Here is a 138,019-nt window from a genome sequence, read left to right as displayed (position 1 = left end):
CCTACAGCTGTTCTGGAGCAGAGCACCCCCAGACCTCCCAGATTCTCTCCCACTCTTCAGCTTACATGGCCGCCTATTATACAGGTTGGTCTCTGGTTTCTGTGTACTTTCCTTAACCTTCATTTAGTACCTAAATTCTTCACTGTACAGGGGATCCAGGAACAGGCCCAGCAAGTAAGAATCTTCCTCTCCATCCTCCTGCCTCTCAGTTCTAATCTTTCTCTGCCCATTACCTTAATTCTGCACCTTAAAAAGTGTGTGTGGGGGAGGGGGGAATCTGGCCTTTTCATTAGAAGATGAGATGGTAAGAAAGATCACCAACATAAAATTCTAATAAATTTTGTCCCAGCTTAAAATGAGTGCCAAGAACCACTGTAAAATCCTTTGCATAAAATTTCTCATTTGAACCTCACAGCAAACTGGTGGGGTAGATCTTGGAATCTAGGACTTTCGACTCCCAACTCCAGTGGTTGGTTAACTAAAGCATACCACCTTTCATTATAAAAAGGTCTAGCCACAGACAAAGTTTTATCATTGGCATATTCATATACATTGATATAGTTTGTTCAGTGAGGACCCTTTATTGTAAAAGCCCAATATCAAGAAACAAATATTTTGCTATTAAAAAATTGAGTTTAGAGTTGATGTTCTAATTTGAACCCAGTTTAGAAATTAAACATTTGCTGCCTTGGCAAAGCATTTATTGATGATGACAATGTACCAGGAGCTCAGACATGCGAAGAGAAAATCCAATTAATATAGCAAACAACATCTATATCCAAAATATCTACTATGAACTCAGTATTTTGCAAAGCGCTTTGATAAAAATCTTATATGTGTGTTTTGGGCAGACATAATGAAAGAAACATTATATAATTGGAATGGGGTTAAATTTTGTAAATTCTGGGGGAGAGTTAACCTGCAGTTCTTGCCCTCAAATCTCTTTGGATAATGGTGACTGGTGGGAGGCAGCTGGTAAGCGGTAGAGAGAGGAAGGGGAAGAAGGGAAAGGGGTCCTTAGAACCTGCCTGTCACTGGACTATCAGTGCCACCAGAATGCCCAGACATGGCCCACCCAGAACTTACAAGGGGTCAAAAGATAATAGGCTCCTCAGCACATGAATGCCAGGATGGAATTTATTTTACTGACAAGATTTTAAAATTCCAATCTGGGTGGAATGAACAGCTTCCTGTTGAGTATTGTGTCCACGAGTGACTTCATTAACACTCCTTGTTTTCTAGGCTGGGTTAGCCTGATTCATAGGCCTCGAAAATGCCATGAGTGACGAATGCCTCTGGAGCTGTGAAGGGAAGCCGCTGTCTTAGGGTATGTCTTCCTGCGTTTCCTGCGCTTCCTCTGAGGCACAAAGAAAGTAGAGAAAGATAACTTCCTGAGACGGTGAAAGCCAGTGCGAGGCCTAACAGAAGGGAGAAAACACCCGGAGTGAGAAAAGGCTCTCTATCCGTATTCCCGCACATGGCCAGCCCCGAGCCCGCCGCCCCTTTCCTGCCCCAGTGCCTTAGGTTAGGTTTGTCCCTTCAAACTGAAGCTGTCGCCCTCCTGTCCAAAAAGCACCACCCCCAACTGGGAGGGAAACAGGCTTTCTATCCTTCAGCCAACATTTATCCCGCTACTTAATGGAAAGAAATAGCTAATTCGTTCCTCCAGCTTTCCTTTTGCTACAATACAGTCTCCTTCAGGGGAAAACTGGGTGTTGGCTCCTCTCACTGTAACCAGGCTCAGACCCAGGCATCTTACAGTGAGGGAGCCGGGCTCCCCAGCACCCACCCTGCAGCTCCTACTGTCCCCAGGCCCTCGGGCCTTAACACGCAGCCCTCCTTTTCCCTCCCGCAAACTTGGGAGTTAGAGTTTTATTTAATTGAAAATATGTATTTTTAAATACCTCTTTATTGATTTCAGAGAAAGGAAGGGAGAGGGAGAGAGAGAGAGAGAGAAACATCAGTGATGAGTCATTGATCGGCTGCCTCCTGCGCGCCCCTGACTGGGGATCAAGCCCGCAACTGCGTCACAGTTCCACTTGGCCCTCTGCCCAGTCCCCCTTTCCGCGCTCCCTTACAGGTATTGATTCAAAGAGCACGTCCCATGAAACTTTCCGCAGGCAAATCTGTCTCCATCTGTTTCCTGGGGAGCCTGACTTAAGACAGAGGGTGTGGCAGAGATGTCTACATGTCCCACATAATGCACTCTCCCTTTCTTCCTTTGTGATATGGTTTATGATGTGTCCTTGTAATAAATCACTCCACCATAATTACTTAAGCTAGCACAAAGGGCTTCTTGTGTTTTGCAACCAAAAGGGTTCTAACTAATATATTATTTCCTTATGATATACTTCCAGAAATAAAATTAATGTTACACAAGAGATGCACATTTTTAAGACTCTTGATCCCTATTGCCACATCATACTTCAGAAACATTGTGTCAATTTACATTCTCATCAACAGTGTATGAAAGTAACCATTGCCCAGATGCTGCACAACACTAATACTATCCTTTTTAAAATTCACTCAACAAATGTTTACTGAGTGACTGCTATGTGCCTGGCTATGTACTAAGTAAGGACTGTGGGTAAATCTCTGCCCTCATGGAGCTTGACTTCTAAGTGTGAAGAGACACACAGTTAACAAAATAGATAAGTTGCATTGTGTACAGAATGATAGTAAGTGCTACGGAGACATATAAAACAGGGGAGGAGGGCGGGCAGTGGTTTAAGTGCAGTGGTTAAAGGAGCTCCCCCTGAGATGGTGACTTTTCAGCAAAGACTTGAAGGAGGTAAAGGAACAGGCGTGAGACTCTGAGGGAAGAGCATTTTTGGCAGAGGGAACAGCAAGTTCTGGAGGCTGAGTCACACCTGGTGTGCTAAGCAACAACCAGGCTGGAGGCTGGAGTAAAGGGGGAGGTGGGGGGAGTGGGAGGGGATGTGGTTAGTGAGGTGATGGGGGTTGCTATGTGGTCCTGGGGACTGCGGCTTTCTCTAGACCAAATGGACAGCCATTAGGGGGACTGGAAAGGCAGAGGGACTGTTCTGATGTGTTCAAAAGGCGCCCTCTGGTGGTTCTGTTGAGAAGACTACAGTGAAGGCAAAGTTAGAAGTGGGGAAACAGGAGACTTTGCCTATGTGCTAGACAGGCAGGTGTGCTGCAAGAATTTTTTAAAACATGTAATATTTAGCCAGGGATGCTGACCTCTTTTCCCTCAAATTGTCAAATAAAAAAATGTCAAGAGTCAACACAACATAGCCGTTGGTGTGAATGAATCAAAATTATACCTCTTTTTTTGGTCAGATCAGCAAAAAATATAACAAATTTTTGGGTGTCCCACAAAATTTTAGTAATTAGTTTCTGTGTGCCATGAGATGAAAAAGGTTGAAAATCGCTGTGCTAGGCCAAAAACATGTTTCATTTTGGTTTCTTTTGCACTTGAACATTTTATATATAAATTGGTTGTTCATATTTCTTCTATTGGAAACAGCCTATTTTAAGATCTTTGCTGATGTTTCTATTATCATATTTACCTTTTGTTATGAGTTTTCAGTGATAGTAAGAATGTAGCTCTTTGTCTGTCCTATATATGTAGTTCTCTGTCCCCAATTGTTCTTTTAATTTAATCCTGCTTATAATTTTTTTTTAGATAGAGAAATTTTTAATTTTTATGAGGACAGATTTTTAAAAAATCCAAGATGTTTCCTTTAGGGATTCTGCTTGTGATGTAATAGTTAGAAAGTATTTTCCCAAGGTTCTTGCTTCGTTCTAGGCATTTTTATTTGAAAACATAGAAGCTGGCTTACTGAATGGGAAATTTATTATAATACTTGGGATTTAAACTGGAACCTAGGGGTAGGGGATTTAACCAGGCCACTTGAGATTCTGGAATTAGGAACTAAAACTTTACCTGGAACCAAAGCATTGCTCCCACTTCTCTCAGCTTCCTGCCCGCTCCTCTCTGCTTCTCCCTCAGCATCTGCTCCAACCTTCTCTCTTCCTCTCTGATAAGCTGTTTCTCCTCAGTGTGGCCACCCCTGTTCCAGCACCGCTGACAAGTGGACTAGCATCTCTGTGCCCTAATTTTGACACATGGGAGAGAGAAGCTAATGCAAACATCTAGTAGATTGCCCTACCTCCCCGACCCCTTCCCCCCATAACAAATAAGCTGTGTCCAGGGGGTGCTAGAGTCACAAGCTATGGGGCTCATCTTGAGGGGGCATGTGGAGGAGCAGTTCTTAAAGGGAACAGAAGGCATGCACTGAGCACATACCATGAAAGAAGTATAATCCACACTCATCTATATTTTATTCTAGTACTTCTTTGGTTTTAAATGTTCCATACATCCGAAATTAATTTTTGTGTAGGGTATACTATAGAACTATCACTTTGTTTTATTTTATATTTTACTGCAAAAACTGTCCCCAAATTTGAGGAAAAGAAGTTGAACTTGTACCAAAATTGCTATTGAAATGAACCAGATGTCTTATATTGCTTCAAGGACTTTGATGACTATTGCTGTTTAAATGATGTTTATCTGATTGTTGGAAATTCCTTTTGGTTATATGTTTTGTTGTTACTGCTGTCCCTTACCAATTCAAAAGCAGGCCACAGGATAGACTCAGCCAAACATGATCACTCTACCTAGTGGGTCACTGACACAAGGATGGGAGCCACCACCAGACCACTGTGTCCAAGGAATTCGTGTCCAGACCTTTGGTGGAGAAACAGCTGAATTCAGAAAGGCACTGTCAGCCAGGTGCCTGCCATATCTTTCCCATCCCGTTCTCTGTGGGAAAGAGTATCTAGATTAATCATAGAGATGATAGAAGTGGCAGAAACCAGTCAAACAAATACAAAATCTGGCAAAACTGCTGTTAGCGTTTATTTTGAGGGGCTTGTCATTTGTCCAGTAAGATAATTTTAAAATTAATTAATTTTATCATGATTTTAAAAAACCAGCCAATAACAGTAGGCAAATTATTTCTTTGATTCTCAATTTTTTTTTTCACTTACTACATGTCACTGTTGAACTAGATGATTTCTCATGTACCTACAAACAAAAAATTCTGATGTACTGATTTACCAGTTTCTTGTGTAGGAATGTGTTAGGCTGTATGAAGTGCTGCATTCCCCCAAGGCATTTCACAAACACGAGAGCCAATATGTTCAAAGACTAACTTACCAAAGATACCTTAAGAAATCAGTGAACGTTTAATAATTTCTCCAATAGTGATGATTGGAGAGGGGAAAGATCATCTCTCTTCCAAGTCTTCAGTAGAGACTACAGAGAACATTTTAAATAACTTCCATTCCACATAGGCTGGTTACCTAAGCCTGAACCAACCCACTCTTTGCTAATAAACTTCCTTTTCCTGCCCCCTCTCTGCCTTTAAAAACATTTCCTTTTCTGTAGCTCTTGGGAACTCCTTTCTATTTGTTAGATGGAATGCTGCCCAATTCATGAATCATTGAATAAAACCAAATTGATCTTTAAATGTACCCAGTTGAATTTTTTTGACACTGGTTAATCTCCTTTTGAGGATCTCAAAGCAATTTACCAATATTCCTTCTCTAACTGTAAAAAGAGGAGTCTTCCAATGTTTAAAAGCATACTGATTATTTTGAGCTCTAAGTAGTCAGTACCGATTGATTCACTGGTAAGTGGTCTCAAAGAGGCAATGTACTGATCCAATCTATGTTTATAACTTTGTTGGCCCTTTGATGAAAACAGGGACTGGTCAAAGGGTTCTGGGTCAGACATCAGAATTTAAAGACCATCAGCCAAGTACTTGGCTCTTTCGTATAAATTACAATTGTTCTGCTAATGGACTTTTCTTTTTTATATAGGCTCCAGGGTGTGTGTGGGTGTGTGTGGGGTCTCTAAGTGTGACCCTGAAGAAAAGCATCAGCATCATCTGGAAACTTGTTAGAAAAGCAAATCCCTGGCCCACCTCAGACCTACTGAGTCAGAAACTCTGGGGTGGGGCCCAGCAATTTGTGTTTTAACAAGCACTCCAGGTGATTCTGATGATTCAAGTTTGAGAACCCCTGTCTTAGGTGCCCCCCACTCCCAACCCCTATCGTGGGAAATTGACTCTCAGTTCTAATCAAACGTATATTTGGATCTGGGTGGCATTTACACAGGTACATAAATCCATAAAGACTCCTCAGGCTCTACACTTAAAACTTGTGCATCATACTGAATTTAATTAAACCTAGATTAAAAAAAAAAAATCACAGACAAATTGTATTTCTAAGACAGCTGGTTGGGGCTGGGCTCCCTTGCCCCTATGAATGTGGGTGGTCAGACCCAGGGAGCTTGGCCACAGTAGCAGTGTCCTCTAACCAGTGATCTCCAACCTGCCCTGACGGGCCATGCCGCAGAATGAATAGACAAGGGGCCTGTCTGCAGCAACCACAAAGGGATTTGTGTACAATGGTTAGCAGGGGTTTAGTCCCCAGACAACAACCTTGACCTGTTCTCTATCATCCGGGGAGTGTCTCCCAGACCTGAAGACACAGGGAGCCCTAATGTGACACCTGGCAGCAGGTGGGAGGAAGTCCTGGTCCTTCAAACTGGAGCGGGGAAGGAGGTAGAACCTAGAAAGCAGTGATAAAACTCGGCCGACCTGGGCAAGAAAGCAACCAAACAACGAGAACATACCTGCTGAGGCAACCTCTCGGCCTCAAAGGAGCCTGAGAAAGGGGGAGGAAGGACCCAGGACCAAGAAGGGCCCCTGCAGGGCCACAGCCTCTAGCAGGCGTCCCCTCTGTCCTGCCCGCGAGGGCGAGGTGCAGACCCCCCGAGAGTCACGGTGTCAACTCTGCACCCAGCCTCAGAACCACAGGATTCTCTGCCTCGGCCCTGAGGTGCCTCGTGTGTCTGAAAGGAAACAACGCACCCAGTTTCCAGCCTCCCATCCCCACGCACCAAGAGCTGCCACCCCTCCCCGCTCTTACTTGGAGAAGCCGCCCTGGACTCTGCATCTGGGCCGCTGGGAAAGCCCAGCCTTGCCCAGTGAACGCTGGGGGCCAGGGCAGGGGACGGAGACCGGCCCAGCAGGCGGCCCCGGGCTGGGCTTGCGTCCCTGGCCCTGTGCTCAGCGCACAGTGCTCCCAGCCAGGCCCGGCCTCAGCGGCTTCTGCGTCCCTGGCCCTGTGCTCAGCTCACAGTGCTCCCAGCCAGGCCCGGCCTCAGCGGCTTCTGCGTCCCTGGCCCTGTGCTCAGCGCACAGTGCTCCCAGCCAGGCCCGGCCTCAGCGGCTTCTGCGTCCCTGGCCCTGTGCTCAGCGCACAGTGCTCCCAGCCAGGCCCGGCCTCAGCGGCTTCTGCGTCCCTGGCCCTGCGCTCAGCGCACAGTGCTCCCAGCCAGGCCCGGCCTCAGCGGCTTCTGCGTCCCTGGCCCTGCGCTCAGCGCACAGTGCTCCCAGCCAGGCCCGGCCTCAGCGGCTTCTGCATCCTGGGCCTCTGGTTAAGTCAAACTGACTCTCACTCAAGTGCGGTTTCCCCCGCTATCCACAGGTACAGAGGTCCCTATGAAACCTTTTGAAAGGTAAAATGGTGTAAAGAGAAGAGCAATTACCATTAATTTATATGAAAACACTTTTGAGTGTCCCCAGACCCTCCAAAATAACCTTCAAAATCATATCAACTAACACGAAACCTACAGTAACACTAACATGCCGTAAGAACAGAGCCACCTTGCTGCCCCGGGTGCTGCGGCCTGTAAGGACTTGGTGCGAAACAAATGCGGCCGCAGTTTTTGCCTTCTGCCTTTTGTAAAAGTGAAAATCCTCCCTGTCAGAGAAAACAGGTACTAAATGGTGGCCTTTCCCGAAAGTGAGGTGGCGTAACATGAACTTCCAAAACGCAGGGGATACCTGGACTACCTACAAGGTATTTGTCAGTCTACCCTCGACCAGCGGAAACGGAAACACATTTAAAATCATTCCTGAGTCAATGACGTTTTCCTTAATTGCCCGGAGAACCTCAGGCTGGAAGGCAGGCCTCGGCGTGTCCCGTTCCACCTCCTGCGCAGGTGTCGCTGCTGCTGCATGGCACTGGTTCCGCTGTGGGGGCTGCTTGTTATGCCTCCGGCCATCCAGCATCTGAAAGTGATTTCCACAATGGGTGGGCCTTCCACTGCGTAAGCCTCGGTGGGGAGAGACCTCCCCCCGCAGACCATGAGGCAGGCAGCTACCCCTCTCCCCATCCCGGGAGCATGGACAGCTGGGACCTAAGCTCAGCCCCTCAGATGCTGCCACCTGCAGCTTTAACTTTTGAGCAATAATGCAAAGATGAAGGGACCCTTGAGGAATGATCCCCAGGGACAGCAGTGCAGTCTGAGGAGGCGTCCAGGGGCCGCAGAAGCAGTGGCGGCTTCCCATTATCCTAAAGTGAGACCGTGCCCGCTAACCGGCCAAGGCTAGTTTTTGTTCTTGGCCTCCTCTGGCCATGTTAGTGCTTGCTGTCCACTCTCCCCTTCTGTGAAACTTGAGCTCCTGTCCCCAGGTCCCAGGAACGCCCATCATCACGGCCACAGCAGGCTGTGCAGCCCAGCCCTCCAGTCTGACCCTGCGGCGGGCTGCTGATCCTGGTTGAGTGTCAACCTGGGATCCAGGCGATCAGGGTTCGATTCCCGGTCAGGGCACATGCCCGGCTGTGGGCTTGATTAATGACTCTCCCATCATTGATGTTTCTCTCTCTCTCTCTCCCTCTCCTTCCCTCTCTCTGAAATCAATAAAGAGATATTTTTTAAAAAAATTAAAAAATAAAAAATAAAGTGCTCAATGTAATGTAGCACATAGTTCTTGCTTTTGCAGATGCACAGTTGACTTCATTTGGGAGGGCTCCAAAAAGAAGTATTTAATAATATTTGGTGCAACAGGATTTTATCTGTCTAGCTTTTTAGTTATAGCCAACAAAACAAAAAACACACAAAATCCAGAACTATGTAAGCCATTGTATATTTTAATATTAAACTAATGTTAAAGTAATAATTACCTGATAAAATAAACTGACAGTGAATTCATTCCAACTTTTCTACAAGAAACTTATGTTCTCTTCCCTTTTAAAATACTACCACTAGGTGGTGTTTTGTTCAATTAATTAGAAAGTAAAATTTTCTTTTGACTCCGATTTCAGAAGGAAATGTACTGAAAAGTAAACGTTACCAGCTGCATTTCAGTCTTAATATTTACCTTCCAACTAATTCCAATTTTCTAGACCAGCTATGGTAAAAATGAAAAGTTGCTTTTCTCAAGTGTTATGCACACTGTTCCATCTTTCTTTAAATGAAATGGAAATGAGTAGGTTTTTCTTTTCTCCCCTCGAAAGGACCTGGGAAACAGAATGATGCAGGAGGCAAGCCCTAACATAGGAGAGAAGTATGAATGTTTGCCTGTTTGGGAAATCACTTTTTATTTAAAATTCTCATACCTTTCTTTTAAAATAAAAAATTCATATTAAAAAAATCAAATTCCCCTTTAAACTAAAGATACTAGACTTTTAAATCCCTTATTTAATAGTGCCCACTGCTCCTATCATAGACATACTAAGTCTTCTGCCAATTTATTACTAAAAACACTTTGTTAAAAACCAAAATTATAGATCACTTATAAAAGTACTCCCAGCTAATGGAACAATTATTTAAGTAAGGTAAATAATATTTTTTCATTAGAAATGGTAAAAATGGGCTTTTATGTGTCAACTCCAAGCCTTCATTTCCCTCTGTGTCCAACCTGGATTTGAACCCTAACCTGCTGCTTATCAGCTCTGTGACCTTGGGCAAGCCTCTCTCTCTCCATGGGGTCGTTGCAGGCTGGCTGCAGCTCTCAGCTCACTGTCCCAGGATCTGTTGGGCAGCCCTCTCCACGCAGCTCTCTCTCTCCAAGTCTCATTGCCTACTCACTCTCCTTGCCCTGCTAGTACTAGCCCCAGTAGCAAAATTCGTAGAACCTCTATGCCCTGTTGACACCTTTGTATATAGTCCCTTTATTAAATTCTCCTACATTACCCAGCAATTTCAGTGCACCACCTTTTTCCTGCTGGGTCCCTGTGATCCAGGGTTTAAGCTAATTTGGGGGAGGTGGTAACTACAAGAAATGCCCTGACTATTCATTACTTGGGGCCTCTGTGCTTCTCCAGAAATCTTGATGATACTTGCTCAGAACTCAAATTCAGGGATCTCACCACTCTCACCTGCTATGTTTTCCTGCTGCATCCAGAGCTCCTGGGTTCAGCTGAGGGTCAGGCCCAGATGTGAAGCTCCAGCCCCCCTCCACTGTTCTAAGGACACCGAACACAACACGTTCACCATTTGTGAGGCTCTGGGACTTTGCTGAAGAGTGGGTGTGACTTGGCAGGGACCCCATAGCATTCCATCCAGGCTTCAGCCATTTTTACTGCTTCCCCAAACCTGTTTCCCTCCCAAATGAACTACCCTTATCTGCTGTCTCATGTCATCCGACTCCCTGGTCCCCAGCTCCCACTGCTTCTCTGATCAGGGCACCCAGGACAGCTTGGTCTGTTCTCCCCAGGCCCTTCCCAAATTCCATGGAAGAAAATCCTCTCTTCTTGTAGCCTTTGGGGCAAACAGGCTCAGCAAGTCCTGAAGTCACCCAATGCTCTCCACATTCTTGCTAGCTCCTTACCTACCCCCAGCAGCAATTACACCCCTACGATCCCACAGCACATGCCGGAGGAGGGCGCAGCTTGGGAGCAGTTGGCAAAAAACAAACCAGACTTTGGGAACCAAGCATTTTACTCCAGGACTCCACTTGATGAGCCCACATGTTCGGTGGACTTGGGCCTTTCCCTCTTGTGTGCCCAAGAGCCACTTTTACACAGTTTGAAGAGCTCCTCTAAATCAGCAGTTAAATATGCCCAACCCCCGCAAATGAGCAAAGAACAAAATCTGGCTCTAGAGGACCCTCTGCCCAGGGGCTGTGGGCACTTTGCCTGGGGCCCCTTCCTCTTGGAGCAGGAGGTGGGCTGGTGGTGAGGTCCTGGGCCTGGAGACTCTGGCCAGGATGAGAAGGGACTACAGACAACAACAGCCACTCTACTTTTACTCAGGCCCCTGCCTCCCTCGCAGCCCTCCCGAGCCCAGAGGAGCTCACCTCAAGCATCTCCAAGCCCAGGACCCCGCCTCCCATTTCCTGGGACACTTCTCCCTCCAGCCCCAAACCTTGTCACTGTCTGGGCTGAGCTGTCCCCAGAATGACTATGGGAATACTTGCCCCTTATGGGAAAACCCATTCTCTTCACAAAGACGTCATAGGCTCAGAGGGATAATGGCCCTATAATTACAAATACATTTCTCAAATTCTGGCTAGTTTGTCTAATATAAGAGTAGCTTGGAAATCAAATTGAAATTGGGTTGTATAACAAGCTAAAACCAATTTCTTTTCAAGAATTAAAAATTTTTGTGACCCAGCATATGCACGGTTTGCTCTCTTATAACATATCTTGGAAATGTGTTGTTCAGAATGAGGTTTATTTATATTTTTGAAAGATTTTCCCCATCTTAATTTAAATATTTTTGTCTCATTTAATACTGTAGACTTTGAACGCTAGTTTGCTCGATATCGATATTGCCTGACCTCTAATTTTATTAGTTTGTATTTCCCAGCATATCTTTTCCCATCTTTTTATTTTCAACCTTTCTGTCTTTTTGTTTTATATGTATCACTTGTACAAAGAATATAGTTAAAAGTTGATTGCTTTGTCACCCAACTATGTGTTTAGGTTCTATTGTTTCCTTCAATTTCATGATTTCCATTATATTAATTTTTTTCCCTTTCTTCCTCCCCCCATAAAGCCTTAAGGTTTCAACAAGCCTATTTAAGTTGTTTCTGCATCATGAGCCTCAGTGATTTCAGGGACCCAGGCCTTTTTAACCTTGCTCGGTCATCTGTAAAGTGTTAACCTCATCTGTGTGGCACCGTGCCTCACCTCCACGTGGACGCTGCAGCCCAAGGAAGAGAAGAGGGGAGGGATGACCCAGGAGTTGCACGTGTGATTTTCATTCATTCAGTGAGCTGGGACTTCAACACCCGTCCGCCCAGGGATAAGGGAGGCTGGGAAAGCAGTTGCGGTTACTGAGCTGTCGTCTCTCAGGGGCATTCCCCACCCTTCTAAACTCTGGTTTTTGATGCTGGGATTTCAGCTCTGCAAACTACATTTCTCCTTTGTCAGCTAACTTTGCAATAAGTTCCACCAAGAAGAGGCAGTGGAGGGACACGGGAAGGTAGGAGAGAGGGGTTTCTTCTTATTTGCTGGCTGTTCCTTTCATGTGACCCCCAAGAATGATCCTGCACCCCAGTTGCATCAGTTGGTCCCAGTCTCCAGCTTCTTTTGGCACTCCCAGAACCAGCCACATCGCCACCCTGGAGACCTGAGTCACAGCTCTGGGAACTGTTGGTCCTCTGAGCGTTTAGGTTCTATAAGCTCAGACTCTTCTTTTTATTCCCATGGCCCTAGGAGCTGTAGCTGCTCCCTGAAGTTATTACCTCTGTTTTACCTCAGTGTTCCTAATTGGACTTTTCAGTTTTCCAACATTTATTAAACTCATTTGCTATATGAAATTCCCTGTGTTTAAATGCCAAGTAGAGTTTTGATTTTCCTGAATGAACTTGGCCTGACTGATACATGAGCCTGTAGCTGGTTGGCCCAGTGTCATTAAAAACTATATTGTTCTTTAAGAAGGTATGGTGGATATTGGGGACAACTACCAGTCCTCAAAACAAAATAAGAATCTTGGTACGGTTTCATTGTTCCCTTCTGTCCCACTGTACCTTTCAAGATTTGTTGAAACCACCTTGGGTTTTTATTCCCATAGCATTTTAAGACTTCCTTAAACAGTTCTTTTTAAATTATTATTTTTAATATATCTTTATTGATTTTGGGGAGAGGAAAGGAGAGGGAGAGATAGAAATATCAATGATGAGAGAGTCGTCATTGACTGGCTGCCTCCTGCAGGATCGAGCCCGCAACCCGGGCACGTGCTCTAACCGGAATTGAACCTCGATCTCCTGGGTCCCAGGTTGATGCTCAACCACTGAGCCACACCCAGCTGGGCCCCTGGGTAATGTTTTAAGGGAAGGATGTGTGTATACTGGGGAGGGGGACATACATTTTGGGTGTCCAAACATGTTTTACAGTGAATGGGTTCACAAGTCACTAGTGTGTGCTATAGAATAAAATTAGTTCATTGAGAAAAACTTACAACACAGAAGTAGCACAGGACACCAGTGCCCCGAGCTCTCATTATTGCAGCAGGGTGATTTTGGGGTGATCGTGTGCCGACAGCCTGCACATGATCCAGGAGCAGAGGCCCCAAAGTGCTTTACGTATTTATAGGGAAGATGGAAGGGAGTGAGGAACACTTAGTGGATGCAACAGTGGGATTTCCTGAGAAACAGATAAAGAGCCTCGGAGCTGAGCCTCTGGTGTTAACGTGATCTTCTGCTGAGCTAACAGACCTGCTGAACGGGCTTCCTGCTAAGCTGCTGAAAGAGGTGAGGGAATGAACCTCCCGAGCCGTTGGATACCTATCTCCTTGGTAACGTTCACACTAACATAGAAAAAAATCATATAGCTGGGAGTGGAGTTCTAGTCAGACCACTGTCAAAATTACTCTGAGATATTAGCTAGGGTTTCCTGTGTCCTTGAGAACTAGATGGGACCAGCTTGAACCCCGATTTCACGTCTTGCGTGCCCAAACCGCTTCTCAAGATTTCTTCAAATTCCTTAGGAATTTGTGTAGCACAGTGGTTAAGAGCACAGGCTCAATAGCCAGGCTGCTGTGTTCCAGTTCTGACACTCTGCCTGTGTAGCTGTGTGCACTTGACTCCTGTCCCTGCCCATATGCATATATGCAACCTAAGGGCACAAACCATGGTGTGGTGAGGGCCTGGGGAGGAATGGGTCAATGGGGAGAAAAAGGGACATCTGTAATATTTTGAACAATAAAAAAAAATTAAATTAAAAAAAAAGAAAGAAAATGTAAATTCATTATGAAAAATTTGGAATATATAAAAAATTAAAAAGTAAAGAATGCCTGGTTATTAAAAAATGTATATTGAAAAAAAGAACGCAAATCATGATTTTAATGCTTGCATAATATTCATTAGGTTCCCATGCAATGTTCTGTAGTGGATTTCTTAGTAGCTTCTGCTTGGTATTTATCAAGTAGAACATCAATATAATCTAATTTATAGTTAGATCTGATCTTATGATCTTAAAAGAATTTAAAAAAATTCCTGACTCTGGCTTTCCTTATAATTTTTCTAATAGACTTTTCATTTAGGAAGATACAATATTTGTTCTAAGTTCTGTAATATATTTAAATGAGTTTTGCTGAAATTGGGCTTATTTTGGTTTGTCTTGAAGAAGTATGTTGTAGTGCTGGATCAGTATCTTCTCTCTGTCCAAAGGAGTATTTATATTTCACTCAAATGAAGGAACAGGCCTCAGAAGCATATTGATTATGAGAAAAACCAGTCAGAAGTGGCATTTGAGAGTATAAAATTCCTGACCATTTGTTTCAAACACTAGTCAACTAAATCTGCATTTGGTGTGAAATTTGCGTATGTTTAACATTACAGATAGCCTCAAGAAAAGTAATATGCAAGGACTGGGATTTGGTCATGGAGTTTTAAAAAGCAGGTTGTTATGGAAGAGGGCCATTGCCTTGCCCAGGGCAAGCGTGATAGGCGGGCAAGCCTGATAAATGTTTCCCTTTACCTGGGTGGGTCACACCCCAGTACACTTAGCATCCTGCCCAGTCCTATTTAACCCCTTGGCACCTGCTGTGCGGTGTGGAGGGTATCCATAACGTGTTGCAGCCACCTGGGACACACCTCATAAACTCCTAATGTAATGACAGTTGTCAGCCTGGAAACCTTCCCCAACACCTTCATACTGTTTTCCATAGTGGCTGCATCAATTTACAATGCCATCGATGGTGCAGCAGGGTTCCCTTTCCTTTACATCCTTGCCAACACTTGTTATTCCTTGCCTTTTAAATAATAACCAGTCTCAAAGGTGTGAGGTACTATCTCATTGAGGTTTTGGTTTGTATTTCCCTGATGACTACTGATGTTGAGCACTTTTCATGTACTTGTTGGCCATCTGTATGTCTTCTTTGGAAAAATGTCTATTCAGTTCCTCTGCCCTTTTTTAATTTTTTCTATTGTGTTGAGTTCTTTATATATTTTGGATATTAACCCCTTATCAGATATTTGATTCGCAAATATTTTCTCCCATTCAGTAGGTTGCCTTTTCATTTTGATGGTTTCCTTTGCTGTACAGAAGCTTTTTAGTTTGATATAGTCCCACTTGTTTATTTTTGCTTTTGGTGTCAGATCTAAAAAATCATTGCCAAGACTGATGCCAAGAGGCTTACCACGTATGTCGTCTTCTGGGAGTTTTATGGTTTTAGATCTTACATTCAAGTCTTTAATCCATTTTTAGTTAATTTTGGCGTATGGTGTAAAATAGTGGTCCAGTTTCATTCTTTTGTATGTGCCTGTCCAGTTTTCCAGCACCACTTATTGAAGAGACTATTTTTGGCTCCTTCGTTGTAAATTAACTGACCATATATGCATGGGTTTACTTCTGAGTTCTCAATTCTTTTCCATTGATCTATGTATCTTTTTATTACAATAACATACTGTTTTGATTATTGTAGCTTTGTGGTATAGTTTAAAATCAAAGAGCATGATGCCTCCAGCTTTGTTGTTCTCTCTCAAGACTGCTTGGGTTATTTGAGGTCTTTTGTGGTTCCATACAAATTTTAGGATTGTCCTATACTGTAAAAAAATGCCATTGATATGTTGATAGGGATTACATTCAATTTGTAGGTTGCCCTGGGTCATATATATCTATTAACAATATCAATTCTTCCAATTCATGAGCACAAAATATCTTTCCATTTGTGCCTTCTTCAGTTTCTTTCTTCAATGTCTTATAGTCTTCCTAGCACAGGTCTTTCACCTCCATGGTTAAGATTACTCCTAGGTGTTTTATTCTTTTTGATGCAACTGTAAATAGGATTATTTTCTTAATTTCTCTTTCTGATAATTGGTATATAGAAATGCAACAAATTTTTGTAGTTGACCCTTGAAAACAAGTTTGATTGCACAGGTCCACTTACATGTGGATTCTTTTCAATATACAATTGACCTTCTATATCTGCAGGTTAAGAACCTGCAGATTCAACCAAATGCAAATCAAAGACAATATTTTTGATCCACGGTTGGGAATCTGCAGACATGGAAGTCTGACTGTATGCATCGCTCTATGCCATATTATATAAGGGACTTGAACATAAGTGAATTTTGGTACCCCTTAGGGAGTCCTGAAACCAATCCACTATAGATATCAAGGGATGACTGTATATTTTGTTTCTCGCAACTTTACTGAATTTATTAGTTCTAATAAGTTGTGTGTGTGCACTTTGGAATGCTGCCAGAGAATAAAACTACATATATTTTCCCTTTTACATAGGTTCCAATGTCACACGGCCTTTGTTATTTCAGAACTAATAAATCCTTTCATTTTGGAAACGTTTTCACTGGTCACACTTTTTCTATGGCAATATATGTAACTGGCAACTCACCATTTATGTTTTCAGAAAGGTCTTTTACATCTTGTGATTTTTTTCCCCCCCATGTGGGATGCTCTCTAGGATCTTAATATTTGCTTCAGTGACACCCAAGTCTCAATCTATAGTTACACACAGTCTGGAAAGACCTGCACTTATTTTTTTAAACCATGTGAGAGAATTACAGAAGTTACTTCTATTTATTAAAATAAAAAGATTTTTCACAATTACATCAAACAAAAATGATTCATTGCTTCAAAACCATTATCCTGTAGTCAAGACAATTTTAAAATGTCAGATTAAATTTTGTTCTTCTAAATTTACTTTAGAACTAATTGCTTTGATACTTTGGTGTTCTCTAGGGTATGTGTGTGTGTGTATCTATGTCTATCCATGTGTATATGTATATAAGATGAAGGCCTAGGAGTAAATGTTTCTTGTATAACAACAGTCTCACAAAGAAATTCTTAGTGTCACACATCAAATTCTATAGTCTCAGATCTAGAATTAGCAAAACTACATTCAACAGTAAGGACAAGTCAAGAGATAAGAGATTATCTTTCCTGTCCTCTAAAATAAACATGACTTTGCTCTTTTAATATACCAGTTGTCAAACTTTGTTACAGAAATGCATCAGCTTGTCTTCATGAAATCTTTTATATCATATCACATAATCTAGGTTAAGTGTCTTTGTTAGCATGTGTACCTTAAAAGATAGCAGTGATTCTTTTTCTTTAGATTGAAACATTGTTCTACATGCTCTCCAGCAAAACTCATCTTTGTCTTCACTCAGCACTTACCACTTCCAACACACAATGTACTTACTGTGTTGTGTTCCCCCCTCCCCCACAATGTAGAATGTAAGCTTCACAAAGGCAGGGATTTTTGTGTCCTGGCAATAGGTGTAGCCTAGAACTACGCCTGGCACCTGGCAGCACTTTCACCCTTTAAAATGATATAGTAGGAGGCCTGGCCAGGTGGCTTAGCTGGTTGGAGTGTCATTCTGTAAACCAAAATGTTGCAGGTTTGGGGCATGTACGGGAGGCAATTAATAGATGCTTCTCTCTCTCTCTCTCATATCAATAAAAACATATCCTTGGGTGAAGATAAACAAAAACAAAAAAATTGATGTGGTAGGAGATACGGTTGTAGATGTTAAGGCGATGGGGTTGGGGGAACAGAACATCTAGGCCTTGAGGCCATTGTAAGGAATCCAGCTCCGAGTGCAGTGAGGAGCACCTCCAGGATTTAGAGAGCTAACCTGCCTTGTTTAAAAGCATCCCTCTAGCTGCTGTATTGATGGGCTGTAGTAAGTGGGGTGAAAGCAAGGAGACAGTTATGAGGCAGACAGCAATCTGGGTGAGAAATGCTGGCACAGATGAGAGTGATAGCAGTGTCAATGGCGAGATGTGGTTGAGTTCTGGCTTATTTTGAAGGTAAAGTAAACAGTGTTTCCTGATGAGTTGGACGTGGGCTATGAGAAGAGAGGAACAGAGAATGATAATGTTGTTCTGGCTTAAGCAACTGCAAGAATGGAGTTGTCATCAGTTGACTTATGAAAATGAGGGAGGATTCCATTTGCAGGTAGGGTGGAGGAAGGTTAAGAGTTCAGTGTTGGACATATTATGTTTAAGGTGTTTTGCCAGGCAGGCATCAAGAGACACCAAAGGCTGGTGGATGTGTGTGGCTGAAGCTGAAGGTGTTTCAGGCTGGGGACATAAATTAAACGTTCACTGTACCTTAAACAGTGCTTCAACTGAATGCCGAGAAAGAAGAATGGGCTGAGCACCCTGCAGTCAAAAGGTCTTTGAGAATGAATAAATTTTAACACAGAAATAGAGTAGCAGGTTCTTAATGCCATGAAGGAAAAAAAAATTATCATTATCAGGTGATGTTACTTTATGAAAGATAGGTAAGAACAAGCAATTATGAACATAATTTAAAGATAGAATTTATTCTCTGATGGTTTACTCATGCAAACTGCACATAAAAGAAAATAGTACAGTTTGTGTAACATTGCAAATATAAGGACTCAAAATGCTAGGTACAGAAGTAGTGTGACATCCTGAAGGTCAAAATGAAATTTGTGTTTATACAACTAATAATGATTTTTATTTGCTGAGTACAGACTGATTTACAATGAAAGTTTTGCTAACGTTGGTAAGCTCATTAACCGTTTACATGACTTCTTACATCTATGTAGCTTTATTTTACAGTTGCAAGAATTCCTGTTATCAAAGAACTTTAACTTGCATAAATAACAAATTGAAAGGAAAATGCACTGAAGGACTTAGGAGAGAGAAAAATTGAGGCTTTTCCTAACCCATCCAAACTACAATAAAAAATAGCGTTCTTGCAGAATTCATATTTTGTGCCTTTGAGTTCAACTCCTTAGCATAACTATGGCAAAATCATGATTAGAAATTACTTTAAAATTATAAAACCAGTTAAAAATAAAAAAAATTTAGAAGTAGAATTATCAACTAAAAATGTTCTCTGTTTTAATAAACCAAACAATAAAATTCCTATTATCTTCATAACTTAAAAGTCCTGAAATATCATTTGTATAATTTGAATGTTTCCCAGTCTGGAACTTAGGCAGGTGGGATGTTTCCTTGAATTATCAAGGATATTCCATATAGGTTTAAATGTCAGTCTCATTAGGAGATGGCACTGAGACTTTAGCAAAGAGTGTAGTATGGATGCAGAACAAACTACACAACTTATTATAAATGCATTACAGATATTTACATAATGGAATCCTGCTTGAATGCCAGAAGTTGCTACTGGGTAGGACTCATAACTATTTTACAAAGGTTTCTTACACACATCTACTACTTTAAAATTTTTAACAATTTAGTCTATTTTAAAATAGTGTACTGTATTTTGAACATAACCGCAGAATAAAAATAGATAATGGCACATTAGAAAACTCAATATCCCACAGATGACTGGATAATGAGAGAAGTGTACCTACAATCATCTCATCAGAAACAAGCTACGTCATGGAATGTTAGTTACCCAAGCCTGCACAGTAATGACGTTTGCAACTGCAATCACCTATTGGCCAGCATCACACTGAAGGCATCATTAAACATTCAAGCAAAGACTGCTGGCATAAACTATTGAAAGACACATACATACACACATACATACATGTACGCTTTCTCACTCTTGCTTCCCACGTTATAATTACATTGTTCTAAAGATAGATACTGATTTTTTCTCACAAGAAACGTTATCAAAATTTGCTACTAAAAGATGACAGTGCTTTCACAAGAATAAGTACAAGTTAGCTTGCAAGTACAAGACAATGGGGGTAAACAGTCTTAAATTTTCTAAGTAGTAATTTTTAGGCTTTTCTGGCAACCATACCATACTTGATTATGCATAAACTTCTCAGTTTGTAACCTGACATCTGCAAAAAAACCCAAAAACCTAATTTCAAAAATTATTAAATATCTGATAACCCTGTATTGTACATTATATAATTTCATATTTTATTAGCCTCAAAACATAGGGTTTAAAATACTGAATTTAAGACTTGAAAAATAGTCATTTTTGAAATGATAAAGGATTCCAAAATTCATGTCTACTTAAAATTAAAAAAAAGATGCACTATTAATGATCTTGATTTAATTTAACATTAAGAGTGTGCATAAAAGCACTGTATGTCTTCTACCATGTTTTCACTCACTCAAAAAGTGTTCTCATGTTCCTTTTGCATAATGTGCAAAATAAAAGGCAAAAAGGTTAAAAGCAAATTTCTTTCTCTTGCTAGTGCTTTATGACTTTGTTAACATTACAAAGTCCATAGGGATTTAAGCAGAACTTTGGTATAAATGATATAACAATATTACCATCACAGTTGAGGGATAAGAGGTGGTCAAAAGAAATGGAAGTGGGAAGAGAGATTCAGTAACACCCCCATTTATTAAACACCACCAAATTAAAAATGATAAACCACAATGAATTATAATACAGTTTATACACTGAGCACAGAAAAATTAATAAATCTAACAATATTTATAAAAAAAGCAAAATCAGTCTTTTCCAGAGACTAAAAACTTGTTCAGTCTGATCATCAACTGCTGCTACACCACTTTAGAGCCAAATTTAATTTCAAGTAAAAAAAAAATTTACAACCACAGATTTCGCATAAATGGAAACTGGTCTTTCCTTGATTTCCCTTTGAAGTCACTAATGAGTATCTAAAACTGCTGCACTGCAGGTTTCTAATCAACTTCCTGAGGGCTGTGACTGGGAGGAAGGAGCCATAACGATCTGTGAAAGTGCAGGCTCTGTACTCTGGTCCGCCACCTGGGTAAGGACTGAAGTGGCTACAGCTTCTGCCTTGGAGGTTGAACTGACTCCATTGGATGTGCTCACAGAACTATGCTGTATCGCTTCCGTATGTGGACTACTTGGCACCGACAGGTCTTCTGAACTATCATCTTTATCAGCAGCTGAGTGGAAAAAAGAAAGATTGCTCAGTTTCTTAAAATATCAAAAGAATGTATCAGTAGGCTGAGTCAATATTCAGAGTAAAAAGTTATAAGGTATTTTACAAAATTAGTTCTTTTGATAAGTCAGTATGGTGGGAATTGACTAACTGAAACGTGGCTGTCAGGCATGAAGTGGGCAATTTTACCTCCATGCAGCAGGTCTAACAAAGGCACAATGATGCACATGGAAACATCTGGGTGTCCAGTGCCTCAGAAAATAGAGCTGAATATCTGCTAACCAGTGGGTGCTGAAGAAACTGGGGTAGGAATCTGGGAGACAGACTCCTATAGCTATAACCAAACACTTATCAAACAACACATTTAACAAAACCAATCTGTTTGCTACATCCCATTCTTACTAAAAGATAAAAAAAATGTATTGCCACATGAATAAACAAAATTAATTCTTACATACAAATTATATCTTCAAATTATTCCCTCTGTAGTCTCCAGAGCTACATTTATTCTGGCTGACTTTCCATCTACTGCAGCACTGGATGATTACAACACCTGATTCTAATGATGCAGACACATGAGAATAAGCAATATTTAGAATCTAAATGCCACCAGCTGTTATAGTTGCATGAATTAATTGAGATTCAAATAAAAATCTGTATAAAGCTCTAGATACTACAATTGAAAAGATATTCAGGAAAGGGCATTCTAAATATTTATGAAGGTAAATCTACCAATTTGTAGGCCTGAATAACAAATCTCCCATATCTTTCTTATTTTAACAAAATAGAATCCAATAATTTCATTTAGTGAAAAATTTGATATGCACAACACACAGTTATACTGTATCGTAAGTTATGAGACACAACAATAACATAAACACCTTCGTGAAGCCAGCCTCAACTTAAGAAAGAGAACATTGCCAATAACCCTGAAGCTTCCTGGAAGCTCCTCTCCTCACCAAAGTCAGTCACCATTCTGGTATTTCTTTAACCATTCCCTTGTTCTTTCTTTGAAGTTTTGCCAAATAGGTATGTAACCCTAAACAATATTGTTTAGCTTATTATTGAACATTCAAAAAATAGTATCATACTGGATATATTCTTTGGCACCTTGTTTTATTTACTTGGCATTAAAATAATTTTTATTTAGTTTAGAAGAGACAAGAAGCAGGTTTTCTATTAAATCTGAGAATGTATACTGGCCTACTTGCTATTGGCTAAGTCCCCATTCTGAAAGTCATTTATTAAAACACTCTAGACACTATGAAGCAGGACTTATCCCATGATTTATAAGAGAAGATGGAAGGGAGGAACCTCACAAAGCACAACTTTTATTCAAATAAAATTCCTTCTTTTGAGGGTTTTCTGAAATATAGTAATTCTTAAGAATTTTGACACATTTGCCCCCAATTTATGCATTTTTGAAAAGCAGGTTTTAAAATATATGTGAGAAAGAGTCCCATCTTCTCCATAATATGCTATGAATGCAAAGCCACACCCCTGGATAAAAATTTGACCTCAAGACAGAATAAAAAATCTCAATCAGTAATTCTTTTAAAATTATAATAAATGTTATAAAACACTTATAATTTAGTTAAATAGCCAACACAATAGTTACATGTTCAAAGAAAAGACAGGAGACTACTAAGAAGCCCTCTGCTTATCTAACCACTACTCTTCAACAGGACAGCAAACTGACCTTTCTCTCAACCTTAAATTCTAGGGATGCACCAACTTTCAAAAATAAAAAGGCTGATCTGTGATGAGTGTAATAAGGAAATGAAAATGTATAGTGAAGGCAGTGACTCAAAATTAAACAGTAAATTCTAAGGGACAAGTGATTATCTCCAGTCTTTCAGAATTATGTAAAGCAAATTTTCAGGCTGCACAAAGAACAGGTACTCACTTATAAATTCTGTAATTATAAATTTTATATATAAAATACCTTTATAATGTGATATATCTGCACCCATGACCATTTCTAGAAGGTGAGGAGAGAAAAATTACTAGTATAATCACAAGAACTAGACAGATACAAGAAATCTTATGACACTCAACGAGCCATTTTTAGGTCTACATAAGTTTAAAGAAATCAGCTGTTTGACAGTTCACTCTCTGAATTTCTCTACCTCTGTTCATATATATTTTCAGTACTGAAAATACAGGATGTGATAAAAGTAAGTTTGCAGTTGTTTGTGTAGAAAATAACACAATAATAATCAATAAATGATAATACAAGAATAAACCTACTTTTGGCCCACTCGTATAAGCTCTCAATTATGTTTAGGGCCCACAGAGCTTTGTTTCCCACTTATGATTATAGAAACAACTATAATGCAATTTTAGTTATACTTAGTGATCATAGAGAATATGAATTAATGGCAATAAGATCCCTTTTGTGCTTTATTCTTTACGGAACCCAAACATTCAGAATGTATCATATTTTCATTCACATTTTATACTATTTGACTGGTAAGGTGCCAACTGTCACGGTTTCCCATGACTGAGGGTTTCCCAGGATGCATGACTTTCAGTATTAAAACTACGACCCTGTGACAGTGTGGCTTTAATGGTCATCTTTACCCACAAGAGTTTGTAATATTCCTTAACGTCTACTAAATCTTAGTTTTCTCTCTCACATATTTTAAAACAATTAACTAGCACTACAGCTCACCACCATTAGCAATTGCTGTGTGCAACGTGATGAATAGTGTTAGGTATTTGTGAATTTCCCCATATTTTCTACAAGATTTAAATATTCACGTTATCAGTCTGTATATTTACCTTAACTATTAAACAACAGAGAAGTCAGATTTTTTCCAAAGACTTCAAATTTGAAAATAGAAATTACTTTAAAATTTCTACAAGAGCTGAAGAGAACAAATTTTATGATAGAACTATACTTGTTAATCTGATTATCTAGATGACTGGACAGGAAAAAAGGTAGGTATAGCTCCTCAAACCAAAAATATCTTGCATTCTCACAACCTAGTATAATATATATTCACTAAAAACTTACTAATCTAGATTTTCAGTCAGTTTATTTAAGGGTATAGGACATAAACCCATACATCTAGACATTTAAAAATACCTTTATAAATTATTGCTTACAATGAAAAATTGGCTTATATTTGCTGAACATATACAGCCTACAGAATAGAGAGAAAACTGCTGGGATTATCCAATTAATTGCTTAAGATTTAAAAATTGCAGACAATTTTCTTTCTCATTTTATAGACTCAATTATGTATTTCCTTTTGAACTATCAAAATTCAAGAAAACTCTCTTGCTAAGAAAACCATGTATGTATAATGCTGAACTCAGTAGCTTCTATAGGAAATTATGTTGTTAAGTCAGATGGGAGCCATAATAGCCTCATCCCTGCGGCAATCATTGTTAATATGAACTCCAAACAAATTTCTATATGGGTCCAATTTACTCCACAATGTGTCTCACTACCTTGTCAAAATGACTAGATATCAAAGGACTGTGATTTATTTGCTCAAAAAGGACAAAAATCAATGTTCTAAATATATATGGCAATAGAGAGTTGCTAAATCTACTGACTTTTAAATTAAAAAATATTGCCCATTCTGATGAAACTGCTTACAATGACTAGAAGTAAAGATGGTGGCCATTAAGTTTTATCGTGAGCACCTGAGGAACTGTTTGCATCCAATACAAAATGTTTCTTTCTTATGAATTACTGACAATGGCAAATTAAAACAAAGTGGATACATATGGTTGAAACAATCTTCACATTTACAAATACCCTGAAATATCACTAAATCATAAAAACGAAAACTGTGGGTTATATATTATAAATGTTGCCTAATGCATTCCTAGCTCTGTTATTTGTTACAAATTTGTGTAAATGGACAAAATTGGCCATTTATTCAAGAGTAACAGCTGGTTCCAACATTGTGCATATTATCAAAAAGAAGGACATTACAAGAAGGAAAAAACACAATTAACCTCTAAAATGCTGAGAACAGAAGAATCTCAATTTTTAGGGAAAACATTTAAGAGTAAAGTGATAAGCAGATAATTTAAATACTATTCTATTTTAGCATTTTTATGACTAATTAGAAGATTCAATACAAAGGTTCACAATTAAAAACACACACACACAATGCTGATATCTAAAAAAGAACAATAGGATCTGATGCTATATATTAAGTGAAGACAGTTGATTTAAAAAAAGTCATTACTGCCCGGTTGGTGTTGCTCAGCGTGGGCAGTGACCTATGGTCCAGGAGATCACGATTTGATTCTCGGGTTTCGGGCTCGATCCCCAGCAGGGGGGTGTGCAGGACGCAACCAATCAATGACTCTCATCATTGATGTTTCTGTCTCTCTCTTCCTCTCCCTCCCCCTCTCTGAAATCAATAAAAATATATAAAGGAAAGGAAAAAAAAAGTCATTACTGAATGAAGGATGGAAAAGAAATGTTTCACCCTGTCAATCTAAGACAAAGTGTTACACTGGGAAGATAAAATAATCATCAGTACTTACAGTATATTTTAAATTATTAACTAACCCATTGTTGATCTACAGCAATTCCTAGAAAAAAAGCTAGAAATAGGAAAATTTAAAAACTCTAGATTCTAAGAAGTAGACCCCATTCCATAACAGTTTTGTAGAAGTTCTGGTATTTAATATTAAATATTAGAATTTCAGTCTCCTTTTTTTAAATGGAAGCTTGGTTCACTGTGGCAGTATTTCACTGCCGTAGCCTAAGGCTGTAGGTAATGGAACATTACTCACTATGATAGCCAGATTTCTTCTGCATGGCGGTTACAGGGCAATCTTTATGAGCCAGAAGAAGCTGTTTTAGCTGTGCCACTTCATTTCTCAGCAGGGTGACTTCACTCTGGAGAAGAAACAAGTTATGTACCTTACCAGCATCAGATTAAACATTTCTTACTGTTTAAAACAAGTAATGATTAAGATAATGAAAACTGGACATCTTTAACAGAATATCAAGGAATAAATAAAACATGCTGCTTACGTATGTTCAATCAATACACATTAGTTTTTATATGTTAGCATTTGTATAAAAGCTGCAACTTTTATAAAAATTTAAGATAACACAACTGGATAGCATATTTCAAAGTTTTTACATTACCATTTGCCTTGAAACTGCTGATTATATATATATTAGAGGTTAAATGTTGAAGGTTTTTTATTACATATATGTTACATGTTCCTTTGATTATTTGAAAAATTAGAAACATCAAGGGAGTCAGGATAAATTTTCACTCACTCTCCTCACCTAAAAATGAAAAATTTATCCTGAAAACTCAATCAAGTTTCTAGTTTTCTAGAAACTTGGAAAAGCTCTGTATGGGAAATCACAATAACCAATGAATCATGGATAGCTAAAATGCATTGCAAGGCACTGTGCCTGACACGAAACCAATGAAAGTAGATGTAATACCTAAATGGTTTAGTTGCCTCTGACCTAGACAATTCGTACACATCTAAATTTAAATCTGATAAATCAATGGTGATTTGTCCTATTCTTTATTACAGAATAAGCATGTTAGCTTTTGTTTCGGATGCATTAATCTGGAAGATTCTCTGTAAAATTCCAAATAGAGAGATTCCAGTTAATTTTGTTGGGTCACCCTCACCCCCAAATACTAAAGACATATAGATTAGCGATAATTATCAATACTCAAGAGTTAGAAATAATATGAATAAATTGATAATATAAAAAAATCTTAATTTACAAACACCTCTACTTATTTGGACTTTCTTTAACCTTAACTATGCTGTTTTCATCCATGAATTCAAAATTAAATGAAATATAGCAAATGGACATACATAAAAGCTCAGGCACTTCATTTTCCACCCTCCAGTCTCTTATCCAGAAAGCTTAACGTAAAATAATTTAGATTAGACTCATTAGGTATCCCGACATGATTAATGACAAACATAAAAATCAAAAGAATAAGGCAAGTCTGTTGGGTCAAATAGTTCCTCACACCCCAATAATAATGAACTGCAACACTATTAAAGCATAGAACAAAAATCGATGCTCATGATAAATCTGTACTATTAATAAAAGGGTTAAATTGTTTAGAATATCATATTTGAGACAAAAATGGTTTATAGCGATCAAAGCACAAAAGGGAAAAACAAAAGTTTTGCTTTAAAAATAAGTTGTTTAGACAATTCATTTCTATGAAATACTGCAGTGTCAATATTGCTAATTATAGCTCTTCGTTAATGACACTATTGATGAGAAACCATGTTATGAATAATCCAATATATAACTTCCAAGAAAGTTTCTCCCTGTCTGTTGCATCAGCTTGATTTTGAGACTCATGTCTACAAGTTTCTCTCATTAATGTCTGTAATATAAAATAGGGCTGGATATGTATGTCAAGCATATATAATCTTTTATAATTTGGTACCTGTGGCCACCCTTCACATTAGTTTGAACCTATGGAATAATCAATGTTTAACCATTTTTAACTATATATAGAACGATTTCTATGGCTAAACACATACTGTTGTCTCTACCTAGAAAATCTTTCCTCTCCTTTTAGCCTTGCTAATTATTTCACTCATCTTTAGCAGTCAACTCAGCATAGTACAGGTTTGCATAGAAAAAGAAGTTAGGTGCCCATTTCTTTGTTCCCACAGCCATATATACGTGTATGTTTGTGTGTATTAATATAGTAGTTATCACAATGGATTGCAATTTTTGGTTTACTTGTTTGCCACCTCTGCCAGACTGGGATTTTCTCAAGGGCAGGGATTATCTTGCTCTTTGTATCCCCAGAGCACAGCACAACCTGGCATAGATTGAGTACATATTTATATTTAGAGAGGACCATGGAAATTCTATGTCTAGGAGGTAAAAAATACCAAAAAGAGGTGAAGTGAAATAAGGGACATGGAAACATTTTGAAAATGTCAAAGTCTCACTCAAATGTGAGAAATTACTGAATTTTTCTAATCAAAGTAAAACGTATTTGCTAAGATAAAGCAGATGCTGAAAAAGTTATTACTCTGGTCTAAAATAAAATGTAAATTATTTTGGCATTGTCTTACCATTGATCCACTCTATTTTAGCTACTCAAAATTAATTATATACTGATGAACAAATCTTTCTTTACAGCTTATCTGCAGCAGATCAGACTGATGAAATCATGACAGGGTGGCCAACTGATCAATCAATCAAAAATTCTCACTGATATTTGGCCACAGACTGAAGACCAGGTATCTCATAAATTTATGATCTTTGACTTACTAGCTCAGCCAATACCCTCAAAATTAAATAATGTTAGATGGTTTCTTCTTTGGGGAATTTCTCATAGCTAAAGATATAATTTTTCTTATGTTTAGTCTTCAGAAAAACCAATGATCAAGTATCAATATTCCCACTATACAATTTCAAAGGTTGTCATGGATGCAAAGCCTACACTAGAGAACAAAACAGTTCTTGGTCTACAATAGAAATATAGATGAAGGGGTTCCATTTTGAAAATATTTTGCAAAACAAATGGGAATGACCTTTCTCTTCTTCTCATACTTTAATTACTTGTTTCACGTTTGTCTCCTCTGCTAGACCACAAGTTTTACAAGTGCAAGGATAATGTCTTTTTCACTATTATATTCCCTGTGTCTAATAACATGCTCTGCCACAACAGATGCTTAACGACAGAATAAATAATAAATAACTAGTATTTGCATAGCATAGTTACAGAATACTCTTCTATAGTCTCTCTCATTTGACCTTCATAAAATATTCTATGACTTTGACAGATGGGAAAGTAAAGGCTCAGAAAGATTTTTAGTAAAGCTAGTAAAAGGAAGTACTTGGTCTCAAACTCTTAATAAAATGCATGAGGAACAGGCGGCATTACTATTACCCTCCCCCAGATAAAAAACTCAGGGGAGGGGAAGAAAAGAGGACAGTAATATCATAAGATAGTTCTGATTTTTTTCCTTCACGAATTAAAAGAGGCATTGTATAGCATCTTAAATTGTTGCTATTCCTTTCTGTTTCAAGTAATAAGTACTAAAGATTTTATAATACCTAAGCTTAAGAAGCAAAATCCACAAAAAAATCCCCAAGTTTTATACACAGAGTAATGGTTAAGGAATTACTTGTAGTAAAGAGTCTGACTTTTGTTTATAAAGGAAATATGCTGAAATTGTAAACTGAAAACTACCGCCCCCCAAATAAGTATAACTGAAAGACAAAACCATAAAGTTAAAACCATTTCAAATAAAAGACAACAAAATCATATTACCTTAAAAATATAATTTATAATTAACAGCATCCAAATCTTGGTTAGATTATCATAAATATCTCTAATACAATTTGACAAAAAACAAACAAACCTGCCTTTCAAGCAATGATTTTAGAAAGCTAAAATATAATCAAATTTCGTGTTTGGAGCAATAAGGTTGAATAATTTTTTAAATCGAATATAGTCATACCTCAAAATTCATCAAACCTTTTATTGTATGTAATATATAAGTAACCATGAGTCATTACTGTCCACTACACCGATCAGCTAAGCCTGTATGTCAAATGAAAGATTATTTTTAAAATGTAGAATTGATGATGGTGTTCACACAAAGTACAGTTTAATTATTTCTTTGACATTCAATTTTCTTTACAAGTCATTCCGTTCTTCACAATTAGTGGTTTTGCTGTTGGCAGAACGAAAGAAATTTTTTCTCCCTGAATCAGCTATAAGCATGTTAACTCTTCATACTCTGAAAACTATAGTTTGTTTTAAAACTATTTTAAAACTTTTAATTTTATTTGACAAATAACTAAAAAACAATAAAAATCAAAATCATATATCTTCTTGAAATAATAGGGAAAGTCATAATTGAAGTACCTTTGCTTCCCAAACCATCTGTGCTTCCCAATACCCTCTCTACCATGTTGCATCCTGGTACATGTCATTCCTAAAATTTTACCCATGTAGGGATTCATTACTATATGATTTCCATACCTATACATGTATCCATCTAACTTAACTATAAACCTTTTACTAGTGAAGGTTTATGGTATACATTTTAGTATGCAACTAACTTTTTATTAAAATTCCCATAATATAGAATTAACCATTTTAAAGTGAATAATTTGGTGGCATTTAGTACATTTACAATGTTGTGCAACCACTTCCCTCTATCCACTTATAAAACACCTCTGTTATTCTAAAATAAGACACGTTACCCATTAATCAGTTTCTCCCTTTCCTCCTTGCCCGTCTCCGGCAACGACCAAGCTGCATTTTGTCTCTATGGATTTATCTGCTCTAGATTTTTCATATAATAGTCATATAATATGTGACTTGGTGTCTAACTTCTTTCACTTAAGCATGTTTTGAGGTTCATCCACATTGTAGCATGTACTTTCAATCCTTTTGTGCCTAAAAAATATTCCATTTTATGTATATACCAGAATTTATTTATCCATTCATCTACTGCTGGACATTTAGACTGTTTACAGCAACTTTTTTTTTTTAATTCTCACCTGAGGATATGCTTTTCAGAGAGAGTGAAAGGGAGAGAGAGAGAGAGAGAGAGAAACATCGATGTGAGAGAGACCCATTGATTGGCTGCCTTCTGCATGCACCCCGATCTGATCTGGCTGGGGATTGAGCCTGAAACCAAGGTCGTGCCTGTGGCTGGAATTGAGCTTGGGACCCTTTCAGTCTGCAGGCCGACACTCTAACCACTGAGCCAAACTGGCCAGGGCCAGCAACTTTCTTTTTGTCCACAACAATATGTTACAGGCATTTTCCCAGGTTAATACATACAAATGAACCTTATTCTTTTTTGTATAAGTATTTTAAAGAAACTCCTTGACAACGTATCATTTCGTCTGTCTTCATATTTTGTTATGTACCTCTAAAACTGAGAACACTTTCTTATCTATGATGCCATCATCATAGTTTTTAATGATTAAAAATACTGATTTTGCCCGCTGGCGTGGCTCATCGGTTGAGTGTCAACCTACGATCCAGGAGGTCATGTTTCGATTCCCAGTCAGGGCCCATGCCCCGTTTGCAGGCTCGATCCCCAGTAGGGGGCGTGCAGGAGGCAGCCAATCAATGACTCTCTCATCACTGATGTTTCCCTCCCTCCCTCCCTGCTTCCCTCCCCCTTCCTCTCTCTGAAATCAATAAAGATATATTTTAAAAAAATAATGAAAATAGTTTTTAAGAATTCATTTATCAGATGGTGATATTATAATAATTTCTTAGCATACCCTAGTAAGTAAGTATGTATTTGAAGTCTCTGTGATGTGGTAAATCATGTTTAATTTTTTTCTAAATGGCTAATATGCTTTCTAAGACAATTTGTTCTAAAACTAACATGTCAATTTTCAAAGCACAACACAGTATTAAAAGATGTCTGCCTTACATATAAAAAGTTTTTAAGTAATAAAATTTATATTATAGGTTAAATGCTATCCCTGATGCTAAAAACTTTTTCCTAAGCACTTAAATAGACATTTATAATTGGTGACATCTTTAAAGATAGAAAGGTTTAAGAAGAGAGCATTTCTCATTATCAATTATAATTATATAGAAAGATTTGTTTTTAACTAGGAATAAATTCACTCAGAAAACTGATCAATAACTACAATTCATTAACATCAATTTTCTAGTTGATGCTCAGCAGCAACTGGTAGTTTAGAAGATTTTGCTGGAGAACATTCACAACATTTAAAAAAGAAGAAGAAAAAAACAGAAGGAAGGAAATAGATTTGATGCTCCCCCATTGGAAATCTTACCAAAGACTGAATAGGAAGGAGCCTTAAACCTTTATACCCACGAAGTTCCTAAGAAATATATCTAAGGCACATTGGCAGGGCAGCATAAAATGATTTCTATTGCCACTGGCCATATTGTACCTGTTCTGTGGATAATAAGAGTCCTTCAGTTTCCAAAGCTGTCAATCTGGCACCTTTCTTGAGCACTATATTCACTTTAAATAAAACAAACAAAACAAAACAAAATTTATAATTCAAAGAACAAAAGGACTTAAAAACAAAACTGCTACTAAAGCAACTTTATTGTTGTGATATAAACCAAAAAAAGAACGTGAAAAGTGAAATACCAGTAATATTTTTAATTTTAAGATTCTTTGAACTTTATATCACAACTTTATAAAGTGTAAGTACTTTTGCACTACACAATTAAACACATATTTAAAATTACTTCATTGTATCAGTGTTAAAAGTTTCATCTCAGTATCCAAATAGGTTTAATAAAATTAGGCTTACACAGGTTCTATACACACCTAATATTGTATCCTAAAATATTTAGATGGCTAACTAGAAAAAAAAAAGGGAAGGGCTATGTTCATGATTATTAAAATAAAACAAAGTTTACATATATGCATCATACCTGCAGTTGTCCGTTTAATGAACTCAAGTCTTCTGCTTTCTTCTCTAAAGACTGAACCCAGACTTTCCTTTTTTGCCGGCATCTTGAGGCTGCTGCTCTATTTCTCTCCAGAAACTTCCTCCTTTTTTCATCAGGATCTTCATTAGCTGCTCTTCTTCGGCGACCACTTGTATTTTGGGTCTGTGGAGTTGTGTGAGCTGGAGAAGCCTATAATAAACAGAAATGGAAGCTTTTTATATTTTTATCTGGTGAGTGAAATAACACTGCCAGTAAAGGGTGGCAGAAGGGGAGAGCTACTAACTTTATTTTCTAAGTCTCACTGTACACATCAGTATTTTGGGGCAATGTGAAAATCACCCTGTGGTTTAACAAATTCCTTGAAATAAGTGAGCACTGCTGAAACAAGATTCTAGCTAAGTCACTACTATATTAAATATAGTCTTTAAAGATTCTATAACATTTTCATTTTTATAGAAATAATATGATGAAACTGAAAATGCAACACAAAAGATCATGTAAAGATCTTACATTTTCCCAAGTATACTCTTAAACAAAAGTACATTATGGTATTATTCAATATATTATGGTATTATTCAACCCTCTGAAAACCAATTATAAGGTACTATGGTAAAATTTTAATAACTTATTCAAAGTGACTATGGGAAACCATGTTTACTGTGCTATTTTTGAAGTAAAAATATCATTAAATCTGTAAATTTTCTTTAAAAATTGGTTTCTCTAAAATTAAGGCATGAAAGTATGTACAGACTTTGGTATATCGTCAGGTGCCACTTAGTGATGGGGATACAGTCTGAGAAATGCATCATTAGGCAGTATCATTGTAGGGGAACATCACAGAGTGCACTTACCCAAACCTAGATGGTACAGATCATTATACCCCTAGGTTACATGGTATAGCTTATTGCTCATAGGCTATAAGCCTGGATAGCATGTTACTGTACTACAGACAATTTTAACACACAGTATTTATACCTGAACATATCTAAACATTGAAAAGGTACATAAAAATAGAGTATAAAAATAAAAAATGTTACACCCGTATAGGGCATTTACCATGAAAGGAGCTTGCAGGACTGGAAGTTGCTCTGAGTAGGTCAGTGAGTAACTGGTGAGTGAATGTGAAGGCCTAGGACATTACAGTACACTACTGTAGGCTTTATAAACACTATACACTTAGGCTACACTAAATTTATAAAAACACTACTTCTTTCTTTAATAATAAATTAACCTTAGCTTACTGTAACTTTTTTACTTTATAAACTTGAGCTTTTTAAAACTTCGGATTCTTTTGTAACAACACTTAGCTTGAAATACATTGTATATCAGTACAAAAATATATTCTTTTTTTATATCCTTATTCTATAACTTTTACTATTAAAAACATTTTTTTTTTTGGAAATCCTCACCTGATACATTGAGAGAGAGAGAGAGAGAGAGAGAGAGAGAGAGAGAGAGAGAGAGAAACATCTAGCAGTTGCCTCCCATGTGCACCCCTACTGGGGATGCAACCTGAAATCTAGGTATGTGCCCTGACCGAAAATCGAACCCACAATCTTTTGGTGTACAGGACGACACTCCAACCAACTGAGCCCCTGGCCAGGGCTATTTACAATTATTTTTTCTTTTAAAACTTTTTTGTTAAAAACTAGGACAAACACAGACATTATCATAGGCCTAACATAGGGTCAGGATCATCCACATCACTGCTGTCTACCTTCACATCTTGTCCCACTGGAAGGTCTTCAGGGGCAATAGCACCGTGGAGCTGTTATCTCCTATGATAACAATGCCTTCTTCTGGAATACCTCCTGAAGGACCTGCCCGAGGCTCTTCTTGAGGAGGTGTCACTCTTTTCAGAAATATGCCCAAGGTGGTTTGCTTGCTTGTTTTCCATCCTAGATTTGCTTGCAAGCATATACTGTAATCTTACAGAACCACCACCATATATGTAGTCTGTCATTGTCTGAAACCTCGTCATGTAGCACATTACTCTACTCAGCTTTTCTTCAGTTTTTTGAAATTTAGGGTAAGTCTTTTTCTAAGGGTTAGGTTCATTAATGCTTATTTTTCTGGTGGGTAGGATACCAGAGGACTCCAGACTTTCATTTTAATTTATCCCCCACCCCTCAGTGGATTGGCCTGGTTATTTCAGATCATCCAGAGACAGAAATCTTCACTCACTAGTGACGTTGTCTAGTGTCTAGCACTACAGAACAATAAATACCTCCAAGCCTCTCACAAATCCCAAAATTGTACCACAGAACACTTGAATACGGGAGACAGGAAATGAACCCTTGGAAACAGTGCAAAGGAAACAGCATGTTGTGCCCACAGGCACATGATGAGATCCAAAGAAGCCTGAAAGCAATCTGTTACCTATAATTAATTATATTTTAAAATGGTGTGAACAAATAAAACTTCTATCTTCTCCTAATCTATATAGTAAGCAAAAATCTCATATATAAGCTCAAATAAGTTCTGCAGGAAAATCACCAAACTACTTCTCACTCTATGAACTCCAAAAAAACTAAATGTTATTATTTAATTCCTTTTCCAAATAACTAGCATTAAAAATTATAAGGGTTATCCCATTTATACTATGTTTTAATTGTAATAAAGATCAAGTATTAGATTATTTATTTTATGTATATAATTCCAAGTTAATCTTTTAGAAAATACTTCTGTGGCTGGCTTCAAGAATGTCAACCTTGCGCCCAACTAGCATGGCTCAGTGGTTAAGTGTTGACCGATGAACCAGGAGATTGAGGTTCGATTCCTGGTCAGGGCACATGCCAGGTTGAGGGCTTGATCCCCAGTAGGGGGTGTGCAGGAGGCAGCCGATCAATGATTCTCTCCCTCATCATTGATGTTTTTATCTCTCTCTCCCTCTCCCTTCCTCTCTGAAATCAATAAAAACATATTTAAAAAAAGAAAAGAATGGCAACCTTGTAATATTTTTTGTACTTCATCCTTGTAAATTAAAGCAGATTTTTTCCCTGTATTCATCTGGCCGAATAGGAAATAACAGTCTTTTTTCTTTTTTTTAAATGGACAACTCAGTTATTACAGCAAAGGCTAAGCCCAAGTAAGTGGAAGCTATTACAGAATTACATTTGTATATTTTTATACCTAACAAGGACTCGAGGCTAATTAGAAGCATATATACCTCTTTCTCGCCTTTGATTCATTCATTCCACTTCATTAAAAAAAATGAACTAATCTAGAAACAAGAGATACAGCAGTGGAGCTGTTATCTAATAAAATCAAATATAAAGATACAAATAAAAATCAGATCCAGGGAAACTATAGCTGGTATAAGAAAATAAATTATATTCCTTTCTTTTAAATAAACTTTTAAAGATGTGAAAACCATACTTAACTTGTAGACCATACAAAAAAACAGCCCAGCGCTTCATTTGGCCCCAGGTCCAGCTTGCTAACCCCTGAATTATGACATTAAAACACACTTGCTTGCCCACTCCCTACAACTACATTCCACTTTAAGTTTCATAAAGATAAAATATAATTATCTAAATACCTATGCTTAGGAGGCATTCTAAAATTTGCTATTTACCTGTGTTTCTTTAAATGGAAAGCTTTGCTTTTTAATGCCAATGCTAACATTCTTTAAGTAGAGAAGATAAAAGCTCTTGTGTTCTGAAACACTTAACAGAAATATAGTAACCCTTTACTACAGAAATATACTATGGACATACAGAAATACCAATAATCTAACGGGAAGTCACAAACTACATACAAGTGAAAAGGGCCTCTAGTACAAACAGCTATATATGGCATATCTTTTCCTTTGGTGATGTTTCACAAATTTTAATTAAAGAATTATTTGATTTATGTTAGTAATGTAATACATATATACATTACTTACTGAATACAATCAACAGAAAAAAATGTTTCCTTAAAAAGTATCAACGGATATTGTGTTATTTCAGTCCAACATACATACAGGGTGTCCTACATAGTAATAACTGCTTGACAGAATATGGACTGGACTGACTTTATTTAATATCAATACTTTTACATTTGAACTGCCTTTTCCTAAGACTTCTGGTACACTTTCAGAATAACAATATAACCAGAAATAATTTTTTTCAAAGTACATAGTCAATTAAGTTACACTGTATTTGTTTTTTCAAGGATAACAACAGAGTGCTGAATGATAAAAACAACACACATACCGGAGTTTCTGTAGTGGATGTGGCTGGCTGTTGTAATGACTGTGGTCGAGATTCCTCTGATTGAGTCCTAACCAATCCGCTACCATGACCTTTTACAGTATCGCCATTGGTCACAGGAGGATGTTGCTGGGTCAAAGCAGCTTTTAATCTCTGAAACGCAAAAACCAATTTTTAAGAAGTTCCTTACTTTCCACCCAAATCTAACTCCTAACATGCTCTTTGGTTAACCAAAAAAGGTATTTGTAAAGAAAGGCATAAATTCATTCAGCTTCAAAATCAGTTTTATTATAATTCATTTCAATCCTAAGATCACTGTAAGTATCAGTAACATAAACAAAAGAACCTTTGGAAAGCTTCCCTGAGTCTTTTGTCTAGTACTAAAGGATTCTGAACTTTGTTGTTCCTAATCAATTTTGAGGAGTGAAAATTCAAAACACTACTTACTGAAAATAACTAGCTTTGTTAAACTAAAATAAGCAACACAAGTTAATTATGTGCACTTTCACTTATTTTCCCCCACCCAATTCCTGTATCCTATATCCCAATATTCCCAGGCTCTTAGATTCTTAGACCAAAATCTCTTCTTTTCCAGATATGGGCCATCTGATCTCTGCACCCAGGTCTGATGTCAGTGCTTACTTCGACAATGACCTGATGTTGCATTTTTTAGGCCACTACACTATCTGTCAGGCTAAACCTCCTCTCAGAACCTACAGCTGGGTTAGCCTCCCTTAGGTCTTCCTTGTCTCCAGTAAGCAGATCTACTTCCAAGTCTATCCCTTCCACTATGTTCCATTTTTCCAGTTAACTAGACTGTACCCAACCCCACTGTCAGAGTATGACAGGTCTAGTGTTAGAATGAAGCCCTAGAAATTTATGGTTACCTCTTTATAAGGACACAATTTGAATAAAGTTTATTCTTCTATCAGCAAAAATGTATCATATGTGAATATATTATTTCTCCAATCAGACAGTAAGCATTTTAAGAGCAGAGATTGCCTTACACTTCTTTGTAACCCTTTACCAACTGGCACGTTATTGATTTGCAACATAGATGAACAACAAATATATTTGCAAATCAAAAGAAATTGTTTTCTTTGGTGAAAACAGCACATGTGATTTTTGGGTAGTTTTATTGTTATGATCTGTAAGTTTGAAATAATTAGCACAATATAATCATACTATAGTATCTTAGAGATGAAAGAGACCTCCAGGGACCTGAGAGATCTGGAACTATTATTGCTGATAATGTTCTTAATATCTGAGATATAGTCCTTGAGCCTAAAATAAAGTTCCCTCATAAAATTTGATGCAGAAATACGTCCATTACATTTTCCTAAGATCCACACTCCTGCACAAATTTTGGGAAAGAGAGGCTACAAATATTGGTATGAGAACTGTGTTGCAGCCTATCCAGTGCTTCCTAAACTTTCTAGAATTGCCTGGATGTTACATGTTAAAAACAGATTCTTGGTAACCTTTCTGTCTCCCTTCCCTGGACTTAGCAAAAAGAGGTGGATAAGAGAGAACTTTTGAAAAAGAAAAAAAAAAAAAAAAAAGATTCTAGTACAATTGCCTTCATTTACTCCAACTAAGAACAATTTAGAAAATTTTACAACTATTCAAAATTTGAAGTTTCTTTATTTTCAGCTATGCATATCTTCTATAAGTGATCCAGATCCCTTAAAAACTGAAACATATATGAAAAGATGAACAAAATTTCCACTATGGAATAGTTCTATCTGGACAACTGTTAGTGGACATTTTCTCTTTACTGCTAATCACTGTAGATTCTGAGTACGATTTCAAAAATCAATGGCAGTACTGATGTATGTTACATACAGTAAAATGAACTCATTTTAAAAAGTGTAAAGCTCTGAGTTTTAACAAGCACATACAGTTGTAGAACCACCACCTACAATGAGGCTACAGTACAGTTCTATTACCCCCAAAATTTCCCTTACTCCTTTCCTGTAACTCTCTCCTCACACACCCAGCCCCTGAAAACCACTAATTTGTTTTCTAATCCCAAAACTTTTGCCTCTTCCACACTACCATATAAATGGAATCACAGTGTATAGGTTTTTGAATCTAGCTTCTTTCCTTTAGCATAATGTATCTGAGATCCATTCATGTTGTGATATCAATGAGTTTCTAATAGGACAATATCCCAGTTTTACAGATTAGGAAACCAGAGATCACTTGCTCAAGGTCACACAGCCATTAAGCTAGTTCAAATCCTGGATTTGTCCAAAAAACACAAGGAGTGATCAAGAAATAAAATCTGAGACTGGATGGCTTAATGATTCAAAGACAACCACAAAGGATTAGGAATGCCAAGTCTGATACTGCAACAGCTAAAGCCACACCACCCAAGGACGAGGTAGGTTTTTCCCAAAAGAGTACTTCTTTATGAATTGCAAAGAGCACTACAATATGTAAAGTCCTAGTGTCTTCACTGGTTGGTATACATAATGTATACTGTATACATATTTGTATACATATGGTATACAGCCGAGAAGACACATTATGTTCAGAATTTAACTGCTTCAAACTATCTGTGTGACTCTGAACAAATTATTTAATTTTTGAGTCTTGGTAACACTGGGAATGAATAATGATAACTTCCTTGCAGGGTTAAGGTAAAGCTTAAGTATAATATGCAAAAATATCTGACTCATAAAAGGATTTCTCAAATGTCAGCTTCCTTATTTCTTCAAAAATAGCCTCTATTTTCTTTGCACAGATTTGGGGTTGGGGATGCCAAAAAATCAGGAGAGTTCCTACACTTCTGTATTTTCAAAATGTACTCAGGAAAAATGAACTTTCGGGCCATCTTAAGCACTGGTTTAGCCTCAGACATGTTTTATTATGTAAAATATATTCTCAAGACCACATCATACACTGCATCTTTCAGAATCCAGATAAAATAAAATTCTTGGTTCCTCCCTTACTTTTCTTCCTTCTTAAACAAGCAGAAACAACCACATTAGTTGCTAAGATACAGGAACCTGGGAAACATAACTGATGGGATAATGTGGAAGTAGATGAATTAAAACTAAAGTCAGATAAGTGACCAAAGCAGTAGTTGGCTATAATCAGGTAGGAATACTTAGGCTAAGTGGTCAAAGAATTAAAAGTAGAAAGACAGGGGTTTGAAAGTGTGGGTCACATAAACAGAACAAAGGAGAATCTGGGGAGGTGGTCATTCTGCATAATTACATCATTTAAAAACAGAATATTAGACATCAAATACAATGAACAGTACTCAGTCTCTAGTGTTAGGTTAGGGCTTTCATTTCTGGATATAAGACGTGCATAAATATAAGAGGCTGTTGAGATGTGAAACTTGGTAAATCATGTGTTGGTAAAACATTTTTAAGTCCTTAGGTAGAAAACATCATAGAATTGAAGAGCATTTAAAGTTTTATAGAGAAGAGCTTAACTCTTAGAATTAATGAAATACAGTAACTGCACATAGGGGAGTCTGAAGTACATAAACATCACTCTCTTGAATAATCTTTAGTAGGGCAAGTTACTACCTTACTGAGCACTTAAAAGCAGCATCAGTATTCATTCATTACCCTCTCTTGACTGCCCTAGGGTACACAGTCCTCATCCAGTGAAGAAGCTCTAATGTTTGCTCCATGCTGTTACATTGATTACAGTGAGTCTGACTTGGAAAGTGTGCCACTGGGTACAAAATTTAAGATTTTTCAAGGGTTAATTAACACCGCTCTGAAATGCAGATTTTTTTAAACAGCAATAAATATACATGTAAACTAAAAATAATTAGAATGGGTTAGGTAAAAAAGTTGTCACTAAATATGATTCATATAAATTTTACAATTAATATAAGGATATATACAACCCACACATATATATTTGCTAGAGACATTTAAAAGAAGGGCAAATAGTTTGGTTCAAAAAATTAATAAAAATATATAAATAAAACAGGTATTTATTTTACAATATAATTTTTGAGCTAGCAGAGATACTGGAAATCAATTACTCCATTCACCATCGATAAAGAAACGAAGGCCCAAGAGTAAAGTTAATTCCCAGAATCATAGAGAGTGAGGTACAAGCAGAACCAGGACAAGAAATTCTGTCTGTTGATTCCTAGTTCATTAAACATATTTTAAACAAAAGTTTTGCCAAACTAGAGCTTTTGTCTAATATTAAGTATTCTAAGTATATTAGGATTTGATAAGAACATCAGACATTGGTCAGCCCATTACTAAGATCAAAATTTCTCTCAATAAATTTAATACAAATAAAAAAAGACTGAGAACTCAACAAAATTAAATAATATTTAAAAGTCTATATTCTCCAACATGTACAATAAAACATAGACATAATTTTAATTTTAAACTAAAGGTATATACCTTGTTTGGAAGAATATGAAAATATCTTTATTACTATAATTCTAAGTAGACTAGTGTTTTAATGTTTAGAATTAATTTTTAGTGATGTAAAATTCAACTACTACATTGAAAACTTTTTTTCTTAGAGAAATAGAGATAGACTGTTGTGCTGAACTGAATTCACTTTAAGAGGTAATTTGCTAAAAATAATTTGCTATTCAAATTCTATGTTATATGTTGTATTCCTGAAAACAAATTTTGTCACATCTGTCAGAACTTAGTAGGAACAAACTACTCTATCATAGTTCAAAGAAAAACCATAATGTTCTCTGGAAACAATTTATGAAAAAGTCAGATCCATATTTCACATGTGCCACAAAAGCTCATCAGAGTAATAACCCTCCTTCTCCTGGGTGTTATCCTACCATCTGCTGCTCTATTACTTATCTTTATTTTGCAACTAATTAACAGCATAATCTTCTAAATTCAGCAAGTTAATTATCATTATTGTGGTCTTTGCAGCATCATCAGTCCTCATGAAGTCTTGTCTCCCCACCCCCAGAGAACATATGAAAATGAAGTAGGTTGGGAGAGAGTCTGTTTCTTTGGAGTGGGCTCATTAGGTGTTTGCTGATTAGCTTGGCATGCAGAGGCAGGTCAGAAGAATTCTGCTGAACATGAGGTTCCATGCAGGGTATAACTAAGTTAATGTACGTTTCTGAACATTTGCCAAGATGCCCTCTGTCAGCTCTCAGTAGAAACCCCCTGCAGAAAACCTACTGGCTACCCACTGTGTTTAAAGATATTTCTCAGTTTGTCACACAAGTCTTAAAGGAATGATTCTGGAGAATGCTACTTAAATACTTTACCACATCTTCTTAAACAAAACTCCTAGATGATTAACATTCAGAAGATTTACTTTTTGATTACAAATACTACCTAAGAAAACTGTTCTTAGGTAGGGTAACAAAGACAGTAAATATCTATGATTTGTTTGTGTGCTTAATGACAAACAAAACCCCTATACCTATATTTGGTGAGATACAGTGCAATTTTGTAGAAAATAGATTCTACATTTTTTTAAACCACACTTACTTTTCCAAAGTCTTATTTTAAAGTTCTTAAAATTAAAAAAACAACAAGCCTTGCTCTGAAGAAATTTCTTTAGCAGAAAACAAGTATCTCATTTTAATATTTACAATGGACACAAACACAATGCATATATAGTATCTTCCTGCAAGCACTAGGCATCTGAAAATCTGGGTACCACAAAAGTATCCTTAACTACCTTAGAATATAAATAAGTTTCTCTTTAGCTACAGCGTGCTACTCATTTTATGTTTTCCAATGCTGCCGTCTCTCTTATTTTTTTTATCCTCACCAGAGTATATTTTTTCCATTGCTTTTTTGGGGGGGGGGGTGGAGAGAGAGAAAGAAAGAGGAACATTAATGTGAAAGAGACACATAGATTGGTTGCCTCCCGCACGCACCCTGACTGTGTCCTGAACCAGAACCGGGGAAAAGCCTGCAACTGAGGTACGTGCCCTTGGCCAGAATCGAACACGGGACCCTTCAGTCATGGGCTGACGCTCTAACCACTGAGCCAACCGGCCAGGGCTCTCTTACGTTATTTTTTAACCACAGGTCACTTTAGTAGAATCAGCACCGCTACAGTATTTAGCATATCATTAATAGATTGTGACCACAAAGGTCAAATAAATCCTTAAGAGATATGCAAAACCAAACAGGGAGGATGTTTTAAGAATTTTCAGAGAGTTGAGAACAACAACAAAGCAAAACCCAACTGAAGTAGTGAAAGAAGAAATTTTGAGTTTTATTTGGGCTGAAGACTGGTGAACAATCAGAAAAATTAATTATGTAATGTACAGGAGATGTGACTGGGAACCGCTCATTTGGAAAGCATGGATTTGGAGCTCTGTCACTGACGGAGGAAAGAATAAAGTCCCGTGATCACTTATCTGGTCATTAACGTCTATGTACTGGGATATGAACCCAGTTTCAGTTTTCTTCAGTTGGAATGATACACTTCTTCATCTGGTAAATCTTTTTATTTTTTTAGCCCTTTGAAGCTTAAAAAAAGTAAATCAATAACACTGACGTTTTAATTCAAATTTAGAACTAATCTGTACCTATTTGGTATTTTATATTCTAAAAGCACCTAAAATAACAGATTATCCTTGGATTTCAATTTAAAATGGCTAAGAGACTGATTTATTCCTGTGATTTTAGTTGAAGAGCTAAGATAATCCTACCAAGCCTCTGAATCAATCATACAAGAATATTTTTTAAAACTATGCCTCTTTGATTGTTATATGCATATATGCATAATCCATGGACAAAGACAATAGTGTGGTGAAGGCCTGGGGTGGAGCGGGAACCGGATGAAGGGGGGCAACGAGGGAAAAATGCAGGACATCTGTAATACTCTCAACAATAAAGACCAAAAAAATTGAAAAAAAATTAAAAACCACGTCTCATTATATCTGTTAAGTTTAATTAAATTTAAAGGTAACTAAGTACTTGGGAAAGTTTGTTAGATAACTGAGGTACCTATAGAGAAAAAAGGATATATTAAGTTTAAAATGAACTTTAATGAAAATGTTTAATATTAATTATATTTTAAGCCCTATAAAAGTGATACTTACATAGATCTGTAAATTGGCCTTGAGAAATTAGTGAAGAACTAATTTAAAACTTTAATAAATATAATATTATTTCTAAAAAGTAGTCCCTGAAAAAATGATTTTTATGCACAAATGTTACCATTAAGGGCATCAGAAAATTGGAAACAAAAACCACTTCATTGATATGATATAATCCTGTCAGTACCTGTTGAAAAAAATCAATACTGTCCTTCTTAAAGGTAAGACTTTTTTATTTAAATTTTTTTTTTTTTTTTTTCCTAGAGAGAGAGGAAAGGGGAGGGGTTGAGAAAGAGAGAAACAGTGATTGGCTGCTTCCTGCACACCCCCTACTGGGATTGAGCCTGCAACCCAGGCATGATGGGAAACCGAACTGGGGACCTTTTGGTGCATGGGACAATGCTGAATGAACTGAGCCACATGGACCAGGGCAAGTAAGACTTTTTTGACTCTCTTGATAATCACAGGCAACATTTGCAAAAATAAATAAATAAATAATCTCAAAATTTCAGATCATATCTGAATTTCTTGGTACCCAAGAAATGTTTGTTAAATAGATAACAATCTTCCTAAGGTTGGTACATTCATTTTGTCCTTCTAGCAATATATAAGTATGGCTGATGATAATGACATACAGCACTGAAAAATTTTTTTTTTTTTAAAAAAAACACACATACATATCTTTATTGATTTCAGAGAGAGGAAAGAAGGGGAAGAGAGAGAGATAGTAACATCAATGATGAGAGAGTCACTGATCAGCTGCCTAGCCCACAACCTGGGCATGTGCCCTGACCGGGAATTGAACCCCGATCTCCTGGATCCTAGGTCGATGCTCAACTGCTAAGCCACGCCCGACCGGGCAAAAATTCTTAAACAGAAACTAAATGATGTTTATTCTGTTACTAAAACAGGGTAAGCAGATTAATAATATTTGATAAAAATAATAAACCAATAGTGAAGTGTGCAGTAAAATAATTTCTGTGCAAAAAAATAATCCCAATTAATCAGAATTCCTTTAGCATTCCAGACAACTGATATTTTATTACCAGTTCATGTTACCTGAATAGCATGGCAATATCTATTGTTTTTACAATGAGCCAAATAGCTATGACATATTAGAGAATGGAAACACAGGACAAATATATCAAAGGTGGTATGTTACCAAACCACAGTATAATTAAAATATAAATCGGTAAGAAAAAGATAAAGAGAAAAGCCTCAAAATATTTGGAAATTATAAAATACACCTTTTTTTACTTAAAGTTTTATTTTATTTATAAAACAATACCACCTATTACAGAGTTATGAAGATTGAGATACAAGCCAGATAAGATAACTCAGATAATTATCCAGATAAAGTTATAAGCCAAATAGGTACCTGAGCTTCAAGGGTAGGTAACAAATATTTTCTTTTAAATAATTGTGAACCTTGGAAAATAAAATCTTGCTTCTCACTTCTGCTTCCAGTTCCAGTTATTCTATATAAAAACAAGAAGCACTAAGAAAATGAAAGAGACCTGAGATCCAAAAGTAGACGCTTGTTGATATTGCCAAGAAGCTACAGTTTACACAAGAACCAGGAGTGGAGGTCAGTTCATCCAAAGTTAATCAGAGAGGAAGATCAGTAAGTATCTACGAAAGTCTGTCACATAATACCCTCAGGCTAGCCCCTTTTTTCTCCTGTCTTCTGAAAAACACTATGGAGTCTTTCTCAACATTTTATTATAATAAATTTCAAACATACATCTAAGATGGAAGAATTATACAATAAACATCTGTATACCCACCATTACAGTCTTCCACTAACATTTTACTATATTGCTTTATCACACATCTGTTCACAAACTCATCCCTCTATCCATCATTCATAAAGCCAACTTATTTTTTGGTGCATTTAAGCAAGCAAAGAATTGGTTCAGCTAGTATCATTCTAGTCATGCAGCTAGAAACAGTAAAACACCACAGTGGATATTTACCCAAGAAAAATGAAGACACCTCTCTCCACAAATACTGTACAAGAATATTCACAGCAGATTAACTCATAATATCTAAACACCAGAAACAACCTAAATGTGCATCAACAGGTGAATGGATAAACAAACTATGATATATTCATACAATGAAATATTACTCAGCAATAAAGGGAACGAAATACACAACAATGTCTCAAAAGCACTATGCTGAATACAACAAGACAGACACAACAGTAAATACTGCGTAAATCCATTTATACAGTTCACTTTTAAATAACCCATAGCTCAGAGAAGAAATCACAAGAGAAATTAGAAAATGAAAGACAATTAAAATATAGCATATCAAAATTTGTACAGAGACAAATATAGCTTTAAATGCATATATTAAAAGGCAAAAATATTTAAATCAATAATCTAAGCTTCCACTTTAAGAAGCTAATAAAAGCAAACTAAATCCAATTAAGTATGCAAAAGGAAATATTAAAGATAATAGTAGCAATCAATAATAGTACAAATATAATAAGAAAAATAAAGGCAAGCTACAGACTCAGAGATACTGCTATACACTCATAGAATGTCTACAAGGAAAATGATAAACAAAACCAAATGCTGGAAAAATGTGGGAACTAGAATTCCCATACACTGCTTGTAGGAATGTAAACCTTTGGAAAAAGCTCTGCAGTTTCTCATAAAGTTAAGTGTATACCTACCCTCTGAGTCAGCAATTCTACTCAAATATATGTTCACAAGAAGAGTTATATAAAAATGTGCATAGTATATTCACAGTAGCTAAACACTAAAAGCCATTCTAGTGTCCATCAACAAGAGAATGGATAAAGAAATTGTGGTATTCATACAAATGGAATATTAGCAATAAAAAGAAGCAAACTATGATACACTCAACAACATGGACAAATCTTACAGACACATGCTGAGCTGGACACAGAATATATAGATTCCATTTATATGAAGTTCTAGAACTAATTGCTGGTGACAAATAGAACAGTTGGGGGAGGTGAACTGATTGGGAAGGAAAGTAAACTTTCTGGGTAGATGTTACTGTACTATACCATAATAAGGGTGTGAGTTACATGAATGCACTTATCAAAACTGTACAGTTAAAACTGGTTCATTCCAATGTACGTAAATTTTACATTTAAAAAGCCTATTAAAAACAATTGAGTGGGGGTAGGGAGTGGTTTGAGGTACAGATAAAATAAGAATATTTTGCTAATAATTGAAGGTGGGTGATGGGGGTTCATTATATTATCCTGTTTACTTTATCTAAGCTTGAAATTGTCCATAATGAAAGTTAAAAAAAGGAAACAGACTAACTTCTGAGTCTTTTTATTTAATTACAAAAGGACAAACATTTATTATCCCAATTAAAATAGGCAATCATCTAAATATAGCTATTTCACATTAGCAAACTTCTAATAAGAAATTTATTTGGATTATTAAATTTAAGTGGGGCAATCTGTGACTCCCCATGCTATATATAAATTTGTAAACGTTATGGCCTTGGTATTTTTTTAATATACAAGCATACAAAACACTTTTCTTCTTATTAATTTAATTTTCTGGTGACTTAATAGAGAAAGTGCTATTTAGGGAAGTGCTAAATTTAATAGTTTCTACAAATATGGCCTACTCTTGTAAGTCAAGAGTTTTATTGAAATCTGATTTGTTCCTTTTGAATTAATTTGTAAGAAAAGAAGCCCACTGAATATGTAAAAATATTTTTAGGTGCAATGCACCACAATATGATCTCTTTAACTCCCATTTCTACTCTCAGTTCTCACTAACTGAATTTTTTATTAGAATGATGTGTTTAAAGTAAAAAGTATAAAAAATATTCCCAGTGAAGCTCTTTGGCTATCAAGTGAAGATTCATCTTAGTATTTCTGAAGTTCTGATCTAAACATGCTGTTATGTGAAAAATTTCCCTTTCAGGTTTTCAAGTTCTCTTACCACAATCAATAAGCAGCTAATTTTCACACACCTTAATCATCTACTTAGTTCATTCAGATGGTGTGTAGGTTTTATTGTTAAAAAAAGCTATCCCATGCCAATTTCAGATTGATTATTTGAAATTAATAGGGAATAGCAATAAAAAATTTAAAGCCTTGCAATATGTAATGGTTTTATGTGTACAAATTTATATCATTAATACAGTGCCTAGCACTGAAGTGAAGCAAATAATAGGTGCCTAATAACTATTTATCTATTGATTTCCTAATGGTACATTAATTGCTGTTAAGAAGAAACTGCCCTAAAGTATGTTAGACGGTAGAAGTGAGAATTACACTGATTTATATAAAAGATGATGATGATGCACAGAAGAGGCACTGTCTTGTACAGCATTTTGGAAAACCAGCCACACCACTGGCTGCAAGTTGGTTGTGGAGGGAGAGGAAAGACCCTCCATTCTCATTTTGGAATTCCATAAGGACCATGGCATAATGCAAGAGAGCCCAGATGGCATTCAATCCCCAAAGGTGATGGTATATATCCTATTCCCTCCTTTGGTATATGAGCCCTGTAAGGTCTCTTCCCAAAGCTGTGTTGGAAATCCACACTTTGTGTGTGCAAGTTCAGCTTAAAAAAACAGCTGTCCTCACCCACACCGCATAAACCACAGAGAGCTTCTTGAAGGGAGCTAGTTTACCATGGTCCTAAGGTCAGGGTCAGGGAACTAAATAAAATAGACCACATGCCGAGTTAGTTCAGTGATGTCACTGAGCACACATAATTGTGGAATGATCCCAAAAAATATTCTTGGGGACACCATCTGAAAGAGCATCATGAATGAATATGCATTCAGACCTTCTCAGGTCCTACTACTCTTTGCTTCAAGGTTCACAACTCAAGTGAGAAGAGGAAACAATATTCTCTGCCAAAGCCATGATTCAAAATTCTGGCTTTGTTATCTTTCAGGGATTATCACAAGGCCTCTTAGGGAATTCATTTATATATGATTTAAAGTAGGGTTTACCGCCATTTTAAATAAAAACACTAGATGAAATTTAAGACTTTTGAAGGGTAGAGATAATTTAAAAAAAAAATGCAGCAGCTGCAGGTTTTCTAGCAAGAAAATTAGCAAATTTATAGGATTTGGGGCTAAGAGAAACCCCAGAAATCTAAGTATAATCCATTTGTTTTACAGATGAGGAAACCAATCTCAGAAAAGTTACAGTGGCTTGGTTAATGGTAATGAGTAGCAGAGTTAGGATTAAACTTAAAACGCATGTCTCCTGACTCCTAATCTATAATTCATTCCTTAAATAATAATTTCTTAGTGTCTGAAACACAACTCAAAAAAATGGTTTTCCTTTATATATCAGATGCAACGTTGACTAATTTGTGTACTATTTCAGAATTCTTGTCAATATTGTTCTACAAATGTACATCACTGTTTAAAACCACTTATCAGCACTGCCTTCAGATATTACACCTAGTTTCACCTGTAATATTCCTAGCCTCCACCAGGAGGACAGTTTGTTTAAAAGCTATAGCCAAAACCCAGACAAGAATTAGAAATTTACTTCCCATCCATCCATCCATTTAAAGCACCACTAACTAGTAACCATGCTAGTTGAAGCTTTCCTTTTCCAAATCTTCTGGTTTTTGTAATAGTGTAATACAGCCCATAATTTTACAAAATGTGATCTAAATTGTGCATTTGAAGTGGGCCTTAATGAAAAAAACTATTTCAAAACCAGCTCAAGAAATGGACATAACAAGTAATATCTTTTTTACCATTTTTGCTTCTGACTGTACCGGCTGGGGAGAGGAAGGACCTGGAATTCCTGGAACACTAGGCACCATGGTGACTGGTCGAACGAGCTATGCAAAAGATATTAAAAATTAATTGCTAGAGAATGTATTCAAAATGAGATTTGAACTTTATTTGCACAATGGCTACTATAATAATTTGAGACTTCAAATCAGAAAACTATATCTCTACCCTAAACCCTTACTGATCTTACATCCTAATTTATCCTTAAAAAGTTTTCAATTTCTAAGACATTTGCTCCCCTAATTTTCAATCTTCACAATTTCTTTTTTTAATGGTTCCTTCTTATAGAAACTCACAGTACTCCAAGTGACTGATGCAAAACTTCTCACATATCTTTACACTTCCATTTATTTTGAGGTGAAAGAAAATGTCAAAAAAGTTGTGACAACTGGGCATAAAAAATAATTTAAACAATGAATTGTGCTTTTCTAAAATACATAAATTTATAAAACATAAAAATAGTTTGCTATATTAATATAATGCATGATGTAAAAAAAAAAAATACAGGAACCTGGTAACGTCTAATAATTTCTCTAACAACCTGGGAAAGATTTTCCCATTTTGTTTTTAACCTAGTATCAACTCTGAGTGATTAGTTACTGTGTAACTAAAGTATACCTCTTTTTCACTTCCATTTCTTTCATCACAGTTACATTTCACATGATAACCATATAATCTCAAGTACAGGGCAAGAATGTTGCCCCCTAAAAATATGCTCAGAAAAGAGGAAGTAGTCACCTTATTATATTTAGTTCTTATTACGGTCTCTCAAATAATGCATTTGAACAGCAAAGTTCTGTTTGAAGATCACATAATCTGGAAATTATTTCAATCAAAGCTAATTCTGGACACTTAAAAATATCACTTAGAGGAATAAAAATAAATATTTAACATTAGTTTTAATAATATTCTGGGGTATAATCTCACCAAAAGTGTTGGATGTTACTATAAGTAGGCTTTTAAAAATAATTTTCAAAAGCTATGCAATAAATGATTATATTGTACTAATCAGAAATACTATCTACAAGATAAAAGAAGAAACTATCTTTTTATTATATGAATGAGTATTAGGAACTGGCCTAAGACTTCCAGAAAGAAAATACTAGATTCAAAAGTGTTATATTGAAATTACTTAAGTAAAAATGACGAAAATGTGTTTTGGAAAATTGTGCCAGATATCTTAAAAAGTGGTTCTAATGATGAAAAGTTTAATGTTGAAGACACATTTATAGAGTTTGAATAAAATTGTTTTATAAATGTGAGAACAGGAAAAATAAGCATCATTTCTAACTTACATTATTCTAAAGAATGTGCTTTTAAATATTCACTAAATTATTAAATATTATAATTAGATATTTAACCACTGCCTATGTCTTTTAAAATTTATATAATTAACATGCCCCTCAAACAACTTTTTTTTGGGATTTTCTCAGGAAAGTGGTGGACTAATTATTGTTTTAGAGTGTTTAGATTTTCACACACTCGAATAGCAAAATAATTCTGTAAACCCAATTTGACCATAAAATTAACAGAGTGTTTTAATAAACAATTTCTACAACATTAAATACCATGGAGTTATCTGATAAGTGTTCTAGTATAAACACCCTCTTAAAGAATAGAACTCTGTGTTAATATTTGAATTCTACAAATTTAGTCAAATTGAAATGGGCTGACTAGGAATAATGTTCTCAGTATTAAAAATACAAGGGAAACAAGATTTTTGGAGGATAAAAAAATGTTTTCTATCAATTATGTTTCCCTTAAATGTTGCATGTTACCACTATAAATATCAAGGAATAAATACTACTTGCGACTAATAAATATTTTGTTGAATTCTATTTCATAAACCAATTAAACAGCCCAAAGTGTATTTTCTGATTACAAAGATAAATTTTGCTATAAAGAAAAAATTTAAATAGCCTAAATCTCAAACTTACTGGGACTGCAGCTGGAACATGCACATTAGAACTTGTAATTGATGCAGGAATGGCAACAGGCATGGTTTGTCCATTGGGAAGATGTAACAGAAGAGGAAATGGACCTGGTACAGGACTAAGAAAAACAAAAGAAGGGAAATTAAAGAAAATAAATCTATATCAATCATCTTTAAAACCACAAGAGTACTTTTACTCCTATTACTATAACATTTAAAAATAAATTTTCTCACCAATGCAAAGCAAATTGCAAAATTTAATTATTTTTAATTGCACTGTAAATGCATAATACATATAGCAGTGTGGGGGGAAAAAACACAGGAAGAAAATGGAAAAAGTTATGGATTTATTCAGGACAATTTCCAATATATTAAATGAGAAAAATTATTATCAGAAAGCTCTTAAGAGCTACCTGTCTAAAAGAAATACCATCTAAGTTTTAGGTATTTATTTTCTTAGATATACATGTATTTTAAAAAGACTACCCAAATACTTTTTCCAAAAATCAAAGCATGCAGAATATGATACATACACAAAACTAAGGTCACAATTCAAACAATAATATGACAACAAAAACTTAATTCATAAATAGGTGAATGATTGGCCCAAATCACTTACACAATTGGCCTGTTGGAGGACGGTGCCTGGGTGATTACAGTACTTGAGGTTGGCGAAGGTACTGCCTGCTGAATAATTACACTTGAGTCAGAGCTTGTAAGCAGCACATTGGGAACCTGTAATGATGCTGGACGAACAATAGCTGACGTTGGCTGTGCAGTTTGTGCCAATGGTACTTCCTATTTAATAATGAGATAAAAAGTGGAATTAAAAAATGCAAGTCAATTCATGTACCTTAATGAACAGAAGATAACACACTTTGAAAAGTGTCCACAGGATAATACTTAATACCCCCCAAAGTAAATTAATATCTAAAGTTAATTAAAAGAAAATTTTAGAAGCAGCTCTGAAGTTTCAAACGCAATGCTCGTATTTTAAAAACATCTGAGTGGTTTTATCAGTACAACTGGTTTTCCTATCAATCCAGAAATAAGTCAGGCTGAGTAACTTGGCTATGATTCCATGAGAATTTTAGTAAAAAATAAAAATACAATCCATTCTCAGCGAGTCATAGTCTTAAAATCCAGAAAGGATTGTCTAGCACTACTCTATCACTGTACTATAAAAAGAGAAAAGAGGCCTTGGCTGGTGTGGCTTAGTTGGTTGGAGCATCATCCTATACATTAAAGGGTATGAGTGTGATTCTTGGTCAGGGCACATACTTGGGTTGTAGGTTCAATCCTCAGTCAGGGTGCGTACTGGAGGCAACTGATCGATGTTTCTCTCTTACATCAATGTTTCTCTCTCTCTCTCTCTCCCCCCCCCCCCTTCTTCTCTCTAAAATCAATTAAAAAAGAAAAAGAAGAAGGAAAGAGGTCTAGGGAGACTGTATTATGGCTTATACAAATTCAATAATAGAAATATTTTTTAAAAATTTAGAGCAATGCAAATGTTTGCTTTAGGTAGCTATCATTTCATTATTGATAATTTCTCAGCATCAAATGGCCAAGTAATATTGATACCTTAAATATAAAATACATAATTATATAATTATAAAATAGTTATTGGCATGAGATCTTTCCAAATTATAAAAAAAAACAGTGAATTAGCCAGGACGTTACAGATGATCTTTTCCCGTTTTACAAATTAGGAAACAAAGAGATTAAGGACCTTACCCAGAACTCCTTAACTAGTTTGTTAGTGTAAAAACTGGGTCTACTGTGTACTTTGAATTGGCCTTTATGCTGCTGCTCTTTATCAAAATCTTATTAAGATACATAGAAAAATAAACTAGTACTATTGGAACATCACCCATTCAACAAGTTTGAGAATTTATAACATGTTCTCAAGGACTAGCTGAAAGAGACAGACAATAAACAAGTAAAACAAAAAAAATTTCAGATTGAAATGTGCTATAGAAGTAAAAGTACAACATAATAAATAACTGAAAGATTAACTGACAGAAGGTTATATTTGGCTACTTTAGATAGTACAGTGAAGTAATGTGAGCTTCTTTGAAAAAATGGTATTTGAACTGATACTGAAAGGATAAGGAGATCACTCTAGGGAGAAAGAAGCAACATTAAGAATAATGTCTTTGGGGCAAGAAAAAGCTTGCAATATTTCATAAACGCACCAGAAGAATGGTATGAGGTGAGGCTGGATGGGCTGACAAACCCACATCACTGAGGGCTCATGGAAAGAGTGTGAGTTACCTTAAATGCAATGGCAAGCCACTGAAGGATTTCAAGCAGGGAAGTGACAATGTATTATGATGACTTGGAGTAAAATGGTGACACCGAAGACAGAAGAGGATAAGTTAAGGATCTATTCAGGAAGTAGGTCTGGTAAGATTTGCTGCTGGTCTCAGTGTGAAGGAAAAGAAAAAAAATTAAGGATTCTTGGCTTGAGAAACTAGATGGATTGGGAGAAAATATTCTGAGATAGGAAAAACTGTGGGAAGAATCAAGGGCTCTGATTTAGGCATACTAAGTTTAAGATGAGAGCCCAGGTGGTCCCAAGTTACCAGGCTATTCAAGATCCAGAAATGAGCCCGGCTGGGTGTGGCTCAGCAGTTGAGCATTGACCTAGGATCCAGGCGATCGAGGTTTGATTCTGAGTCAGGGCACATGCCCAAGTTGAGGGCTTGGTCCCCAGTTGGGGGTGTGCAGGAGGCAGCCGATCAATGACTCTCTCATCACTGATGTTTCTATCTCTCTCTCTCCTTCTCCTTTCCTCTCTCTGAAATCAGTAAAGATATATTAAAAGAAAAATAAAAAAAAAATTTAAAAAAATCCAGAAATGAGGTCCTAACCTACCTACTAAAGGCCTGTACTAAGACAGTATCATCATCATCTTAGTTGCTGATCTGAGAATGAATAACTATGCCCATAACCCTTTAAAAGCCTAAATAACCTTTGTTCAACTTTTCATTGTAAAGATTCTTAATTAAGCTATCACTGTATAAATGTAGTTAAAAATAAAATAGCAAAACCCTGAAAAATCAAGTTAAATTTATATATCCTTTAAAAAATGTCTTATCTAAAATGACTGCTATTCTCCCTTATAAATTTTCTGTGTGTAATAAAAAGCTAATTATCTATAAAGGTGAAATCTTCCCTCTCTGAAATTCCTGTGAGTATTCACAGGCTTTCACATATAACCTGACACTGAATTATATACAATTTAGTACCTTAATGTTTTACGTAGATCAAATATTAATCCTTACTTGGGATGCTGATTTTTCCACTTAGTTTGTGTTTCTACCATAAATACAAATTTCTAACCTTTTCATCACTGGTAGTAGACTCTGGGTGAGGTAAAGGACTATCTTGGTGAGTTGTTTCTACAACAGATGGTTCCTCAATTTTGCTTCTTATGATGGGTGTTGCAAGAGGGGATAAATCTAGAGGCATCTAAGATAAACAAACATTAAAGAAACTGTTAAGAGTTAAAAAAATAGCCAATCAGTATATCTAAAATAAGAAAGGAGAAGTGTAAACTATAATTGTTATTCTGTGAGAAGTACTCTTTAAAATCATGGTTAACAACATACTTTTTTAATGTCGTCTTCTGAGGCTTTCTTGAATTCATTCTCAAATGGACTTGCCAACTCATTAAACAAACCCACTTCTTCACAGTTTTTCAAGAATCGTGTTGGTGTTGGGGTCTGATCTGAAATAAATATCAAGAAGCAATCATATAGATTTAAATATCATAAAGAACCCTAAAATATACCTAGTAAATTAACAATTTAGCAGGACTGCTTCAGTCAGCTGTTAATTCTTTCTTTGGAAAGTCCTCTTCCTTTAAAGCAAACAAAATTTAGTTAAATTTTTGTTGCAGTTCAAGATATTTCCTCCAAGTTTATGAACCATGAAAGAAGTCCTTCTTGTTCCTTAGTCCATACCTTTTGAGTAGAGTGATATAAACATCCTCTACTCAGAGATCAACTATTATCATTAGTCAACACAATAAGATTTTTAAAAAATTTACATTAAAAATTAAGTTTAAAATACATGCAATTTGGGGAAAACTAAGGCAAGAGCATGTATGTACACTCTAACTTGGCCCTTCCACTAGTGCTCATAATCTATTATTGAAAGCATGCTTAAGATAAAACAATCCTTAGCAGGTAAATAAAAATACAAGGGGAAAAAAAGGTTAAAACAAGAGCCCTAAAATAAAAACAAACGAAAACAAAACCCTCCTTATTACTATCTATTGAAGCTAATTTTCTATTTTAATGCATTTTTCAATCTTGTATGAGGAGCTAGGTATGTAAGAGTTCCATATCTATGGAATGTTCTAGCTTAATTTCTCAGCAGCACAGGACTTCAACTTTACATTTTCAAAACTTGAAATATTTTCACTATATTTGAATATTACGCATGCTATGTGCATTACCACATGTATTGAACATATATATGTATGTATTGGTTACAGAACAAATGACTGGTAAGGTCCATGTGTAATAAAAAATAGTAAATTTATAAATTTTGCCTATTAAATCTTATTATTTTCAAGGTTATTTATTCATATTGATCAGAGTTGGTAACATATTCAAATTCTATTCACATTTTATATCTTTTAGGGCATCAATTTTATAGGTTATAGCATGAATCTTGCATAAGCTAAATAAAAATATAAGATGACTCCTAGTTTAAGGTAAAATAGTTATAAAATCTTTTGTGAAATTAAAATTCCTATATTTGTTAATTACTGTATCCCCAAAGTGGGCATTACTTAATGTTTTTTCTTCACCCTGACACATATACTAATACGATACTACATTAGAGTACTAAGGTGTTTACTATATATGTAGTTAGCACTAAAATGACCTACTTGTCACACGTTACACATAACGTAGGCCTACCTCAGATACTATTAGTATTATCAGAATTGCTAAAAAGTCTCTATTGTGTCATTCTTTTACCTATTAGTTAGTCTGCAACTTATATACCCTGAACCCCCAAAAGATTTCCAAAATCGTAGTATGTAAGGTCCGGGCATACATGTATCAGCTTAGGTCTATCATGACTGAATTAGTAAACTGAATATAAATCTGAGTCTTCTGTTCACATTTAAGGGGTTTACCTATCTAAGCTCAACAGAAGGCTCCTAATTTGTGTTAAAGGGAGAGAAAAGTCTTAAAAATAAAATGCATATACATAAATCACTTTATCAGTGATTATTGGAATGATCGGGCTAGAGAAAAGTCAACACAAGCACAATCGTTTAAACATGCAAATTGCTCATGGTTGCTGATCATCAAATATATACTATACACATCATGCATTCTATTATATAGTAATGCTAAATTACTCACCTCGATATATGTTAGTAAAAAAATGGTCAAGTGCTGTGTCTGAATGTGTTCTATTTTTCTATTGTACTAAATGCAGATAGAAAAGCAGTTTCTAGAAAGTAATCTCAAACACTTTTGAGTTAAAGTTACAAAAAGAGATATTGCTCTAAGACAGTTTCAGAGAAACAAAGACTTTCATGCCTACGAGAGAGTACCTTCCAGGTTGTTGTTGTACAGCTTATTTGACTGCTTTTTGGTTCTAGTTCATAATATCTGATATATGACACTCTAAAGAAATGCACATCTCACTCTCTGCTTCGTTTTACTTAAGGAACTGAAGATAGGTTGAACATTCCCCTACATTTTTCATAAATAAATTATTTTGATAAATTATCAACTTCGTTACCTTCAATTTTTTCATTACAAAAATTTTGATGTTGAAAGTACTGGAAGAACCATCTAATATTTGCCTCATTATCTTCCAAAGACTGCACATGTAAATTTGATCTCTACATTTGGCTAATAATCTTACAGTACTAATAATATTCAGTATTTAGGTATAAATACAGACTTGCAAAGAGTGTAACCTAGGCTTTACAAAAGAAAATAATTTAGTGTTATTTTGAATATTTATGATATGTGAATCTGTAGTTATGACACTAAAAGTCTGAAATTTATATAAATACGTTTCATATAAATATTTTATCTCAATACTTATATATAAAATGCAGAGAAATTACACATATTATATGTGTGTACATATACACAGATGTGTACTTATATATATTTAAATACCAAAAGAGGGGCAACTAACACAGCATGTTGGACAATAAACCAATACATAAATTAGGTTTCTCTTCTCACATATTGTGAAAGATAATCATCTGCTTAGGTGATACTTTATGTTCATAGGATCAACATACAAAACACTGACTGAATTTAGGAGACTACTGAGAGTGTTTTACTAACACAGATGTTTAGTTCAAAGAAGTAGAAACAAAATCCTAATAAACAAGTTGTCTAAGTGCTCTTTCTCATAACAGGAGGAGTATCATTCTCTATCTTCCCACAGCACTGTAGACCAGGCTTGAACAGCTAAAAGAAACAATGACTAAATATCGCATTAGTTTAATTATCTATTAAATATAAACTTTGGAGATGGTATGAGTGCTCCCAGGTTTCTAATTAACTTCCACAAAACTGACATTGAAATCTACATTTGAAAACCATACAAAAAAGTGAAATGAATGGTCAGAAGGAAACATGGAGATGTAATGGGTAAAATACATGTTGCCAACATTTACTGTAAATGAAATCATTGGAATATCACCAGACTATATTATTTACAGAGAATACACAAAAATTGTGCACATTCCAGGTGAAATATGTATATAAGCTATTAATAAAAGCATATACTAACCAGCCACAATGACACTGTCATTACGTGCTGGACCAAATTTCAGTGTCATCTCATGTTTATGTTTATGGACAGCCAAATGATCCTCGTTGGTAAAACGCTGTGGCAAAAAGTTTTAAAATATAGTTAAGATTTTCAATTTGATCAAATAAGTAAAATAAGGAAATTCATTTCCACAACATGTAAAACCACCATTAACAATGAAATAGCAGTTTGTTAACTATAGAAGAATCTATTGTTAGTACAGATAAACATACTATATTTCAAATAATCACAGAGAAACTCATTACCCAAGAATAAGCAATGCTGATATATTACTAGATCTCATAGCTCATTTGAGAGCATATAAAAACAAAATCTGAAGCAAAGAAACTTCATGTAAATTTCACTGGATATTAAAAATAGACCACTATTAATTTCTGCCATATCACAGTAGAAATATATGCTCCACGGTATAATGACTTTTGAAGAAAGTATTGTATTTACACAGACTTCAGGTTACTTACCACTTTTAAAATGAGAATTTTCTTATAAAAATATACTCCTGGATGAATTAAGAACTAGATCAGGTTCTTTATGTTACCACATGTAAAGAGAATACCTCTGTCATAACTTAGCAGCAACCAGTGCAATAATAATTTTAAAATTAAAAATTTTAACTTAAAATACTGATTTTTTTTCATCTTTTTTTCACCTCAGTCCTTATATTAAAAATGAAGCAAAAATATTTTTAAAGCTACATTTAACTTGGATAGGTCCTGCATGCCTAAGGTAACATTTATGATTACAACATAATAAATGCATAATTTAAATATCTCCTGAATGTCTGGATATCAACCTTTATAAAGATACTCTTTACTAAGCAACATTAATAAGTGAAAATTGGGAGCACTCACTCCTTGTTATTTCAGAGCAATAATTATAAAGTGTCAAATTAAGAGACCTAAACTCACTCTCTAGACTATGTCCCTACAAATGGGGATGTTAAAATGATATATATTTGAACTTAGTTCCCCAAATCATCAAATGGATTCCTTCTCTTGTGGTCCCTCCTTCCACCTATCCAATTCATTATACCCTTTCATGCAACTAATAATAGTAGCTTTAGGGTAACATTTCTTTCCATTATGCTCTTTATTCTAAAATTTTCTAATTATTCTAAAAGTATGACATTGAGCACCTATATCATCCTTACAAGTCAACTAGATCAATCTGTAGAAAATAATCTCTCTCATTAATGCCCATTATGCTCTGCACAATGCCTTGGTTATAGTACCTATCAAAACTATATTGATAATTTTGTATTTCTGTCCTTTTAAGTAGGCTGAGTTCCTATTGTTTGAGCTTCCCCAAAGTTAACATATGTTAAGTATTTAATAAATGTTCAAAAGAATGAACTCCTTACAATTAAACAGTTGAATCTTCAAGCCCAACCTAAAAAAGAAACAAAAATAAACCACCAAAACTACAGATTGTTCAGTAAGGTGAATTAAGTTTTCTTTTAATTTGGCCATATTTTGCTACCATAGTAAGTATGGTTTACTACTCAGTCTTTAGGTTACTGTATGCACCAACGGAAAAATGTCTATTATTATATGAGCCACCCTTCAGAATCTGCTTGTGGTCCCACTGAAGCTGAGTGTTCAGATGCAACAGTACCTCCAGTACCTTTATCCCTTGACTTAATTCATTTATTCACTCTTCAGACATTTCCTAAGCACCAACTATAGGCACTGGGACCATAACTCAGTTCTTCCCCACTCAAGTGCTATTTTCCTATGCTTTATCATTATAAGAATTCCTCCCAAATTTGGAGAAATAAGTAGTCGTCCTTTAACAGACTTTGAATAACAAAGCTCTTGGAGAATGAACATATCTACCTTTACTGGCATTATTTCATTGCTTTTAACTTTGTATTACATTTTTAAATGTATGTCTTACATTCCACACTAAATGTATCTTAAAGCAAAATTCACTTTGTTACGTATAAACTAACAATGTGGCTTCCGCACAGAAGAGAGTCAGTAAACATTTGTGAGTGAATGTATTTTGACAGAGGTCCTAGATTGTAAAACAGCAAAGTCAGCATAATTAATAGATAAGAACTTGGAAAATTACCTCCCAGAAATTTTATTCTATCAATATCTTCTACTTAGATGGCTTGACCATAGATGTTCAAATCAAAAAGCAACTACATATAGAATAAACAAACATTATGTTTTGTACAAAACATGTGAAAATGGCACCAAGACTGATCCTAAGTGAAAAGGAGCAGCTAAAAAGACCCTAAAAAACATTTAGGGTCATATTAATATTAAAAAGGGAAATGAAAGAAATATATGATCTCCAGATCAAATTTACCTAAATGCTATTTATAAAGGGACTGTTGATTGTATAATGATATAATTTATATACATGGATAAAATACACTAAGATTAGCACTTGATACAGGTGAGTTTAACCTTGGCTGTCATATAAAAAAATTTATTTACCTCTAACAAGAAACTTAAAGACAGTGGCAAAAGGCAGTCTTGTCAAAAAGTAGTCACCAAGAAAAGATATATACAGGGGTGGGCAAAAGTAGGTTTGCAGATGTGAGTATGCGAAACTGATTTTATTTTTGTATTATTATTTATTTATGAATTATTGTATTATTTGCATTACAACTGTAAGCCTACTTTTGCCCATCCCTGTATATATGAATGAATAAAATGCATTTTCTCAACAAATACTTATACAGTAGCTATTACATGCTAAAATAAAATTTTTGCAAAATCCCTTTGAATTACTTTCCTACCCAAATTAAAAAGTTTATTCTAAAAGTAAGTCTGGAAGAAAATTATAATGATACTGCTAGTAATAACAACATATTGAATTCATACAATTAGCACAAATCCAATATGAAATGTGCACAGTATTGTGTTAAACAAGACTTCGAGAATATAGCTGAATAAACAATGAGAAAGGCAGTCAAGAAAGGTAGGACAGGATAATCATCTCTCTTAAAAGGTTAAAAAGGAAAGGGTAACCTGACAGATTGGAGGGCTGTGAATCAGAAGCTTCTATACTAAAATGATATAAGCTCTGATATCTGAGAAATCTGTAATTCCAAGACTTGAACACACTGACTAGAATTAACTTCCTAAGAAATCAGTCATTCTGCATTTAATTCACACATATGATATATATTATTATTCCTATTTAACAGATAAATAGGTATAACTAAGTTATAAAGCCATCAGGATAATACCAGTTGAAGGACCTATTCAACATCAGGAAGTTACTGATTAACACATACATGAGTGCATACACATTCAAACAACACCTCCACTGAAACTTTAAATAAAATAAATTTTTATCTCCTTCATAAACCAGCTTATAATGTATAAACACTCTACAAAAAAATAATAATTTTCAATAAGAGTGTCACCAAAAGCTAAAACAGAAGACTTCCAATGTTACCTGAATTTTTCACTAAATTGTCTCACTTTGTCTTTTCAGACTAATTCAACAGAACACCACTTTAAAACAAATGAAGTTAACAAAATTCTTTGTTTTTATCCTTACTGGAGGATATTTTTTACTGATTTTAGAGAGAGAGGAAGGGGGAGAAAGAAAGTAAGGGGGGAGAGGGAGAAAGAGGGCGAGGGCGAGGGAGAGAGAGAAGAGAGAGAGAGACATTGATCAGTTGCCTCCTGTACGCAACCCCAACCGGGGAATCTAACTAACAACCTAGGCATGTGCCCTGACCGGAAATCGAACCTGCAACCTTTTAGTGTACAGAATGATGCTCCAACCAGCTGAGCCACCTAGCCTGGGCAACAGAACTCTATCTATGAAATACCTAATAGTGACTGAGGGACTGAGGCATATAGAAAAGATTAACTATCAAGAGTCAACAGTTACATGCTTTGATAATGCTTTGCCTTGATTGCTATAGGTCTCTCTCTCTGAAATGGTATTAACAACAAAATGTATATAAATTTTAAAAATATGTTTGAAATTTTAAGATTTAAAAGTCTATTAAGTGTGTTAAAGCTAAAATTCAAGTTTGGAATAAAGGCATTATTTACTTGTGACAAAAAATAATTTGTACTACCGCCACTTTTAAATTCAATTCCTATTAGAAGTTTTGATTTTCTAGGAAATATTATTTGAATGTAGAGAGAGACTATTCCATTTCTGTTCTCAGCAAGATTTAACAAATGGATGATGGTGACATTAGCCAGGTTACTTTTTGTTTAATCCTCACCTGAGGATATGCTTTTTTATTGACTTTAGAGAGAGAGGAACAGAGAGAAATAAACATCCATTGGTTGCCTGTGCACATGCACGGACTGGGATCAAACCCACAACCTTCTGGTGTTCAGCAGGATGCGCCAACCAACTGAGCCACCCAGCAAAGGCAGCCAGGTTACTATTTTGATCAGTAACAGTTAAAGTTACAAGATATTATTATAACATCAAGATTATTTTAAATCCCTTAGGGAACAAATATAGGCAAAAAACAAAAAAAAGTACTAATACCCCAAACTGGAGTGTTCACGATGAAACCAGTGCTTAAATAAACTATTAGAATAAAAACTGGTTCAGCTTTTAAAAACAATATGGCAGAATGTATGAAGAACCCCAAAACTATATATACATTTTGACCAAGAAATTCTATTTTTAAAAATGTATTTTGATAAATTAATTAGAGATGCATATAAAGGGTATTATAAGATATTCATCACACTGTTGCTTATAACACTGGAATTATAAAATTATATGTAATTACATATTATATATATTCACATAATTTGTATATTATATAATTATATTAAAAATCATAAAAGTTTTATAAATTATAAAAGCCCATAACAGAGGAATGAGTAAATAAATTAAGGGACATGCTCTGGCAATAGAACAGGACATAGCAACTTAAATCCATGTTTTCAATTAACACACAAAATGCTTATGATAAATGCAATGTAATGTGCATACAAATATTCTATTTCCAATACTTCCTGGTTTTGTGACTCAGAATATAAAACTATGTAAGTGCAGTATGGTGCCAATTTTGTTTGAAAGGGAGAAGGACTTATGAAATGCTCCAAATGTTAAGAGTCCTCTCTAGATTTTATTTTGTCCTTTTAAGTCTGTCAACATTTTCTGTGAAACTTTTGTTATTAAGAGGAAATAAAAACTTTGTTAATTGAAAGATAACAAATACAAATACCTGTATTTATACCTTGAGGTCTGAACATTCTATTTACAGATAGAACACAAGAGTAGGCTTGGGTACAAACTTATTTCTAATACTTCCTGGTTTTGTGACTCAGAGAAGTTCATAATATGTTTACATTCAGTTGCTCCCTGTAAAATGAGGACAGTAGCACCCATTTCATAGGGTGGTTGCAAGTATTAAATAACTATCCACATAAGCTTCTTAGCACAGTGACTAAGTTAAAAAATATTATCATTGTTTTTATTATTACAGCTATTATATAAACCTTCAATTTCCCAAATACTATTTGAAACAAGTTGGGGCACAGATAAATAATAGATATGGTATATACTTAATATTTGAATGCTCTATTCTATGGTTCATAGGTAACTTCTGTGTGTGTGTTTCTGGGATAGAGTTTTTGTTATTGTTATTGAATAAAGTTTATATTTTGGAAAACTTTTAAATTTACAGAAGAGTTACAAAGATAGTACAGAAAGTTCCTGCACACTCAGAACAGTTTCAGCTGCCACTAATGTTTTTATCTTATTTTATTATGTTACATTTATCAAAACTAAGAAGCCAACACTGATACATTACTGATAACTAAATTCCAGACATTGGTAACTTTGTTTTAAACTAAAAAAAACCCCACATTAGAGCAGGTCCTAGCCTTTAGTTCTTCCCTATGATGAAATTTAGTTACACTTTGCTTTACTTAAAGTTGCAGAACCTATTTACAACATTAAGTGAGGTCTTACTGTACCCAGCTTAACCAGATTTAGGCTCCACATGACGTACTGCTACATCCCCAAATTCAAAATCATCTCTGAAAACTATAATAAAGACTGCTAACTGTCCCTCAATCTCTATTACTCAATTTTTTTCCTTCAATAAAAGAATTTCCTAATTTTGGTTGAGTACCTGGCTGCCACGAACAAAGACTACATTTTCTAGCTTCCTTTGCAATAAGGTGGCCATGTGATTGAGTTCTTGCCAAAAATAAATAAATGATTATATGCATGACTTTCAGTTAATAATACTTTCTCATAAAGTGGCAAGTGTATGTGTGTGCTCTGCTTCCCCTTCTCCCCCCCCTCATTGCTGAAATGTGAACTTGATGGTAGGAGCTGGGACAGCCATCCTGGATCTAAAAATGGAATTCACATGTTGAGGATAGCAGAGTCAGCCTACCCTGGAACTCCTACATCTGGGTTGTTACATAAAATCAAACTCTTTAAGACATTGTTAGATTGACTGTCCTAACCAGCATCCTAAGTGATATAAGGGGCTAAAAATTTGCTACCCCTAAGGCCATTTGAAACAACATGCCATAGCTTCTAAAGGTAATTTCTTTTGTGCAATGGAATAAACAAAAATGTAGTTTTGTTTTTAACGGTGACTATATTGAAGGAAATATGTCTGTACGCTTTCTTTTCTCTATTCAAACCTTCCAACCCTCTACCTCCCTCCCTTTTTACTCTCAGTTACTATTGAATAATTGCCCATGGTCTTATTTAAAGCCAGTCCCTTTACTTGAGCACCAGATCCCATCCTTTCTTTTACCTATTTAAGGGCCCCAATCCTGCAACAGTTCCTCTTTCTGCAGTGTCAAATATGTTGTGATATTCCCACTATACAATGCAAAACATCAAGCTCTACTTCAATCCTCCTCCAGCTATATTTTTCTGTTCCCTTTAAGCTAAACTCCAAGAAAGAGCTGTCTTATAATGCTCTCTACTTTTGGTTTTCCCTATTTTCTCTTCAACTTATTGCAATCACATTGTCGTCACTGCTACTGCAATGAAACCACTCACCTACTAATCTTTGTATTTCTGAACCCAACAGTAAATACTGAATTCTCACCTTTTTCTTACCAACTATAAGACTACATTGCTCCCTCAGTTTGAAACACTTCTACTTGACACAGTTTTCCTATCTGCTGCCAGGACACAATTTTCCTATCTGCTGCTTCTCGGCCTCCCATGCTACATCCTCTCCCTCTTTCTGACTTCTAAATACACAGTGACTTAAAACTTAGTCCTTCCCTTCTTCGCCATCTACACTATTTAAATATGGAAGTAAAGCTAAGCAAATATGGGAATTACAGGTTATTAGACAAAATGTATTACAAACCTTGACAATGTAAAAAACAATAATTATCAGACATTAAGAGATGGGAAAAGAGGGAGGTGGAAGTATGAATGTTAACTCCTTTCACAATAGGAAGTCTAAAAAACAATTCTAACTTCTTAATATTTTCCTTTTTTTAATACTAGAGAAGCCTTTTAAGAAACAATCTTTTATGATACACATACACACATATATTCAGCAAGAGGTTTCTTTTTGTTCTGTTGAATTTAAGCAAATTTAAATGTAATACTTTTTATTAAAAATGGCATGTGTATTAGTAAAGAGTCAATCACAAAATAACAAGCAATTCTTATTATTTTAAGAAACTATTAGGAGAAGGAATTAGGGGCTTGTCTGAGACTGAGTTTCTAAGAATAAACCCTAGAACATAGCAAAACTGTTTGTTGTCCAAAGACTGGCTCCAGAAACATACTATATTCACTTTAATCCACGGCATTACAGAATCATGCTGTATCTGTTCAATCCACTCCAGCAAAATGGATGACTTGAGTAATACCACCTCTCTCTCCATTTAACTCAGTACCAAATCCAAGGAGTAAATGTGATATACCAGAATAAAACACTTTCCTACTTATTTCTGATTAATAATTTGTATACTTAAGTATTCTGTAATTTTACTACACATTGAATTTATTCTTTAATTCCTTAGTGCCTGTAGTTATTTTAAGATTAGAATAATAATAGCAATAAATTAATAATTTAATAGCCTGTTACAAACCAGTAAAATATTATTTTCTGAAACAACACTAAAGTATTATTTTCTGAAAAAGCTTTCACACATGCTCTGTATTAAAGATGTTAGACTTAAGAACATTAATACATTAGTAATACTCTCAGGTAAATATTAGCTAATTTCTACGAGTTTAGCAAATAAAATAATTTCCATATAAGATAATGTACATCTAATTTCCAATTAGGCAGTTTACAGTGATTTTCAAGCGATAATGGTCAAATAAAAATACTTTTAAACCTGAGATTTTGTCCAGGTTTTCCATCTTTCCATTGTAAGATGTAGCTTTTTTTCATATTAGATTGAATTTTTCAAAACTCAATAATGCTAATGAGGAAAAAGAAGAGTTTCTTTCCCAAATTATTCTGGGTTATTTTCATTTAACTCCAAAATTGTACAAAACATTGTAAGAGAATCCTTTAAAGTGACAACATATACTGTCATCAGTGTTTTAACAAATATAAATATACAAAATGATTTAAAGTAATTTATGTATTACCTGGCCACATCCAGGGGCAGTGCATAGAAAGGGTTTGTCATCACTCATATTCCACAGGTCCTTGTATTGCCTACAGTAAAACATTAAGAAATGGCTAAATGTTTTACAGTACAGATTTATAAATAAAGAATAATTTAAAATGTAGCATTTTTTAATTTTCACTAAGTTTACTACCTTTTCTATGCGGATGTGAACTAATATACTTTTACTGACATTTTAACCCTATCTTCTATCTTATTATGAGTAGACAAATATATGTGAACATGCAAATTTTATACTATAGAAAAAAAGGGTAGGGCCCCACCCAAATGGCTCTGTTGGTTGGAGCATTTTCCTGTACACTAAAAAGGTTTCGGATTCGATTCCCGGTCAGGGCACATACCTAGATTGTGGGTTCGAATCCAAGGTGCATACAAGAGGCAACTGCTCGATGTTTCTCTGTCACATCGATGTTTCTCTCTCTTTCTTTCTCTAAAATCAATAAACATATCCTTGGGGGAGGATTTTAAAAAAAAGGGGTAGGAACCCTGGTCTATCAGGCTAAATCCTTCCTGTTAAACAGTAAAGTGCAGAAAGAACGAAATACTGTCGTTAGAAAATCACCACTTTAACCCCCAATAAATAATGGATCTAGGCAACTATCATCAATTTCTGATAAAACCATTAGGAAAAAAAGTGATGGGAACTTTATAATGATTGGACTGAGCTGACAGCACCTAAACTTACTGGTCAGTCTTAAACTAACATCGCTAAAAGTGGGACAAAAAGACATTACATGCTTCCTAATATGATGCAAAAGAAAACACATGAAGTAGCTCTGGCCAGTGTTGCTAAGTGGTTAGAGTGTCAGCCTGCACACTGAAGGGTGGTGGGCTCAGTTCCCAGTTAATGGCATGTACCTTGGTTGTGGGCTCGCTCTCCCGGGGTGTGCACAAGAGACAACCAGAAACATCGCACATTGATGTTTCTCTCTCTCTCCACCCCCTTCTTCCCTTCTACTTTCTCTGAAAAAGCAATGGAAAAATATCCTCAGGTGAGGATTAATAAAAACACATGAAGTATTCTTGGGGGAAGTAAAATCAAATTTGAATGTAATCAAGCTTCTGCAGATCCAACTACAGAAAATACAGGTGATAGAAAAACATGTAAAACAACACTACCAGGTTGCAATTAGCTAAATTCTATAGGACAAAAGACCTGGTCTCTTCAATAAATAAAAAGCATACGGAAGAAAAGAGAGGAGGTGGGGTGGGGAGTAGGAAGTAGGGTGAACTGTTTTAGGTTATGAGAGCTTTAATAAACATACTAACCAAATGCAGTATGGTGACCTTTTTGGATCCTGATTTGAACAAAATAACTAAAAAAAGATATTTCTGAGTCAAGATTATTTTCCTACTTTTAGATTTAGACTTGAAGTTCCCAATTATTCCATCAACTTGTAGGTTTTTATTTTGTTTTTGCATTCTTTCTAGAAATTATATGTAACAAGTGTATTCGACTCAACTAAAAATTCTGCCCTTTTCAACACTAGCTTGTTAACTTCAGCGCAGTGTTTCCCAAAGCATTTCCAACAGGGATGACAATAGCTACTACAGAAAGAAGGTATGTGGCCCAACAAATGTGGGAAATGCTGAAGCATTTATTTATTTATTTTTGGTACGACTTTTCAGAGCCATCAATATGTTCAAGTGAAATGAGTAAAGGAGCACCTAGCATATTTTTTCCACATCCATTTGCTATTTGAACCCCTTTTTACAGAGTACTGTATCTCATGGGACTAGTATTGCTTGTAACTCATTTTAGGAGAAATCAAAACCCTAAAATATGTTTATATTTGTCATAGTTAGGTATATTTTGATGCTCTTTTTAATAATTTAAAAACAATAGGATATTCAGCTAAACAACACACTAGATAAGTGTTTTCTTATTAACGGAAAAAACACTAAAATACCTATCTAGAAACAACCTTTGAAAAATTTTATACTCTAAAATATTAAAAATGGCTAAAAAAATCAAATATTGCATACATACCTGGCAGAATTCACATGTAACTTGAATTTCATAAGTTGAACAACTTATCACGTCCTTTTTTTCATGGCAAGGATACTGAAAAACAAAACAGGTGGTTTCCCACAGTTAATAGTATTGAAAAATTTCTTGAAACACTGTGGAACAAAACAACACTCAAATAATGACACTGTAACATTATTATCATCCAAAAATCCAGTCACTATTAAGAATCTTTATAATAGAGTACTGCTTCTTAAATATGAACATCATCCATGTAAATGCCTTAAACATTTATATAAATACATATAAAGATATATATTAAATATTGAACTCCACCACAAAGAGGGTAAAAGAGAAAGAAACATTTAATTAGACCTTTACAGCAGTGGTTAAAGAGCAGCCATTAAAAGGGTGAAAAGCCTGACTTCTGAAGTCTGATGAGAAAGATGAGAGCTAGCATTTCAAGACATCTATTCAAAAGGCTTTTAATTTTTTAAAATGTAGTTCATGGTGGTCCGGTTCTCAGCCTAATTCATTAAAATCTATTTGTTTCATAATGTATTTGATCTATATAAGCAGCTCTCTCTTCCATAACTTTATAACTTACTTATTTGATATTAGCTTAAGGACAAGTAACATACTGAAACAATCTAGGTCAGTGGCCCATTTTTAAAACTCTGCTAATATTATTTCATCCTGTATTCACTAAAACCCCATCTAGTGGTGAACAGAGTAACTATATATATGCTTACTCAAATAAGCCAATGGTACAGAGAGAAAACCTTTATTTTTCATAATTTTGCTTCTAATTGTGGTGTCAAGAATGTCTTGTTCAGGAACAGTGTATGATTTCTTATAGGGAAATCTGTAAATAGCCACAGTTCTAAATCTGGAATCAAGAACGATGTGGTATAGGAGATAGCAAGTAGAAGGTTTTATCCCTGGCCCCAGGCAAAACTTGTATCTAGTAAGATTCCATTTCTTCATTCACATCCATCTTTACCATGCTGTCTGTGAGAAGAGGAAAAAGAATAATCCAAAGGAATACAAAGGAAATCTATAAAAGTTATGCTTCTGTCATTACCAGTAGAATGTGGGCTCAATAAGGGCAAAGAACTTATTTTTGGGTTAACTACCTAAAACAGTGCCAACCTCAAAACATTTACTCGAAATATTAAGGAATGAATAAATAGCTGTATGACATAAACAAGTCAAATAAGTTTAGTTCACTTTGTCACTATATTGCTTTGAAAAACCAAAGCAATACTTAAACGTAGTTAGGTTCCAGAAGCATTTAGACACCAAATATATGCCAAGACACAAAGATTTTTTGAAAAAAACAATGCTTGCATTTGAGAAACTTTCAGTCTAACAGAAGAAAGAGGAATACAGAAATCTAATTTCAATTCCTTTGGTAAGAATGAGAGTTAAAATACTATGAGAATATAGAGGTAGTGCAGGGACCAATCTGATAGTTCTAGAAGTGCCTTCTGAGATTTAACCCTTGGTACCCCTTCCTCTTTCATCCTTTCCACTCCCCCACCATAGCTGTCTCCTTTCTCTAAAAAAGAAGATCCTTACCTGTACATCAGCCTATTTCCTAGCCAACCAATAAAAATTCTCATTCGTTATTACTATTTTTCTAATACCTAGCTGAGATAGCTGTAAATATAACGGTTGAAGCACTTTGAGACATAAATGATAATTCCTCTGGGAGGCTCAAGTGCCATCTCTTTATTAATCTAACTAAATCTCAAACCTCTAAATCCAGGCTTATATCCCTTTTACAGCAAGGTTGGAAATGTGCTCATAGGAAAATGTGGAAGGAGGCTTTTGTTAAACTATAAATTGTTGAGGAAGTCAATGACTGTAGATAGAGAACTGTTACTACACCACATCACTCTCTCTGGCAAGCATCTACAACTTACACTGGTGGGAAAATCACTGTCATAAACAGTACAGATGAGGGCCCTGGCCAGGTGGCTCAGTTGGCTGGAGCATCCTCCTGTACACCAAAAATGGTTGTGGGTTCAATACCCAGTCAGGGCACACACCTAGGTTGTGGGTTTGATCCCCAGTTGAGGCATATGCCGGAGGCAACAGATCAATGTTTCTGTCTCACATCTATGTCTATGTCTGCATGGTTGGCTCTCTCTCTCTCTCCCTTCCTTCCTCTCCCTAAAGAAAATCAGTAAGAAACATATCCTTGGGTGAGGATTTAAAAAAAAAAAAAAAAGGAAAAAAAAAAAAAAAGGACTACACAGGAGGGTTCTAGGCAAAATTTAAAACAAATCAGCTTCTTTGGTTTCTCTAATCTCTCTCAACATTTCTTCTTATACTCCTTTATCTTGTCCTCATAATCTAGTGTTATCTAAATTTACTTTTTCTTCTTTAGTTAACAAATACATATTTGAGTGTCTACTTTATGCTTGGCACTATGCCAGATACTAGGAATGTCGTGGTGAATTAAGAAAAATACCTGTCCTCAAAACTCAAAAGATTCCAGGATAATAAGGGAGCTTACACTAACTAATGAAGCATCTAGCTTAGACCTCTTCTTTCCAGTATTCTAAGACAATTTCACATATAAACATGTATATGCTCCTCATATTTTCTGTATTTCATTGCTATAAGGCACTTTATTTTGGAAGCTCAAACATGATTAAAGGTACACTTAGAATTTTGTTTGTTAAAACATAGTCAGACATGCCCTGGCTAGGCTGCCTGGTTGGAGTGCCATTCTGTACACCAAAAGGTGTGGGTTTGACTCGGTGATGGCACACACCTATAGTAGTGGGCTGAATCCCCAGTCTGTATGGGAGGCCATCGATCGATTGATGCGTTTCTCTAACATTGATTTCTTTCTCTCTTCCCTTTCCCCTCGCTCTAAAAATCAATAAAAACTATGGTGAGGATTGGAAAAACAATAACAAAACCATAGCCAGAGCAATTTCCACTATTAGGTATCCCACATAAATTGATCAATATCATATAGTTACTAAAAAAACCCTTAAAGCCGAAGTTATAAATGGGGCTCAGAAGGTCATTGTTATTTTCTGACAATATGAACTAATTACACTACTGAACTAAGATGTTATAAAGAACTTTAAATTTTCTCTCAGAAAAATATAGAAGAGCAAAAAGGGGGAGGGGGAAAGTCCCCCAAAATACCACTACTCAGAGATAACTACTGCTTAACATTCCAGAGCACATATTCCAGTCTTATAACTGTATGGAGATAAATAATTTTAAAAGCTGTAAAAAAAGTACTATAACTTCCTTTAAAATGCAATTATCTAAGTTCTGGCACATCAATAAATAGTATCATTAGATATTAGATTTTATTTCTAACTTTCTATTTGTGAATATTCATCATCAATGAATATCCTTGAGGACAAATTTTTGTGCAATAATTTCCACAGGATGAACTTCCAGACGTGAAACTGCTGTCAAAGTGAAGGCATATGTGTGTGTGTGTGTGTATACTTTTTAAATGTTTTTTATTTTTTTCAATTACAATTTACATTCAATATTATTTTGTATTAGTTTCAGGTGTACAGCATAATGGTTAGACAATCGTATACTTTACAAATGTTCCAGTACCCACCCGGCACCACACATAGTTATTACACTATTATTGACTATATTCCCTATGCTGTACTTTATATCCCATGGCTATTTTGTAACTACCAATCTGTACTTCTCAATCCCTTCACCTTTTCCACCCAGTCCCCCTACCGCTTTCCTCTCTGGCAACATCAGTCTGTTCTCTGTATCTATGAGTGTTCCTATTTTGTTTGTTCATTTATATTGTTCTTTAGATTCCACATAAGTGGAATCATATGGCATTTGTCTTTCTCTGACTGACTGACTTACTGCACTTAGCACAATACCCTCCAGGTCCATCCATGCTGTCACAAAGAATAAGATTTAGTTATTTTTAATGGCCGAGTGATATTCATTTTATATATGTACCACAGCTTTATTATCCACTTGTCTACTGATGAGTACTTGGGCTGCTTCCATAGCTTGGCTATTATAAATAATGCTGCAATGAACATAATGGTGCACATAATCTTTCAAATTAGTATTCTGGGTTTTGAAGGCATATTTTTAAGGCTTTTGATTTATATTCCTAAACTGCCCTTGAATATATAATATTGATTTCTACTTTACAAGTAGTGTACAGAAAGGCCTCATTTCTTAACATCCACACCAACAGTAGATATTATTTTTTGACATTTTTGTTAGATTAGTGAAAAAACTAATTTTAAAGTTGCATATCCTGACATACTAATAAGGTTGAACTTCTTCTTATATGTAAAATGGTTATCTGTGAAGTGCTTCCTTTGCTGATTCTTAAAAAATGTTAGAACAAAATTCTCTTTCTTGAATATAGATCATAAGCTCTTTCTTATGATATGGACTTCTGATCATGTAGCTCCACACTGTGTTCCTGATCTGGTCCAACTATTCAACCCACAAAAGCAGTCCCAAAGGGTGAAATGACTTACTCAAGTAAAAAATGAAATAAGAACCTTTCAATTGCTAATGCCATGCCTACCAAATGGTATGCCTTGCTCTACTAAGCATATCAACAATTATATCTTGCTATTATTCTATGTCTACCAATTATACCAAAATTTTATGTAAACTACCTTTAAAAAAAATAATACAGAAGGACTCTTTGGGGACTTGTAGAGTTATACAACTCACCCTTTATCAAATAAAATCACACATAATATAAAATGCCAATAAGAAAATAGTAAAGAACACTTTAAGGAAAGGTGAATAGAAGAAAATGGGAGAAATTAACCAGCAAACCATTTCTTATAACTTAAAATTTATATAAAAGTCAAGCCTCGGGGGGGGGGAGGGGTGTCTTAATAGGAGGCACCTGAGGTCACTGAGGCGCAGCCCAGTACAGAGTGTTAGAACCTGGCAGGTAAGCAAGGTGTCCATTGGTGAAAAGAGGGGTTGGATCTGAGGGGAGTCTCAGTTGGGTGAGGAAAGTGTACAAGGGGGTACGTATACTGATGTGGGATGTCAATGCCCAAGAAGCATGAAGAGGCATCCACCTGGGGTAAGGAACAGGGTTGGCACCAATCCAGCAAAAGATATCAGGGCCCAAGCAGGAGGATATCTACTTGATAACGAGGAGAGGGTCTGATGACAACAGGCAATTCATTATACACATCCACAGGAACTGACTGAACAAGTAAATATATCAAGGATGTGGTTGGTAAAGGTAAATTCACACGATGGGTGAAGGTATTATACATAATGAACCATTGTATTAGATGAGATTTGGAGATATTGGTGTGAACTCATGACTTTCTTTTTATTTTTTTAATTGAGCCCACCGGGGATAGTAACCTGGGCATGTGTCCCTAACCAGGAATCGAACTGTGATCTCCTCGTTCATGGGTCGACACTCAATCACTGAGCCATGCCGGCCAGGCATGATCTCCAGGGGGGGCATACAGGAGGCAGCCAAGTGATGATGCTTCTCTCTCATTGATGTTTCTATCTCTCTCTCCCTCTCCCTTCCTCTCTCTGAAATCAGTAAAAACACATTTTAAAAAATGACCTTCAATATAGATATAAAGATACAGAAATATACAGGGTGTCCCAAAAAATATACACACTTTAACAGCTGATAGCTCAATTTTGAAAATGAAATGTATTTTAATAAACACTACCTTTATAATTATTCAAAATGTGTGTATACATCTTTTGGGACACCCTATAGATGATAATGGGTACATATATGCATACAAATATTCATATATTTCCCTACCTATGCCCACTGAGAGGGCCTGGGAACAATGATACTTAGCACCCAGAATTTGTCTAGATACCATTCTCCACCAAAAGGAACTTGGGCTCCTTGAAAATTTGGTAGATTTCAGGGTTGGGGCAGGGAAAATACAGGATGGGCTTTGAATATCTTGAGCCAGAAAGTAAAGAAGGACTTACATAAGAATTTGGCCAGAAAGTGGCCAAATCTAGGACAATTTGAGAATCAAAATAAATGATGACAGTAATGGCCCATATCATGAATAAAATAGGATTCCATTAATCTATACTGATATAAAAGAATAAACTGAAAGTTTGACACGACAGAATATTTACATCCTCTCAAAGGATCACCCTATAAAATACATTTTAATTACTAAAGGCAAAAGTAATTTATAGTATAAAAATCTGGCAAACGTCACTTTACTCAAGTGATCCAAATTAACACTAGAAATAGGGGAAATCAATACCAAGTACCTTGATAGGATGCAATAATAAGGATATCTTCTTATCACTTCCATGATAGTAATCCAGAGACACATTAACTGAATTTAGTCATGAAGAAGTATTATACAAACCCAAATTGAGGTAAATTCTTCAAAATAACCAGCCTATAATCCCCAAAAGTGTCCAAGTCATCAAAGTCAAGGAAAGACTGAGGAATTGTTTTAGATTAAAAAAGACCAATGACACATAACTAACTGCAATGTGAGATTGTAGCCTGAATCTTTTTGCTAGAACTATAAAAAGACATTATTAGAATAACTGGAAAAATTTAAATGGGATGTGCAAATTAGATGATAGTAATATGTTAATAATAATTTCTTGATTTTCATGGTTGTATTGTGGTTTTGTAGGAGACTGACTTATTGTAGAAAACAGATATTTGGGGATGATGGGACATCAGGCTGGCAACTTACTTTTAAAAGATTCTGAACTTAAGAAAATTTTCAAAAAAGAATTTAAAATTAAAAAAATTTAAAATTAAAAAAACCTTACAGTTTATGTTGTATGTAAATAACATATGCACTATAATAATTCACATATAACCATGATATAATTAGTATGTAGTTTTTCAGCAGTGGTTATATGAAAGAAATACTACAAAATATATGGATTCTCTAACAATTCTCTGCTTGTTTCTAGTTTATAACTTTCATGTTATGAGATATCAAAGAATAGAAAAACTATGTTCTGTACTGCAAGGTTAATAACAAAGAGAATCATACTACAGAACAATTTCCAAGGGCAATCCTATACATCTGACCCAAGAGCCCCTGACATACCTGGCTCAGGTGAACCAGGGGAGACACCTGACCAAGTTAAGCCAATCATATTACCTCTTCAGGAAATTTGTAAAAGAAAAAAAAAATCAGCCAGAGGTGGGCACCAAAGATTCAAAATCATATTCAGAACTGGTGGATATTTTCTGTCATCTTCATACTGATAAGAAATTGATGAAAGCCAGAATGGAATAGGCACAGAAAGAGAGATGAGAAACCGTACAGCCAAGATGAAGCAACAGTTTCTGAGATGCCTAAATATGCTTACAATTGGGTCATGAGAGGGTCTTCTATATCCTGAGTGTAAGGCTCCTTTTTTTAAAAAACCTGAATTTATCTGATTTTCTATGCCCTAACTAAGACAACTACCTGGCCAACTCTAGAGAGAGGGTATGGGAAGACTACTGAAGGAAGCAATGCCTGAACTTAGTCTTCTCAATGAAAGAGGCATCAGCCAGCTAGAGATGATGTTTTGGGTACAAGAGACACCATGTAGAAAGCACAATAAAGCAGAATATACTGAAGGATCTCTAAGAATTTCTGATGGCTGAAGTGTAAAACAGAGGTTGAAGGGAAGAGAGATGAGGCCAGAGAAGGAAGCACATCTTGAAGGGCCTTTAATGCCCTGGCAAGGAGTTTTGATTCCATCCTTACCTCCCCATCCCACCCCCACTCTGAGGTTATAAACTATGGCCCTGTGCTGAAATGTTGAGCTAGGAAAGTCTTTCACATTTGTAACTGGTTGGGGCAGGGGTTGGGAGAGGGAAGAAGAATAAGCAATTGAGCCCTGGCTTATTAGCTTAGTTGGTTAGAGCATCGTCCTGATATGCCAAGGTTGCAGGTTGAATCTCAGGTTAGGACATATGTAAGAAGCAACCAAATCTACGCATAAATAAGTGTAACAACAAATTGATGTCTCTCTCCCTCTCTCCTCCCAATTTCCTCTCTAAAAATCAGTAAATAGTCCTGGCCAGTGTGACCCACTTGGTTGGGTATGTCCTGTGCACCAGGAGGTTGCCACTTTGCTTCTGTCAAGGGCACATGCCTGGGTTGCCAGCTTGATCCCCGGTGGGGTGCATGCTAGAGGCAGCTAATCGATGTGCTCTTACATCAATGTTTCCCTCTCCCTCTCTTTCCCTTCCTCTCTCTCTAAAAATCAATAAACTATTCTTAAAACAAACAAAAAATCAACACTACTGAGGATTAAAACAAACAAAAAATCAATAAATTAAAAAAACATATACAAGCAACAGAGACCACATGTGGCCCCATAAAGCCTAAAATATTTACTATCTGGCCCTTTAAAGAAAAAGTTTGCTTAACTCTGCTGTAAAAAAATGAACAGATTTTAAGCAGATGAACTAGATAATGAAAGGGACATGTTGGTAAGATCACTACTAGAAGTATGGAGGATTGATTACAGAGGGCAACACTATGCATAAGAAAACCAGTACAGGCTATTGCTAACTAGCCTGAATTCAGAATGATGGCCTGAATTCAAGCATTACCAATCAAAATAAGAGAAAAGGACCTGCTTATGAAAAATGCTCTTAGGATAAAACCTCGTACCCTTAACATTATTTTCAAATCCTTGCAATGGACTGCCTTCTGCCTCCTATCCCAATCTCATGCTACCTCTTCATCTCTTGGATTCAGTCAAGCAGGCTATTAATCAGCTCCCTCTCTCAGTCTCACTTCCCACTATCCATCCCTTTCTTAGTTAACACCGCTCACCTCTGATATCCCTCCACCCACTATCCCCCTAACCTGAAATTCAGATCTCTCATTTACTTAGTCATTCAGTCAATAAATATTCATTGAGTAGGTACAGGTGGGTAGGAATTGTGTTAGACTCCAGAGTACAATGATATAGACATGGTCCCTGGCCTCATGGAATTTACATTTTATGGGAAATAGTTGTGACCAAATCAGTAGACTTGAACATTTAGGTTGGACAAGTAGCTCAAAATTATTTAATGTAGGTATTAGTGTGTAAGAAAAAAATTATCAAGTGTTGGAACTCTTTCCTCCTTATACTTGCTGAAAAATTTTAACTTTTTCAAATGCAGATGTACATTTAAAGTATTTTCCAAATTTTTGTCAAAATTAGAGTAAATGTACATTTATACCCAGTTTCTCATTTGATATGAATCTCTAGAATCAGATACAATAGCATAGGCCAATTTGCTTGTGTATCTTGGTATATTTGACAAAGTCTCTATCACCAGACCACACTGTTTTGAAAAATTCTGTATTCTGGGCCACATTTATTAAATCAGTATTTTCTTTCTATTTTTAGAAGCTATATCCCTAAACTATAAATGGCTCGAGATCAGAACTCATTGTACTCTGTATCTTTTAACATCAGCATACTGTGGCTGCCACATAGATGTTTAATAAAGGTAAATGTTTGAGTATGTAACTTCCTATCAATGTTTTTGATCAGCATGAAATAATCATGGTATTAAACTTAGTTGATAAAATTCAAGCCAAATACATTTGACATTTTAGTTAGCTGTTAGTTAGCTAACAGCTTTAGAGTGGGTAAAACGTTTTATCCGAAATATTTTTGAAATGTAGAAAATATGTCATGGATTAACTTGTTGCTATCCTTATAAAATCCTAGGAGAATTGGGACTTTCATATTAGGACTCTGTGCTCCCTAGTCAGATAGGTTTAGGAGCCTCTGGGTTAAACAAAATTAAACACTTCAGTGTGCTATTAGTGTGCTACTATGCACAGTAGCTTCTAAAGGACATTTTCAAATTTGCTGAACCTCAGAATTTTTTTACTAGACACTGTTAGTATGGTAGAACACTAGCATTCTGAGGACTACTATCTGGAAACATCTGTTGAATTCAGTAATATTTGAGAGACAATCACAAAATAAAAAGGCCACTTTTGCATTAAAAGCTTAAAATCTCTTACCTTTCTAGCTGGTGGGCCATGAGCTTTATTCACTCTGCTCCTAGGACTCCCTCAGTTCTAATCAGGTAAGCAGTGCTTCCCAGGTTTCCTTCTAAGATGAAGAAAAGAGTGAACTCATTACTCTGAGGTCTAAAGAAAATGCCTCATGCAGTTCAACTCCATCCACTATATTTTAAAAATGCATATTTTATTTTATATTTTAAAATGCACGTGAAATTTGCCTCCATTCTATTTAATATAAAAACTAGGGTTCCCTCCAAAGTCTTCAATGCTCCAGGAAGATGTTTATCTTGTAACCTCCTATAACTCCAGGCACACTGCCAATTATCAGAAGTGTAAGTTTCAAGGATGGAAGTACGGCAGTGGAATCTTGGTGAAAGAAGAAAAACGAAGTTTTTTAGCATACTGGAAGGGAAAGGTAGTCATAGACGACAGGTGAAATGGCAGTGCTGAATCTGAGCATCAAAACAGAGTGACGATTAATACTGTTTCTTGTGTCAGTACTACACCACAACATCCATGGGACCAGTTTATGTGCTTCTTATTTGGAAACAGCTTGACTTTATATCTGAATCAGAATTAGGTTCAGCTGTGACTGACAGAAAACTCAAAATAACAATGGCTTAAATGACTCAGAAGTTTATTTCTCTCGTATAAACACAGGCAGTCTAGAACCATGATCATTATGAGCCCAGGCTCTTTCTACTTTGTTGTTTTGCCACCCTTAACACGTGGCATCCCCTTCATGGTTTAAAATAACTGCTCAAGGTGTAGTTATTACATCTGCTGATCAGAAAACAGGAAGAATGGGGAGATAAGCAATAGTCAACCTTTAGGAAGTCTTTTTAGAAATCTCACAGGAAACTTCCATTTATATTCCATAGGCTAGAACTTAAGTCATATGGCCATAGATAGCAGGAAAACTGGGAAATATATTTTTTATTTTGCCATATGCTCAGCTAAAAAGGAAAAAGAAAAGAATGAATATTGGTGGACAATCAGTTGTTTCTGTCATCATCTCATTTTAAAATGTGAGATGGTTGGCAGTCTACTGCCTTAAAAGTCTACTGAAAGGAACTTTCAAAAGCAGAAAGTCCTGCCAAGGACCAAGGAGCAAGACCAGTGTTCACAAGGACTTCTGTAAGTATGCAAGGCCAATATGTAGGTGACAAAGGGGAAAATAGAAAGACCAGACTACCAATGCCAAAGTAAAGAAAAAACCTATGTAGTTGTACTTTGGGAGGACAAACTCATTTAAGCAGTCCATGAAGTACAGGGCCATTATGTAAGTATGGGAGTGCCCAAGGTGAGACTGGGTAAGAGCTGGCAGAAGGCTCGGTTACAAAATGCATTAGGGGAAGGCAGTGAACCCAGAAGCAGGATGTTAAAAGGGAAAGACTTTCTCTCCCATTATTAGGTCATGCATGAACCTCAGAGATTTCCTTGTTGTACAGACAAGGGTTGCACTTTACCTTGAATAAAGTCGGCTGAAATAGCCTTAGTATGTTTAAAACTTTGATGCAAATACCAGAAGCCAGAAAGATTCATTTCAAAGCTGGCAGCCAAAATCTGTTTTATATACAGCCTGTTCCTTAAAGGGAAAGGGATATTCGGCTATACAAACGTAACTTGAGGACTATAAATGAAGCAGCAATTCAAAGAACAAGTGGCTCTGTAGGATAATGTAAAGGTTCCCATCTTCTAGGTCTCTACCCTACCCTAGCTGCTGTATTATGTATTTCTGGTATTTGGATATAACTAACCTATGGGTAAGGGGTAGGATCTCTGGTGAAGGCAAGTATTCTGGAAAAAGGTTGATACTGTGCCAGGAAACAGGGCTCAAAAGGTAGCACGAGAAAGGAATTTTCCTGGACATTGACCCAGATGAGTCTAACATAAAGGCAATCCTGGTTGGAAGAAAGAGCTGGCTTCTGGTCTTGTGGAAGAACTGACACTAGGCAAAAGGGGGACAGTCTCTCAAGGCAGCAGTATTCACACAGCTGTATGTATTACTGAAGGTAACTAAGACTTTCCAAAAGACATCTGAACAAGATAAGTTTTAAGAAAATCAATTTCCATCTCAACTTCCATATGTGTGCTTTCCTAAAAACGATCTGCCTACTTTCCTTAAGTCCTCATTCTTCTACTCTTCAAATGAAACTCATCTCTCTCACCCAGATCAAATCTTATTACAATGCATTGCCCCAGGATGTAAAACCCTCCATGGACCAAAAAAGGGAATAATTTAAAATAAGAGTGTATTAAAGCTTCCATTAATCAAGGTACCATTACATCTCAGACTTGCATTTTTTCCTGTCTTATAAATATTTCTGTTAAAGCAAAGTATGGCTTTAATAATGGTGTTTTGCCCTATGCTTAGGAATGTTTTGAATTCAGATATATTGTATAGGGTAATGACTGGAACAATAAAAACACTTTTATTTAATGATTTCCACTCTCAAAATATTGTCCAAAAGTGCACCATCCTGACAGAGAGCTCCATGAGAACAAAACAAAGAGGAAATCAGTAAAAAACTTTGAAAAGTTTAATTTATATTTGTTGCAGAGATAAGGTGATTAATAAATACTTTAAAATATTAAAATACACTGGATTCAAATAAAATTGTTAGAGGAGTGGAAAGTAAATAAAGCTTCAATAAGAAAAAGGAACAACAGAAGTTTCCAACTGTTAAAGATGAATTAATTCAAGATTTTTTAAGTGAACATATTGAGATTTTACTGTCACGTAATAAAACAAAATATGCTGCTATATCACTTGGCCCTTACTCATCTCCTCCCAGGTCAAAATGTATGCATCTCTTAATAGCCAGCATTCTTTTAGATCTGAAGTTAGGCTCAACCCATTCAAGCCTCAACACAATCTTCTTTGTAGTTTAGCCTTTTTGTGGAAAATCAGCTTTTTATGCCCACCACAGCCATTCTGATTCCTGTCATAACACTGCTTTCCCTGCCCATACAGAGGATTCTTGCCCTTTTTATACTGTGTTACCTTGGGTTGATGCTTGTCACTTACAGAAGGTAAGATGGGTTTTAGGAACTTCACAATGTTTGCAAGAGTGCTATCAACATGGAAAGTCAAGTTTGTTTTCTAAAATGAATGATAGTATCAAATCACCATGGAAATAGGGTATTTATAAAATAGTGGTAGCTAGAAAAGCCAGAAATTATATTTTTTTCAACTTTTTAAATAAAATTTCTTTTCAGGTGCATGAGTGTAGTAGGTAGAATGATCCCTTCCCCCAAAGATGCCCATACCTTAATCCCTGGAACCTGTAAATAGGTTATGTTACATGGCAGGACTTTGAAGCTGTAAAAAGATTACAGATCCTAAAATAAGATTACCTGGGTTATCCAGGGGGCCCAATTTAATTACATGAGCACAGAACTTTCTCCCTCTGGAATCAGAGATTCAGCAGTCACAGCAGCAGTCACAGAGATTAGAAGCATGGGAGAGAGATCTGACCTACCATTACTGGAGAGGGCAGCACTGAAAGCATTTCAGCTTCCAGGAGCAAACATCAGCCCTGGCTGGCAGTCAGCAAGAAAAGAGGGACCTCAGTCCTACAACTGCATTCAGCCAACAATCTGAATGAACCTGGAAGTGAATTCTTCCCCAGAGGCTCCAAAAAAGAAATGTAACTCTGCCAACATATTGATTTTGGCTTTGTAAGACCCTAAGCAGAACTCAGCTGAGCCCAGTTGGAAATCTGAACTATAAAAACTGTGAGACAAATCTGTGTTGTTTTAAGATGCAAAGTATGTGGTAATTTGTGATGAAGAATTAGATAATAGAGCAAAAAATGTTAAGATGCCCAGGAGGGTAAGCTTGTGTACCAAGGCGTCAAGGGCATCAGCAGCACCTTATAGACAGACTTTCCTCTGTGCTACAGTTCCCTTATATGTTGGTTGAGCACCACAAAATGCACGAATTAATCCTAGAGTTCACTATGAGGACAGCAAAATGGGCACAATAACAAACTTAAACCTAAGAGTTTGAAAACCTGCAGCTGGAAGGACTTCATTCCCTTTTCAATGTTAAAGTGTCTTTATAATTCTATATTAGGAAAAATTTAAATAGCATGATTTCACTACAATCCTCTCCAGTAAGAAACAATATATCAATTTCAGGGTTGTCAAAAAGAATAAATGAAAATATGTGTAAAATACATAGTACAGTGCATGGTACTCATACTGAGGTATCCATTAAGTTTATTAGAAGTTTTACTGTATTTTATTTTGACTTTAAATGTACATTTTCCTAATGCTTAATTAATCTAATCTTATTACCTTCTTTATTTTTAAAGCCAAAAACTGAGAACTACATGTGGTAGTTTAAGATTTAGAAGATTTTTACATTTATCTCTGACCCAATGTTATTTGATACATAACGTTTAGTCCATCAATGTAATGAAATCAAACTCCTCCAATATGAGAAAAGTATAAGCCCAGCTTTAATGAGGAAAGCACTTTTTAATTCTTCCCCACTCACAGCAGACATGACAGATGTCCTTCACACGTATCACAACTCCCACGAGTATACTGAAGTTTTGATGAAATTCCTCAAAGTTGATGGGACATATAAAGAGTATCACAGACTTTTATCAATATTGTATTCATGAAAGTACATAATTAGTATCTGAATAGTGATGTCAGCCCAATATCTCAAAATATTCTTTAATAAAAATCAGTAGTCCAAGTTAAATTTCATTTTTAAAGTGAGTTTTGATTATTCGCAGGCCTCTAATCGTTAGGTAATGTAAGGCAAGCAAGTTCTTGTTTTATAGTTTAAAATTACAACAGAACATTAGAAATATGTAAATACAAAGAACATACAGATTAATGTTTATGAATATGAACAGTGCTAATGGAAGTTTTTATTAGTAACATCATTTTAGATTTGGTAATCTAATCTGTTATTTGAAATAATGTCCAATGCATTATTTTTGTTCAAGGTAGGTGTATAAAATGTACTTATCATTGCTTTCTTCTTACTAAAACTTGTCTTTTGTAAAAGTAAAAAGAAAACAAATTCACAGCTCCCCAAATACAACAATTCATAGTCATCATTGCTATTAAGAGTACATAAACAATTTCTCATTATGAAGAGTCCACAAATAAGATAGGGTAAGAATTATATACAATTCCTATTACAACACTGCTAAGCTCACCTCTTTCTACTCTCAAAGTATGTCAAAATTCAAGTTAAGTGAAAGAGATGTTACCACAGGAATAATTCTCAAACACCCATATTTCAACAATCATTAACAGCCTTCCTTAAAAATGATAAAAGATACCAGTGACTCTTGACACTGGTTGAGAACAGATGATGTTACGATAGTTAAATAGTTAGTAAAGAATTCAAAAGAACAAACATTAAAAATGTGGTATTTTAATTTAATCATCTCTTCCACTATGGCGGGAAAGAAATTAAAGCTCTCTCTGAAATGTTTATAAGTGGGATTGGTAGAAAAGAAAAAAAATAATACCTGGATTTTATGGAAATCATAACATAACAATTCTAACATCTCAAAATATAGATATGCTATATTGCATGAGCTTTATATAGAAAAAGTCTGACTTGGGGTGAAGGGGCGTATGTGAAACAAAAAATGAGATATCCTCTCACATGGATTTATGAAAATTCTAAGGTGGTAAATTCTACCACAAATTACAAATTCCTAGGGACACTCAACTATATTGTCAAAGCTACCAAACAGACGGTTGATGTACTGTCTTCAAGCTACATCGCTGATACACATGCCTGGAGGGCCTATGACAGATTATTATTACTTCTGAATGAACTTTAACAATAATTACCACAGCACATACTAAGTACTCATTAAGTTCCTGACACTGTTTTAAGCATTGTATATATGTTAATTATTTATTGTTTTTCTTAAAAATAAGGAAACAGATATAGAGAAGTTATATTATTTGCTCAAGGTGACACGGATAATAAATGGTAGACCCATGACAATCTGGCTACTAAAAACTACCCTAAGACACTGATGACATACGTACTATGTACCAGAAAATGATACTGAGGAAACAACTCAATTTGGCTATACCATGCATATTCTTTATTTCAAGGGTTACCTATATGAAAATGTCATTATGAGTTAGTAGTTCATAAATCTATAGTTCAGAAGATAGCTCTTATATTAAAACAAACTAGCATAAGACATCCAACATGTAAACTATGTAAAACTGCATAAAATTTAAGGATTATTGTTATTAGACTGTCAAAAATTTTTGTAGCCTGGCCTATGTGGCTCAGCGGTTGAGCATTGACTTATGATCCAGGAGATAGAGGTTCGACTCCCGGTCAGAACACACGCCCGGGTTGTGGGCTTGATCCTCAGTAGAGGGTGTGCAGGAGGCAGCCGATTAATGATTCTCTCTTTCATCATTGATGTTTCTATCTCTCCCTTCCCCTTCCTCTCTCTGAAATCAATAAAGACATATTTTAAAAAAATTTTTTTGTAATCTTTAAGAGAAACAGTCAGTGAAATGACAGTAAATTTGGAATATATTTGTCCCAGCACATAGATCACTGGTGCACAAATAACTACAGACTGATATGGTCAACTAAATCAAACTGCTAAGTAATGCAACTCATTTCCACCAATCATTCCTAATTAAACAATCCTTTATTAATAAGCACAACTCCACAGTTGGTGAAATTATGACAAAGTTGATGTATTCATATTCTGATGATGTAAATTTGTTCAAATGTTTGGGGAGACAAAAAACTGGCAACTGTAAAAATATTTATATCCTCTGACCTAGTGATCTCATTTGAGATTAGTATACTATGTAAACAATTCAAAATAAGCAAATGGACATATGCACAGAGATGCTCAATTCAATGTTAAAGTAGGCAAAAACTGAAGACAATTATTTTCCTGCTGGGCACTTAAAATTGAGGACATTTTAATAGTCATTTGGTAAACATCATGTAACCATTAAATATTACACAAAGGTTAGATAACATGGAAGAAATGCTAATGCTATAAAAGTAAAATAAAACAAAATTCTATATTATAATTCTGTAACAATGATAATATATATGCACAAACTAGAAGGCAACAAAAATAATGAAAAAGATTATTTGTTAATAGGGCAAAACTGGAGTTGATTTCTAGTAACACTATTCTAACGAACGTTCAATAAATAAAAAGAAACACACTAGCCCAAAAAGCAGAATTAGAAAAAAATGAAGCTATAAAACTGAAATAGCAAAGGTTCACTTAGGCAAACCAAAGAACATTTAGGGAACATATTTATAAATTTAATTACACATGAAGGAAACCATATATTATCAAAATAGCCAAAATGCACTTGGTATTTTTTCAAATAGTTTTTGCTAATTACAATGATTCCTACCCTGTCTTTCCCGATTAATTTTGAGAGTCTCTCTGGTAATAAGCTACTACTACTGTTGAAAGTGTTTTCTATTCTTTAGGTATTAAGACAGAAAACATGGTTGAGAACCACTATCTTTAAGATACACAATACAGGCATGAGTGAACAGGCCTTGCCCCCAAAACATTCTATTTATTTATGTCCTTTCCTGTTGCAAAAGTTTTTAAACACTTTACTACCAACTGCAAAATGCCAAAAAGGAAAAAAAAAGCATCACTAAATGTACTTAAAAATGTAAATAAAGACACCAGTTTCAAGGTTAAAAAGAATAAGTGAAAATAGTACATAATAAATATATGTATATATAATTATATGATATATATTTATAATATATGTAAAATAATTCAAATTATTGTTGACTTTAAAGATCCACAAACTTCCTTAAATTTCTATGAAACTATACTTAATTCTAACTTTTGACGCTGAGCTTAAGAAACAGAACAGAAGAAATAAAATGTTTTATGGGGTATTCTCCTAGATAGAAATAGGTAAATACTATCACTACTACCTCGTCATTAAAAACATTAAGAGAACATGCAGCATTTTAGCTAAGTTCTTAGCCTGAAATAATAGAGGTGAGTATAGGATAAACACAGAAATACTCAGTTAAACTATTGACTACAACAATGCAAATTTTTTTACAGTACATTTTAATTACAAGGAACAGCATAACATGTACCATATGTGTTGATTTTTATAAAGATCAGTTGAATATCCAATTATTGTCACCCATTGGGTTTTACATGAAAGATTCTGTTATTTTCCCATGGTGACATACTAAGATCCACAAACTTGATCTAACAATTTATATAATAGCAGAGAACATATAAATTATTGAAACCCGCCCGGCTGAGCATCACCCTAGGATCCAGGTGATCAGGGTTCGATTCCTGGTCAGGGCACATGCCCTGGTTGCGGGCTCGATCCCCAGCTGGGGGTGTGCAGGAGGCAGAGATCAATGACTCTCTCATCATTGATGTTTCTCTCTCTCTCTCTCTCTCTCCTTTCCTCTCTCTGAAATCAATAAAGATATATTTAAAAACAAATAAATAAATTATTGAAACCCAACTTTCCAAAATACAAAAATTTAGGTAGGAAAAATGTAGATGATTTCTTGAATTAACGCTAGTTATAGGTAGTAGACGTTTGATGCATAGCATATAATTTTTGGATATTCATATTGCTTCCAAATCCTGAGTACCAATAAAAAGTATCCCTGCAAAATATTAAAGAGCTGACATAATAACCATTCCTATTATTATCTTGGTTTAAAAACATGAAACAAATACTCCAAGTGAAAAAAATGCAGTAATTTTTGGAATACATGTTTATGCACCTTAAAAACACACACACAAAAGTCCCTGAAAGCTCCTTCCTTACTGACAATTAAAATACAAACACCTAAATTCTAAATTATCACAATATATTTTAAATAATTAAAAAATTAATGGTAGTAGCATCTTCTCAAAGCCAGATTAAACATGTTTTGGGAAAGCAGCATACAAACCACAGTAAATTTGGAAGATTCTTATAATTACAAAGACTAAGACTCTTAACTGTAACTCAGTTACTGGTGGCCATAAAGATGCATGAACTTCCTTAAATCTGTTTTCTTGATTGCATAAGGGAATCTCTATTTTTTCATATACTTTACATAAATGTTCCTGCAATTTTGAAAAAAAGTGTTTACAATGGATTCCTCAGTCAGTGTAACAAATTTAATTAGGAGATATAATTGCTACTGTATGTGTCTTTCAGGGCACTTAACCCTGTAGGACTGACTTTTTAACAAAATTCTCACCTTCATAGCTTTGGTACAGGAGACCAAGAATACATGGTTAAAGATTATGCCTAGAAAGGCTATTACTGACAATGCCAGTGATTATGAATTTCTTCAAGTAGGACAAAATGTGCTCAGAGGAACAGTTTTTGTTCTGATTTCAAATATATACATTAAATTCATACATTGTTACTGTTTCCAAGATTTAAAATTCCTAAGAAATTGTAGCTTTCACATTATAATTTAAGGATTAGTCAATATGACTAAAGTTCATCAGGAGTAATCCCTTTTACTCCATCACATTCACTGTAGTGTTACTCTTGGCTTCACCAGTTTTAAGACTCCCCCATTAAGCGAGGGCAATTTTATACTACATAAGGGCACACAAATGGTCCCCAGCTCCTCCACCCTCTCCCTCCTTCCAGTTTCAGTTCAACGAGCGAACATAGAACGAACACACACACACACACACACACACACACACGGCTCTGGTCTCTAGGGCATCAAGGAAAAGCACAGGTTATTTCCCAACAGAAGGTCTGCAGTCCACCCAGGGAGGTGAAATGTGGGGGGAAATAAAAGAATCAATACACATCCACACCTCAGCCCCGCCCCACCGGGATAAGTGGGGGTGGCGGGAGTGTGAGGGGGAAGAAAGGGCAGAAAAGGCCGAGACTTCCAATTCCCAGATTCTCCATACCATTTGTTCCTTCATGTTCCACCGCAGCAAGTGACCCTGACCCTCTTTCCAGCCGCGCCTCCCCATCCACATCCCCGCCACCATCACATACACAGTCCCCAACCACTGAGTTCTCAGTGGGAAACCAGAGCCAACCCTCTTCCTGCTCAAACCAAGGACTGAAGGGAGGCTCCCTGATCCCTGAGCAGACCCGACGCGTTACCCAGGAACCTCTGAACTGACTAAAGGAGATAAATCGGGGGGAGGGGTCTAAGAGGAGCCGTTATTCCTTTTTCCTCTTCGTTAGGAAAGCGCGCGAGCGGGGAGGGGCCGGAACAACGAACGGCAGTTACCTAACGGTCCGGCCGGGCGGTCGGGCTCCAGAAGCCGACGCAGCGCGGCCGCTGGGGTGGCAGCACAGTCAGTCGCCCCGAGGGCTGGGCGCCGAGGCAGGAGCGCCCGAGGTGATGGGAAGCGGGGGGTGGGGACTATGGTGAGCGACGTCGCCATGTTAGTGCCTTCTTTCTCCATAGCCCTACAGTCTCCAGCCTTGCGGCCCTCTCCCCATCACCACTCACCTTTCTAAGTCACTAATTCATGCTCCTTTCGGTCGCCAGGGAGGCCTGAGCTCAGCAGTGTTTACAAACTACCCTTGGAGGAAAGGGCTGAACGGCACTTTAAAGGCCACGGACTCCCACAGGCTTCCGTCCTCTCTCGCGAGATTGGATTGACAACCCTTTTCCCCGCCCCACTCCCGGCATCCCCCCTTTCTTCTCCTGCCCCTCCCCTCCATGCACACGCCCCTTCTTGCCTCCTTTCAGACAGAGCGCCTCCGGGTCAGGTGATTCCGTCAGGTTTAAGGGAGAGGGCGGGACTTCGGGAAGGCGGGGATTGAGGGGGCGGGAACCAAAGGACACTCACTAGCTGGTGATTGGACAAAGAGCCCGAAGGGCGGGAAGCAGTTTTGGAGGGGGCGGAACCAGGGAGCGAAAACCAAGGTGTCTCGGTAGCACAGAACCTGCGGCAGCCAGTGATTGGCAGCCGGCTGGAGGCGGGCTGGGTGTGGGGCGCTGGAGCAGGTGGATGTTGAGGTCGCTGGAAGGGGTTGACGTTTTGCTGGGAGGGAAAGCTGAGTGGCCCGAGGGGGAAGAGCGGAGGGGGAGCTGGTGAGTCCCCGGAGCCCAGCCCCCCGAGGCCGGTATTTCCGTTTCTGTCGCCTCCCCGCCCTGGGTGGGAAGAAGAGTAAAGCGCCGGGAGGGGGCGGCGCGCGCCTAAACCCACCTTCCCGCTGCCCTGGAGCCTGAGAGGGGGAGCTTCTGCGAAACTGAGGCTTGGAAGAGGCCGCGTTTGCCGGAAATATCCCACTAGGCCCCGACGTGCTTAAAGCGGGAAAGCCAGATAAGTCCGTTCTGGAAAGAAAAGAAAAAGCCTTTGCTCTGAGTGTCGTTTGTTCAAAGTTTACTAACCTAAAGCTGGAACTGATTCTTCCGGCTCCTAAGCGTCTAGTGCAGTGTATGATATTAGCATATAATTATGTGTTAAGTGACTTACCAAAAGGAAATACAATGTCTTCTACTATAACACCGTAATGTAAAAAGTGCAAGAACTCGTTTTTAAGAGAAAGTCTCCCATGTTTTGGTATATCCTATTTTATCAATTTTCCTTTACTTAGTAGTTATAGATAATATGTATCAATTTTAGTAGAAATAATTTCAAACCTTTAAAACATCAACAACTCCTGTTTTTAGAGAGGACCAAAGGACACTAAATTAGAATATGGCATAGAAATGTCACTCTCTCCACAATGCTATCCCACTGCTTAATAGGTCTGCAATGCCAAAGAAATGTCTGTCAAGCTTTGAAAATAACTGTTTAGAATAAAGGGGGAGATGAGGAGATCATTTGATTAAATTAACACTAGAGACTATACAAGGGTGTGCAAAAGTAGATTTACAGTTGTGAGTACTGAAACACAGGATTTATTCTTGTATTTTATTTATTTTTGTATTATTTATTTGTATTATTTGTCTTCTTTTTTTATTATTTCGTATCCTTACTTATGATTTACCTTTTAGGTAATGATGGCTGGTAATTTACCTACTTTGCCCACCCCTGCATTTACTTCACTCCTTTATTTACTTAACAGAGAAGTAAACACTAACACAGAAATAAGTACAGTGCTGAAACTATTCCTTTTAACGTTGCTATATACGATTTAAATGTTTAAATGTCAAGTGTAGGGATATTGATTGTTCAATAAATATGCACTGGCCTAGATTGAGAAGATGATCAGCGCCCCTGTGAAAATTTGCATTAACTATTAAAAAAGGGCATGTTTTTTCAGTATCTTGTTTTTTTATTCATTAAGTGCCGATTTCTAGTCCATAACAAAATTATGAATAGTTTATGGATTAACATAAAATTCATTCACAAACATTATCTCTAAATTAAAGTGGAACTGAAATTGTTGGAAGATTGTGGGAGACAGTATTTGAGAGTTAATGAACCTGCAATTCAATAATGGCATCTGGCAAAAAAGTGAAATTGTAATGGCACTGGACTTTTTAACAGGTTTCTGGCCTGTATACATGTATGTGAGCCAACTCACTTCTCTTTTAAAGCTAATTTCATTACTCGAGAGATCAAAAGGGAGACAGGTTATTAACTCTGCTTCTCAAATTAAGATGAAAGTACCATCCTCATATCAGTAACATTAAGTAGGGTTAGTGTAGTGTAACACTAATTATATCAACAAAACCTCAGCAGCTCGGATTACTGATGATGGACATGATGATGGACAAGTTGTGCAGCTGACAAATCACAGATGGTTAGGTCTAGGATACAGTCACTAATATGGCGCTGCTTGTCTCCATTCCCAAAAATGTCTAATATAAGAAGAAAATAGATAAACGTTACGGCATTTTAGAAGAAATTTGCATCACGGTTGATTTTTAAAACAATTATTTTTCATTCACTTAAGATCAAAAATTTAAAATTCTTCTGTCTAGTTTTGATTCATTTTCAGTTAGCAGTAGGTTTGGTTTTAAATTCGTCCTCTTTGTCCCTACTCCTCTGGTCTGTTGTCAAGTAATTATCTACATAATGCACTAGAGGAACGTATTACGATAAATAAAGCCTTTCAGGAGTCCTCTTAGACAAGAGAAGAGTCATTTAGTAATACAAATAGTACTGTGACCTGTTGTGAGAATGCAGTTTTAGCTAATTTTTTAAAGAGAAAGTATAAAGAAGATGGGGAGAAAACACGTGGAGAGGATGCAGATCTGTTCAATGCATGTTGGCAGCCTGGCAGTTAGCAAAAGGTCTCACTTTATTTACATATTTCTAGTTCCACAACAGTTCATTGACTATAGCTTTTCTACAAGTGGAGAAAGCATTCAGTGTGGACAAAATGAGAGAAAGAGGGAGAGGGAGGGAGGTTGGTTTAATTTATAAACCATAGTTTTTGTTTCTCTATAGATAAACAAAACATAACATACTCCAGAGTATCCCTTATATCTGCGTTGGACTCAGGGAAAGAGTCTCTGCATTTTCACAGGTATCCTTAAGATACAGCCTAGTACAGTGCATTAGCTGTGATTTTGCCAGTGAGATCAGGTGTGTTCGTGTGTGTGTGTGTGTGTGTGTGTGTGTGTTATGAAAGGGATGGAAGAGGGAAGGCATGATTATCCACCCACCTGATATCAGAGAGATGCGATGAAAACAGCATGGTCCTAGACATTAGAGTTGATGTTTTGGGGTAGCTTCACTCATGGTACGTCGTCTTTTTCTATATCTGACAGCCCAGGGTTTTCCTACACATTGCTGAAATCACCTATGTTATTACCTCTCAGTGCCTGTTCTCACTATGGAAATTTCCATTCAGAACATTTCAAGTGCAAGGGGTACCACTGTTTACCCCCAACCTTTGGTTTCTCAAAATAATTTCTTATTTACTGTATGTAGCTTTGTGGGGGAAAAATTAGAGGGCTGTATTTATTTTAATCATACCAATTATTTTATGCCAGCCTCAGTGAGACTAGCCTGGAGACAGAGATTGGAATCTAAGGGCTCTATTTTCATCTTTTATATCAGTGCCTCCTCCAGTCTCTCTCTCATCCCACTCACTAGAAAGAGTGCTTTTCATCATCATATTCTGCTCCCCCCACACTTTTAAGTTATCAATACAAATAGATAGAACCACTCCTAGGGTAAAGAATTTTGCCTGGCCACTTCAGTGTCTACCCTTAATGGCTAGTCTATTTGAGCACCTGAGGCCCACAAAATACCAAAGCCATGAATCCCTATGCCGGGAACCAAGGAAGGTCTGGTCATATGGACCCTCCCGGGCCCTTAGACTAATACCTTGCTCTTTCCAGTTACCTTTTTACCTTGGACATAGACTCTTAGGTTAACTGTCAATCAGATGCTCTGTTCCTGTGCACTTCTTTACTCAAACTCAAAGCCAAGGTGTATTGAGCATAAACATGCCAGGCGCTGTTCCTGGTACTGAGGCTACAACTATAAACAAGACAAAGTCCTGGGGAAGGGGAGACATAATACATAGGAAAACAATAAGAATTTAAGTAATGGTAGTGACTGCTATGGAGAAAATATAGCATGGGTGTGACAACATGCAGTATTATAAGCTTACTTCTTTTATAGGATTTTAGAGGACTTGAGAGCTACAGACATTTTAGATATTTCTAGAGAGGTAGATAAATGCTTTAGCTGCAGGTATTAAGGGAATAATACTGAGCTGTCCAGTGGCTGAAAGACTCAGCCAACCTGTAGCTATTTGAGGAAGCAAACACTGGGACTCGCCTAGAAGAGGAGCAGATAGATCCTGGAGTCTCCATGGCTGGGAAGTGCTGACTAAAAGCTGTTGTTGAATGGCAGCCAACAACCATGGGTCTCCTTAAGAGTTGGCCAAGATCAGTTGTAGGATGTTAGCTCACTCTAATAGGTGGAACAATCAAAAGCCTTAGGATTTATGAGTCCATGTTAATCTCAGGTCATTTCGTCTTTTTAATATTTGAACTCCCTTGAGAAAGGAGCGCTAACTAAATTTCTAAGAGGAGATCAATTATTAGCATCAGCCAGGAGAAAGATGTATAGATTCTGACCAGGAGCCTGGACCCAACTTTATATTATAAACAGATTGATAACTGAAAGGATGTGACCTAGGGAAATAGACACAGGCATACCTGGGAGATATTTTGGTTTTGGTTCCAGACCCTGTAATAAAGCAAGTATTGCAATAAAGTGAGTAGTAGTCTTTTTGCTGGTGGAAGGTCTTGCCTTCACTTTGTAAAAAATGCAACATCTGTAAAGCGCAATAAAGTGAAGTTCAATAAAAAGAAGCATGTCTATAGTTGCATTCTTGCATCTCTTCAGCATTTGATCTGTTGCAATGTGTTGCTTTGGTTGAAGAACCTGATGAAAATCTAGCCTCACAGCTATTTAAGTAGAAAAGGACCTCCTGAAGCCCCGAAAGCCTCAGAAGTCTTCAGACCACACTTTAAGAATTACGGGATTAGCAGTACATTCCAGTGGGAAGGGGGGAAATTTTTTCCAGGGAATGAATTGACAGCTATTTGAAAGAGTCTGAGTCATGGCATGCTGGAAATTACAGTATTCTTGGACAGTGCTTCTCAAAGTTCATTGTATTTACAAATCACCTGGTATCCTTGTTAAAATTCATATTTTGATTCAGCAGTTCTGGGGTAAGGCTCTAGAACCTGTAGTTCTGACAAGTTCCCAGGTGATGCCAATGCTGCTGATACTTTGAGCAGCAGTGCTCTGGTATATTATGCTATACACATCATCAGAAAGCCTATAAACACATGTACGAGTGAGCTTGTGTGTGATGAGCAGTGGGGTGGGGGGAGAGGGAAGATAGGGATGGGCAGAGGGAAGAGAGAAGTATAATAAACTCATGTAATCTTTAAAAAAAAGCTTTAAAAAGATTTCCCTATAAATCCTATTAAGTTTTGGCTACCACTTATTAACTATCTCTGCATCAAAGCAAGGTAAGGCATAATCTTGCTACTGACAATTCAACAGCCATGTTTGTTGAGGCAGGAAGATGGCATAAGATCTGAAAAAAATTGCCCCTAATTAACAATTGGGCAAATTATTGATGGACTCTGTGTTTGGGACTGAAGTCCATAATATTATCAGTAGTTATACCATGAAATTACTAAATTAATATATGCACAGCATGTAGAAAATTGAACTCATTTATTATTTCAGGTGTAGAAATCATGTATTTAAAAAGGCTCTGCAGAGAACAGAGTGCAACAATTCAACCTTTTCCTCTCCGAGACATCTACCACCCACGTCAAACCGTATTGGCTAAAATGACTTAATAGAACTTAAAACTATGGCAGAAGCATGAGTATAGTTTATTTGGTTCTCAAATGTTACTTCCCATTTGTCTACAATCCTTAAACTTAACTTCAATGACATTCATTTCTACCCAACATTAGCCACTCATCAATGTGACCAAATTGTAGGTTCACTACAAACTCATGTTATCTACCTGGAGCTGGGTCCTTACTGCTGCTCTGTACTTCTTGTATTCACATCTACTCCAAGCCATAAACCATAACTTTCCTTCCAAACCCACGAATCTCTCTGTAAGATTATACTTCAAATTTGTATTTAAAATTCTATAAACAAAATCATTTCCCCCATATCAGCTTTTTCCTTGTCACTCCTAACATAATCACACTAAAAATTAAAGCATGGACATTGGAATCAAGGAAGATCTAAATCTGGACCCTGACTTTGCCACTTAATGGCTACATGATCTTGGAAATTGTTTAACCCCTTTGAGCCTATTTTTTTTCTCTGCATCTTGGAAAGTAATCCCAATTTTGCAGGGTTGTCATGAGGGTTAAATGACTTGAGTACAGTTTATTTGGTTCTCAAATGTTACTTCCCATTTGTCTACAATTCCTAACTAGTTCCCTCTCCTTCCCTAACTAGTTCCCAAGATCTAGACATCAAATCTACTGCTACTCTTGTAGACTTTAAAAAAACCACAAAAAAACAAAAAACATTGCCACCATCCTAGACTAGGCCCTCATTACCTCAGCAAAGCTACTATAGCAACCACTGATTGTTATTGGCCCTAGTCCATCCTATACACTGGTCTTGTATTAACCTTTTTAAAACAGAGCTCTAAGCCGTCAAAGGCTGGTTGTAGTCACCCAAATAAAACCCACTCTTATACCTGCCAGTTTACATCATTTGGCCCCAGGCTACCCTTGCAGCCTTATCTCACACTACCTCCCTCCGGTACCCAGACCGCTCTTTGCTTCTTACATGCTTTTCCTGATGCTACCCGCTAGCCAAGATTTCACTTTCTTCTGGCCTATCTTCATTCCACCAGTTCTTAAGGTTTATCTTAATTTGTAGACAAATAACATTTCTTCATGTGATTCCATCACTGGAAATTCTACCTATTTTGAAGATCTTAGTACTTACTGTCACTCTTCTGAAACCATTCTGAGATTTAGTTATTTCCATACATACCTAGTGTTTGTGGCTAGATGACATGTTTCTCTGTAATTCAAACATAACTTTCATACTCAAACCTATTCTGAGTTAATCCCAAAGGCATTAAAAATACCGCATTTCTGCAACTTGGAAAGGTAACAACTTAATACCAAATAGAAAGTATGCTTGGAAAACTGGCACTCTGCCGCTCTCAGTGCTCTCATCTGTTGGACTTTTAAAAAACCAAACTCTTATCAACATGAATTCACTTGATGTTTGTGAAAATAACATCTTACTGGCCTCTGTTCAGAAACTAAGAAGCTGGTGAAAAGCATATGCCATTAATATTTGTAAGGCTCATGAACTAAGGGAAGTGGTACTTCCTGTAAAATGGTGCACAATAAACATTTCTGCTGTCAGTAGACGTATTCCAGTGAAGTACTTTCAACCTCAGAAACTTGTTACTGGACATAAAAATATAGTAGAGGGATATACTTCAGGATGTCGTCCCTTTTAATGTCCTTTTTGCCTTCTAGGTAAAGTAGGCTGTGGTTATACTTCTGTTATACTTTCTAAAGTCTTTTTTTTCCCTCAGCAACATGAAGTCAGGCAGCCACAGCCCAGATACTTCCATTCCACTTTCAGATTTCCTCAGCGAGGGGCATCTCTTGCAGAAACCTGTTCCAGAATCAATGTTTCAGGCCTCTTCAACCAACCACCAAACCAGCATTACGAACATTTTTGTTTTTAAACACAAGTTGATTTAAACCAACTTGATCACAGGACTAGTTAATCTACATATTTTCCTAGTATTAAAAAATTTGGTATGATTTATACTACATACTTTGTGTTAACAGTACTTTAATTGTAGTAAAATATATTTGCCATTTTAACGATTTTAGTGTGTCAATTCAGTGGCATTTAGTATTCACAATGTTGTTCAACCATCACCACTATCTACTTCCAAAATGTTTTTATTACCCCAAAGCAATCCCCATACCCATTAAGCAATCACTCCCTATTCTTCCCATCTCCCCAGCCCCTGATAATGTGCTTTGTCTCTATGGATTTGCCTATTCTGGATATTTCATATAAATGGAATCATATAGCATGCAGCCTCTTGTGTCTGGCATTTTTCACTTACCATGTTTTCAAGGTTCATTCATGTTGTAGCATGTATCAGTCAGTACCCCATTCATTTTTATGGCTGAACAGTATTTCACTACATGGATATACATTTTGCTTATCCATTGATCAGTTGATAGACAACTGGTTTCTACCTTTTAGCAATTGTGAATAGTGCTGCTATGAACATTCAAATACAAGGTTTTGTTTGAATACTTGTTTCTTAAAATCTTTTGGGTATATACTAAGTTCTGGAATCCCTGGGTCATACAAAGAGTACTTTTAATTTACATTGCTGAATTCAAATACTGAGTAGTATTGTTAAAAAAAATAGTGACGTCTCCAGGAATGACAGACTAGATGACTAACCAATCAAAAAGTGGTAATAGCTCTAGCTCTAGCTTTTTGTAGCCTCATTTCACTGTATAGACAGTAGGATGAATACATGTAAGTTAGTGATTCTCTGTGCACAAAAATTGACCTGGGAAACCTTTTAAAAAAATGCAGACAACTGAGTCTCATGGCCCAAGATTCCAATTCAGTAGGTTCAGAACCTAGGGATTTGTATTTTAAACAGACATCCTAGGTGATTTTGATAGAGGTGGTCTTCCCACGGTACTCTGAGAAACCCTGGTAATTGATGACTCAACTGAAATCAAATTAGGCAAAGGGCATTAAAGGAGTACAATGTAGGTTTCATAATTGTCATCTTAACCTTCATGGAAACCCTGAAACTGAGATGACATTATATAATGGTACAATGTGTTTACTAGGGGAAAAACTCAGTCTTTCTATAGTAATACCGCTTTCTTACTCTTAATAGGAAAAAATTTGACCAAGAAGCAACATGTACTATCATAAACAAAATACTGTTGGATCAACTATTATCTCCAAGACTCCTACTATAAACATGTTAGTATCAATGATAAGCAATGCTTTAGCAACTTTGGGCTTTAAAAATGTAGCCAATTCGGTTTTGGTTTTTAATGAAAGCCTTGTTTGAGAAACTAGCTGCTAGATTGTTTCTTCTTAGAAGACAGATAAGATTCATTATAGACACACAATTGCTTAGAAACTTAATGAAAATTGCTTCCTACTCCCATCCTAAAAAGCTGACATGATTTTTAGATCTAGCTGTGTAAGATCAGCCAAGTTACTCTTGGAAGATGATCTTGCTTCCAAGTATTGAATTCATGTTAGCTCTTAAAAACAAAAGTATCTTGAACAATTAACTATCTTGGTTTAAATAATCATATTTCATAGAAGCTGAAAGCACTCAAAATTTCTCCTTTAATGATTAAACAAAAACCCCATAATTTACAATGTGCAGAACACTAGATAAAAGAATTCTCGTAAAAATTACATTAGGATCTTTTTCATCAGTGGGGCAACTGCTGTTAATTCCCTCTGACTTGTACAGCATCTGCCTGAATGCACGTCCCTTCTTTGTGATGATCTAAATTTAGGTAAGTACAAATCACAGCAAAAATTAAAGTTTTCATCTTTAATGAAATGACTTTGGAAATAATGTCTTATTTCCACGACACCAATACTACAGTGTTCGGAGTCACAGTAAAGTACACAGAATTACATCCGTAATTAATATGAATGCCAACATTCCAAGCAGTAATTTCCATTACATGGCAAACAAAATCAAGAAAGCAACCATCAAACAAAAGAGACCCATAGCTTCAGACAAGGCAAATCCCAGGATAGCATATGAGAACAGCTGCTGCTTCAGCGAAGGGTTTCTAAAAGAGACAAACACATTTAATTGTTACTGTGAAATATTTGAATTTCAATGGTAAATGTTAAAGAATCAGATTACTAGTGTGGGGATCTTTGTAAACTGGGAAATACTGGAAGTGTATTTGCCTAGATCTCTTTTGCTTTGCCTTTGACATTCCTTTCTCCTCAATCCTAATTGTGAGGAAAAGGGGGAGAGCTGACTCTGTATGTCAATATAAATGGTTAGTCTTCATTTTGGGGAGTTCTGACATTCTTCTTATGCCTGTGTAAGTATGTTCTCTACCTTTTAAGAACTGAGAGTTTAGAAATAAGGTCTTTAGTAATAAAATGAAAACTGACTTTTATAGAATGTGCTATTAATTCTATTCCCAGTATAGCTTAACAATTAAGAGTGCAGACTGTGAAGTCAAACTGAGTTAGCTATGACTTTGAGACCTGTGTTGCTAGTCCTTCATAGGTAAATAGGAGTATATCTCCAATGGGTGTTGTGGGGAGTAAAGTGAGATGTGTGCAAAGCCCTCAAAATAGAATGCAAGACACAGGGTAGGCACTTAATACAAAGTAGCTATTATTATTTCACTAAATTTTCTAAGTTTCCAACTATTTCAAGCATACCCTTATTTGGCCATGGAAATTACCTGGCATAACCAATGATAAGGCTGCCAAAGACTGTTCCAATACCAGCACCAGAACCAGCCACTCCTACTGTTGCAGCACCTGCACCAATAAATTTGGCAGCAGTATCAATGTCTCTGCTGATTGCACTGGTCTGAAACTCCCTTTGGATTAGCTGAGGCACACCATTCTGGGCCCCATTAAATACTGTAGAGCCCTAGAGAACAGGAAATAAAGGCAAAGGTCAATCAGTAATCACAGTTAGCTATTTTAATTACTATACTGTCAAAATGATAACTAGTTTTCTATTTTGTAGCCAAGTTTGAATAGGAGGTGGTATGGCACAATAGAAAAATCAAGGGCTTAAAATCCAATCTTGTACAATAGGGATAACAATATTTATACCCTATAAAGTTGAAAATTTAGAAACAATGTACATGCATATGCTTTTAAAAGAGTAAGTTTTTCAATAACTGCAGCTATTATAATTTTAAATATAGGCAACACAAGCCTATATACTTAAATATACATAAGTATATTTCTTAGCCAAATCAGGTGGGTAAGTTTTGGATACAGAAGTTTATTTTATAGGCTTATCTTCTGCACATTTTATAAAATGTGGAAAGGATTGCCTTCAAACCATTCATTCATGAGTTTTTTTCCCCCCCTTCACTTTAATTAAAACCATAAGACATACTTAGGAGTGTCACTTAATTTCTATTATTACAACTATTACCTCTCCAGTCCTAGCTTCTGGTCGAGATAACACTGATGCAGAAATTGGTCTGTATGCAAGTCTGGACCCAGCTCGGATCTATTAATGAAAGAAAATATCACGTAATAAGTAAGGATATAGATAAGACTTCATTGACCCTTCTTGCACCATGAGTTCTAAGAAAGCAAGCAGCATAAATGAGTCAAAGTTCATGACTTTCCTGTATTGACACTTATCTTGGCTGTTTGGTCATTTTAAATACATGAAGCAACTTTAATAGTTTTTAAAACTTGCCTCATAAGCTATTTGTAATATACTGTACAAAACTTCTAAGAACTAGCTTAAAAAAAAAAGTATTGCTTTTAAAATTTCAATTACTGTAGTGTCACAATTCAGATCATAAGAACAGCAATAAACACCACACATTCTTTGGTAAGTTCAAGGGGATCAACAAGTGAGTTTATTAGGAGAAAATAAGCTTCTTATTTAAAATAGCCCATTAGTTAATATGAGCTCCCACCATTTCCAAGACATTCCAACATGTCTGTTAATCATAAAATTAAAAAGCAGTTGAAGCAATTCTACATCAGAGTAAGAATAATCGGTGAAATACTCTGACCATAAGGACATATTCCAGTCCATGCTCTGCCTGTCCTTGAGTGTCCACTAAACTAAGGTCACAGAAAATTCCTTCGGAACCAAGATCTAATTCTCTAAGACAAATCTCCCATATCTTCTCTTCACCTAAAGCCTCTAAAACGGTTATGGAAGTAACATTCTAGAGGCAGGAAGACAGCTTTAGGCTGCTCCGCCACCTTCCTCCACCCACGCAGGGCGAGGCAAAGTCCCTCCCTCTGCAGCAGCGAGTTTGACCTACAGACAGGCAACAGAGAGCTCTGCTGCGGTGAACTAGGCCTCAGCGGCCCCCTCCCCTGCTCACAGCACCCCAACCTTAGCCTCCACCCCAACCCGCCAGCGTGACCGAGGGAGTGGGGGAGGGGGCCGCTCCGGGCCGGGAGCAAGGAGGGCTTGACCTACACCGCTCCGGGCCTGACAGCTAGGCCTCGGCCGCCCTCCATCGCCCTGGTGGAGGAAGGAGCAGAACGGGGCGCGCCAGGATCGGGAGGGAAGGACACCGGATTAGGGGGTGAGGGGAGATGCCCCGAGAGGCCGGTGTGCGCCGCCCACTCAACAACGTGGCCGCTGCAGGCCGACAGGTCGAGCCCCGGCCCAGCTGGGCTACGCACCAGAGCGGGGGTGCAGGCGAGCTTGGCGCAGGCGAACATCTTACACTCCTGGGGCGGCGCGGCTGGAGGACTTGGTGGCAGGCGACGTGGGCTCCGCTCCCGCTTTCTGCGGAGGAAAAGAGGCTTAAGGTCAAGTGCCCTCCGAGGGCCTGGACTCCCCGCCAGGTCCCGCGGGCCCCCGTGCACGCCGCGGGCTCGGGCGCCGCGCCCAGCGAGGCGCCGGCAGAATGAATGGGTCCCCGTGGGCGCCGCTCCGCCCGGGGAGGCCCCGCGCCCGCGCCCTCGGCTTACCTTCCCAGGAGGTGGCGGCGGCGGCGGCGGCAGAGGTCGAACGAGTGGGGCTGGGCGCGCAGGCGCGGGCCGGCTCTTATCCCCGCCGCGGCACCCGGATGGAGAAGGCGGGGAATCGGGTGCAGTCGGGAAGGCGCTCAAGGTCACTTTGTAACAACTTTATTGGTAGTCGTTGGGAAGGACACTGACAGCCGCCCGCTGATGGGCTGGCTGGTAGACCGTGGGCGGTAGAGCAGAGGCAAAAAGAGGTTGAAAATCAGCCCTGGCGGAGAGACATGAACAGGTTTTGGTCTAAACCGCTGGAGGAAAGGCCGCTTTTCTTTCAGTTGACACCTTGTGAGATTTGGCCTCTTATCAGTTGCTCTCAGTAGAGGGTCCCCTTCCTGGCCATTCTCTGCGAGGGAGGACTTTGTGTGCTGGGAAATGGGTTTATTCACTACTCGACAGGACAGATTAGGGTCCCCAGCAAAGTGAATACGTTTCTTTAAAGGAATTTGGAAAAGGATTCCAGAGGGATGGTTAGCTCTTTGGACGAAAGAGGACCTGGCCTAGAAGTACTGGGACAAAGGAATGAGCAGATGAGCAGCCTAAGGGTTTTGCGCTCTGGGGCACGAAGTTGGCCGTTGGTAAAGTGAGAGAGGTCAGTTTTTCTTCCAGCTCTAGATTGGAAGAATTAAGGGATTGTATTGTATCTCATGAAGGCCTGGGACTAAAGAAAATCTGAATATTTTCAAAACCTACCCAACTTTAACATTGGTTTTTGCTAACTTCGGACAAATCATCTTCTTCAAATGCCAACAGAAATGTCTCAGAAAACAGCTTTTACTGAACTTCTACTTTACTGAGTCCACAGATTCAAATGCTAATCTCATCCAGAAACACGTTCACTGATACGCCCAGAAGTCATGTTTAATCTGGGCACCCCTTGGCCAGCCAAACTGATACATAAAACTAATCATCATATGTTTTATACTTTAATAATAGATCCTCTTAAGGGAAAAATTATTCTAAATGGATTTGCGTATGGAGATAGATTAAGGGAAGTTCCTGTTTGTTCAGCCATAAATCAGTAGTAGTAACTGTTGAGGAGGAGGCACGAGACAAGCAAGGATTCCTAACAGGATTACTTCAGGGTACATACGGACAGAGGCCTGTGGCAGAAAGAGGTGAAGTCTAAGTTCAGGCCCTGCGCTGTCAACATGTCAATAAACGGATGAACTGACCTAAAAGAGGAGAGAATAGGTCCTTTGTAGGTTCTATCAGGGTTTAAATATTTATGAAGAATATTAGGTGTTCAAAGAACAGATGCTGTATCTTTGAGAATGGTGTGTGTGTATGTGTGTGTATGTATGTGTGTGTGTAACACAGAGAGAGAAAGAGAGAATGGATCCAATAATTATCTTCTGGAAGAAGAAAGACTTTAAAGAATACAAAAGCATATCCACCTCACACAGGCTGGAGGCTCAGAAACTGGACTTGGGCTTCTGAAGTGCAGCCCAGACAATGAGGGCTCTGACCATGGCCATGTGTCCAAGGTGCTTTCTAGACCAATTTACTCAGACTTTGCTGGGTTTTGCATCCTAAGATTTACACTGATAGAAGGAGGGAAGTGGATCTTGAGTGACACCAACCCATGTTGATAGGGGGTGTATATTTGCACTGAGGAAGTTTGAATTTAAAAAGGCACTTTCCGAGAACTTTTTGTGAAGTATTTAATCCTCTCTGTATTTTTTCCTTAGACTGTGGAGATACGTTAAGTTATGAGACATAACTTGTAGTATCTGATAAGCCTGGCTGATGATGGCATGGGGAGGAAAGGAATGGGGAGGTAAAGAGAAGTATGAAAAATCATTTCCAATATAGCTGCAGCCATCTCTCCTATCCTGCAAGACCCTCTGCATTCACTCATCAAGCAGCGGAGTCTGTTTCCCTTGTTAAATCTGGGCTGACCCTGTGACTTGCCTTGACCAAGAGAATACAGTATATTGGAAGTAGGAACTTGTGGCTTCTGGACTAGGCCTTAAGAGGTCCCATAGCTTACATTCTCTCTTTCTTAGAAATCAGCCACCATATTAAGAAACATGGGTTAGACATTTAAATGCTAAGAAACCACACGTACAGCAGAAAGCCTCATGAAAGAGAATTAAACTACCCCGACATGTGCAAGAGGGCCTCTTACGTTCTCTAGCTTCAGTGAAGCCTTCCCAGTCAACACGGCATGGAGCAGAAGTGAGCCCTGTCCAAATTCTGCTGGGATAGAATATTTACTGAATGAATTCCAAATAATTCAGTAGGGAATTAAAAGTATATGTATCTTTCCATATCCTCTCATAGGGCCAGAGGGTCTTGGCTAAAATTTATATAAAGAGTTACATGAAAACAATATACTAACAAAATGAATATTATTCCATCATTTTTCTGGTAAAATATGCTAGTTATTGAGAAAATGTTTATTTCATGGTTGATAATTAATATTGAAAAACTACTTACATAACAGGAAAATGAATAAGTGTATGGCTATGAGATCAAGGCCCTCTGTGGACTCTTGCCCATCTCAAAAATAATTTACTCATTTTTCTTTCTTTTTTTTAAAAAATATATCTTTATTGATTTCAGAGAGAGAGAGAGAGAAACATCACTGATGAGAGAGTCGTCATTGATCAGCTGCCTGCTGCATGCCCCCTACTGGGGATCGAGCCCGCAACCTGGGCATGTGCCCTGACCGGGAATCGAACGATGATCTCCTGGATCATGGTTGATGCTCAACCGCTGAGCCATGCCTGGCCGGGCTCATCTTTCAATGAATTCATGGCAGACTCAGTTGCCTATCCAACATCATTCTCTCTCCCTCTTTTTTTCTTACTTACAGATCCCTGTTCACAGCTTAAAAAGTACTGAGCTACTCAGGTTGCCTTACGGTCAGAAATGGTCAATGACAGGTGAGCTGAAGCTACTTGGCATTGTTCCTTAGGTTGCTTCGAAGGGGGTAGATTCAGTTGGCTCATTTCTTTATTCCTTTTCCTTTTCTTTTCCCTGCCTGGAATTTGGACCCAGCGTCTGGAGGTGAAGTAGCAATCTTGCAGCCATGAGTACAGAAGCCACCCATGAAGGAGAGAGAAACTGGACACTAAAAGGAGCCTGAGTTCTTAATTTTTTTGTCAATAGCTATAGCTAGCTCTTGAGTGCCTATTTATGGACTTTATGTTACACAAGAAAATAAATCTCTATTTGGTAAAGCCACTAAAGTCAGTTTTCTGTTATATGCAGCTGAATGCAACCCAAACCAGTATATAATTTTATAGATCTATGCCTCTGAAGCTGTTTCGTATTTGGGCTGTAATTACAGCAGAAATGGCTTTCTCCTGCAGAATTTATATGAACTTACACCTGTCTTTCCCCCGGTATTCCCTGGTATATCTGCTAGAGACCAGTCAGGAGACAGACATATTAGCAATTTGAACAAGGAAAACTTAACATAAAGAATGTTAACCAGTAAAAGGTGTCTATAACTATGTAAGAAGGGTAGAGTGTACTCTATGATACAGAAATAGCAACTGTGGGAATAGTTTCTACCCTTGGCTAAGGAAGGGTGAACAGCAAGGAAGAACTTTGAGACTTAGAGAGGGCATGGCTGCCATAGGAATGTACAGTCCACCAGTAGGGGCCACAAGTGAACCATGAGCCCTGCTGAGGCTAACAGAAGCAGTTATTTGCACACCAATCAACTTGCCCACGTGAAAAACAGTATAAGCGAAAGGAAAAGTCCTTCTCCTCGGCCTCTAGACTAACAGTGTCTTTCCATCGCCCTCTATTGGCAAAGTCTAATATTTTGCTGGTTGTCAAAGCAGAAATGCCTGCAGGGTTCAGCTCTACAATAACCAAGCAAGGCAGAGAAGGATGGATTTGTCGCTGAGAAGTCACTGACACGGCTGGCAAGATTTTCAAGGGCAGTTCTAATTTATATTTAATTCTTCTGTAGCACATTACATAGAATGTTAAACATAATAGTCATTCAATACATTTTTGTTCAATAATAATAGAGGGCTTAGTATGTACAAAGTAATTTGTAATAACTATATTGTTCTTCTCTTTTAACTTAGATTTTAGTCAATTTGGACAAATTAGAGTGACCTCTAGAATGTCTTTTTCTTTCTAGTATTGCAAAATTCAAACTTAGAGAACCAAAGGAAGCTTTTTTTTTTTAATTTGTTTGATTATACATCTTTATATTTCTTCATAGCACTTGTCGCTACCTGGAATTATTTATTGTTTGTTTGTTTAGCTCTCACATTAGACTATAAGTCCATGAAGGCAGGAACTTTGTTTTGTTCATTGATGTATCCACATAGTCTAGAACATGCTTGGCTCATTAATAGGCATTCAATGAATTTTTGAGCAATAGAGTTGGAGAAGGAAGGGAGGAACTGTTAACTTTTTCTTTACACACCTCTATCATCTGGTATGTTATCATACACATGAATTACTTTAAAAATTTAAAAAACAATGTATTGGAAAAGTTTTAATAATTCACATAATTGATAAAATTTATTACACTATCTCCCTATGGTGCTTGCATTAACTAAACCACAGGAGTCATTCTTAAACGTTAAATTTCTTGGTTCCTGGTGATGGGCTTGGGCATACTTTTAGGCAATAACCCTACCCAGTACTTTTCCAGTTATATTCAAACTCTATCTATGGCATTTAAAGCATTGCGCACATGTGTGTGTGTGCATGTGTGTGTACCTTCTTATCTACATATTGTCTGGAGTTTCTTGTATGTGATAGGAAGGTGTTATATCAATTTCACCTATTTTTAAAGACAATCAGTTACAAGTCCTTATTCTCCTTCAATAAATTAAATCCATCCATATTCAGTGGACCCAGATATTCCATTTATGTTAAGAAATAAGAAATTTTACAATGCTAATAAAATATTTGAGAGGACTCCTGTTTATCAAGTTTTTCTGCTACTCTAGCCCAGTGAAGTCTTTAAGGGTCATATTCCGAGTCCCAGTGCCATGTGATATATGAGGGTCTTATATCAATTCGGGGAATTATAGGTTTTCCACATGGTATAAATACATCATGCTAAGTATGCTTTATTTTCTGTCCACTTTTGGATTATCGTGACTTTATGGAGGAATGGAATGGTTACACAGCACAATCACTCTTTCCTTGGCCACCTCTTACACCTCTTAAATTGATTTTAGTCAATTATTCCATTATGTAGTTTGTTCAGACATAGTACTAGACTTTTCCTTACCCATCTTGCTTTGCTGAGAATTCCTGAACTATGAACTTTGATACTGAGACTAATTTCCTATGCCATGTCCCCAAGCCAGGGAAACTGATTAAAGTGGTGATGGCTGGCTATCTAGTATTTTTTAAGGAAAGTGTGGTTTTCAGAGGCGCTGAAGGAGCCAAAATGGGGTCTGTAAGTGCAAGTCTCAGGTTCATTTAAGCCTCAAGGATTATAGAGGACTTGCCTTTCTTGATTGGAACCAGAGGAGAACATAGGCAAAATGTGCAACTTTTAAATGTAAAAACTTGTATTTGAACTTGAAGTAGAAAATATGGTCAGACAAAAACTCATGATCAGTGGCTACAGGAAAGGAAAACAAAGTTTATAGTAGACAAAAGCTTTAATTTAGTGGGTCCCATTCCTTCGTGATGGGAACATTCCAGTTTGGAGAGCCACACATGGAAAAGCACTTGTTTTATCCGGCCCATGGTTCTGCTCAGTGTTGTACCGTCTTACAGGAATGGACAGTCATTTCAGGAGAATGGCCATATGTTCATGGCAGCCACATGTTATTTAATTGCAAATTCTGTCAGTTGTTCCAGGTTGTTCTTTGGCCAGATTCCATCTGCCTTGCTTGACCATTTAAGGGAGTCCCCTCAACTTGTTCTACCAGAGAACTCCTGCCAGCAGAGAAGCACAAACCAATCCCCCATGAAATTACAGCCTTAAAGGACCAGTGAAACAGGTCTCTGTTCTATTTTATCTTTAAAAAATCACACAATATTTGTATCTATTTTAGAGATTGATATAATTTAAAATGCTTTAAATCACCAATTAAATTACTTAATTCTCCCCTTTATTACTCTTCAGTAAAACTGATATACCATGAGCTAGGACATGCTTTTCTGTGGTTTTGCTCACTTCTTACCCCACCATTGCCTAGTTTGAGAGTGCCAGAACCTCACCTTTTAGGGGTAAAGATTTAGAGGTCAGATCTTCCTCTCTCTGGTCTGCTCATCCATGGCCTCTGGCTAAGAGAAGTTACATTAATATACAACAATATTGTATTTTCAATAAATGGGACAGAATTTTCAAAAAAATCATTCTGAAAACTTACTAGACTATGGCAAATTATATATAAATCTTTTTAAAAGATCTTAACAATTTTAATATCTCAAGAGTTAACTTTAATCAAATTCCTTCCCCCACTTCATTTCTTCACTAACTTTCAACTTCTTGGCTCAAAACAGCCCATTAATGTTTTTTACAACATCAATCTTATATCTGATCAGCATCAGTTAACCTCATTTGATTACATAGTATGCTGAGGGCTCTGGGGAATAAACTGAAAGGAGGAGGGGGCAGGTATGAGGAATTCAGGTTAAGCTTAGGGCCTGAAGTGATAGCTCAGTTCCGTATAGAAAGGCAGTGACTTCTTCAGATGAGTTTCAGCGGTACTCTTAGTAGGCAGAATGATGCCAGTCCCCAATGATGTCCATGTCTTAATGCCCAGAACCTGCAAATGTTACCTTACATGGTAAAAGGAACTTTGCCGATGTGATTAAGTTAAATATTTTGAGAGAAGAGATTATCCTGGATTTTCTGGGTGAGCACAATTTAATCACGAGTGTCCCTATAAGTGAAAGAGGGAGGCTGGAGGGTCAGAGTCAGGGAAGGAGATGTGATGTTGGAAATAGAGTCAGAGTGACGCAGCCTAAGAAAGACTCGACAGGCTGTTACTGGATTTGAAGATATGGAAGGAGGCCACCAGCTAAGGAATTCGGGCATTCTCCAGAATCTGGAATGTCAAGGTAATGGATTCTTTCCTAGTGCCTCCAGAAGGAATGTCGCTCTGCCAATACCTTGATTTCAGCCCAGTGAAACCTTTCAGAGTATGGTCCTCCAAAACTGTAAAATAATAAAATTGTATTGTTTTAAGTCGTCCAATTGGTAACTTGTTACAGCAGCAGTAGGAAACCAACACAGTAGTCAAACTCTTGTCCGATACCAAGTATAGGTCATTCATCTAGAAGTACAAACCAGGGAGAGGGGATGGGGCCTTGATTTTGGAGTTCAGGCAGCTGAGGTTCCAATCATTCATTTGGATCTTAGTTTAGTGCAAGGCCAGGGAGATAAGTAACAGGAATGTACTCTGACAAATGATGGCATGGTCTCCAACACATAATAGGTGTGCTAGCCAGCTGTCTAGGTCATAGGACCAGGCCCACCCTGGGTACCCAAAATTTGAGATGACAGGGAAAAAAACAGTTACTCAAGAAACTGGATAACAGTTATCAGAAGATTGTTATCTCTAGGCAGGCAGGTATAGGAAGCTGACGTATGATAGTGCTGCTGAAATGCTCTTGAACATAAAGCAAGAGAACACTTTCTGCACCACACTTGCCTCCAAGTTGGTCTTAGGGTAGGAAACCCTGCAGGAAGAGGGCAGTTAGACGAGAGTCATCAATGATAGGGTGTTGGCCTAAAAGGGAATAGAGTGAGGGCCAGGCAATGTGAGGCAGTGTCAGTTCAATGATGAATGAGTTTTACTGGTCACTTACTGGAGGGTAACAGTCATAGGCGTCTGGATTAATATTTCTTGATTATTCAGAGGACGTATCCAGGTGACACTGGGCAATAAGTCTAGAAGCATTTCTATTTTTTTTCTTCCCTCAGTGAAATAACTCTATTTAGTCCAATATCTTACTAGTATTTGTTTAATCTCATTAATCTATTTGTCTCTTTCTCTTTTCTCCTTCCAATTCATGTCATTCATTTATTTGTTCAACAAGCGTTTTATGTATTTATTATATACAATTGTGAAACTGCTTTCTAATCTGGTGAAATCTTTAAAATAAAATGTATACCTACTAATGTAAAATTAAAAGCCTTTTCTTCCCCTGCCTCCTTACTACTCTGCTATTAAATCTCTCTGGTCTGGCCAAAATGGCCCACTATCTATCCTTCAAACAACCACTGCGTAAGAGACTCTTTGTAACTCTGGCTGCTTTGCTCTGGCAAAGCTCACAGGGACTGCTGAGTCTTCAGTTATCTCTTACATATATCAGCAAAACATATGCTATCCAAAAACATCTGAAGTTTAAAAATAAAATAAGTCAAGGGGGTAGGTGGAAGGTTAAGAATTAGGACCAAGTCTTCTTAACTGTCTCTATTTGCTATTGCTGCTGCCAGATTATCTGGACAAATGGCATTACCCTTGAGATCTGCTAATTTGTTCCCACGGTACAGTTTTCCTGCTTCAGAGTTTTTATTGAATTTGGACCTCTACCCTGCCAAAATATTGACCTTTGGCCTAACTCATTCCATGCTTTGACATCCAACCGAACTTATCTCAAAAATAAACAGAAAAAAATACACCACAACTATCTTTTAAAAATTATGTTATGTATGCATATGCACTTATAAGTAATCTAAACACTACAAAATTATATAGAGCAAAAGGTGTAGCTCTTGTATATTCCCCTTCCCCATATTGTGTTCCTTTCCAGAAGTAATCACTATTAACAGTGTCGTGTGTATATTTCCAGATCTTTCACTATGTTTTTACATAGAACTATATAGCTATGGTTTTTAATTTTCTTAAATAAAAACATATATCTTCCTTTCAATAAATAGTGCTGGGAAAATAGGGTATCTACATGCAAAATAGTTGGACCCTTATACCGTATACAAAAATTAACTCAAAATGGATCAAAGGCCTAAATGTAAAATCTGAAACTATATAACTCTTTGGAAAAAACACAGGGGAAGGTCTTCATGACATTGGGTTTGGCGATAATTTCTTGGCTATGACACCAAAAGTACAGGCAACAGCAACAAAAAATAGATAAACTGAACTTCACCAACATTAAAAATTTTGTGCATCAAAGGACACTATCAAGAAAGTGAAAAGACAACCCACAGAATGGGAAAAGATATTTACAAATCATATATCTGATAAGGAATTAATACCTAGAATATGTAAAGACCTCCTACAACTAAACACAAAAAGCCCAACAACCCAATTAAAAACTGGACAAAGGAATTGAATAAATCTTTCTCCAAACAAGACATACATGTGATCAATAAGCACATGAAAATATGCACATCACTAGTCATTAGGGAAATGCAAATTAAAACCACTTGACGCCCAGTAGAATGGCTGTTATAAAAGAAAAAAGGAAAGTAATAACTGTTGGTAAAGTTGTAGAGAAATTGGAACCCCTGTGCATTCCAGGTGGGAATGTAAATAATCTAGCTTTGTTGGGTTCCTCAAAAAGTTAAACATAGAATTACCATATGATCCAGCAATTGCACTTCTAGGTATATACTCAAAAGAATTAAAAGCAGGAACTCAAACACATACTTTTACACCCACATTCATAGCAGCATTATTCATATAGCCAAAAGGTGGAAACAGCATAAATGTCTATCAACAAATGAGTGGATAAGTAAAATGTGGCATATACATACAATGGAATATTATTCAGCCTTAAAAAGGAATAAAATTTTGATACATGGATGAACCTTGAAAACATTATGCTAAGTGAAATAAGCCAGATACTAAAAGATAAATATTGTATGATCTTACTTACATGGTGTACTTAGAATAGGCAAATTCACAGAGACAGAAAGTAGAAGCTACCAGGGGCTGAGGGGAGGGGAAAAGAAGAGTTATTGTTGAATGTCTACAGAGTTTCTGTTTGGATTGCAGCAAAAGTTCTAGAAGTGGATAGCGGTAACGATTGTATAGCATGTCAATGTACTTAATGCCACTGAACTGTACACTTAAAAATGATTAAAATGGTAAATTTCATACTATGTATATTGTACCATAATAAAAAATAATAAAAAATATCTGGATATTTCAATGTAATATGTATCAGTAGCAATTGAGTTTCAGTAAACATGTAGCTACCTCAGTCTCTTAAAAATAATGTCTGAGCCCTGGTTGGTTGGAGCATTGTCCTGATGTGCCAAGATTGCAGGTTTGATCCTGGATGGGGGCACATATAGGAGTCAACTGATAGGTGCATAAAATGGGTGGAATAACAGGCCCGTGTTTCTTTCTCACTCTCTCCCTTCTTCTTTCTCTCTAAAATCGATAAACAAACATTAAAAAAAATAATGCTTAGAAGTTTATAATGCAAATTTCAAAATATTCAAAAGCAAAGGAAATAACGTGTTAAATTCTCACCCATTACCCAGATTCAACAGTTGTCAAAACAGGGTCAATCTTGTTTCTACTATTCTCCCTCTCATTCACTTCTTTCCCCCTCTACCCCATGTTACTTTGAAACAAACTCCAGAACTCATAATATTTAAATTATGAATGCTTACTTATGAATCTCTATAAGGATTTCTGAAAAACATAGCCACAATACCACTATCACACCTAAAATAGTTAATAATTCCTAATACCGCCAAATATGCAGCCAGTGTTCAGATATTCCTGATTGTCTCACAACATTATTTTAACAGTTGATTTGTTGAAATTAAGAATCTGTACAAGTTCTACACATTGTAATTAATTGTATGTTGTTTTTTAAAAAATCTCTTTGAACCTATAGATTCTCACTTTTCTTTCAAATTTACTAGTTGAAGTAACTCGGTTGTTTGTCAGGTAGAATTTACCATATACTGGATTTTGCTAAATTTATCCTCATGGTTTCATTTAACATGTTCACCTGAACTCTGTATTTCCTGTAACTTGGTAGCTAGATCTAGAGGGTTGGTCAGGTTTTTTTTGTTTTTTTTTCTTTTTCTTAAAATATTCTATGTAGGTGGTACTATGTACTTCATATGTGCACTAGTTAGGAGGCATATAGTGCTTGGTTGTTTTTTTTTCTGATATTAAAATTGGTCAATGAAGTCAGCTTGATTTATCCATTATAAAGTTCCCCATCAGCTTTTTACTTAATGATTTCAGTGGTCATTGATAATTATTTCCTAGATCCATTATTTCATTATGATTGTGATATGCTGATTTTTCCTATTATTCCTTCCCTTCTTCATTATTAGCTGGAATTATTCAACAAAGAACTTTCCCATATCAGCTATTTTTGTTACCTTGAATTACAGTTAGAACAGAAAAGCCAAGATAAATTGTTGATCCTTTCCACTTATTTACTAGTTTTCAGAATAATGAGTCATGCATAATTTTAAACCATCAGAAAATGAATACAGAGTGATTTATCCCATAGATTAAGAGTGGGTGATATATCTTTAGGAAAATTTGGATGATTTCTGTCTTTGAAAGAAGCCTGGACTAGGTGATCTCTAAGGTCCCTTTGAGTGCATATAGTTCATAATTTTTCTTGCTCACAAGAAACATTTACGCTTTAATTCTCAATTTCAAAAAGAATTAGTTAAGGCCAGCCACTGTGGCTCAGTTGGTTGAGCATTGTCCCATGCACCAGGAGGCCACCAGTTCAATTCCTGATCAGGGCACATGCCCGGACTGCGGGCTCGATCTCCGTACGGGGTGTGCAGGAGGCAGCCAGTCCATGTTCCTCTCTCTCCCTCTTCCTTCCTCTCTCTGAAATCAACACACACACACACACACACACACACACACACACACACACGCATGCACAAATTAGTTAATATATTCTAATGTTCTTTGGAGAGTAGACATTCCTTTAACATAAAGCATACTTTATTTCTCAAATAACTTGCAATAATTCTGTGGGTTTGTCTCAAAGTACTGGATAATTACCTAGTATATTTTAGGGGACTATGTTGCCTTTTAAATTTTTTATAAAAAACTTCAAACCTAGATTTTTTAACTTTAAATATTAAACAAAGAAAAGTTGCAAGAAGAGTACAGAGAACTATTGTTTACTCTTTGCTCTGATTCACAAATTTTTACCATTTTTATATTCTCTCTGCATACATGTGCATCTGTGATATTGTCTATATACATAGACATCTATCTATCCACCATCTATACAGATATGCACACAGAAATGTTAAACACATTTTTATTTATTTTTCCTAAACCATTGGAGAGCAGGTTGTATGCTTCATGCCCCTTAATATTTCTGTGCATATTTCCTAAGAACAGGAAGATTCTCTATATACAAATATTGATTCATTATGTTGTACATCTGAAACTAACATAATACATGTCAATTTTACCTCAAAAAAAGATTCTTTTACATAATTACAGTTATCAAATTCAGGAAATATAAGATTGATAAAATAGTTTTATTCAATGTACAGTCCACATTCCAATATCATCAATAGCGCCAACAAGGTCCTTTATAGAGTTTTTTCCCTCTAATACAGGATCCACTCCAAGATCACATACTGTGTTTAGTTGTTGTGCTTCTTAGTCTGTTATTCTCTAGAACATTTCCTTAGCTTTTCTTTGTTTCTCATGACTGACATTTTTGAGGAATACAGGTCAACCTCATTCTTTTCCATTGCCATAGTCATATACATTGCTCAATTCTCATAATAAATATCAGAAATACCTATGGTTGATTTAAGCAGGAAAGGAATTCATTCATTTATTTAAAAATTTAAAAAATTTAAATGACAGTTGACATACAATATATTAATTTCAATATATTAGTGTACAACATAGTGACTAGACATTTAGATATCTTAGAAGTGATCACCCCAATAAGTTTAGTACTCACCTGACATCATACTTAGTTATTATAATATTACTGACTATATTACCTATGCTGTACTTCACATCCCTGTGATAGAAAAGGAATTTATTGAAAAGGTATTGGGGAAGTCCTAGAACTTAGCTATATCTCAATTAATATATTTTATTCTGCATGTTTATATCAAACAACATTGTCTACAAGCAAAAATAATAAATAGTAAATAATATTTATTAGGCACTTATAACGTGCTGGACACTGTCCCCATTACAAGTATTATCTTATCCAAAACACAGTCTTATGAGGTAAATACTCCTCAATCCCATTTTACAAATGAGACAATTGTGAATTAGGGAGGTTAAGTGGATTGCTCAGTGTTACACAACTGATAAGGGGCTGAGAGTTCAAAGTCAAGTTTTGTCTGGCACTAAAGTCAATCCTTTTTCTATTTCGTAAGTATGGTAGTATAACTTGAAAACTTTGTTTTAGATATTTGATAGAAAATAAATGATCTGTGATAACCCCAAACATTAAATATTGTTTCAGTTGATATTCTATAATAAGAGGTATATGCTGAAAAATACACACTTTCATAGCTTTTTTGCATCTTATAAACACTTGACAAGCTAATGCTAGAGGAGCCGGCCAGAAAATCCTCAGCATGCACATCAACATGTACCCACTTGGGGGCACCCACAATGCAGCTATTTTACCTGTTCTGCCCAGAAGCTTCAAGCCCTGCAGAGCTGGAGTTGAGCCAGCTGATGAATTCAGTCGGTTTTACAGAACTCAGCCAGATCTGATGTCTCAAGGAATAGCCTCCTATATCCTTAAGTTTGGGGAATATCTTACTTAGCATGTTGCTCACACAAAAAACTATTATGTGCTATTTAAAACATTAATAATCAGTGTGTTTACTACAGGCCAAATGTCCTAGATACATTATTAGGATTTAATGACCAAGAACTAAAAATAATTTGCTGATTAAAAAGGATACATTGTCCAAAGGACATTTTGGATTTAAGCTATGCCAAAATTAGGAACATAATAATTAACCAGCAGGGGTAAAAATGTGCCACAAAATCAAGCTAAGTGTTTTAAGTTGATCTTGCATGTGTTGTACCAGAGGCATGATCTCTGACATTGGTGTATATATATTCAAGGTGCCCCCCCCAAAATATATATATACACATTTTAACAGCTGATAGATCAATTCTGAAAATGAAATGTATTTTAATAAACACTGCCTCTATAATATTCAAAGTGTGCATACATTTTGAGGGGCACCCTATATATTCCTTAGAGTTTGGAAAACTTCTGCAGGTACTGTTGCTGGTGCCATTGTTAGATCACTTTGGTCTTTAGCTGCATCAAATAGTAGAGATTCTCCTAAAATATACTAATGTCAAAGATGTTGTTGACCTAGATGCAGTTGCTGTGACTCTTCCTAGAAAGGGTTATTATTCTAGAGCATAAGGAGTGAAGATATTGAAAACTAGGTTGGATAGCACATGGCTATCACAGTGTCTTTAATACCTGCCACCTCTGCTAAAGAGGCAGATGAAGGCAGCCACGTTTTGTACCTAATAAATCCACCTTTCATATGACTGATTGCAGTAGACTGAGCCAAAGAATAGACTGGAGAGCAGCTTATGGGGTTGCCTGGATCAAAAAGCTCTACCCAGAGAGGAACAACCAGACCAACTGTATGCTCAGCCATGAGAACCGATCTGGGAAACAGAATATGAGGAGGGAACAGTGGAAGCTGATATGAAAGGAAGCACGGAGGGGCTATGCTGTAGAAAAGAGGTCAATCAAAGCTAGGTTACAAGGAAGCTACACTGGGAAGAAGGTGAGACAGTAATTAAGCAGAAGCTATCAGAAGGAGAAAAGAGAGGGTAGAGGGACTAGTCTTTACTGGGAGGAGAAGCAGAGACAGGGAGAGACCGAGCCTTGTTTGTATGGAATATTCGAGAGAAGTGCCCCTGTTCTTGTTCTTGAGGGCCCTTGGGTACAGGTCCAGATTTTGCTCCAGTCTGGTCCCTGTTCTCTAATTGATATGTGATCCAGAGTCTTACAACAAACAGCATCACTTGTGGAAACTTGAGTAAATATCTTTGCCCCTCCAACCAAGGAAACTAACTAGAATAGGAGTCTTTTAAAAAGTCTCTCCAGAGGCTTTAACAAATTTGTGGTAAGATACCCACACCATAAAATCTACCACTGTGTTTTGAAGTGTGCAATACAGGGGCATTAAGTACATTTGCATTGTTGTGTCCCTATCACCACTATTTATCTCCAGAACTTTCTCATCATCTCAGACTTTGTACCCATTAAACACTAACTCCCCCGTCCGCTCTCTGCAGCCCCTGCCAACCGATATTCAGTCTTCTGGCTCTAGGAATTTGTTCCAGTCCTTTTTGAATGAATAATATTGGTATTAAATGGTTAATATGTTATTTATACAGCCAACCTGTAAGTGACAGGGTTTTGGGGGAGCTGGAGTTATCCCAAATTGCCTGGAAAGTGTAGACTATTTATTGTGTTCAGTCAATCAACTGCAGATGGAATGCAAACCAGACAGGAAACCAAACTTGACTGGGAGGCCCCAAGGGAGTCTGAGATGTTGAGCTATGGTCTTTTGCCATGTTCTAGCAAAGGGGTTGCTATGTTCAGAGGAATGCTTCCTTGTTGTATAAAGTAAAATGACCCTATCTGTGGGGGAAGACGAAAATCTGAGAAGATTGGAAACCAAAGAAATTGTGGGTTAAGATCTGCCATCTCCATTTGGCCAGCATAGAATTATTATAGCACTATGACTCCTAAATGTGTACTTTTGGAACATCTTTCTAAGAGGCTTCGAAGTGTCATAGAATGTATATTTTGCCAGTGGTTACCCGGGACCCTAAACTGTGGTTTTATGAGGAAATGAGAGTGAGCTTCAGCTTTATGAGGCAAGGGTTTGAGGGACTGACCTGACCAGTTTCCAAGGGAACTGGATGAAATCCAAAAACAATCCAAATTAAGGTATCAGATAAGGTGAGCTGGGATCCTGCTGCAAGATTCTCTGAGCAGTAGCTACGCTGGTGATACCCAATAAGTAATGTCAATTTGGTTCAGAAGACAATGAGCTCCCAGATAGCATGTGGGGATCAGAGATATGGTCCAGATCCTGGGAAAAATAGATTGACCAGGACTAGGTGGGTTGATAAATTTGCAGCCAGGCAAACACATTCAAGTCAGGGCTGGACTGTTAAGTAAACTAGAATTGGCATCAAAAGCCCACTCCCACCATCTACATTTCTATGTAATTCATGTAACAGGTTGCTGTTTGTTTCTTTCAGGCAAGACTGATGAAAGGAGAGAGAAGCGGCACCTACCCATAGCCATGCTTAGTTCTCCTTAGCATACCAACAGGTGGAACTGACTGAAAGGTTGAGCATGTTAACTGTCTACCCCTGGGCTCAAGCATGCAAGAACAGGGAATTTGACAGCCAGGTCTTGCTATAGAGTCTGGAGAAGTGCCATGGTTTTATTAACCGATCCCCTCTTTTAGCTCATTTAATGTAAGGCTAAGTGGGCACTGTCCTGAGAACAGGCAACTTCCCTACTTAAGAGACCATCATCCAAACTCTGGGCACGGACTGATGTTTTTGATCAGGGCATTCATGCTGAAAGCTGACCTGGGAGATGGTGCTGTGGCACTGCCTACTAGGATCCCATGCTATTTTACATACTTTGCCCATCCCTGTTATATGCCACTCAGGTCCTCCTTCAATGGATCTTATTAACACAGCAGTTAGGAGTGTTGTCAGCAGACAGCCTTCAGTTGCCCTCCACTTCAGGATTTACCTAACCAAAGAGAATGGCCTTGCCCAAGGTCATATCCTTTCCAGGGCAGCCCATATCCAATGATTGATCAGTGGGGTGTATATAAAGACACTGACATCTAAGCCAACTTGAGACAACACCGAAGAGCCATTCTTTGGCATAGCTTCAGCACTTTCCATAGAGTCAGCGGAGGCAGCTTGATTTCTCCCACTGGCCAATTTTGCTTCTATCCTTGCTATGATCTGAATGTTTGGTCTCCCCAAAATTCATATGTTGAAATCTTAACCCCCAAAGGAGATGGTATTAATTGGTGGAGGCTTCAGCAGGTGGCTAGATTGTGAGGGTGGAGTCCTCATGAGTGGCATTAGTGCTCTTATAAAAGAGACCTCACAGAGCTCCCTCACCCCTTCCACCATGTGAAGACACAGCAAGAAGGTGCCCACTATGAACCAGGAACAGGGTCCTCACCTGAAAATGTGACCATGCTGGTGCCGTGATCTTGGATTTCTAGCCTCCAGAACCGTGGGAAGCTACCTAGTGATGGAGTTTTGTTATAGCAGTTCAGACAAAGATGGTCCCTTTCCTTCCCCAGGTGTTTATCTCAACAATGTTCCTTTATAAACATCCTTGCTATGGAGCTCAGTTTATAGTTTGGTGCTCATTCTTAGTTTCTGTTCTCAAGTCCCTATTCTGGTGTCCCAGTCATTACAATGGGACCTGGTACTCTTTTGACTTTGAACTCAATGTGGGGGCCATTGCCACTTTGGTTTCCATTTATCTGAGGAAATTTAGCAACATTGGCTAAACGCCAGTAGCATTCCTTAGCTGTGTACAGCCCGAAATGTTTTCAAACATTTCCAAACATGAGCTTGTCAGGCCACTCTAAATGAAAAAACACCACCAGGGCAGCATGACTTCCTAGGGCCCAGGGGCTCCATGCTGAACCCGGCCTGGAGCCTGGTCCTCTGATGGCAGAGTATGCCTCACCATTTCCCTAGATTTTGCTGTGCCCTCTTCTGTTCATGTGTTAGAATGGTTCAATGGCTACTCCTTCAATAGGTCCATATGTCAGAGCGAGGGGAGACCAAGACAAGGGAAATGTGGCAGAGGGCTAGTAATAGGTCCACACAATGTCGTTATTAGATGTAATCACTGTTAATAAGAATAGTGACCACTTAATCACAGCTTACTACGTGCTTCCATACATTAGCTCATTTAATTTTCATAACAACCCTATGAGAAATAATAGTACCTATAGGTGAAAACTGAGGTATAACACCATTAAGTTACTTGTCAGAGGTCACAGTTGGTAGGTGACAGAGCTGAGAGTCTACTGCAGGAAGCTAAGTCCAGTCACTTAACTTTTCATCTCACATTGTTTTTTGTCAGTGTTAAGTTGGACCTTAAAAGAGTCAGTAGTTGCACAAAGGGCCATCATCATCATCTTACAATAGATCAGTTGCTGAAAAATCAGAGGGGAAGCAAATATTAGCTTGTTAAATCTCATTTTCCATAGAATTATATTAAGATTTCATCCATGAACCTGAATCTTCATTAATTCAGAGCTTCCCAGCAGTGAATTTAGTGTGTGTGAGATCCTGATCTCTCGCCCTCAGAGTGGCCAGGCGGTCAGCAACCTCTCCCATTCACTCTACTGGGATGTGCAAATATTATCATTCTACATGCGCCTTGCTGTGAAATGAGTAGTGAAAGCACAGCAAATGAATGGATATTTCAAGTTTTCCCGGTCTTGCCTTTTTAGTCACTTATACTAATACTATACATGCTGAATAATTTTGAGGCTTAAGGGGATTTTTTTGGCTTTTGAATAGCTGAATTTAGACTGTTTGAAGTTTAAATTTTCTGATATCAGATCTCTTTGTGGCTGGGAAGAAGGCAAGGTTTCAGTATTTGAGTCACAGAGGAGTGAGATACCCATAAAATAGAATTTTGGGCTATTACATCACTATGTCATATGTCAAGTGCATTGAGATTAGAAGAGCACACTGAAGTGGGGAGCAAACTTAAATATGGTACTGTGAGAGAGGGTGATCTTAAAGGTAAGTGACTCACAGAGCACACAGGGTTTTGACAAAAGCCACAGAGTATATAAATTTTATCTTATCTAAGGGCTTAAAAAAGTGATCGATTAATCAAAGAATTATTTAAGCATAGATCTATACAAATGTTCTTCAATAAACACTTATCTGCATTTGCAAAGGTCTGCAGTATTTCTTCTCAAAGCTCAGGCAGGTAATCTGAGTAGTTTGAACAGTGCTGCTTCTAACTTTGTGGCACATTAGAATCACCTGAGGAGATTTTAAAACTCCCGAGGCCCTGACTGCACCCTACATCAATTACATCAGAATCTCTGGGCATGTGTTTAAAAAAAACCCCCTCGAGTAATTTGAATGTTTGAGAATGTGGTTTAGAGCAGTAGCTATCAAACTTGGGCTGCATTAGAATCACCTAAACGGCATGTTAAACTGCAGATTGCTGGGTCCTACCCCCAGAGTTTCTGATTCACTAGTTCTGGGGTGGGGCCTGAAATTCTGCATTTCTAGCAATTGCCCAAATGGTGCCGATTCTGTTGGTCCAGGTAACCACTAATTTTGAGAATTATTTACATATTCATTAATACCATCTGAAGACATGTAAGTCATACTTTTTTTTTTTTTTTTTTTTGCTGGGCAGCATAAGTAGATGCAACCCCCTTGGAAAGGAATCTAATCACAGTTGTGAGCTCACTGCACACACAGGCTCTTTGGCAGGGTTACATCCATGCCCATCTGTTAGGCTGGCAGCATGCCCATGGAGAGTGTGCTATGCCAATTTCAGCAGGGCATAGGTGCTAACCAAACACGGTTATAGAGGGGCAGCTTTCATCACAGCAAATGCCATTTCTTGGGCCAGGCAATCCTGCTGTTTGCAAACAGCTTCAATGTGAGGCCACATGCTTCCTTACATCTGTAGATGCTTGAGGACATGATTAAAAAATAAATAATCAACAAATGGTTGATTAGTTTCCCTCAATCTGCCTTAGTGTTGTAATTTGGCATGTGGAGAAACACTCTCTTTGGTGAACTGGAAGCCATTCCTAAGGACCTGAACCTATGAAATGCTTTAAAATTGTGAGATTTGGAACAGCTGCATTTATTCTCTTGTAGATGTCATTATCATTTTTTTTGGCTTTCTTTATATTTATTTAAATTTAAAAGATTTTAATTTTTAAATTCATTTCTCTTTATGGTCAAAAATTTTTAAGTTTAGGTTTTCACTCTATTTCTGAGCTAGACTCCCCCTGCCCCTTACATTTTATCTCTAGTTTTTTGAAGTCTCTAATTTGACTTCTAACATATAATAGAATCCTACTATAATTTAGACTGGAAGTAGGGAAGTTTCAGCTACAGAATTCCAATCACATTATAAGTCAATCACATTGATTATGGATCTAAGTATATACATTATTTTACTTAACCCATAATCAAATATGGGCTATGAGGAGATCTTTGAACATTTTAGATTAAAACATTAGTTTTTGGATCAAAATTTTTTGAGCACTTTAAGATAAAAAAATAAAAAGTAAAACAAAATAAGAACCAATGATTTATAAGAAAGAAACTGTTGATTTACAAGACCTGCAAAAATGTTATTTTCTTTTGAGAAAGCATACTGATTATGCTGGGATTGTACAAGGGAACCTAGGCCTGAGAGAATGGATGGGCAAAAAAAAATAAATAAATAAATAACAAACAGCCCTCTCCCTTTACTATAGTTGGATTTTCTATTAGGTTAAATGGGCAAATAAGTATATGAAAAGATGCTAAACATCATTAGCTGTTAGGGAAATGTGAATCAAAACCAAAATGGGATGCCACTCGTGGGTTGAATTGTGTCCCCCCAAAAAGACATATTGCAGTTTTAACTCTAGTATCTGCGAATATGACCTTACTTGGACATACAGTCTCTGTAGATGTAGTTAAGTAAGATGGGTGGGTCCTAATCCAATATGATTGGAGAAGAGACACAGAAATGCAAGGGAGAACTCCACGTGATGACAGAGTCAGAGACTGAAGTGATGCATCTACAAACCAAGGAATACTAAGGATTACTGACAGCACAGAAACAAAGAGAAAGTATGGAACAGCATTTCCCTTAGAGCCTTTGGAGAGAGCATGACCTTGCTTACACTTTGACTTCAGATTTCCAGCCCCCAGAATTGTGAAAGAATAAATTTCTGTTGTTTAAGTCACCCAGTTTGTGGTAATTTGTTACAGCAGCGTTAGAAAGCTAGTACACCACTTTACTCCCACTTGGATGGCTATAATAAAAAAGATAAACAATAACAATTTTTGTGGAATCGTTAGTGGGAATGTAAATGGTGCAGCTACTTATAATATAAAATGCCCAGAATAGGCAAATCTGTGGAGGCACAGAGTAGATTTGATTAGTGGTTGCGTGGGGCTGGGGGTGAGGAATGGGGAGTGACTGCTAATGGGTATGGCATTTCATTTGGGTGCTGATGAAACGTTCTAAAATTAGATAGTGATGATGGTTGTACAACTTTGTGACTATACTAAAAACCACTGAAGTGTACCTTTTAAATGGGTGAATTTTATGATATGTGAATTATATCCCAATAAAGCTACTAAGAAAGAGCCCATTCTTCTGTGGCTGCTTTTCTCTTTCACTGTGCTGACCTCACTTGCTGTTCCCACCTCTGAGATTTCATACATTCTGTGCTTAGAACCTTCTTCCCAGTTTTGTCTACTGGTAAATCCCTATTTATTCTTCAAAACCCAGCTTACACATCGCCTCTTCTGTGAAGCCTCTGTTCTCCCAGGAAAATAAGCACTATTCTGTTTTGCACTCTTTTTTAAAAAAATTGAAATATAACTGACATATAACATTCTGTTAGTTTCAGGTATACAACACAATGATTCTGTATGTGCATATGTTACCTCATGATCATCACACTATGTCTAGTTAACATCCATCACCACACAGTCACAAATTTATTTTTCTTGTGATGAGAACTTTTAAGATCTGTTCTCTTAGTACTTTCAAATATACAATACAGTATTATTAACTTCAGTCTCCATGCCGTGCATTATATTCTCCAAGACTTACTTATTTTATACCTGGAAGCTTGTACTTTTGATCCCCTTCACCCATTTCGCCCACCCCCACCCCCTGCCTCTGAAAACCCCGATCTATTCTTTGCATCTATGAGCTCGTTCTCTGTTTTTGTTTTTTTAAGATTCCACATATAAGTGAGATCACATGGTATTTGCCTGACTTATTTCACGTAGCACAACGCCCTCAGGTGTTGCCTCCTGGTTTGATATTGGTGGGAATAGTTGCACATTCCTCGCTGTATTGCTGCCCTTCATTCTCTTGTTGCTTCAGTTTCCCCTGCGGATTGTATTCCTCTCCGAGGGCGAGGACCATATCTCACCGCATCTGCATCTGCCCTCAGTGCTCATCGCTGTGCCTGGCGCACGGAAGGCACTCAGTAAGTGCTTGCTAAACCCAACCGAATCATCCGAAAACATACGGACACGGCTCAGGAGTAAACAGCAAAGAAAGGATTACGTAAGGCTGTGGTCATGAGCAGCATTTCCTAATTAGACTCCTAAGAATGTGGTAATAACATGACATTTGAGGAACCTATGGTTAGAAAGTTCTCAAAATTTTCCCTTTATTACCCAGCTGTACTTCCAAAAGCCAGCTAGCTTTTAGCTTTGTTTCGTCTTATTCCTACTCTCCCCCTTCTCCCTTCTTCCTTTTTCCCCTCCCTCTCTCTTTTTATTCATGAGCCAACATATGCATGTTTTTTCCTATTAACATTTTTAACTTTCAGACTTACAAAAAAGATTGCAGAAATCATTCAAAGACTTCTCATATGCCTTTCACCCAGCTTCCCAAATGCTGACATTTTACAAAAACATAGTAACCATGATCAAAACCAGGAAATCAATATTTATACAATGCCATGAACCAACCTACTGACCTTATTCAAATTTTGCCAACTGTCCCATTAATGTTCTTTTTCTTGTCCAGCATCCAACAGGGGATCAGAATCATGGGATAGTTTCTTAGTCTTTCGTGACCTTGACACTTCTATGGAGTACAGGGCAATTGTTTTTGAAGAATGTCCCTTAATTTAACAAATGTGCAGCAGATACTTTTTGTAGACACTTTGCTAGTCTCTGTGGTATTTTAGTTCAGGTTCAGTCTTTGCACCCAGGAAGCTGGTCCTTTAGTGAAAAGAATCAGCGATGCACAAAGTAACAGGTCATTACAATACAGTGTAATAAGTGCAATAATGGAGGTATAAATACTGAGTATGGAGAGGATATTAGAAGAGGCAACTGGCTATATCTTGGGGGAAACTGGAAAGACTTGTTGCAATAGGTGACATCTAAAGCAAGAGCAAAATGGTGAAGAGATGAGCAAGGCAGAGCTTGAGGACCCTGGAGAGAAGAGTGTTCCATGCAAAACTTAACCCATCAACTATAGCAGAATACTGCAGTCATTTTAAGAAATAACCTAAATACTCCTTGTAAAAATCTTTATAACCAGGACCACATTTAAACATGTTGAAGAAATCTGCTTTGACCTTTTCTGTCTTGTCATAATTCATTTAAAAACCCTTGACACTCTGACATTCATCCTTGTACTTTGGCAATTTCAGAAGTTCCGATGATAAAAATGACTTTAAAGAGCACAATAAATGTGAAGCTAAAGAAAAAAAAAAGATTTTAAAAATTGAGGTGAATTAATACAAGTAAATTCTGAAGTACATGGATGATTAAGGTGGTATAAAAGGAAATTAATTTATCAGAAGGACTCTGGCCTTGATCATTGCCAAGAAGCAATCACATAAATGTCATCATAAAGTTAGACAAAATCATGCAATCATGTAACCTTTTTGTATCTTGTAACACCCAACAGGAATAGTCCCCAGTTGAACACAAGGGTTATAATAGGTTCATGTAAGAGATAGCTGGACATCCACAGGTTCACTTGTGAACTGGAGTCTACCGTCATTCGGATTCAAGTGTTTTGGTTGGGAGCCTTTGAATACGACTCTTGGCTGTGAGTTAGAAACAAATTCTGTAAGGATGAGTCTATATAGGCAAACTGGATACCTAGAGTGGGCCTCTCCTCCTCCTATCTTTTTGTTCTCTACTTCCCTTTCTGGTAACAGAATTTCCCCACCTTATAATGGCACTTATGTGCAATTTCTGGAGGCAGCAATGACTATAGTCCTAGAAACAGCACCAGCATAGAGCATATGTCATTTTGGAAATAAAAGGGGCAGTGCCCTTGCCTTTAAGCAGAGCAGCATTGTCCTCATTAGATCAATTCCATGGTGTGATATTAGGTAGTTTATCTTCAAGTTGGTTGTCAAGACCTTCCTGAGATTCTGTAAACTATCCCACATCCTTTAAAAAAATGTTTTTCTTGGTGAAATAATCCATCATCGCTTTCTGTTGCTTATAACTAAGAATCCTGACTGATGTAGAAAGCAATTTGGAAATATTTATTAAAATTGAGGATATGCATACTCTACAACTTGGCAGCTCCACTGCTGCATATATACTTCAGAGCAGTGTTGTCCAGTAGGAGTTTCTGTGGTAATGACTGTGCCGTCCAATATGCTAGCCACTAGCTACATGTGGCATAAGCACTTGAAAAGTGGCTATTGCGACCAAGGCTTTAAAATTTTAATTGATCAATTAATTAAATTAATTAAATTGCTTTTTAATTAATTTAAATTTAAGTAGCTACCTGTGGATAGTGGCTACTCTAATGAACAATACCACTCTAGAAAAATGCTTGTCCATATGCACAAAGATGCTCTTTGCAGCAATATTTGCAACAATAAAAAAATCAGAAACAAGTCATAGTTACAGAAATATATAAAGCAGTCAAGACAAAGAAATTTAGTTTATATTTTCAACATGGTTAATCTAAAGAATACAATTCGGAGGGGGAAAGTAAGCTGCATTATGATAAATACAGTGTGGCACCATGTTATGTAAAGTTAAAAAACAGAATTATTCTTCATATTTCTTATTGATTTAAAAATGTAGTGAAATTTTAAACACAGGAGGAAAGGCTGTACACTGACTTCAGGAGTGTGTTCCCTCTGTTTAGGGAGGAGAGGGAATGGGAGGTCTTCAACTACATACATTCTAAGATTTGTTCATGCTTGGGTGAGTATCATTAATTTGTTTTCATAATTATTAGAAATTTTTACCTATATCTGAATATTTTTTAATTTTTTTATTGATCTTAGGGAGAGAGGAAGGGAGAGGGAGATAGAGAGAAAAAAACGACATTGATGTGAGAGAGAAACATCGATTGGATGCCTCCTACACACCCCCTACTGTGGATTGAACCTGCAACCCAGGCATGTGCCCTGACCCAGAGTCCTACCGGTGACCTTTGGGTGCATGGAACGACGTTCAACCAACCGAGCCACACTGGCCAGGGCCTAATATTTTACATATCAAAATGAAACATTAAAATATTAAAACTTTTATATACATATATACCTTTTATACGTTGAGTAACAGACTAACTTGACTAACCTGCCTCTTTAACTTCCTTTAATTCCACGATCAGAAGGATCGCCTGGTCTCCCGACTCTATCCTTCTATTCCATGATAATGGGGCTGTGGCCTGGATGAGACCTCCCATTCCCCAGCCCCCCTTGTAGCTAGGTCTGTGTGTGTGGCTCAACTCTTGCCAATGGAAGTAGGTGGAAGTGAGGCGGCTGTCTTGCTTTTCACGGATTCCTGGCTCTGGACTTCCAGGCTTCTGCCTCCCTGGTGGCTGGAATGGCAACAACCAATGGCTTGGAAGCCACACGTGCAAGAGGGAAATCTGTCATGAGCCTCAGTCTCTGCATGGCGATATGGAACCGAGCTGCCCACCTACTTGTGACTGTTACCTGAGAGAGAAATAAACTTCCTTGCTTCTTAAGCCTTATTATTGTTGAATCTCATTATGGTAGCTCCTTTAGATATGTATTCACTCCCTCTCCCATTTTTTTTCACTTACTGTGTTCCAAATTATTTTTCTGATACCTGCATTGTCTATGGTGTTTATTACTCTCTTTACTAAAAAAAGAGATGAAGAGTGTCCTGTGCCAGAGATAGGACAGTGAGTAGAAGACAATACAAATAACATTTTTACAGCAGTTGTAATTTACTAGGACTTTCACTAGTTGGCCTGCCTCTATTTCTAACCTCTCGCTCACAGATAAAGAAACCCCAGCCCAAAGCTGTTAAACTTGACTAGGTTCACACCATGAGTTAGTGGTAGAACCTCCTGGTCTACTCCCACTCCATTCCTCACCTCCTCCCCCTGCCTCTCCTGCTTGGAAGGGAACCTGGAGATAATCTGGTTGATGTATGATGCTTGAATTCTACCTACAGTAATTTATTGAAACATCAGGGCAGGATACACACACTCCTGGGAATTTATAAATCAGGGCCAGTCTGAATGTCCACTTACACATATTGCTGAAATAAACTTCTCAGAGCCAGTCAGAAGTTTTCAGACACAGTAGTAAGCCTGAGTATAAATCCTGGTGCACTGACTCAAAGGTCCAGGCGGTATTCTTCACACTGGGAGGTGAGGGTCCACTTGCCATGAGGCGCTGTCTCTAACTTTTCCCTTGAATTTCCTCTGTGACCTCGAACAGAGAACAGCCCGTTGTGTGAGGGAACAAGGAACGAGAAAGGCCCTGGTGTAAATCTGTGTAACCTTCCTCATGAACAAAATTCCTCTGAAGGGCTGTATTTTATGTTTAAAATTCATGCTGATTTTTGCATGCTACTCCACAACATGGATTTATTTGTTTTAATAGAAGAAGCTTTTAAATAATCAGTTACGTTTCTTAACTCACCCTTCAGAGCCTTTGTGGAAAGTTGTGGAAAGAACTTATCTGTTCTGTGTCTGGATACACTTTCCCATGTCTAAAGGGTACAAGTCTCCTGTTTTTAAAGACATAGGTAAGATATTTGGCATGAGAGTACTCAGTGCTCTTCATTTCGAGTATCATCTCTCCTTCACTCCCCCTGAGATTCAGGTCAAGGTTGCCTAGAATTAAAATCTGCCTGCAGGGGCTGTTTAAAAACTGGGACTAACCGTATTACCATAAGAGCCTACAAACTTTTCTTTTGTCAGGGGATTGGAAGGGGGAAGAATATGGACAATAAACCATTAGTGCTAAGAGGGATGCTAGATAATACATAGCATCGAATCATAGATGAAGGAACTAAAGCCCAGAGAAATTATGGTTCTTGCCCCAAATTGCAAAATGGGCCAAATAGTTACACATTTCCCGCTCTGATTAATAGCTGAAATATCCTTTGCCTACATTCTAGATTACTACCAAATGCGGAATGTGTGGTGGCCATCAACTGCTTCCCAAGAAGTTGTTGGACATTTGTAGTTTCTTAACTCTTCAAGGCGGTCAGTACAACTGAGATGGAAACTTTAGTAGATGATTTTAGAATCCTTTTGCATTTGAAATGCCACTTAAAATCAACTTCTTTTTAAACAACGTTCAGTAACAACACCTAATAGCATTCCTGAATCATAAGAAGGAATTAATTATTTTTGCAGTGCCGTAATTCAAAGGCCTAGAGCATGGTTGGCAAACTCTTTCTGTAAAAGGCCAGATAGTAAATATTTTAGGCTTTGCAGGTCATATAGTCTCTGTTAAAATGACTCAACAATGCTATTGTAGTGTGAAAACAGCCATAAACAATATGTAAAAGAATGAGAGTGACTATGTTCCAATAAAACATTATTTACAAAAACAGGCAGCATGCTGAATTTGGCCTTCAGGCTGTAGTTTGCAGACCCCCGCCTTGGACTCCTATGTTTTATAGGCTTTAAGTGGTATGTGTGTATAAAGTCACCCAGAATGCTTGCTCTAAAAATGCTGCTAATCTTTTGTTTGGTTAGTTTTATTTATTTTTAAATAGCTCCTACATATTTTAATAAATTGACTGTAAATCTAAGTGACAGGATACCTCTAGAGATGTGTGTGTGGCCTGGCAAGAGTCATGTAATATGACTCATCTCAGTTACCTCATCTGTAAAATGGCATATAACACAATCCTTATTTAGATGCTAGTTCTGAGCTAGCTAGCTTAGAAATAATAGTAAGATGCACTAAAGACACCAAGGACATACTATTTATTTAGAGAGGAATTTGTTATATCTCTCTGCTTCTTCATTTTGTTCCCAGCCTCTTGTGTGGCCTGCTGAGAGTTAGCTAGCTAGCTTGTCTGAATCACAAAGAATGATGCTTACCCATGTCTTAGGAGTGGCAAGGAAAGCGCTACAGATATGCCAAATGTCATCTATTTAGCACTTAAATGCTATTGTAGCCGGACATGTCCACATACTTTAATTGTTGGATACTGATGGCTGCCAGTCCTAACAGTCTTGTGGCTTTCCACCAAACAACCTGAAAAGGGAGATAAAAAGTAAAGAAAACCAACAAAATAGAAAGGAAAGACGATAAAAGGTAAGGATAATGGCTGAGTGGGTAATGGCAGGCAACATCTTTAGCTACCATGAAAAGTATTAAGCCAATGTGTTTGTTGAATTCATTTTGTTGGTGGTCACTTTGTGTGCACTCCGAACATCCAGCAGTTAGCTAAGTAAACACACATGACTGATGAAAGAAGAAAGGGAACTATTTTTACAGGGACCATTAAACTTTAACTACCATCTGGCAGGGAATGATTAGAGAAGATCAAAATTAAGGCAGTCAACACAAATGCTGTGTGAATACCTCAGGGAATTAACATGGATAAAGACAGTGAACTTGTGGTTAAATAAAGAGACGGACATAAGAGGGAAGTGGTGAACACATCCTTTATGGGTTTGGACTCATGGTCACATTCATTGCCAAAGGAGCTCAAAGAGGGGAGAAATAACAAGGAGACCATGAGAAAGTCTGAAACACCTGGAAATAATCAGATGCTCTGCACCAATCATAAAAAAGAAAGTTAAAGAACTACACAGGACCACATCATTTGGGCTTCCTCCCTACCCAGGAAGGAAATGTTTATAGGAGAGGTGTGTTGAAATTGGCAGATAGTTAATATTCAGATTAGCCTACTACTTAATAGTAGGAAATGGTTGTATATATTGCTGGGAAAAAACATTAGGAACTATATCCTTGTGAACACTAAAGACTCCATAATTTCTGGGAATCACTGTTTGCCCGCTAATTAAACAGTCACCCAGCAGGTAGTTTGAGAAAAATACGAAAAAGGGAAGTTCGGCCTTATTTTTGCAGGGTACGTCTCTGTCTTCCATCAGTTGATAGTATAGCACTTAATTCTCGAGCAGCTTCACCCCTTTGAAAGAACACATAAAAGATTCTTGGAGAAAGCTGCTTGTGTTTTGTTTGTTTGATTGTTTGTTTTTTAGGTTATTTTTTGTAATTTGTCTCTGTTTTCAGACGGACTCAGAAGGCCAAACTTCTAAACATCTAAAAGAGAAAATGAGACAAAATAGCTATGCTGAGTGGGCCCCTTAGCCTGATCTCAATTCTGAAATAAGAAGCTCGATTTGGGGAAACCCCAGGACCCCGATTAATTAATTATCTAGTTAATGAATGAATGAAATATACTTGACATATAACATTGTGTAAATGTAAGCTGTACAACACATTGATTTAATACATTTATATATTGTAATATGATTGCTATTGTGGTGATAGCTAGCCCTTCTATCACCTCACATAATTATTGTTTCTTTTTTGTGGAGGGAATAATTAAGATCTAATCTCAGCAAGTTTGATGATTACAATACAATATTGTTGTCCACATTCTGGGTATATAGGGCCCAGAACTTTGATTACTGGAGTGATCAAGACAAGTTTGGAACAAATAAGCAGAAGCTAGCCCATCCCAGGCATCAACATGGAAATATCCTGGGACCAAAGGAAGGAAAGCTGTGCAGTGTATGTGGGAATTCACAGTGCATAGTCTTTTGCTCTATCTCTGATTTTTTCTTTTTTTAAGGACTTAACTCTATGCTAGACAATGTGCAAAGTGCATTTCCATCCCTTATCTCATTTAATTGTCAATACAATCCTATGAGGTATGTATAAGGTTCCCCATTTTACAGAAGAGAAAACTGAGAACCAAGACAGAGAGAGGTTAAGTAACTGGACCAAGGACAGGCCACATGGTTAGTAAATGCTGGTTCCAGGACTGGAACCCTGGTCTTGCTCTCTGTGCAGCAGCTTTTGTTCTTATGCTCTTCCCCACCATGGAATAATCTTCGTCCTGTGGCCCTATTGGCACCAAAGTCCTCACGCCAGTTCCCCAGCCTTATGACCTCCACACTTTCCCCTTCATGAATGAAAGTGGGCCCAACTTCCCTTTAGGGCCAGAGGCTTAAAAATAATAGATACAACCTAGTAAAGTGTTGGAGCAAACCTGCTATGATGCCCCTGCGGCAGGGGCCAGAGGCTCCCCTGGACAGTCAAGAAGGCAGAGCCAAGGAGGACCAGGCCACTCATTACCCCAGAGGCTGGTCTATTTGGCCCAGGCCATGTCAAGGGCTTTTGCAAAAGAAAATCAATGGGAAACAAAACAACTGTTTTTTTTTCCAAGCTTTGAATAATGTTTGGTGTTGCCTGGTGATGGTATATAATAACATTTCCCTTGCTTCTGATTTTTAGAATAAAATATTTTAGAGTAAAATTCCATTTTAATTAAAACTCAAATGACGGCATGACTCATCCACATATACCTGACGTGCAAGAAAATGCAGTGTGAAAAGTAAGAAAATCCAAAGGTGTGCCAGAAACCTCATCGTTAATGCATTCCCTTCTGCCTTTGTACTTGTGGAATCTCTAAACATCTGGTGATTTTACCATCAGGAAACAGTGCAGTGTCCATCTGTTAAATCAGGCTTTGGTCTCATTCACCTGGGAGGATCAGCCAGATGTGGCGTCCTTTACATTATTAATGATTTCAGTCTTCCCTTTGCACATGCCCTGTGAGGGCACAGTGTGGGGTATAGCCTATAAATCACTAAAAAGTGAAAAAGTCACATTTTACTTTATTTTGGGCATAATGAAGAAGAACAGTTTTGTGTGTTGTTTTTTTTTACTCAGAGCATAAGTCATTAAAATCTATTTAAATTTTGGCCACTAGAAGACTTTTAACTGTTTTATTCCTTTGAAAGAAAAATGATCGCAAACATTACACACACACACACACACACACACACACACACACACACGTTTCCTGATGCTCAGGAAGTGCGTACAAAATGAATTATGCTAGGATTATCCCTGGATCTCTCACTTGGTGGTAGTCTATGTGATCTTTACAATTTATTTATAAATAGCTTCATACACAGTTTCAGCCTTTCCTATCACAGTTACTACTCATGGCCGCGTGTTACAATGTCCCTGTGACGAAGCAGTGGCTTTAGGGAGCATCTGTGGCCTGAGACAGCATGGCACAACCACACGTGCAGGCTCTGTCTGTTCTGACACTGTGACCTTTGGCCAGTTAATCTCTCCGAGCCTTATTTCCTTCTCTTTAAAGTGGGGATAATGATAATAATAGCACCTACTTTACAGAGTTTTGTTCAGGATTAAATATGACCAGGTATGTAACTGTGCCTGACACATACTAAGAACAGCAAAGTTAACAATTATCAAATAGTAAGACACTACTCATAAAAAGCCTTTCTCAGCGAAATTGAGCAGAAGGTACAGCGATTTCCCGTTTACTCCCTGTTCCTGCACATGCAAAGCCTCCTTCGTTATCAGCAAGCCCCCCAGAGAAGCACATTTGTTACAACTGATGAACCCACATTGACACATCACTATCACCCAAAGTCCAGAATTTAACCTAGGGTTCACTCTTGGTGGTGTATATTCTGCGTGTTTGGACAAATGCGTAATGTCGTGTATCCATTATTACAGTATCATACAGAGTAGTTTCACTGCCCTAAAAGTACTCAGTGCTCTGTCTATCCCGAACCCTGGCAATCACTAGTCTTAGTATGGCCTCCGTAAGCCTACCTTTCCCCAAATGCCATATAGTTGGGATCAAACATTGTGCAACCTGTTCGGACTGGCTTCTTTCGCTTAGCAATATACGTTTACGTTTTTCCCATGTCATTTCATGGTTTGATAGCTCATTTCTTTTTAGCACTGAATAATATTCCATTGTCTGGATGTACCACAGCTTATCCATTCACCTATTGAAGGATATCTTGGTTGCTTCCAGGCTTTGACAATTATCGCTCATTAAATTTATAATTAAGATATATATGCTCCATTTTCTAACACATTTTCCAAGAAAGATTGAGCCAAGCTGTGGTTATTTTCTGCCATAGTTGCTGATTCCATATTTCACCTGTATTCGACGTTAAAGGGAATTCTGTGGTTGACTTGAGGATCCTGATTCACACATCAACCTTACAAACATGACTCTTCATTAAAAAATGGATGCTCGTGCTGGGGGATAGAACTAGAATCTACTTAATTGACTGCTCACCAACAGTGTTTTAATCCAAGATAGAAAAGGAAAAGCAAGTAAGAAGATGGGGACCCATTCAAACAAGGTCATTTCTATGTCTTAACAAATTTATAAATGAAGATATTGACAATTTTTTAAAATGGAGATTTTATGGGTTATTAGAAGGCACTACTTTATGGAAAATGATAATAATAATATAAATTATTGAGCACCTACTCTGTGCCAGACATGGCGTTAGATGCTTCTCACTCATTAATTTTGTCAATTAATCCCCAATATAACTCTTCATGGTGGGCAAATTTCTACAGAAAAACTGGTGCTCAGGGAAATTAGGTAACTGGACATAGCTTATAAATACTACACAAAGTTTGGTTAGGAACACAGTGCTTACTTGCCTTGGAGTTTACTTTCCATCTGCATTTATAGCTTCTCTTGAAGTAAAATGAAGAAAACTACTCCAATAGCATGGCTGATTGCAAATGCCTCCTTAATGAATGACTTCATAATGTAAAATTTAAACATACTGTTTTAAATGACAAATATTGACTCATAAAATGTAATTAGTCTTCCTGGTTCCAGTGTTAGCAACCTTCAGTCCATTTAGTGCATAGCAATTAGAGAGAGGTTATTTAAACACATGTCACTCCCTTGCTTAAAACCTTTCAAAGGCTTCTCATAGCAATTTAAAAAACCCAAAGATAGCCCTACATTATGTGGCTCCAGGCCCTCTCCAACACTGTGACCCCCACACTGCCTCTTACCTCAGCCACACTGGCCTTCAGTGGGTCCTGGGAATGCCCAGAAATCCTTGAGTACTTTCCTACTGCTCCTCCTTCCTAGAAAGCTCTGGGCACTTCTTACCTTGCAGATTGTGATCTAAATGTCACTCATAGAGGTCCCTTCTGTCTGACTGTCACCGCTCCCTGTTAGTTTCCTTCACAGCATGCATCACAATTTGTAGTTGCATATTTATTTGTTTACCATTGGTCTCTCCCACAGATTGTAACCTATACAAGGGCTGGGAGTACATACCTCTGTATACTTAGTGCCTAGCATACAGGAGAAACTTGATACATACTTGTGGAGTGGTTTATGAATGATAGGAGCGTGAACCCAAAACAGAATTTGATAGAACAAAACCCAGACCTTGCATGACTTCAGGAAAGCATAACAGATTAGAGGAATTAGGACAGGTAGGCCTATCTCGATGCCTGACACTGAATAAATTCTTAAAACTTATAGTGGAAAACAATCCACCAAGCAAACCCAAATGAAGATGGTAACAGCGTTTATATCTTTCACAGAATTGTTGTACAGTTTAACTACCTAACTGTTACGTAGCACATACAGATATACTTCTCCGCCATACATTTCAGGATGAACACCTCCACATTTTGAAAAGCTAGGGAACTAAGTCCCAAGTGTCTTATGCTAACTTTCTCTTAGCCTTGCCTGGGCCCCGGGGGCTCAAAGGCTGTGACAAAAAAAAAAAGCATTCTGCATAGAACATTTACACGCTTGATGCAGTACATGGCAGTTGCTAAGGCGGAAAGCCAGAGGCAATGAGCACTGTGAGAATTATGTGCAGGTCTTCTTGGCAGCACTTCCCGACTGTAATTGAACTATCCCCTCCTGATCCTTCAGGTGTTATCAGGATGATTTTCTGCAGACTTCAAGAAAATCCCTGAAGGGCCAAAGACACTTTCTTGGTGTTACAATCCTTATTTTAAGTGAAGCTAAATGTTCGGCTCCTAAGGACTTTAATAAGTTTCAAGAAAAAAGGAAATGCTAAGTTGAGAGTCTTCCCGCTGCGCCCACCCTGCCAAATAAGAAGAAATAGATCTTTATACCTATTTATTGTCAAGGTAAAAGAAATGCAAAATATTCAGAGTTAGACAAGAATGAGAAGTGGAAATTTGGTTTTCCAACTTAAATCCATAACATATTTGTGATTTGTATTTTTTTCAACTGCTCTTTTGAAGGGGTGGTGAAAAGGAATTAATGCTCTATTAAAGAAAAAGTGCAGTGTCGGCTTTTCACAAATGAAGCCTATAAATTTCCCTCAAACAAGAAGATGGTCCAAAAGCTGTGTCTCTGTCATAATCCACATTTGCCTCGGGCATTCTGTTAAGTGTACAGCCATTTTTAATTTTTTTTTTAAGCAAGAAAATGGTTGAATTCCTCCGCAAGTGGTACCCACACTACCATTCAGGACCTGCGGCCTCAGCAAAGCGCTCAAGCACAAAACCAACAGTGATAGAAATTCCTTCTTCGTGTCTCATCTCTTGGAGTTGACTTAAGTGCAGTGAGGATACCTCCTACCTGCACTCTCTTTGCATTTTGGAGATCTAACTTTTAGGCCTTTTAACAATTTGCCCTTTCTCTAAGTATACTAAAAACATTAACTTTCTAAAAATAAACCTCACTAGAAAGTCCATTTACATGCAAAGTTCGCTAATAATAATAATGGCCACCATTTTTTGAGCTCTTACTGTGTACCAAGGACTCACTACAATTATGTCGGTCAACCCTTATCACCATTTGCTAATGTAGGCACTATTTTTATTTTACAGATGAAAAAGTGGTATGAAGAAACTGAAGATGCTACAGTTGGTTAGGGCTGAGGCCTGCTGTCAAACCCAGGTTTATCTGGCTTGAAAGCTGGGAACTTAGCCACTACATGGTTCTACCTAATCATCTTACATGTTTCTGCCTTTGCCCATTTTTCCTAGAATAAAAGAAGAAAAGGAAAAAAAGGACATTTTTTTCCCACACAAGGATTAGTTTTTTTAGCGATCCCTTCCTAAGTTAAAATGCAGTGTCTCTTTTGTCTCAATACCAGTCAAGTATTTAGTGTTTTTTTTAGTTTTGTTTTTTTTTAATTTATCCTGTTCATATTCAAAATGTACTTGACCTTTAAAAAGAAGAGCAGGGCTCTCAATTTGGGCTGTTTTCAGGTTACTGCCAATTTAAAACATATCCACATTTGAATGTAAACTGGTACAGCCTCTATAGAAAACAGTATGGAGGCTCCTCAAAAATAATTAAGAAAAGAGCTACCATATGACCCAGCAACCCCTCATCTGGGCGTCTACCCGAAAAATTTGAAAACATTTATTCCTAAAGATACATGCTTGCCTATGTTCATTGCGGCATTAATCACGGTGGCCAAGACATGGAAACAACTGACGTGCCCGTCAGTAGATGACTGGATAAAGATGTGGTGCGTGTGCACGATGGAACACTGCTCAGCCATAAGAAGATAAAATCCTACTATTCGCAGCAACATGGATGGTCTTGAGAAATGCTAAGTGAAATAAGTCAGAGGGAAAAAGTCACGAACCATATGGTTTCACTCATATGTGGGATATAAAACTGAAAGCAACAAATGAACAAAAAAAACAGACAATCAAAAACTCATAGACACAGACAACAGTGGGGCGGTTACCAGGTAAATGGGGCTGGGGGATAGTAAAGGGTAAAGGAGGGCTAATATATGGTGATGGAAGGAGATTTGACTTTGGGTGGTAAACACACAGTGCAATATGCAGAGGATGTATTATAGAATTGTACACTTGATGCTTATATATTTTATTAACCAATGTCACTCCAATACATTTAATAAAAAAAATTAAAAAAATAAAACATGCCCATACTCAAAATGGTCAGATGTTCCTTCAGTTATTTATTATTTTCTTAAGTTTAGTTATTCTAAAGAAGTACTTTCCAACCTATGGACACAGTTTCTAGGAGCCCTTGGAGTTCCTGTAAAAGGTGTGTAAATGGATTCTGAATTTGTGTCTCCCATA

General features: G+C 37.1%; 2 protein-coding genes across 6 annotated transcripts; both read right to left on the bottom strand.

Annotated features, from left to right (window-relative positions):
* Window positions 1-18,547: 18,547 nt before the first annotated feature.
* ATF2 (activating transcription factor 2) lies at window positions 18,548-89,425 on the bottom strand. Of its 4 annotated transcripts, none has more exons than XM_016206880.2 (15): window positions 89,295-89,425; window positions 78,812-78,902; window positions 68,823-68,897; window positions 66,792-66,861; window positions 58,206-58,302; window positions 55,034-55,152; window positions 54,765-54,893; window positions 52,039-52,217; window positions 51,424-51,538; window positions 49,447-49,533; window positions 36,685-36,834; window positions 32,468-32,674; window positions 25,842-25,947; window positions 23,020-23,055; window positions 18,548-21,078 (listed from the first exon to the last, which is right to left on the bottom strand). In XM_016206880.2, the coding sequence occupies exons 3-15, from the start codon at window positions 68,852-68,854 to the stop codon at window positions 20,852-20,854; spliced, it is 1,554 nt and encodes a 517-aa protein (XP_016062366.1). In that variant the 5' UTR covers window positions 68,855-68,897; window positions 78,812-78,902; window positions 89,295-89,425; the 3' UTR covers window positions 18,548-20,851. The 4 variants fall into 4 exon arrangements, with proteins under 4 accessions (XP_016062366.1, XP_016062444.1, XP_087675882.1 ...); XM_016206958.2 differs by lacking the exon at window positions 89,295-89,425 and adding an exon at window positions 89,070-89,284; XM_087819756.1 differs by lacking the exon at window positions 23,020-23,055.
* Window positions 89,426-98,833: 9,408 nt separating this feature from the next.
* On the bottom strand, window positions 98,834-101,989 carry ATP5MC3 (ATP synthase membrane subunit c locus 3). Of its 2 annotated transcripts, none has more exons than XM_016207135.2 (4): window positions 101,671-101,776; window positions 100,445-100,522; window positions 99,732-99,925; window positions 98,834-99,095 (listed from the first exon to the last, which is right to left on the bottom strand). In XM_016207135.2, the coding sequence occupies exons 1-4, from the start codon at window positions 101,707-101,709 to the stop codon at window positions 98,981-98,983; spliced, it is 426 nt and encodes a 141-aa protein (XP_016062621.1). In that variant the 5' UTR covers window positions 101,710-101,776; the 3' UTR covers window positions 98,834-98,980. The 2 variants fall into 2 exon arrangements, with proteins under 2 accessions (XP_016062621.1, XP_087675881.1); XM_087819755.1 differs by lacking the exon at window positions 98,834-99,095 and adding an exon at window positions 101,962-101,989 and having other exon boundaries at window positions 99,728-99,925.
* Window positions 101,990-138,019: the final 36,030 nt, after the last annotated feature.

This window comes from Miniopterus natalensis, chromosome 8 (genome assembly GCF_054644295.1).
Source record: "Miniopterus natalensis isolate mMinNat1 chromosome 8, mMinNat1.hap1, whole genome shotgun sequence".
Taxonomy (NCBI): domain Eukaryota; kingdom Metazoa; phylum Chordata; class Mammalia; order Chiroptera; family Miniopteridae; genus Miniopterus; species Miniopterus natalensis.
This window is presented reverse-complemented; position numbering and strand designations above follow the sequence as displayed.

Bases quoted from the DNA above. Each gene is read 5' to 3' on its own strand.
- ATF2 (XM_016206880.2), bottom strand. From the start codon at position 68,854: ATGAAATTCAAGTTACATGTGAATTCTGCCAG. The intron at 55,153-58,205 runs GTTAGTATATGC...TATTTATTTCAG, and splicing joins TGACAGTGTCATTGTGGCTG to ATCAGACCCCAACACCAACA. The intron at 32,675-36,684 runs GTATGTGTGTTG...TGTTTATTATAG, and splicing joins CATCCACTACAGAAACTCCG to GCTTCTCCAGCTCACACAAC.
- ATP5MC3 (XM_016207135.2), bottom strand. From the start codon at position 101,709: ATGTTCGCCTGCGCCAAGCTCGCCTGCACCCCCGCTCTG. The intron at 100,523-101,670 runs GTGCGTAGCCCA...TTTCATTAATAG, and splicing joins TCGCCTGCACCCCCGCTCTG to ATCCGAGCTGGGTCCAGACT. The intron at 99,926-100,444 runs GTAATAGTTGTA...CCTGTTCTCTAG, and splicing joins CAGAAGCTAGGACTGGAGAG to GGCTCTACAGTATTTAATGG.